General features: G+C 35.4%; 4 protein-coding genes across 9 annotated transcripts; 2 read left to right on the forward strand and 2 right to left on the reverse strand.

Moving 5' to 3' along the window:
• Positions 1-1,260: 1,260 nt before the first annotated feature.
• Positions 1,261-8,661, forward strand: LOC123561844 (uncharacterized). The gene is made up of 3 exons (XM_053552852.1): positions 1,261-1,417; positions 3,964-4,146; positions 7,912-8,661. Exons 1-3 carry the CDS (start codon positions 1,363-1,365, stop codon positions 8,088-8,090), a joined length of 417 nt encoding a protein of 138 aa, XP_053408827.1. The 5' UTR covers positions 1,261-1,362; the 3' UTR covers positions 8,091-8,661.
• A 5,404-nt stretch (positions 8,662-14,065) lies between these two features.
• Positions 14,066-33,353, reverse strand: LOC123561842 (mitochondrial import receptor subunit TOM70-like). Of its 2 annotated transcripts, XR_008372714.1 has the most exons (14): positions 33,081-33,353; positions 29,274-29,450; positions 28,783-28,909; positions 27,961-28,070; positions 25,768-25,888; positions 25,054-25,159; positions 24,334-24,544; positions 23,435-23,569; positions 22,598-22,703; positions 21,364-21,482; positions 20,606-20,703; positions 19,890-20,012; positions 17,554-19,388; positions 14,066-16,946 (listed from the first exon to the last, which is right to left on the reverse strand). XR_008372714.1 is itself a non-coding variant. In XM_045354488.2 (13 exons), exons 1-13 carry the CDS (start codon positions 33,324-33,326, stop codon positions 19,223-19,225), a joined length of 1,845 nt encoding a protein of 614 aa, XP_045210423.2. In that variant the 5' UTR covers positions 33,327-33,353; the 3' UTR covers positions 16,967-19,222. The 2 variants fall into 2 exon arrangements, 1 of the variants encoding a protein (XP_045210423.2); XM_045354488.2 differs by lacking the exon at positions 14,066-16,946 and having other exon boundaries at positions 16,967-19,388.
• Positions 33,354-39,222: 5,869 nt separating this feature from the next.
• On the reverse strand, positions 39,223-74,512 carry LOC123561840 (cyclin-T1-like). Of its 4 annotated transcripts, XR_008372713.1 has the most exons (11): positions 74,361-74,512; positions 59,367-59,448; positions 58,538-58,672; positions 57,928-57,988; positions 56,712-56,780; positions 55,817-55,862; positions 55,333-55,423; positions 54,375-54,447; positions 48,637-48,710; positions 41,310-47,924; positions 39,223-41,100 (listed from the first exon to the last, which is right to left on the reverse strand). XR_008372713.1 is itself a non-coding variant. In XM_045354485.2 (10 exons), the coding sequence occupies exons 1-10, from the start codon at positions 74,501-74,503 to the stop codon at positions 45,534-45,536; spliced, it is 3,165 nt and encodes a 1,054-aa protein (XP_045210420.2). In that variant the 5' UTR covers positions 74,504-74,512; the 3' UTR covers positions 39,223-45,533. The 4 variants fall into 4 exon arrangements, 3 of the variants coding, with proteins under 3 accessions (XP_045210420.2, XP_053408815.1, XP_053408816.1); XM_045354485.2 differs by having other exon boundaries at positions 39,223-47,924; XM_053552840.1 differs by lacking the exons at positions 57,928-57,988; positions 59,367-59,448; positions 74,361-74,512 and having other exon boundaries at positions 39,223-47,924.
• On the forward strand, positions 73,927-97,671 carry LOC123561841 (KAT8 regulatory NSL complex subunit 2-like). Of its 2 annotated transcripts, none has more exons than XM_053552844.1 (9): positions 73,927-74,060; positions 79,367-79,629; positions 81,256-81,434; positions 82,370-82,484; positions 86,033-86,196; positions 86,966-87,057; positions 87,951-88,104; positions 96,335-96,504; positions 97,177-97,671. In XM_053552844.1, exons 2-9 carry the CDS (start codon positions 79,370-79,372, stop codon positions 97,423-97,425), a joined length of 1,383 nt encoding a protein of 460 aa, XP_053408819.1. In that variant the 5' UTR covers positions 73,927-74,060; positions 79,367-79,369; the 3' UTR covers positions 97,426-97,671. The 2 variants fall into 2 exon arrangements, with proteins under 2 accessions (XP_053408819.1, XP_053408818.1); XM_053552843.1 differs by lacking the exon at positions 73,927-74,060 and adding an exon at positions 74,649-74,805.
• The last annotated feature ends 46,508 nt before the right edge of the window (positions 97,672-144,179 follow it).

A 144,179-nucleotide genomic window follows, 5' to 3' on the forward strand; every position in this document is an offset into this window, starting at 1 on the left:
AAATTTTGCAGAGCTGACTAGCTGTAGACTGCAGATACATGCCAAGTTTCATTTCAATATGTGGAACCGAGCAACATTAAACGTTGAAGAGTATGGTCTCGCGTTCACGGGGCGGCTCATATACTTCCGTAAACTTTGATCTCATTCCAACTCCAAATTCCTAGAAATCAGCCAATGCCATGCGTCAGGCCAAAAAAATGTTTGTTACCAATTTTCCGACCTACCATAGATATATTCGCTGATCCTAAACTTGTTCAATCTTTAAGAAAAAAGTCGTTTCGATACGAAAAGTAAATCGGTCTAACGAACCTAAGCCGGATTTCTAGCATTTTGTGACTGTCAAAATTAAGGAACATGTATTTATAACCTTCTCGTAACCTTCTCACCTGTGTCTCACCTCTGAAATATTTTATATGACAATCAAAATTAAACACGGTGGTCAGATCCAAGACCCGCGAGGCATATTTGCACTCCGTCTGTGTTATCAAATTCATAAGGCAAAAGGAATCTATCGAATTCTTTTAAAGCTTTTTTTTAGTTCTTTGCTATTTTTGTCAGCCTTTCTAGTATCTTAAACAGTGATTAACTATCTAGCATTATTAAGTGTTCAAATCTAGTACCGGGATGTAGACATGTAAAACGTTGTCGTATTTTTACGGCTAGCTTGGTCTATATAGGATTGTCTTGTCGTATGCACTGAACTGAAGCTAGAACTATGACAGGCAATAAACTGTTCACGAACACAGTTCTTGGTTTAAATCTTACCTTGTTCATAACAAACATAATTACCTTCTTTACATGACACTGCAATTTCACATCCCTTGTCGAGAAACACATTTTTATTTAGATGTCGAGTTGCTTCAATGTCAGACCACGTTGTAGCCTAACCACTAGACCGATAGTAATAATATTATTCACTTTACCTTTTTAGTCTGATGCCATTTCGTAAAGACAAAAGCTAGTCTATTCGAGGGAATTTCTTTGAGTTATGATATTAAAAATATCGTCGGACAGAGAATTTCACTACATTAAATTATAAAAACGTAAAAAAAAAAAAACTAAATCGTAATCTAGGAGCTAGTCTAACCATGTACCGACCTTTATTAAAACAAGAATAGTGTCAGTGCGGAAAACTATCCATTAAAAAGTGATAGCAGTTACTTGTTACCACTATATAAATATTACATTGCATCTGGTAAAAAAGATGAAGCCTACCTGCTTACCTGAAGGAACGAAAACCTTCAGAAACATATATATTTCCTTTGGCCTTAGTCAACTAATAGGCCTTACTAATAACTATTTCAGTAGTAAGAAAACGATAAAGTTAGATAAAGTTTGCATAGTCTGAATTGTAGAAGAAAAATGGATTTTGTGAAGAAATTACTGTGTCTAGCAGTATTGTCTTTTGTAACATCAGGTAAAAAACTTTTTTTAAAATCTTATTCAATTAACTTAATGAAATTAAACTTTAGTATCAATGATTTTTACAATAAACATTCAACAGCTTTATGTTATTTTCTACCTGTAAAACGTCATGAATAAATGAGCCGTGCCATGAGAAAACCAACATAGTGGGTTTGCGACCAGCATAGATCCAGACCAGCCTGCGCATCCGCGCAGTCTGGTCAGGATCCATGCTGTTCGCTAACAGTTTCTCCAATTCCAATAGGCTTTAAAAACGAATAGCATGGATCCTGACCAGACTGCGCGGATGTGCAGGCTGGTCTGGATCCATGCTGGTCACAAACCCACTATGTTGGTTTTCTCATGGCACGGCTCAAATATACACGCATTGATTTGAAGAAAGAAAAACAACAGGGATATTAAATGCACAATGTATATGTACTTGATCATTGATTTTTCTTTCATCATATAAATAAAAATGAACGTTATAAGTCGCCCTATACTACAGTTTAATTAATACGTGTCTTTTAAATTCCTCCTCGTTATAAGGTCTCAACTAGGACTGCTCGTATTTCTGGTCAATCTTTAAACAAAAATTTACAAGACAAGGGGTGGATCCAAGGTAGAGCAGCGAAGCCCCTCAAATCCAACGAGCATCCGTTTTTGATGGCATAAGATTGAGATATCAGTCTTTTTGTCAAAAAATTCGGCTCGCTTCGCGGAAACAATGTTTATATCGATGATAACAATAAAATAATAATTGCTAAAGTGATGGGAATGGAGGGCAGTCAAATTTAAAAGCTCATGTCGTTTTGTAACATATAGGGTCTAAGTCTGAAACATTCGAGAAAGTTTTCAATTCGGTTCTCATATATTTGTACAATTTAGTTTATATATGAAATACATTAACAGGTATTTTGTTGTCTGCTAACCAGGCCAAACAAATACTACATACAGTTCGTTTACTAGGTCATGCGTATTTACACTTTTTCAACTTACAAAATGATCTTTCTACTTTCTGATTATGTTTTGTTTTAGCTTGAGCTCACGTTTTTCTTATACTAGAAACTTTAAATTATGGAAGCCGGAGTTAAGGTTATAAAACGTAATCTTTAATGTTTACAAACACGATGTTTACAAAAACGAACAGTACCAGGAGTGTTTGAAAAGTTTCGCAATCGCATTGTACAATGATTTACCTGTATAAAACCAATATGAAACGCATGCCTGCTCATCAATGTACATCGTGTATAAATATAAAGCCACGCCAAATTGATTTCTTGGTGATCGGTGATCGGATTCGGATTCTTCTAGCAGGGTGTTCAGTAATTATAATTCTTTGTGCAACACAATGTACATTATGTTGAAAGAGAGAATCGCGCTTATTGAACTGTAACATTTAATTTTTTGAGCTTCCTCGTATGAAATACACATTTATAAAAAAAACGAAAATATATGACCGTACCCACCCTATCGTGATTTGATCGCATTTCGAGAACACATAGTTTAAAGCGACATGCCTCCAGATCGTTCGACAACAACAAAAAATATTTTTTTTAGATATCTTGAAATAAATGCTATATTTCTTAAGAAGGCTTTAAAACTTAATTACTGACAAACTTTATGTTATGGAAACACATGAGAATTTGCTGTTTTTACTACTTTTTACGATGAAAATCGAAAAGCGTTTCTCACGCTTTTACTCCAGTTAAAATCTATATTTTCAAGTCATTAATCACTACTTCAGCTATAGCGCTATTGGTTACGACGACGGGGAAAATGTCTTTATTGCCGCGGCGGTCCAGGGTTCGATTCCCGACGCGGTCATCTTTTTTTCTTGATTTGGAATTTTTCAAATATTTTAGAAACAAAAATTCATATTCTAATGTTCATAATATGACCAAAACTTCAATTTGAAAGAAATTTTGTATTTTTTTTTAGAGTATTTTTTAGCCAAATCTAGAGGCATGCTGCTTTAAAATATCCTTCGATCAAAGTGGATAAGCAGAATGTCCAATTGGTCGTAAAGGTGGACTCAAAAACTCTCCACATGCGCGGATGTTTTGGACAACGGACAAATATGTCGCGTTTGAATCGCATTCTATTGCGACTTCGACCAGCAGACCATATTCGTTTTTCATCAATCTTCAGCTTTAAAATTGTACGTAACTTGAAAAATTGAATGTCTCGGGAAATAACGAATAAAGTATCTATAAAAGAAATTGACGAATACCTAAAAGTAACGAAAATTCAATGAAACAGAAATACACGTTGTACATGAGGTTAACTTATCAATGATTCATTTCAGAACATAAAAAGAAGTGCGAAGTATACCATACATTTCCCATTCTTTCAAATCACGAATCTACCTAATTTATTTTATGACTAGGATAGAAATACTCTTCAAGCCTGTCTGAAATAATGATGTTAGTAATAATATATGACATATTGTAATGAGTGTTACCTTCAAAGCCATCTGGTAAGTGGATCATAAAACATCTTACTTTTGAATACCTTTCACAAATGACGCGAGTCACACATGTAATTTATATTTTTCAGCTGTAAACGGTTGCGGACGTTTGAAATGCTATAAATGTAACTCCCAGGACTCGCCGAATACTTGCGGAAAAGATAACTTTAATGCTGGTGTCCACTCTAGTGACACAACAAGTGGTTCCACAAGTGATCTTTCTGGAGGAACCAGCTGTATTCAGGGATGGGCTATAAATGATAAAGGAACTTGTGAGTATACATTTATTTTTTATGATTATTTCCAGTAAGATGCATTTGTGTTAAACAATATTAGTGTTGTGTATAATAGATGCATATTAATTAATTAATTCAAAGCTGTCAGAAACTGACTGAGCAAATAAATGAGAAATTGAAGATGCAAAAGCGGTATTTGCTAAAAGAACCATACTCGTTGAAGAAATAATATGCCTTTTTAAAATGTTTATTAATTATGTGGCTGTCAGCATCAGTGTCAAAAACGTGTATGCCATTTCTGAAGTTCTTGACCACTTATTGTGTACTATTTTGAGCCGTTGATAACATCAGACTGTATTTCCACCCCACCACCAAAAAAAAAAAAAAAAAAAAAATACATATTTTATATATAAATAGATATTAATATAGGTCTTAGTTCCACCTTATAATTACGCTTGGTTTTGTATCAACGTCTTACAGATTATAGCGAATTATTAAATTAAAGTTTCGCCAGTAGGTGAAAGAATAAGATGAGTACAAACAAAATCTTCAGTATAATTTTATGTACTTTCATTATGCCGATGAAAATCCCGAAGAAATAGAGTGCTTGAACGTCCATCCGTCCGTCAGACTTTTTTATATTCAACTCTTCTTACAGCTTCCATCCAATACAAATGAAATTTCATGACCGATTATTGTACCCGCAGATACATAGAATTTGGGGCTATGTGGGAGTCATATATGCCCGTCAATCATGTTCGCTCCATATCTTCTTACCGTTGGGAAGACTAGTATCAGCTCTCAATCTCATCAAGCTGATATGCAGAGCGCACAACACAGGCGTCTAGAACAAACGTCATGTTGTTTGTCTTTATGAAAGGTGGGCCATTCATCAAGCGGTTAAAAAACTAGGCCACTAGGTCAGATAGCTACACACTTTCTATTTGTTATACATGAAACCTGGTCAGAATGTTTGACTCTCTTAAATCTAATTCAAGTTTGAAATTATATAACTTCTGGCTTAAAAACTAGGTCACAAGGTCAAATTATATGAAAAAAAAATTGTAAACTCTAAATAGACCACATTTTCTTCCTAATTTAAAGAATGTTTATCTTCAATTTAGATACTGGGTCGTCTGGCCTTACAAGCTAGGTCAGTCATACAACGTATGCATTTGTATAAATTTGCATTTTCTGCTTGATCTGCATGGAACCTAGAGAGACTATTTGATAGCTCGACTATTCGAATGGGACTGGACCTACGTCGGCGTTTGCGTCGGTGTCCCGATGTTTTTGTGTGTAAGCTGGTATCTCAGCAATCTGACTAAACTACTAAATCTCCCTAAATGTAAGCCTGTGCGTAGCGTTAATACGAGATGATTTTAATTAGATTCACCTGTGGTATTAAATTGACTCTCCACTTATTCACTATGATTAACCAGGGACATAAATAGTACATTTGAGCCGCGCCATGAGAAAACCAACATAGTGGGTTTGCGACCAGCATGGATCCAGACCAGCCTGCGCATCCGCGCAGTCTGGTCAGGATCCATGCTGTTCGTTAACGGTTTCTGTAATTGCTATAGGCCTTGAAAGCGAACAGCATGGATCCTGACCAGACTGCGCGGATGCGCAGGCTGGTCTGGATCCATGCTGGTCGCAAACCCACTATGTTGATTTTCTCATGGCACGGCTCATTTATTCCTGGATTAACTGACTTACATTACACAGGTTTTGTAACTCTAGTTTACTTCTTTACAAAATTATTACCTATTTTAAGTTTTGTATGTAAGCTTAATTATCTAAGTACCAGCTGATGGGAATTGATTGAAACCTTACACACTTTTCCACTGTGCTGAGCTGACTTGTATTGTACTCTGTTTTGCATTTTTATAACATCATGCCCCCTTTTCTACTTTTGTATTCATTCCATTGACACTGCTGTTGAATAGTCGACAGCTAAATCTAAGCGATGTTCGGATCCGTATTATCTGGGATAAAAAAGTAGGTCACTTGATCACTTTCCCTTAATGAATTTGCACCCATCAACAGTGTTTTGAGCGCAATAATTTTTCTCCAAAGATAGATATAATTGTTGACTTTAAATCTTTCCTGAAAAACAGCTTTTTGAAAGGCGAAACTTTCCAGGTACAGGTACAAAGACACGTTGTGGTACTGGTTTACAGACACATGTGAAGTTACAATTCAATATCTGCATTAGTTTTGGAGATAGTAACTTGCAAGCAAAACTTTAACCAGGATTTTCTAAGTCTAAAAGGGGCATAATTTAGCTGAATACATGTCAGAGTTACGGGACTTGCCCTAGTGAGGTTGGTAATTGACCTACAAAAAGAAAAAAAATAAGTTTCAAAGCTATATGCCTTAAAGTAATAGCTATATGTACTTGCGTGCAAAACTTTAACCAGGATTTTCTAAGTCTAAAAAGGGGAATAATTTGGCCAAAATAGATGTCAGAGTTATGGGACTTGATGCTATCACCTAGTTTTATAACCCCGAAGACACACGTGAAGTTTCAATTCAATATCTGCATTAGTTTTGGAGATAGTAACTTGCCCGCCAGACTTTAACCAGGATTTTCTAAGTCCAAAGGGGACCATAATTTGGCCAAAATCATGTCAGAGTTATGGGACTTGATGCTGTCACCCAGTTTTATAACCCCGAAGACACATGCGAAGTTTCAATTCAATAGCTGCATTAGTTTTGGACAGTAACTTGCATGTAAGACTTTAACCAGGATTTTCCAAAGGGGGGCTTAATTTGGCCAAAATACATGTCATAGTTATAAGACTTGACCTAGTGAAGTTGGTAATTGACCTAGAAAAAGGAAAAATAAATTTCAAAGATATATGCCTTTAAATGATAGCCTTATGTACTTGCATGCAAAACTTCAACCAATGTGTGACGCCGACGCCGACGCCGACGCCAGGGTGAGTAGAATAGCTAGACTATTCTTTGAATAGTCGAGCTAAAACGAATGGTATCTCAATTAACTTAATATAATAAATAAGATGCGTACATGTTTGATGATACACAGGCCTTTTCGAACTTTATTACCGGACGTCTAGACAAATCAAACAGGTTAGGTCCGGTCACCGGACACATAGCCAAAATGCGTAGTGTCGTATTTTTTCCGTGACTTAGCGGAAGCTTCCGAGCACGAATATAAAAGCGCCCTCTGGTATCATAATGAGAAATGTACATTATGGTAACCTCATTATGCTTAGTGTTATGTTGCATTCTGCATTGTGACAAGTGAGATTGTGTTTGTTTAAAACTTTGTTAGCTGTTCATGCGTACGAGTAAGCACATTCAACCTGTCCAGGAGCCACTTCTGTCCATATCATCAGCATATAAACAACATAAACACATGGGGAAGGTGTGTCTAGGTTAACCACAGGCTAATACACCGAGTGATGCATGTCACATTGCAGCATGACCGAAAGCAAGATAATGTCATAGACTAATGAAGAAGTAACCATGATATTAAAATGAAACAATTAAGCATGTATGAATGTCAGAAAGAAACACGTAAACATAGGAAGCACAAATGGTCATGTAACAATGCAAAATGGGATGTCCGAAGGAAGCATGTGAACATGAGAATAACGAATGCATATATGTAAATCGCAAGATTGGATATACGAAAGAACAATGCAGTTTTTGCCCTAATTCTGTTCCATAAACATGCATATAAGATTTTTTTTCATACGTGCAATTAAGAAGTCCTAGTAATTATGCTATTCAGTTGAATTTACATGAATAGACTTTAATTTTTTCCAGATTATTATCGTGACAAATCTAATGAATTCGAGCACGATGGGTGTGAGACACCACAAAAATGTTACTGTAACGAAGATCTGTGCAACACGAATGGTTCACGTGTGATATCCATGACAACAGTAGCGACAACGCTCATCTCTTTCTTTGGGATTTTGCTAGTGAAGAGGATTCTGATATGAAATATGACTAAGAAAGAACAATATATTTATGAAATATAAAAAACATAAAATATCAGCGAATATTTTTTTTCATATTTTTTATGTCAAGGTGTACATGTTTTGGCCCTAAAACACTCACGCGCACATATTAACTCAATAGACGTCTACGCACTTCTACGTTATATCGCGGGACATGTCACCTCCGTATTTTAACCCTGATAAAATACGGCCATGCGTTGACGTCGCGCCGACCTACTACATTTTGCGTCATACATGCGCCAAAAATAATATATATACATGTTTATGTAAAACACATATTAGAATCGAAACAAAATATAGCATACCATGTTTGATCAGATCTAAACACTCCGAATCGGTTATACGCCGCAAGTAATATTTCACTGTCTGCTGTCCGCACTCTAGCTATGTTTCGATATATCAAAACACGGTTCCGCTATATATTACATATTATTGTATTTCTTAAATGAAGTATAAAACTGATTTTTGTTGTAGAGTTTTATTGTCGCATTATCTCATTTTTATGATAAATTTTGCACTATTTCTATACCAATAAAATACTGTACAGAATGAATATTTTGCTTGTCTCTCTTCAGCCCACATGAGCACTTCCTACTCATTGTTAGCTTTTAGAATTGTTGGATGTCCATTCGTTGTCCACAGTTTCTTTATAGTACATCTCCTAAAAAACCAAGTCACTTTCAACCGAACTACAAAGGAATGTTGCACGCGCGGATCCCTTTCATAGAGTTCTGGTTCCTATGACAGCCAAGAGTAAAAGCTTTAACAATCTTCCTCTTAAAAACCGCTTGTCCGATCTTTAAAATAATTTCAAAGAAACGTTCCTTGGGTGACCCTCTACATTTCCTCAAGCCATGGTGTTTTGTTGAAAACTGTGATGGCCGTTAGGGAGGCAGGGCTGTATTTCCCTATATGCAAATTAAAAAAAACAACTCACCTGAAACCACTGACCTAATTTCAAATAATTTCATAACAATATTACTTACGTGATCTGCTTTAAAATTCCGTCAAACAATATTGATTTGTTAAAAAAAAACATGGCCGCCAGGGGTGGGGCTAGGTTTCTATGTGAATAATGAAAAACTTTTAAAAGTCTCGTTAGCCAATTAAAAAAAATGAATTCACACAAATGTTCCTTGAGTGATCCTCTGCCTGTTTACATGGCCATCAGGTTGTTGGCAGGTTCTTCTTATAATGCTATAGTGGAAAGATTCTATTTGCTAGAAAGTTTAGAAACTGTTGATATGATTTCAAAATAATTTCACACAAATATTCCGTTGGTACCAAACTCCTTCAGATTATTTCGCATTGTTAAAAGCATGGCCTCAAAAAAAAATGGAGCAGATTTAAATTTCTCTGTATATATGTACATATGCTGTGAAAACCTTCTTTTTTTTTCGCGGGAACTGCTGACCTGATTTAAATATAATTTTGCTGGGAGCCCTTTACCAAGAGTGATGTCAAAGAAAAAACATTGCTGCTAGAGGGCATTGTCACTTTCCCCTATATGTATGTAGAAGCTTTAAAAAAGCTCTCTTCAGAAACTGCTGCTACTATTTCGAATTAATTCACAGAAATGCTCTTGTGACCATATACAAAGCTAGTTTTGTAAAAAAAAAACCATGGCCACCAGAGGGCGAAATCACTTTTTCCTGTGATATTATAATGTACAATTTAAATCTCTTCTTGTCAGAAAACGCTGGCCCAATTTCAAAATAATTTCATATTTATTTACCTATCGCGACTCTCGGCCAAAATTGTTTAAGCAAGGTGTGAACCACAGGTGAGCGCTCTAGACGCAAAATAAAAAGATCTGAACTCAATTTGTGACCTTGACCTTTGACCTACTGATCAAGTCTATGCGCTCTACACATCGTCTCGTCGCCACCTACCTATATGCCAAGTTTGATGTCAAAACCTTGAATAGTTACGAAGTTGTACTCAGGACGATGGTAAAAATTGACCTTTGGGCTCCATTTGTGACCTTATTAGTTACGCTCCAGACACGAATTATCGTCGGGCGGGCGGACGGACCGACATTCTTACAGTACAGTAGTTTCTAAAACGACTGTATAAATATGATACTAATTTGATACTCATCAGTCTCATTTAACGTCTTTGCAAGTATCATGAAGATAGCTCAAGAAATGGGGATCGGGGCATTTGCCCACAAGGGCGTTTGTGCCCAAATGAAAACAGTGTACTGTTACGATGTTTACCCTCTAACTGAAATTGTAGATAAGACATTTGTCCCCAGTGCTTACTTCTGAAATGGGCATTTGCACCAAGAGTTTCATGAGAAGATGTCATTTAAAGAGAATTCCTATAGTTTTTTTCCTTCCATAGAATTTTTTTAATTCACACATATGATAGGAAAATTTGTGCTGAAAACAATGAACAAATAAAAAGAATAGGTCACCAGGCTTGTTTTTGTGAAAACTTGTTTTGAACACACCCACTGTTGCTGAAACTGCCAGCGATTTTTCAACATTTTCATAATTTTCTGCTTTTTTATAAATACCAACCAAAATATACATCCAGGCAGCACAATACGGTTTTTTCTTTTTACAGATTTTGTTATATACTTGTTTGATATCATAGTCATATTTGTAATACTCTATCCTTACAATAATGGGTACAAATGAAAAAAATATTGTTTCATATTTACTTTTGTGAACTTTTTTCAATGAAAAATACCCATAGTGAAGAATATTTTTTTTTTAATTTTGAAAAAACTCTTTCATAGATTTTTTTCTTTTTCTTCTTGTGTATAGATAATTGTATTGTGAGCATAAAAATGGCTAAAAATGTATGGGTCACCAGGCTAAATTTTATGTTAAGACCGCTAGAATACAACACCTGTTCGGACGGAAATGGCACGAACCTGGCCAAATTGATTACATGTATGTCTGCTAAAAGTTAAAAAAAAAGTTTTAAAAATTCTTTATTCTTTCTATAATTGAATACTAAATAATCTGAAAGGTGATATTGTCTTATCAGTACTAAGTCAATTATCTTACATTATATGAACAACACTGCTTTTGTACTAAAATGCGATGTGAAAACACAACCACAAAAATAGCAAGATACCTGTCAGGCATGATACTTGTCAATACAACATAAACCAGTATCAACATTTGATTACTGATATAACTTATCAAAAATGTTATTTCATTCAAAATTCCTCATATTTAAGATTGTCTGTAACATGTTTCAACAAATGTTGACTTCAGTTCAGTTTTCCATAGAAAGTGTCGGCTGCGCAGAAAGATGCGCATAAAAAACTATAGGAATTCCCTTTAAAGTTTTTTTGGGTTTTTTTTCATTTTAAACTCTAGTGGCCCCTAAAGGCCAAACACCCTCTCTTGAACAAATCTGGGAGATGACCTTAAAGGGATGCTACAAAAACGTTTGATGAAGATCCATAAAGCAGTTCACAAGAAAAAGTCATTAAACCTACTTCTATTTCAGCTCTAGTGGCTCCTACATGGGGTCAAGTGTCCCTATTTGAATAAAATTAGCAGGACATCTAACAATGATGCTACACATCAAGTTTGATGAAGATCCATCCATTGTTTCATAAGAAGAGGCCAAATACAGTTGTTTCTATTTTTAGCTATAGTGGTCCCCTAAAAGGAGTCAAGTGGCCCAGTTTGAACAACTTTGGTAGAGGACCTTATGATGATGCTGTAGACAAAGTTTGATGAAGATCCATCAAGCATTTCAGGAGAAGGTATTTCTATTTTTAGCTAAAGCAGCCCTTAAAAGGAGCCAAGTGCCCCCCATTGAACAGTTAGTAAAGGACATTATAATGATGCCAAAAATCAAGTTTGATGAAGATCCATCTAGCGGTCCATGAGAAAAAGTCATTTAAAGGCATTTCTATTTTTAGCTCTGGTGGCCCCTAAAAGGGCAAAGCATCTCCATTTGAATAAATGTGTGAGAGGCACTTAAAATTATATTACAGACCAAGTTTGATGAAGACCCATCAATCTGTTCATGAGAAGAAATTGTTAAAGGCATTTCTATTTTCAGTTCTAAAAGGGGCAAATTGCCACTATTTGAACAAAATGATTAGAGGACCTTATGATAATGCTACAAAGTCTCATGAAATCAAGGGATTCAAGAGAAGTTGATTACAGGTATTTCTATTTTTAGCTGTGGCGGCCCCTACAAGAGGCCAACTGCTCCTATTTGAACAAATTAGGGAGGTCCTTAAAATGATGCTAGAGACCAAGTTTGATGAAAATCCATCTTGCAGTTTAATGTTTTTTTCTATTTTTAGCTCTGTTCAGAGGCCACATGCCCCCATTTGACCAAACTTTTCAGAGGACCTTATAATAATGCTACAGACCATGTTTAATGAAGATCCATAAAGCAGTTCATGAGAAAAAAATCAGTTGAAAGTGTTTTTATTTCTAGCCCTAGTGGCCCACAATAGGGGCCGACTGCTCCCATTTGAACAAACTTCGGTGCGGACCTTATAATGATGCCACTGACAAAGTTTGATGAAGATCCATCCTGCGGCTCATCAGAAGAAGTTGTTTAACAGTATTTCTATTTCTAGCTCTTGCCGCCCGTAAAAGGGGCCAAGTGCCCCAAGTTGAATTTTTTTAAAGCGGACCTTGAGACGATTCTACAGACCAAGTTTGATAAAGATCCATCAAGCAGTTCATGAAAAGTCTTTCAAAGTTTTTTCAATTTTTAGCTCTGGCTGCCCCTAAAAGGGGTCAAGGTTTGAACAAATTAGACAGATATCCATGCCAGAATGCTACTGACCAAGTTTGGTGTAAATCTGACCAGTAGTTTCAGAGGAGATGTTTAAGTAAAAATGTTGACACAGGATGATGGAAGACAGACCATCCACCTTCACCAATACCTCACCCTGAACAAAGTTCAGGCGAGCTAAAAATTATAATATTGTTACAACTACTTTTGTTACTCTGTAGTAAGCAATTGTTTACCTTTACATCTGAATGCAATTAACATATTGACCTTTTTTGGAGACTGATTATTGTCTTTTAGAGTAGTTTTGATAAAAAAACCCAACAAAGTTATATCTACTGGCACACAGGACAAAAATATCTGGGGTTGGGGGTCAAATGTCCATAATGGTGGGCTGGGGGGAGGGGGCAATTGTCCTACAACTCAAGAAATGAGGTTTAACCAAGAAATACCATTTCCAAATTGTTAAAACTTAGTGTTAACAGACAACAACAGATGGGGTGGGGAGTAAAAGCATCAATGTTTCTCATTTCACATATACATGTATGCAGCACAATGCCCTTTGTGTCAGTGAAGAAAACGTCAGTGTCAGTGAAGAAAACGTGGACATTAGTACAGTATTGTCTCTTATTAAAATTTTCCCCACAATGTTAAATTAACTTCAGCTTGATTCCAATTATAATCAAACCACTGTGCAACTCATTACCATTCTGCTGTAGAAGCATGGTTCCTATACACAATGATTCATCTTCCTAGACCAAGTTTAACCTTTAGCCTGCTGGCAGCAAATGATTCTGCCTTTGTGATCAGCACAAACCATGAACAGCCTGCACATCTGGTCTGCACTGTTTGCAATTCAGTCGATAATTTTTCAGTGATCACCCCTTTGAGCAATAAGTGGTACTGCCTAAATTGAATGATGGATCAGTCCATTTTAGAAATTTAGCAGGGTAAAGGTTTTAAAGGAGAAAGAAAGGTTTTAAAGGAGAAAGTTTATTTATTTATTTATTTGGGTTTTACGGGGCACCAACACAGTATAGGTTATATGGTGCCAAACAGGACTACAAATTTTGGTTTCATATCTCATTTACATCGAAATAAAAACATGAGGTATGGAATCAAAATTTGCATACCTGCTGCAATCACTGAGTTACAGCAAAGGAGAAAGAAACAGAAAAGTACTACAATAAAGTGGACCTTTCAATGAGAAAAAAAACGCCATAAAACAAATGTCAGTTTTACACATGTCTGTTTTATTATTCAATAACAAAGTATTGGCATAACTTACTGAACAATTCAGCACGTATAAACACATACAGCAACAAAAGATATGCAAGAACACTGATAACACTCAGTACTTCTTGAATCATTAATAAAGAATTCAATGGTTAAACATACTCTTTTACAACATTTACTTTTAACTAGGAAGAGTAACTGTACTATCAGATATAATAGAGTTATCATAACAGTAGCTTGATCTGGGATGCTGTATTCGGCTCGATTGAGTTTTGCCAGGTCAGATAACATGTGGTGCGCAAGCGCCAAGTGTGATCCGACCTAGCAAAATCCAAGAGAACTGAATATAAAATCCCGGATCTAGCAACTGTTATAATGACCCTTTTATTATGCACTACCACCTTTTTCATTTGTCATTTTGTTATCGAACAAAATCTTCAATGTTTTAACAGTTTATCAATGTTAAAACAGAACCAATGTAGTTTCTGTGTGCGCTATTTATAGAACTGTGTCAGTTCATGCATATTAAATGAAAGTAGTCCGGTAACTTACAATACAAAAGGTACAATATGGATTTTTTTCTGCCTGTTTGTATTTACTTGTAAAATACAAGTCGTATTTTTGACAGAATTTATATAGGTATATAATAAACAGATATAATGTACTAGCAGACAGTAAATAAATCTTAGTCTGGAAGCAAGGTTATAAAACTGAGAGTGTAAACCAGTCTCAAGCCTCTAGCATCTGACTGGTTTATTCTGAGCTCAGTCTTGAAAACAAAACTCAAGCAAGAGACTGGTTTCCAACTCATTGCTATAATCTTGGTCCTACTAGAGCAAAGGAGTCTAATATCGACCCTCTTCTATTATCGACCCCCCACCCTTAATTGATACTTAATCACATTTACTACTAGAAATCATGTGATCATGTCATTCACTGTCATTTTTACGTCACAAATTTTCTTCATGCGCCATTTTGTATGTTTACATACAGTGTGACTGCATGAGATAAATTTCAGTGCCAACCACTACATAGTCCGTTAAGGTAGGTATCTTTCTGTTAAATCAAATTTACCGTTTTTATGGATCGAATCAGTTTAATTTTGTATTTAATCCTACTATACACATATAGAACTCATTTCTATCAGCCATTTTTGTAGTCTCTTGCAACTTCTGGAAAGATTATGTGGGGGTCGATAATAGCAGATTGAAAATATGACCTTCTGCTATTATCGACCCCCAATTTATTAAATTTATATAATTTCTTGTTGCTTTGAGAAAAGCACTTAATTCATAACTTTAACATGTCCAAAACATTGTGGAATGATACTTATTTCACTTGGGTATTGATTACATTTTACTCGGACTTTATCATAGACTCTCAGTGTAAAATCTCAAACTTTTAACTAAAATAAAGGTATTAAATCAATATAACATTTCAATGAAACTTCAAAGTTTTGTTGTTTGTAGCATCATCTGAAGCATGTGCAGTGACAAATCTTGATTTTATTTTTAAAATAGTGTGATATTTATTTCTAAAGTCACTATTATGTTCATTGTAAATATACTTTGTTATACCAAAGTGGAAACTGGCAGGTACTCTAAAATGCAGCTCTCTGATTGGTCAGTTAGAAACCCTAATGTTCTGTGATGACTCATGATAAAGTTATGAATGCACATTTTAGTTGATCACAAGGATTAAAAATCTCCTAAAATAAAAAGAAAAACAGCGCAGAGTCTCTGAAAGTTCGTCATAGTCTGATGTTTCTATCATTTATGATGATAGTGACAGTTATGACGATTTTGACGATTCCTCTGATGGACAAAATGATGATGGACAGTGCAGACAGCTTAGACCAATGTCAGGGGTGTGGTCAGTCTAATGGGAAGCCAAATGAGTGAAAAGGCTGTGATGAATGCCCAGGATGGTGGCTTATTAAATGTACAAAGCAACCAGAACTTCACTTGTTGACTCCAGAGGACTTAAAAAAAGTTAATTTTAAATGTATAAAAATTGAATGCTAAAATATGTTGTAAAGGCTGTAGATAATAATGGATAATCAACTTTGTTTGAATGTTTGAATTATTTATCTCTTGTGTGTGGCTAATGTTATATTACAAATAACTATTATCTAACATTTACAATTTGTCAGTCAAAAGACCAAATATGAAACTGTGATAGTATGAAAGACCAAATTTATAAATAAAAAAAAAACACACATGAAATAATATTTTCCATGAAATCGTAGTAAAGTTATGCTTTGTTTATATGCTCAGTTGCGTAATTTCAAATTGCAATTATGACAATAAAGGACAAATAAAAATTAACTTAATATTAAGTTAATAATAATATTATGCTTGATTTTCAGTGTTTTCAAAGTTTAAAAAAAAAAACAACTAGGGGGTCGATAATAGCAGAAGTGGGTCGATAATGGCAGACACATGTCACAAGACAGAATATTAGACCATACCTTATTCTGTAATGTAACAAGTGTTTTCATTGGTTGAAATCGACCAATGATAGTTTGTCTCAAATATATGTGTCACTTTGTCTCCGAAAGTGAAAGTAAGAATATGTACGATAGATTATGGTTTTAAGGGGTCGATAATTGCCTCCTTTGCTCTACTAAATCGAGATAAAAATAAGCTTTCAATACTCACTTCATCGTTTCACAAAATAATACATTTCATTCTCTAAAAGCATTTTTTACCTTTAATATTACTGCCAATAAAACCTAGCAAAATAAGGTTCAAATAAATAAAAATAAATTTCTCTTTCTTTACATGCATATATTCCAAGTAAAATTCATTTTGTTTTATGTGTTTATGTATAGAGCAATATAATTGTATTACAAGAGCTCGCAGAACACGAAATGCGCTCACCCCCCCCCCCCCCCCCCCCCCCCCCCCCCTCCCCCCTTTTGATGCATTCAGTAATTGCACAAGGATCAGAAATTATTTGGTCACTGTACACAAAAGTGCTACTGCTCTGGGTCAATGTGACCTTGACCTTTGACCTATTGACCTCAAAATCAGTAGGGGTCATCTGCTGGTCATGACCATCCTCCCTATCAACTTTCATGATCCGAGTTATCATCTGGAACTGTTCCGGGTCATTGTGACATTGACCTTTGACCTACGGACCTCAAAATCAATAAGGATCATCTGCTGGTCATGATTAACCTCCCTGTCAACTTTCATCATGATCTTAGGCCCAAGTGTTCTTGAGTTATCATCTGGAAACTGTTTAACTGTTCAGGGTCACTGTGACCTTGACCTTTGAACTACTGACTTCAAAATCAATGGGGTCATTTGCTTGCTATGACCAACCTCCCTATCAACTTTCATGATCTTAGGCCCAAGCGTTCTTGAATGTGATAAATTATCATCCGGAAACCGTTTTAACTGTTCCGGGTCACTGTGACCTTAACCTTTGACCTACAGATCTCAAAATCAATAGGGGTCATCTGCTGGTTATGACCAACCTCCCTACCAACTTTCATGATCCTAGGCCTAAGCATTCTTGAGTTATCATCTGGAAACGGATTGGTCTACATACCATCTGACAGACCGACCTACGAACATCTGCAAAACAATATAACCTTCCTTCTTCGAAGGGGGGCATAATAAAACAAGGAGAACGTAAGTACACCCAATACCAGACCAGTCAGTTAAGATGACATAAATATTAATTGATTAAATGTCAAGCTTTCAAGACGAAATGTAATTTTAAAGTTCCACACATTCTGTCTGTGGTTTCAAAATCCAGAACGTTACAACTTCCCATCAAGGTCTAAACATATTTGTTAAATATAAATCTAACGTCATTTAAAGCATGTAGATTTACAAGTTTTTACAAGCAACATTGGGTTTAAATGTAGCAGGCCATTCAGGTTTACAAAATTGTTCATTTTATTAATTTCAACAATGTATTTATGAAAATGTAATGTCAATAAAGTAAGTTATGATGAACAGTGCAATTGTCAACAAAAGGGGGTTGCAGTATGCAACATTCTTATACTTACTCAGATAGGACATTTGTGAAAAAGCATTTTTATAAATACCAAAATACTTTTTAACAAAACTTGAGAAGTTGTGTTTTTCTAAGTTACAGCTATAAAACTAGATTATCAAGCTCTATATATTTCACATAGATTTTCTTCCAATCCATACATTTCACAAAACTAGCTTAATCTAGCATGAAATCATAAACTTTTACGAAAATTTACGAACTTTAAAACATTCATTCATCACTATACAGTTCAGTTTCACCTCATAAAAACACGCTACAATTTCTACACTGACAAATGTTTAATAAATTGTACATCATTTTGGTGTAAAATCTTATATTTACAGCCTAATGAAATGGTCCAATGTTGTTTTGTTCTCTCATATATAATCATCTATTTACAATAGATTTCAAAGTGGAACAAACTCATAATGTTTTGCAAACAACATCTACTTTAAAATACTAGTATAAATTCTAAGAAACAAAAATAGCATCTCAGTTCTAAGCTTGACACATCAGTAACAAACAAAAAGGCCACAAAACATATATGAGCTGTGCCATGAGAAAACCAACATAGCGGGTTTGCGACCAGCATGGATCCAGACAAGACTGCGCGGATGCTGTTCGCTTTTAAAGCCTGCTGCAATTAGAGAAACCATTAGTGAACAGCATGGATCTTGACCAGACTGCGCAGATGCGCAGGCTGGTCTGGATCCATGCTGGTTGCAAAGCCACTATGTTGGTTTTCCCATGGCACAGCTCATATCTTAAAACCTCAGACTAAGTTTCAATTTTGCTACAAAGTTTATACACTGCATTATTTCTACATACGTGTATAACAAATGAGTGCTAAACAAATGGGATTTGTTACACAACATTGATACCACACCTGTGTAACTTGTGATCCGTAAATATACCTATCTCTATCACAGTCAGTATAGCTTACATGTATATAGTCTTGAATACAGTGTGCAACAATACAGCTCATCAAGTATGTATTTTTTTCAACAAAAATTTCCCAGTTGTTAGGAAAATATTCAATCCCCTGCTATCTATCACAACAAACACTTTTACCACTACTAATAACCATATTCACACAACTCTGCATCTAGAGAAAGCAATCAGTACTCTCTTTGTTTCCATAGTTATATAGGTGAAAAATTAGCTGGTAGAGGTATTCCAAGTGTTTGTGCCGCTTTTAGTTGTGCCTTGGCAGCATGGAGGAGCGAGAACAGGTGTGACATCTCTGTCTCGGTTCGACACAACTCTATCGCTTTCTCAAACAGTTTCACTGCATTTACCATGTCGCCTCTAATGAAACAACAAATAACAGCGTAAGAGTCGCTTATCACATGTTAACATTTTACAAAATTAGGTACAATGCAATCCTCATTAAGAGAGACTGACATCTGACAGGAAAAGGCTGTTGTTTAGAGTGAATTTCTTTTAAACAAAAACAAATCCTTGCCAATTTAGTAGTATTTGCTCTTTGCTTTAATAACAGAGATCCTAGGAAGACATAAGGTGCCACACAAAGGAAGCCAGCTGACTGGCTTGCTCATACTACACTGGCTGGCTCATGCTGCTAGACTGGCTCACTCACACTAGAGTGGCTTGCTCCCACTGTAAGACTGGCTTGTTTATGCTAAACTGTCTTGCTCACATTAGAGTGGCTTGCTCAATTCACAAAGGGACTTTCTATTTGTAAAAACTAAGGACTTTCATAAAACAGGACCTCGTTTTCTAAATCATTATTCTCACAGGTATTTCTAAATCTACCTATAAACTTTCAATTATACCATCATCACTTACCTCTGTACTTCAATAGTTCCCAAGATTTCATAAGCATATTCACACTTGTCATCTAAATCTATTGCTTGTTTAATTAATGCTACAGGTTCCTCTATGTTTTGTTTCCATTGTAACTTTAACAACCTGTAACATATAAACATGTATCATATACATGTATGGCAGTAGATTCATATTCATTCACTCTTCAGTTTACATGACTTAAATAATACAAATAGCAAAACACAGGTTCATGCAGATAGGAAAACTTTGATTCTAGAGTTTGTCTAACTGTTACAGTATTTTCGATATATATAACAGACAATCTAAACCAACCTCTTCTAAAGAATGGGTGTGTGTCTAGGTTAAGCATCGTTTAGAACAATTTTTCAGTCATGTCAATGATGGTGTCTACTTTTAGAAGTCAGCATAATGCCCAACTTTATAGTGCTGCCTCACTTGAATATCATAACGTAGACATGAATGAGATACAGGATGACTGTTTATAGGGAGTACTTCAATCACATATGTAGTTACTTGCCAAGGGTGTAACATTCCACTCAACCGCTCTCATTTGAGGTATCTTTAATAACAACATCATAACGTTCTCTTGTTGGTCTATATGTCTACCATTCTTTTTTTACAGAATATATAACTTTTGATTTCTTTCTTTGTTCAAGAGACAAATGAACTGAATCATGTTCGAATGTTATTTAGAACAAAAAATGAAAGGTACTTACGCTCTATGTACTAAAGTATTAGCATTGTCTGGTTCTAGTTTAATTGCTGTTTCAAATTCATTATCAGCATCATCAAACCTTCCAAGGTCACATAATGCCTATAATGAAATAATCACACAATAAATAAACCAAATTTAGCAACTTTAACCCTTAGCCTGCTGTCAACAAGTGATTCTGCCTTTGCGACCAGTGCAGACCAAGATCAGCCTGCACATCCGTGCAGTCTGATCATGGTCTGCACTGTTCGCTATTCGGTCAGTAAATTTTAATTGAACACCCCTTTGAATATTAAATGGTATTGCCCAAACTGAATGATGGACCAGTCCATTTCAGAAATTTAGCAGGGTAAGGGTTAATTACAGCGGTCAACATTAATACTTTTGAAAATTCAACAGCTGCATCCATCCCACTGGTCATAAAAAATTCCAACTTACAAAATCTCTGAAATTTGAAACCCACCAATTTATGTCCTAACAAAAGCCAAAACCCCAAAAAATTGGCAACAAAGTCAAATAACTTTATAGTAACTCCCTTTAATAACCAAAATTTGTCATGCCACTTAACGCATTGCAAAGAAACCAATTTCTGTCAACTAATAAGTTATTGAAAGAATTCTCTCATCTTGATAACAGCTTTTAACACCAGAACAGTAGCCACTTTGCAAGGGAGTAAGAAGAAAATGTTCTGTCAGGAAAATATCTTCAACAAATAACTGCAAGTTTGATATAAGCAAACCCTTATATAACTGTAAATGTTACCTGTGCATACAAAGCATGACCATCAGCATTTTGTGGGAATCTTTTTAGTGTTTCCTCGTAAGATTTGATGGCTTTTTCTAATTTCCCTGTGCTCTGCTCCGCAGCTGCACGTCTATGTTCTGTAAAACAACATCATTCAACATGTCACTCCCTATTTTCTGATTAACACTTGACTAAATAGTCATATTTTTCTGAAATTTTAAAATCTGTCCTTGCATTAGAATAATGAAGTTCTTTTTCACAATGAGGATATGTTGGTTTGAAATTGTTTGTGGCTACGGTACAATAAAACCAACCATATAACTTTTTGCTTTAATTTCTTACTGGACATTAAACAGGAAATCTATTTCTGCATCTAATTCAAATGGGCACAACAGTACATGAATTTCAATTTATCTGAGAGGGTGGTTAGAAAACATTTTTCTGGATGCCATGCCAGTACCACCTTGTCCCTCACAAGTTACGAAGGACAATAAGATTTGAGTAAACATGTCCAAGTTAATTCTATGCTGGCAGATTTAAGTCATCTTCATGATGAGGCCTTTTTGCCCTTCTTAAACCTTATCATGCTGGACACAACTGATTCTGTTTTTTGCGACCAGTGTAGATCATGATCAGCCTGCACATCCGTGTAATCTGATCATGATCTACCCTGTTCGCTATTCAGTCAGTATCTTTTTGGTAAGCACCCCTTTCATCTGTAATGGTACTGTCCAAATTGAAAGATGGACAAGTTCATTGTAGAAGGGTAAGGGTAGCTATGTGATTAACATCTTAAGACAAGAGTTCCAGACTGTCATAAAATACGCCTGTCATTGAACTTGGTCTAATTCAAGGGCCATAATCCAAGAGTGCCTGGGGCGATTTGGGTGGTTATCCAACTTGGCCAAGATATTATGCCCACAAACATTGTCAGCAAGTTTGGTGAAGATCGGATGAAAACTGTTTGACTTGGAGAGCGGACAAGGCTTAATTCTGTTTTTTCTTTTCCGATTAATTCAAGGGCCATAATCCAAGAGTGCCTGGGGCGATATGACCGGCTATCGAACTTGGCCGAAATATTATGCCAACAAAAATTGTCATCAAGTTTGGTGAAGATCGAATGAAAACTGTTCGACTTAAAGAGAGCGAACATGCTTTGGATGCCGACCACGTGCCGCCAGGGGTATTCACATAATATGTCCCGCTTTTTCAGAGACTGGCGTATAAAAATAATGAATCAATATTATCCTACCTGCATATGATTTCTGTATGTATGAATTAGGAAAATCGGGGTTTAAGGAAATGCTGCATTCAAAGTCTTTTATTGCATCTTCTAGCCTATCCAGCTGAATATTTTGCTGAAAAATTCATAAAACACACACATTACCTTAAATTCATATATTTACATATGTATGTATTTATACAACAGTGTTTTAGATGAACCTATGGTCAGTAAACAGACTTACTGGTATTCTGAACAAACAAAACTTGCTTACAGCAAGTAAAGAACAGCCTTTCCACATAAATCAGACACGGACAGCATTACTTTATTCATATGTATGTGAAGAAAGCATTCACCTTGCCTAGAAACCAAACTCCTGATTTGTAATTTTACATTATCCTAACAATCCGTTATTTCACCTTCTTGGACACAAACTCCTGGGCCCATATTCATTAACATTTTAAAGTCTGAAATGACTTCAGAATGGCAAATATTCAATATACCATGACTCTGTTTAATGCAAAATTACAGAAGTCAATGCAGCTACAGGATGCACTTTGATGCCAAGTTTAATCACAATCTGCCTTAATTTAACAGAGCAAAAAGAAAAGTCAGCAGTTTATTGTCCCAAGTAAGTCTTGCCCTTAGACTTGATCGCGACTTTTCTGCTCTCCCTTCTTGGCTAAATGATCACTGCCATCTATACCAGCATTTAATAACTGCCTTCTAAAGTGGTCAAACACACAACCATGAAACTGATGGTTTATCATCTCCCCTATAGAAATAGCTTTGACAAGCATTTACCCATCCGCACATTTCTTGTTTATGTTACACATGAAAAATATCATATTCAAAATGTATTCTTACATGTCCTCTGTGATGATAAATATCAGAATTATTTGGGTCTATTCGCACAGCATGAGCAAAGTCAGCCAGTCCATCAGTCTGTTGCTCCTTTGTTATAAACAAACTACCTCGCTTTATCAATGCGTTAACTTTAATCTGTAAAAACATTGAAAACATCAGTGCTAATATTTACAGGAATAAATAGTGAGCAAAAAAAATCAACTTGCTTCAGCTACAGCAGCTATTTTGTTAGGCATGAATTCTTAAGTTTCCAACTTTAAATAATTTCACATACATATATTTAGTTAAGATTTTATGGTGTCTAGTTTCAAAAGAATTTTAAGAAAACACCATTTTGTTCATGACTTTTCTTAATGATGTTAGATTCTGCATAAAATCTTGTGGAAAGGACCATCATTGGTATAATCACACCATGTTGTTTTTATGAAAATACATGTTTTTTTCTTTCCTTACAAAATCTATAGTGAATATAAATACTAGTTCTTACATTCAGAGCATTCCTTAAGCAAAGTATGTTTTATTAAATTCATACCATCTTGGTTGGGCAACCAGGACAGGAAAATCTAATTTTACAAATACCTCTAACATCTAAAATCTAACATGTATTAAGATTAACACAAATAAACCTAATTGTTCAGTTGTTTAAGTTGAGCACAAATCAATTACCCTATCAAAACCTGATCAGTCAACCATCCCTTAAAGACAACAATTTGCCATTATTACATTTTGTTGGGAAATGTGCTATAATTGACTAACACATGAAAACTGGGACAACAGTACACGTAAAATACAGCAAGAACTTCAATTTTGAATTTTAAAAATTTCAAACGCTGTATTAAATGGATCATACAATAGTCAACAGCATCCGAACAATGTTTTCTACTACAAAATGTTTGTACCTTTTTATCTAAATTTTCAGCATTCAAAAGTTGATCTAAGTCCATGAATGCTTGATCTGACTGCGCAGTTAGACAGAACATGGTTCCACGCAGCAAAAGGGCCAGCTGACAGTGATGGGTGGGTGGAGAAACACTTATTTCTTGTCTACACAATGGAATGATTTCTTCATATTCTCCAGCCTCCAATTTCTCACAAGCTTTTCTAAAACTACTATAATGGAAGAAAACAGAAGCATTCCAACTACAAAGCAAGCTATCATATGAAAGCATAAACAAGATATTGGTCCAATTTTACAGGTCTTGCTGATTTATCAAAATTTTCATTGTTCCATTTCAAATTTTAACATAGCTTGATTTGGTTGTCTATTAAACACAGAAGGAAAACAACAGCAATAAAATCTGCAATACACAACTGTCACATAGACCAGCGAGTGAACATTATGTTCAAAATTCCACTTGATGTCCAATCATTACTATTCAGATAAAAGAAGTTCAGCATAATTTTTATCTTATTATTTCAATGAGCATGTACAAATGAAAATATCTAAGACCTTCTTGCAGTTTTATAACCTGATTTACCAAGGTTCATCGTTCATATACTTGGATATTTAATCACCCTGGCTAACACCTTCCTGATTCAATTCTTGCACATCTAGTCTAAGAACCGTGGTAAATCAGATGAAAAAAAATTCACTAAAACGAAGCGACTTAAAATGATACCTGTCTGATGAATCTGATTCCCCGTTCACAACAGAAACACCTGGCTGGTCCCCAGCACCACCTAAATCTGGCACATTCAGTATCTTCACTTCTTCATCTGATTGTTCTGTGGGGAAAATGTATAACTTAACATTTAAGTCTTTGGACTGTATTATTTGAACAAGAAAGCTCATGCTTGAAATTAGGCAGTATACATGCAAGAAGAGTTACGGTTCTTGGCCTTCTGATAATAAACATTTGTACATTTTCAAAGCTACAGCTCTTACGCATTCAAGAAAAGTGGACCAAAATTTTTAAGTTAAAAATGAGCTTCAATTCTGACAAAATGCACATCGAGAGTTATTGCTCTTGGCCTAACTACTAACCCTCAGAAAATTTCTTTTAAATCATGCAGTTTTCCCCAAAAATTGACTTTACATCAGGTTTTTAATTCCCCTTTGCCCAAATACTGAGCTATTTTTTTTCCCTAAATCACAGGCCTGGGCCCCTTCCCCTTCTGGTAAAAAAAACCCTGATGGGTCATGGTTCAGTTACTTGGATATAGTTCAATTCCTGCACATTTGAACTCTGAACCATTGTAAATCAGATGATAAACAATGTTAAGACACTGATCATTTCAAAAATACTAATGCATCATTAATAATTATCATAACAAACCTTAAATGACTTTTTACGTTTTATGCCATGCCATCATTATTATTAGTGGTATACTACCTGGTAAATTAGACTGTTTCTCTTCCTTGTTTTTCTTGAAGATTTCCTGGACAGGATCTTTTGTGAAAGAGGCAAAATACGACTTCAAGAAGTGTTTGGACGGCATCCCTGTTTTCTTGTTCTAAACAAATGCAAAATTGACATAAAGAAACTTCAAGAATAATGTAAAATATTACCTGCTGACTACTTGTCTTTTATTAACCTTTAGCCTGCCAAATTTCTAGAATGGACCGGTCCACCATTCCATTTGGGCATTACCATTTATTATTCAAAGGGGTGTGCACTGAAAATTTACTGACTGAATAGCGAACAGTGCAGACCATGATCAACCTGCACAGACTTTCAGGCTGATCATGGTATGCACTGTTGCAAAGGCAGAATCACTTACCTCCAGCAGGCTAAAGGTTAATCAGATTTACTTTTATAATTCTGATTTAGTATACAGATTATTCATTAATATTTTTTGGCAAATTAGAATAAATCATTTCAACCTGAAACTACTGTACAGAGTATAATACATTTAAAGCACTGTGTTTGACAAGCATGATCTAATACCATGTCCATCTGATCATTTCGCATGACCATTAGCTTTGACTAAAACACCTCAAAATCAAGAGGGAGTCCATAGTGAATGTGCTTTTTTAACTAAAAGTCATTGAAATCTTAACTCAAGACCTACTGACCTCAAATCAGTAGGGATCATTTACTGCCTATTAGCAAAGTGCCTACCAAATTTGAGGGCCAAAGGTCAAGTAATTTTCAAACTACTGAGTGAAAACAAGAGCTGTCACTAATGGTGACAAATGCCCCCCGCAGCACCTTGACCTTTGACCTGGTGACCCTGAAGTCAGTAGGGGTGGTGTACTCAATAAGTACTGTCAGCATGTGAAGTTTGAAGGTCCTGGGTGAAGTGGTTCGCAAGTAAAGTGCCTTCATGCAAGAATATAACGTTGGCCCCTGTGACCTTGACCTTTGACCTGGTGACCCCGAAGTCAGTAGGGGTGGTGTACTCAATAAGTACTATCAGCATGTGAAGTTTGAAGGTCCTGGGTGAAGTGGTTCGCGAGTAAAGTGCCTTCATGCAAAAAGTTAACGTTGTGACTAACAAACGAACGAACGAACTAACGGACGGACAGTTGAAAACTAATATGCCTCCCTTCGGGGGCATAAAAAGGTTTTTGTACTAGCAGCCATTTTAACCGTGACATCTGACTACAAAATCAATGGATCATCATGTAATGCCCACTCGCAATGCGAAAGAACAGTTTTTTTGTACTAACAGTCAGTAAGAACATGACCTCTCTGCCCATGGATAATCTACCTGACAAGTGCGAGGATTGTAGATCAAGGCATTCTCAGGATAGTGGAAAATATTTTTGTAATAACAGTCACTGTGACCTTTGACCCACTGATCTTAAAATAAAAGGGGTCATTCACTGTCCATGGACAATGTGCCTGCCATGCTGCTGACTTGAGAAAAGGAGACTCTTAAGACATGGAAACAGTATTTGACACATTACCTTACTTGAAATTAACCATATGACCTCAAAATTAATTTGGGTCATGCACTCTCCATCGGCAATGCACCGGCTAAATTAGGGGATCATAGCTCAGGAGATTCTCAAGCACTGAGCAGAAATGCTTTTTAAACTGACAGTTACTGTAATCTTGACCATTGACCTCAAAATAAATAGGGATCATCCACAGCACAAGTGCAACGTGACTGCCAAGTTCGCGGGGAGTAGGTAAATGGGTTCTCAAGATAAACAATGTGACCTTGACCTTTGACCCAATGCCCATAAGCACCATTCATTTTATGTTTGAGGATCACTGATTCAAAATTATTAGTTATCGAGCAGAAACAAAATTGCTAACAGATAGACATACAGAATGGCCTTTGCCATTAAGTAATATGTCCTTTCAGGACCTGGTGTATAAATATGTTAAGTCTTATGTAATTATATGCTCTCAATGTACACAATGAAACACATAAAATTTCCCTCAAATAAAATCAAACAATGCCATATCCTAAGTGCATACCATTAAGGAAGTTTAAGAAAGGATAACAAAGAACTCAATTGGTTGTAATACTCAAACAGAAGCATATTTTTTAAGTTATCAAGAATATATTTTACAATATTAAAAAGGGGTGGGGGAAGGGTATATGACAACATATCATTTATTTGGGTATACCTTTAAAGCCTCCTTTGCCTTGGTTTTACCGAGGTTTTTCAATACCCTGTCTGCCATTTGCAGTGTTGATTGATTCTGGAACCCTTCTAATATACACACTGCTGTAACATCTGTAAATATAATTTTGGATGCGCTCAGGTACACATTACTTTATCACAGCTACTCTTGTCAAAGATGGAATGCACACCAATATTCTTATACATCCTAAGTATGTAATGAACATTGATAAGCAGATGAGAATATCCCGCTCAATGGCAAGTCTTTGTTTGTTTTGGGTTTAACGTCGTTTTTCAAGAGTATTTCAGTTATGTAACGGCAGGCAGTTAACCTGACAAGCGTTCCTGAGCTCTGTACCAGTGCAAACCTGTTCTCCACAAGTAACTGCCAATTCCCCACATGAATCAGAGGTGGAGGACAAAAGATTTCAGACACAATGTCTTTTATCAAGTCGTCACAGCGAACATATTATGCCCTGCCTGGGGATCGAACTCACGACCCCATGATCCTTAGATCTGCTCTCTTCTAATTGAGCTAAGAGGGCAGGCCAAGGGTAATTCTAACACAGCCACTGTAACAGTAACCAGAGAGTCAGACATTCCAATCAGCATATACAACTAGGTTTTTTTTTGTATACCTTATTACTCTGTTCACAATTCAAGAACCTGCTACACTTTAGAATGTCTCAAAACATTTACTGGTATTTGAACTGTTCATGCCAAATTTTGTACAAAAAATTTACTAATGGACAGAAATGAAATATATAGGAAATAAATATAATCATCTGTAGCAATATATTATGTAAAGAAACAGTATCTGTATTACCTTCCAGAGATAGCTGTAAATCTCCAAGTTGTTCTGCGGCATTTGCTCTTCGACTCAAAGCTTTTGTGTATTTACCATTCAATTTAATTGCTTCTGTGCAGTTTTCTAATACCAGCTTTGGATTTTTCTGAAATATATACAATTACAAGCTAACTCCATTATTTACTCCTTTCTATCTGTTCTAATCAATTTTACTTCCCATATGCACCCATGATCACCGTCTTTCTTACAAATTACACCTTACAAGGGTATGTGTTTGTGATCTATGGCTATTCATATTCCTATAGATCTGGGTATTTTTCGAGGGTTTGCTGAACTTTGCTCGTATTTCCCTCCAGGGGTGCAAGAGATATATACAGATTGAGAATATGCTGGGTTTTTATTCTGAAGTTTCTGTTTTGAAACCCAGGTAGACTGGGACTTAGACCAAAGGACAGGTACATGCATTGATCAAAATAACACACATATAAATATACTAGAATGATACAAACCAATTTTTCATAAGCCGCTGCTCTGTTTGCATAGAATGTTGAGATTTCTGTTGTATGTTCAGCTGGGCATACTTCTAGTGCTTGTGTGTAACATTTTATTGCCTCGTCATACTTCCCTTGTTTGAAGTTTTTATTTCCAGAATTCTTGAACTCTATAGCTTTTCCAAGTGGTGTATCCTGAAAGAATGAACCACAAACATTTCACAAAAAGGGCTTATTTTATCACTGTTTAAAATTACTTGAAAATCAATAATCAGGACTGTCAATCAGCTGGGTTTTTTTTTCAAGACCAAATGTCAGCCCAATTCTCCTCTCTACTCCATAGAATCATACCTCTTGGGCTTTCCATCAGGAAATTGAGAAGAGGCCCTGGCCTTTCAAATAGAGAAATTCGCTTGGGTTCATGAGCTGTCCTACATCTTGTTTGTATTGCCTACACCGCCACAGAGCTGGTTTAAGTAATGGTAACAGGGCTCGGCAAATCTAAGAGTAGAAACCAGCTCCATGGGAGTGGAACTTGCATCTTAGTAACAGTCCTGTAGGTTGAATGTGCTTTTTGACCAAATATATAATAAATCAAACTAAAATGGTGAGATACCATGGCAGGATAGCTTTAAGCTATCATAGGGTAAGAAAAATGTGCAGTCTGCGTTTCAAACCCAGGATCCCTTGCTTACAGGGAGAGGGCCCTACCAACTGAGCTTACCAAATGCCTACAAAAATTCTCCCTTTGTAGTCGTCAGCTTGAATAGCTTTACAGTAACGCTAGTATACTTTCGCACTTAGTGATGGATTTTCAAACTTTCGCCGGAAGCTAACAAGGTGCAACTGGTGGTAAGGAAGTGTTTTCTCTTCAGTGAAGACAGAACATAATCCAATTGCTCAAAATTATTTATCATTCAAAAGTCCTACACGAGAGGTTTCCAGTTAGTAGCAAAAATTGATTACATTCTTTTTAAAGATAAATTTTAGAAATAAATAGTAAATGCAGCCAATAGCAAATGACATTACCGTGACATTAGCTCCCTAGTAATATTTCAATGTACCATATTCACTCCTAGGTATTATAACACTAAATTTTCACTTTTTTTTTGGTTCCTCCCAAATTTTCACTTTTTCTTTTGAGTAGTTGTATCAAATTTTGAGAAAAATATCAGAGTCCTTAAAGCTCGCTTTGCAGCTTTTCAATATGTGATATTAATCAAGTCATATACGAGATATTCCCCCTACTATATGAAATTTGTTCTAAAATTTTTAATGGGTCAGAGAAATAGGTGAATATTATCTGAAAGGTCCCATGTTGGGAAACAAATGTAACTGGGTGAAAAAAATGTGCAGTCAGGCAAGCAGGGGTCGCGCTGTCGGTCGCCAATGGCGCCAAATGCGCCGATTTACAAATTCTGGCGCTAATTTGGATCAGTTGGCGAAAGTTTCTGGCGACAACAAAGCAAAGATCGGGCCGAGACATTTTTTTAATGACACCAAGGATCATCCTACCTAGTCGCTGTGAAGTTAATTATCGCCTGCGGGCGTATCCGAAAACCGATGTCAATTATCGATAAATCCCTGGTTAACTCCGCCTACTTGCCTGTCAAACTTCAACCAATCGTAGCGTTATTTATCAATATTGCAAGCCGCCGCCATTTTAAAAATTTTCAATCGGCGTGAAAAGCCGATAATTTTATCGAGTGCAGACTAAAACCTTCTTCAGCATGATCTTAATGTATCAGTCTTACGTTATTTCTTTATTTTATTATAAAATTGCCTCCAAATTTATTTCAATCACGGCCAATTTCTATAAATGAATTGCCCGGGAACCAATTCCGCGGACGTCTGAACAGCCGTATAAATACATGTAATTTGTAAAAATATCGAGAAGTTTGGTTTTGTTTTCGAAAAATTAATAAATAAATCGAGTAAAACTATAAATCTGAACAAGTTGATGCAAGAATCGGTTATTTTTAAAGCAAAAGAATCGAAACATGCACGAAAACTTCCACGGCGTTCGATCGTACACCTGATCAATTTACGAGTTTCGGACGCGAAAATTTCGGATGAAAATTTAAAGGGGACTTTTTTTTATAGCGCAGTTTGTACTTTATTTAGAAATGATTAAAAAAATTTGTAAGACACTCGTTTTACTAAAATGTTCTTTAAACTTTGCTTTTTATTCTATTTGTTTTGTTACTTTTGTAGTTTTGAAATTGAACTGAAATAAATGAAGTTGAATTTTAGTATTTGTTTTCGTTCTTGTAGTTTATAATTCAGGTAAAATCTCTTGGCACTGGCACCAATGTTGGCTCCAGTGGCTCCTCTTTGGCTCCAACTTTTGCCAAATGGCGAAAGTGTTGGCGACAGCTTAGAAATATCCAGAGCCACCCCTGGGCAAGGGCTTGAACCAGGATGACAGCAGCAGCAATGACAATTTCATTGGAAATTTCCTCCACTATTTTTGTCTTTTCTTTGTTTGACGCGAGTGGAGATATGGCCCATGGATAAGAAAAATAATTATTTCTACGGTGTTCCGTTTGGACAATCGTGACTTTTTATTGAATCCTAAAAAAAAACGCGATGCACGATGAGGAAAACACGATGGTGCAATGATGAAACAATGATGGTATGATGGTGAAAACGCGATGGCACGATGGTGATAATGAGATGGCATGATGGTGAAAATTGGATGGCATGATGGTGAAAACGCGATGGTACGATGATGAAAACACGATGGTGAAACTGCGATGGCACAATGGTGTGATGGTGACAACATGATGGTACGATGATTAAAACGCGATATCACATCGACATTTCACCATCATACCATCGCACCATCATGATTTCATCATCGTGCCATTGCGTTTTTCACCATCGTACCATCAGGCTGATCTGGATCCATGCTGTCGCAATGTTTCATCATCGTACCAATGTGTTTTCGTCATCGTAACATCGTGCATCACGGTTTAGCAGGCTGGTAACATTGCCCGATCGGGCTTATGACACAAAACGTAATATTTCTGGACAAATAATGAAGATATTTCTTTCAAACTTGGTCCATTTATTTAGCATTACATATAATGCTTATCAAGATAGAAATAACTTTGTTGCCTTCAGTTTAGTTAGAATTACTTCCCTTTTTCAGATTTTTATGATGCATAATTTTTTAAGTCCAAAAATATTATGTTTTAATGCAATGTTTAAAACAGAAAAGGGTTCAATGGCTTTCTAATGCTCCAAACTTGTGCGCCAATACCTTTATTCTATATATTTAGGGTAAATACTTTGTTTCTAGTGCAGATGTATGAGCAATTTTTTTAGGACTAACATTTTTCTATAATGTTGTAAGTGAAAGCAGAGTAAAATGCTTACATTCATGTACTAGCGCAATAATTTAGAGCATTAGAAAGCCATAAAAACCCTTTTTTTGTTTTAAACGTAGCATTAGAACATTGTTTTTTGGACTTCAAAGATTATGCGTCATAAAAATCTGAAAAGGGGAAATAATTCTACCAAAACTGAAGGCAACCAAGTTATTTTTATTCTAATTTGTATCATTTGTTATGCTTAACAAATGGACCAAGGTTGAAAGAAATATCTTCATTATTTTTCAAGAAATATTACTTTTTGTGTCATAAGCCCGATCGGGCAATGATACCAGCCTGTTTAGTATTAAATAAAAAATCACGATTGTCCGAATTAGTTTGCAAGTAAAACTGAAAGTAGCAACTGGACGACTTGCTTTCGAAGAATTTGTCCTGCACTACACAATTTCATCATTCAGTTATAATATAAAATCACAAAGCTTATTTTCACCTTATTTTCATTTTCCTTTTGTGATCCAGATGTCAGTTTGGAAGAATCTGAAGTTTTGACCTTTTCTTTGGCAGGTGGTTTCGTTTTCGACGAGTCGTCACCAGATGGTTTCGAATTTTTCACTCTGTTGTAGTACCAAAGTCCCGCAAGTCCTAGGCAAACAGGTGCTCCAACCGCAAGAGCTATTTGCCATTTTTCCCAACCTTCAAAAATTGACGACTCGTTGCGGCCTTCGATCGGAGCCATGTTGGTCACATGTGAAATGATTTGTTCCACTATGAACACTATTGTTGACAATAGACACGCAAAAAATAGTGGAACCAATCGGCTTGTCTGGTTATCTGCCCCTACGGCACTAGCGTTCCGTACGACGGGAACCAGACTACCAATCGGCTTCCTTGGATTATGTCCCCTGGCATCTTTAGTATAAATTCCGTCAATGTGGTATAAGGCTCGTACCATTTTAAATGGAAAATTAAGAACAATCAAACCATGAGTTTGTTTTTCAATTTGTGTGATTTATATTAACACAGTAGACAAATGTGGAACAATTATTTACAGACCCAATTTTTGCATTTCTTTCGATGTTTCCTTCCATAGATGTTGAACTTTTTTACTTGTAATCTAACCTATAGTTTCTTTTTTAAACATATTGATTATATTGACGTTTGGGGAGTATGCAGTATTGTTTCAAAAGTGTGTTTTATTTTTCAGTAACCTTTAAGTTTGACTCTCAAGGCCTATAGTTCTCTAACAATGGCATAAAGATATATAAAATTTCGAGGAATATTTTGATCTTACTGAAGCCACGAACTCTCAGTTTACATATGTCACGTCGTCATTATGTAAGATATTGATATACGTGTATTTTACCGTACATTGCATGCGGCCAAGGAAAGCGCGCGTCAATTGCAGTTCACAAATTTTAGGTTCGTTCTTTCTTTCTTTTCTGTATGATAATTTCAGCTTTTACTCTACTATTAGAAGTGCTTAAAATGCTATTGATGAAAGAATGGTAGTGTGGACGAAGTTATACATAGGCCAAAGTAACTCATAGGAAACTCTTTCCTAGGAGCGAAGAGACAAAGAGTGTTATAACCAAAGAATTAAAAAAAGCTGCAGTGGGATTTAATTTTTCCACAAGACAACTTTTACTCCTGTCTTTGTTGGAAGACGTGCTAATGTTGAAATTTGTCTAACGTCTTTCAATCACACTAAGGTTTACAATAAGGTTATTCAATCAAGTCCTAGTGGCACATTTGTGCATTCGAAGGCCGTCGTTTCAAAGAGGCATAAGAAATGTATATTAATTAAGTGTGAATGCAATAAACTGCTAGACGATGAGTCTAAAGGCCGCGAGAAAAGGTTATACTATCACTTACCTGATAAACTTTGAAGAATACATTACAATTTGTAAAGAAGTGAATTTCTCAGCAATATGAAATATAAGTTAAGTATTTTAAACAATGAAAATGAGACACATTCTTATTTGATTCAATTGATTGCATACACTCGGATAATTTAAGTAGCTACGTACCTATATGTGTAATTCAATGGATAAAAATAACCTTACTTATCATTGTATTATCGAAACTTTAATGCGCTTCATGAAATTTTATTTGCTAAATTCTTAAAACTTTTGATTCCTTTTTATTATATTTAGGAAATATATAGTATAAAGGTATACCTTTTCTAAAAGGTCTTTAAATTCTCTAAATAGATAAAAATGACAAAATTGGTCATAGATTTTATAATTGCAAAAAGGTATGTCGTTAAAGGGAATAAAAGATCTGGTCCCTTCCAAAATTTTGAGAAAGGCTAACAGTAATATGTGACACAGTTCCTTCTAACTATGAATATTGTGTAAAATGAAGTAATGCGTTTAGGCATATAGGGTTACCTCCAAAATGTTGCTTCATTTTCATGTCTTTTTGTACGGTTACGGGGATATTATCCAATGCCTAAGCATGTAAGTGCATAAAATGAATTATGTCCAAATTTTGTTCTACGGTAACCCTTTTTGTTGCCCTTCTTTCAACATTTTCCAATTGATTGTTTCTGTTCTTACGTCTTGGAGGTCATATTGGAGACCCATATTCAATGTTAGGTCTTACGAGCGAGAAAGCGAAAAACATTTTCCTCTTCATATATAAAAAGAACCAAGTTTCTATAAATTGTTCTACTAGTATATGCTTATCAAAGTTTAACTTTTCATCAGTTGTTATTTAAGGGTCTTTTCTCATCTGTTCTACGGCAATTTTGATATATTCTTCTGCTTGATTTTTAATGAAGTATTCATTTATTCCCATCAGTTTCAGCAATTATGGAGATATTTGCATTTTTATGAGAAAGACTAATCACTAATGTACTGAACTTACTTCGTAAAATTTCACTTTGTCTGCAAATAATAAAAGTATACAGACCATTGTATCAGGAAGATCATTATCACAATATCACTTGAAAGGAAATTCTTCATGTGTAGTTAAAACTCGGTATCCCAAACCCATTTAACCCGATTATCTCGAGAAAAAATCAAAGTCCGTCAAATTTCATTCGATTGTGTGGAACTGGGTTAAACTTTGAATTCAATCGAATTTCTTATAATATTGTATATAATGTATAAAATATATGAGCCGCACCATGACAAAACCAACATAGTGCGTTTGCGACCAGCATGGATCCAGACAAGCCTGCGCATCCGCGCAGTCTGGTCAGGACCATGCTATTCGCTTTCAAATCCTATTGCAATTAGAGAAACCGTTAGCGAATAGCATGGATCCTGACCAGACTGGTCGCAAACGCACTGTGTTGGTTCATTATTTACTTGTCAATGTTGACTATAATTAAGGCGTGATCATGTATTGGGAAACATAAATTACTAACTGCGTTTCAAATTGCTTAAGATTCTCAAAATAGATATCAAATGTATATATGAGCCGTGCCATGAGAAAACCAACATAGTGGCTTTGGGATCAGTCAGGATCCATGCTGTTCGCTAACGGTTTCTTTAATTGCAATCGGCTTTGAAAGCGAACAGCATGGATCCTGACCAGACTGCGCGGTTGCGCAGGCTGGTCTGTATCCATGCTGGTCGCAAAGCCACTATGTTGGTTTTCTCATGGCACGGCTCAATTATCATCTTTAAATGTGATTAAGCGAAAACTACCTGTAGCAAGAATCATTTTAAAGTCGAGATCCAGTTATCTCGAAGTAAAGCACTTGGTGCATTAGAATTCGAGATGCCGAGTTCAAACTGTAAATATATCCAACGTTATGCAAGTTTCGTTAAAATCGAAGACGTGAGCCAGCATTCAGAGATAGTTTCTTCATACTGCACTCTCGGCCCCCTTTGGGGGCTTTGCAGTAGCTCAATGGTAGCGTCCGTTTTGAGTGCGGGTAGTCTGGGGTTCATTCCTATATAGGCTGCGTCACACCAAAGACGTGAAAACCATAGGACTGGTAGCTCCATTGCCAAGTACCCAATATTTAAAGGGGTGTACAAGGAGCTAAAATAAACACAGATAAGAATCTATAACTAGATACCTTGTTTGTCGTACAAGAGCTTTAATTTGTTGCTCATATGTTAATTGTTGAGAAGCTTACCTTTATTTTCGCGTAATTAACTGCAGTATACTTGACAACTGCTGGACTCTGTTGTTTAATTAAAGTTAACACATTCTTTCTATGTTGACAACAATGAGAAAAAGAGGCAAAAACCAGACTTTCGTAAAACCTCCAGATTGATATTTCCCGTAAAGTTTTACTATACCAATTCCTTTTATTAGTGCTGAATAATTTCCATATGCGTTGACAAAGCAGACATATCTGGTGAAAATGCTTTGTGACGTTAAAATGCTTTGTCCATTTGGGGTATCATCTGGACATCTTTAATATCAGGGACGAAACCAATTTAACACGTAAGCTGCCACCTTGTGCACTTATCGGAAAGGTTATGTGCAGGGTTCCTACAGGTCAAGGTGGATAAAAATCCATGAGTCAAAAAGACAAATTGCCATGATGATGGGTTTTCAAGGGTATAAAGTAACTTTATTCAGTGTCTGTGTTTCAAAATTCAAAAAAAAAATCGTAATTCTATACAATAAAGAGACGCATGTTCACAATCAGCTCATATTTTAACAGAACCAAAAGGCAAATTTTCTACTTCATCTACGTTGCGCAACTAAGATAGAAAAAGGGAGGTAATAGTAAATCTACAAACTTGCATTTCTACTGAATTTCGTCTTTGTAGCTTTCAGTGCAAACCTTTTACGGGATAATACCATTGTTCTTTTGCATTCATACTATTTCTTAGGAAAAGTATGTTATCAAATTTATACTTACGCTTAAACAAATGTACCTTGGTTGTGTAAACAGGATACGAAAATGCTCCTGTAGAAACATAACATGTATCAAGCACTAAGTAAACATAAATAGGTGTAAATGATCAGATGTTGGAACAAATCCGTCACATGAGCAAAACCTGATTAACGACCTTTCACCTGGCCCTTCAAAACAACAGAGGTCATCTACTGACAATCGGCAATAGCGATGTTAAGTACAATGGCGATTTTCTACAGCCACTGATCAGAAACTGATTTTAGTCACAAGGTTACTTGGATCCACTGACCTCTAAAAACAACAAGGGCCATAAAGCGCCCATAGACACACACCTTTTAAGTTCGACAGCCCTTGACCAAAACATTCTCAATGTTGAAAACAGAAACCAGTTTCAGTCTCAATGTGACTCATTTTAATTAAACTAGAGTTTGAACATATCGACACTGAATCAACAGGGATCATCTCTTGACCAAAAGCAATCAACCTATGAAGTTTTATCGATATAATTATGTCCAAATGCTCTCCAATTATTGATTTGAAACTGTTTCCAGTCTCAGTCACCAAACGACAAAAGAAATTATCCTATGAAGTTTGACAGTACTATCCCCAACAAATTTCTTGATCAGAAACCATTTTCAGTCCGTCACCATGACCTTAAACCAACAGGGGGGTACATATCCTGGTAGACCTAGTTATTACCAAGTTACTGATCAGAATCTATTCCTAGTAATTGTGACCTTCTGAACCCTCAAACAAACAGGTGTTGCCTACTTATCACAGATAATTATTTATGTTTGGTAACTGTAGGCCAGTCTTCTTTAATTATCGATGGAAACAAAATTGTCTACCACTGGACAGATAAGCAAAACTAGAACTGTGTCCATTGAACACAGATGTCCCCACCCCCCCCCCCCCACACACACATACTGTGCCATTCTCTAAATAGCAAAGTTATTAGTACAATCTTCACATGAACACGTTCCATTAAAAATTTGAAGAAAATTGTATTCAGACAAAGTTGTGTATCTGAGCAGCTTTGAATGCATTCCACAAAAAAGTTTAGGAGTTGAACACACTATGACCTATTTTGAAACGCTGTAATTCTAGAAAAAATTGCCACAGAAAAAAAGTCCATTATTTATGATCATCTTCACATGAAGGCCCTTCATCTGTGAAACTTTCAAGTATATTCTTTCAAGTGTTCGAGGAGTTGGACCCACAAGATTTTTCTCTATATCCTATAATGCAAAATTATAAAATGGCCGTAACTGCAGTAAAAATAGTCACAGCAAAAGTTCCCTCCTTTAAGGTCATCTGCACATCAAGCTTATAGTGTGGGAGGAGTTGGACACTCACGATTCTTCTCTATATTCTATATAGCACAACTATCAAAGGGCCATAACTGCAGTAAAACGAAGTCACAGAAAAGAATTCTTCCTTTATGGTCATCTGCACATCAAACTTGTTCATCTGTGGAAGTCCGAAGCAAATCAGACTGATAGTGTTGGAGGAGTTGGACACACAAGATTTCGGGACACATGGAAGTACCTACATCAGCAACACTATATGTATATGCCTACCATATAAATGTGGAGGCATAACAATATTCCTCTTAAGACGTGTGTGGGCACACCAGAAATAACGTAATAGATGTATGTGTAGATGGCAACTAAACTAAATATTTCTGACAAAATTACTACTTAAGTTATATTCTACATACAGGCATACATATATGCTTCTTGAAAATATGTCAAAGAATGTCATTTCTTTACAGTATGACAAGAGAGAACAACACAGAACACCGTTAGCTTTTTCAAAATTTTCTATTTTTAATTGGCATTTTCATACTTTTTTTTAATTTTAAGATTTTATCAAGACCACGACAGCACCAGCATATAAATGTACCAGACAAAATAACCATACATACAAATACTCTTTGTCTTTATAAACAATTTATACTGAAAAAAAAAACGTGGTATTCCTTTTGAATATACAAACTAAAATTGCACAAACATAGTGGTATAGACAGCAGTTAACTCATTTGTTGCTATAATGTGCTATTTCAAAGTGTCCTGTGACAAAATTTACAAACACAATTTTAACAATCAATCATGTCCCTGCATCTAAGTACACAAACATAACAAGAATAAATGAACCGCGCCATGAGAAAACCAACACAGTGGCTTTGCGACCAGCCACGTGGATGCGCAGGCTGGTCTGGATCCATGCTGGTCGCAAAGCCGCTATGTTAATTTTCTCATGGCGCAGCTCAAATCAAGATAATTTCAATATATATCAAACAAGTTAAATTTTTTTTGAAGAGAAAGTTGAGGAAAGTTTTTTTTATTTTTTCAACTAAAGGGTCTGAAATCATTTCAGTTTAAATACATGCATTGTGACAATCAAATGATAGAACTAGAATGTAAACAGTACAGTTAAACCCTGTGACCAGCACTTGCTTTATTAACAGTAGGCTACTTTTTGATATTCAAATTACAACATAACATATTTATGTATTATTTATACATTTACAGTAGAAATGTCAGAGATCAATGTCTGCTTTTTTCATACAAATACATTATAAAATATTATTAGTATTTATCCTATTTTTTTAAACCAATTTCAGAAGGAAGTTCCAATACTTCATTTCCTGAAGAGGTTACAGTTTGTACATATTGGTTGGAATATCAATTTTGTCGGACAAGCCTGAAGGCTATCCAACTTGTGCCCAACACACAATTACAGCCTGGCCAGAACCCTTTGTCCCAGTTACTCATGTGGAAGGTTTTATTCCATAGATTCTGTTTTATATTTAGCATAAATATAAAAAAATCTTTAAAAAAACAAGAACTGTCTCAATAGGATGACACATGCCCCCGATGGCACTTTGAATGAATAGTTATGGCCGATGTTAGAGTTTAGGACCTTTGACCTACGGAGCTGGGTCTTGCGCGCAACACGTCGTCTTACTCTGTCACACATTCATGCGTAGTTATTTTAAAATCCATGCATGAATGACAAAGATATGGACCGGACACGCCCATCAATGCACTATCAAGAAAAATGACCTTTAATGTCTAAGTGTGACCTTGACCTTTGAGCTACGGACCTGGGTCTTGCGCACGACACCTCATCTTACTGTGGTACACATTCATGCCAAGTTATTTGAAAACCCATCCATGGATGACAAAGATATGGACTGGACACGCCCATCAATGCACTATCCTTTAACGTCTAAGTGTGACCTTGACCTTTGAGCTACAGACCTGGGTCTTACGCGCGACACGTTGTCTTACTGTGGTACACATTCATGCCAAGTTATTTGAAAATCCATCCATCGATGACAAAGATATGGACCGGACACGCCCATCAATGCACTATCCTTTAATGTCTAAGTGTGACCTTGACCTTTGAGCTACGGACCTGGGTCTTGCGCGCGACACGTCGTCTTACTGTGGTACACATTCATGCCAAGTTATTTGAAAATCCATCCATCGATGACAAAGATATGGACCGGACACGAAAATTGCGGACAGACTGACAGACCGACAGACGGTTCAAAAAGTATATGCCTCCCTTTGGGGGCATAAAAACAACCCCATCAATTTATAAAAATTGTTCTGAACTATTTGTAATGACATAAAACTTGGAAAACTTAAAACGACATGACACTGGGTTTAACCTTTAGTCTGCTGGTGGCAAGTGGTTTTGCCTTTGCAACCAGTACAGACCAAGGTCAGCCTGCACATCCGTGCAAGCTGATCATGGTCCGCACTGTTCGCTATTCAGTCAGTAAATTTTCATTGAACACTCCTTTGAATAGTAAGTGGTGCTGCCCAAATTGAATGATGGACCAGTCCATTTTAGAAATTTAGCAGGGTAAAGGTTAACATTAACACTATAAACCTTATCCTAATACATAAGCTTGAGAATATAATGTGCTCACCTGGCATCTACTTAATATAACACATAAGAAACAGTAACTGCATTTTTTTTGTACAATTTGTGATGTTTGTATAGCAGTAAATCTGTGATGTCTGTACAATCAGACAGTGAAACAACTGTTAATGGGTCAAAATGAAAATAACTTCTATTAAAGTTAATGGAGAAAAAAAATACTATGATAAGATACAAACACAAAAACATCTGGTAACTATAAATGATACGCATGTAACATACACTTCATGTAAGCAAGTGGTTTAAGTCTTGTTAATAACTTTAATAAAATGGATAACTGGGATTACTTTCTGCTACATATACATCAAGTGATGAAAATGTGATTTGCTCAAAGTTTTTAATACATGAAAGTCAAACTCTACAAATAAATTAGTGCTTGAGTTTGGCTCACTCTATATACATGAAATGACCTTTTGAAACTTAAGATCTGAAAATGTATCATGGTATTAAACCATGCATTGGCCAGAAAATTTTCAATGGTTTTCATATTTATCATTATATTCTAGCTTATGGCACAGTTTCACTGAAATTTGTACAGGTTTAATTTTAACAATTTCATATAAGTTTTTACAAATTACTGCCAGCCTACCTCAAATAAAGTCGCAGACAAAACAACTTTCAAGTCTAATTTTATGATTTTGATCGGGGATATATGATAACCCATCAATTTGTAGTCTAAACTATTTTCTGAACTTCTGATCATAGGGAAAGCGCTAAATACCTCAGAACCAACAGAATGCTAATAAACTGGGTAAAAAGCACTGAAATTCATAATCACACATTTAATTTTTCAGTAAGACTCAAAATTGACCAAAGTTGTAATTTACCATAAATTTAATCAAGACTTTTCTTTTACATTGCGATTTATCATAAATGCCCATCCTGATGCTCAAGTTTAAAGTATTTTAAAAGACGCGGTAGTTCTCTACAGAAATCTACCACGACAATGCATAATTATAAAACAAGCACAGAAAACAAGTTATGAAAATATCGGAATAATTTGTTATTAATATTAAGCAATATATGATGATTATCACAATCTTTTTTTGTATGGTCTACACCAAATAATATGCAGCAATTCTATAATAATATCAGTCAGTAAGATAGCAAACCAAAAAAACATTCACCTTGGAATTATAATACGAAAAGGTGATACATATCAAACACAGGTTGTACACATGGTATGAATACAATTTATCACAACAAGTTTACATGAACAAAATCTAACATTTGTAATTACCCATAGAGACAGTAAAGTAAGTACATGTTTTTTTTGTTTTTTTTTATATCATTTGGCACTATTTAAAACCAAAATTAAAGCTCTTGGATGGAAACTGTAACTGGCTACCAACTGCTGTGGACTTGTTGGGTTCCAAGTCCAACTGATGGCAACCTGAACTTTTCTATAGCAGGATGCTGGGTAGAACACAGACCTAGAATTGCTACCTTTTGAAGCATTCCATATCTGAATATGCTTCTCAAAAAAAAAAAAAACAACTGGACAGACTCAAAACAGCAACCATAACAATGCGGCAACAGATGCCAATGTATCAGTCATTAAATATTTTCTCTATGTTATAAGGTTACTGATTTTATGCATAAAATAATTTTAACTATAAACAGTAAAAGCACTTAGTATGTATGAAAGTATACAAATAAATATGCAAGAACATTTCTACTGCATTCTCAATCATATATTCTTCACAAATACAGCAACTGAGCCGCGCCATGAGAAAACCAACATAGTGCATCTGCAACCAGCATGGATCCAGACCAACCTGCGTAACCGCACAGTCTGGTCAAGATCCATGCTGTTTGCTAGCAGTTTCTCTAATTGCAATAGGCTTTGAAAACGAACAGCATGGATCCTGACCAGACTTCGCAGATGCGCAGGCTGGTCTGGATCCATGCTGGTCACAAATGCACATTGTTGGTTTTCTCATGGTGCGGCTCAATTGTTCATTTATACTACAGATGCTGATCTACAGAATAATCTTTACATACAACACCCAGTATATTAGAATTGTATTCCTGAAATGTATAAAAAAAACTTCTATTTGTTTCCTAGACAAATAAATCCTCTTTTCACAGCTAGTGCTTTACTACCTAACATTTGAAATTCTGGATTCCCACTTGGCATTTTAAATACAGTCAAACAAGCGATAAAAACTGCCTATGAAAACAGACTGGTTCTCAAAATCACTAGTTATATTTCGGATTTAAAAATGTGCAGAGCACTAAAGACCACCTGCAAACAACAAACACAATTTGGCTTGGTCTTTCTACACAGTACAATGTATAAAACGTTCATATATAAGACTCAACTGCTGATCTCCATTTCAAAATTTCATCAGTCTATGTATTTTTTTTACCAGTAATAACATTACAAAATGAACACATCTTTTTAAACTATCACAAAATAAAGTAGACTATAGGAAATCATAACAACATAACATTATTCCTGATAAAACATTCAACTGCTCATCTATTATAGTAGAAATTCTGAAACCTGAGTATGGACAAGTATAAAACTGATTGTAGTGGAACGAAAACCATACTATACACCCTGTAGATAACATAATGTTCAATATAGTCGCTGTAACAAATAATTTCTATTGACATTTCTCAGCATAACAAGATAACTTTCATCAAAATACATCTTGAAAGCTTCCGGGCAAGGCCATTTCTCACAATTCCAATTTTTAAAATTATCTTTTATGAAGTCAGTTAAACTGACAATATTTCCAGTGTCATTAAGATGGCATCCTAACAAGTGACTGAGTATTGCAGTAGCATACGTAAGTCCCCTACTGGTGGAATACTTTCAATAGTGACCTCGACCTTTGACCGCCAAGCATAGGTCATGTGTTGACACATCATCTCTTCATGGGGAACATTTCTGTGTAGCACTAAGATAATCTATCAATGCATATAAAAGATACGGAGCGGAATCAATTTTTACTTGACCTTCAATAGTGACCTTGACCTTAGACCTACAAGAATATGTCATGTACACACATAATCTACATATTGCCCTCTATTCACATACTGAGTTTTATGAACCTAGCTTGAATACTTTTTGAGCAATTGCAGGACCCAAATTTGCAGACGGACGGAGGGCATTCTTATAGTCCCCTCCCGGTAGGGGACGAATAAATCAGGTGTTTTTAAAATGTTTTCACACAGAAATGCTTAAACATATTTACAATCTGACAATTTTGACTAACAAAGAAAAAGTTTTCAAAAGAATTCAGGTCATCACATATTACTTTTTTCCAAGTATTCACCCCAACTGCAAAACTCAAGCATTATTTGTAGATATCAAGTTATACTATGAGGAAAATTGGTGTTGGAAGGAATGGTAATTCAAGCATCAATAAAAGCTAAACTGCCGTTGGGTTACAACCAAACTGATCTTTAAACAGTACTCACACAATGATGGAAAACTAACCACATTTTCTTCTATTTTCACAATGACTGAACTAGCAAATTATATTTGATTGGCATTACGTGGAAGGGGTCAAATTTTTCATATTAGTGGTAAGCTTGGTATCTTCCACCTTACAACTTTTCTGACAGTGCTTACAACAGCTAATTTATATGTACATTTTTCTATGTAAATTTAATAAGTTATGTTGAAAACTGTACAACTGAACGTTGACAATTTTTTTTTCTCACAACTCCTCGTTCTTTTTTCTTTCATGAATTTACAATGCTGTACAACTCACTATAATACATGCCAAACTATGGCACTATAAACCAAAATCAAATTTAACATGCATAAAAAAAAAGAGAAACTGAAAAATCCCAACTAAAACTAACATATATTTATCATGAACTGCTGAACACTAATGCAACAGCCGCTGGAGATATATAAAATGCCATGTAACGCCCTAGCCAGAGTTGCAGCCTACAGTTATTATCTTAGCCAACATTTTGCATCCTGACATGCGAGTGGTTCCTTGCGGTATTTAACAAATGTATCAAACTATAATTACATAAAATTCAGAAAACTTAAAAATCACAAATTATGTATAAATCTTATCAAATTTCTACAAAACTGTTTGGTATAATTGTAAAAAATGAAAATTACTTTTCTCCGTACCATCAAATATTTTTTATAATGACTAAGAAATTATATGCATTTTTTTTTCATTATCACGAGATTTTGGGGCGGGGTTTTTTATCAGGTGGTGGAGGGGGAGGGGCTGGGTGGCTAGTGGGTAAAGGTGGAGCATCACCTGTTCCACTACCTGCCCACATCATACCCTCTAAGTCAAATCCAGACTGCTGTCTATTAACTGGAGGTTTGGGTTCCCGAGGAGAATTTCTTGCGGACTGAGATCTTTGTAAACTTTCTACTTTTTGTTTTGTTTGAGCAATAGCTTGCATGAGATTAATGTTAAGTAAATTGAGGGTATTCTGTTCCTGTGGACCATTAACCTGACTTTCCTCTCCATCAGACAGTTCCATACTGACAACAGAGTGGGAAGAGGAGGACCGTCTTATACGCTGTGAACCCATTTTTGCTGCTTTTGTATGTGAAGACTGTTCTACACTTTGATCAACTGTCGGTGTTCGCCTACGTTTCCTCGAGGGTGATCGCGCACCAGAGGAGCCGGACTTTGTGATTAAATCGGACATGGACCAGGGTTGCGAACGATCAGGTTCAAGAGCATTGTTACTCTTGTTTAAAGAGGGATCTGATATCGATGCTCTGTGTTTGTGTTTATCATGTTTATTTTTCACTGACCAATGTTCACTGCTCGTACCTGTGTGACCTTGAATATCTGACAACTTGATGCTCATTTTGAGCGAGGAGGATTGTCCGTTAGTTTCTGCAACACTGCTACTACTGCTGTGCTTTTCACGATGCTTTTCTCTATGTCTTTCTTTATCACGTGAATGTTTATGAGATTTATGTTTATCTTTGTGTTTATGTTTATGACGATGCGGTGAACTGTGTTTACCAGAACTATGGTCACTATCTGTTGAAATACCTTTCGTACTGATTTTAATTTTCAGAGGAGAGTTGCCACTACTCACGCTTTGACTTGGTATTTTCAGTTTTAATGGCGTATTTGAACCACTTCCTGGTTCAGCACTATTGGACTCTTGTTTGATAGCCAACCGTAATACAGCAGCACTTTCCATGCTATGTTCTGGATCATAGTTCAATTCTTTAATTTTAAAATCTGGTGCAACAGAATGTTCGGGATTTAGAGTTATGTCTGGTTCAAAAATTTCCCCAGGTTCTAAATCTTCTGGTTCTTCTTTAATTTCTTTTTCAGTATTTATTTCATTTACAATATCACTAGATTCTTGATTAATTTGAGGTTCCGTTGCCAGCAAATCTAGAGAATCCTCAAACTGTGAATTAACCATTCCAGAGTCTTGTTTGTCATTTCCTATCAACTTTCTTATAGCAGGATCTGTATTTATATTCACACTAAATGGATCTCCACCGTCCTTTTCTGGAGTTATTTGCACTTTTGGTAATTCAAGTTTTGGCTGTTTCAGATCTGAGCTTTTAATTGGGCTTTTCACTGTAATATTATGATGAGGTTTAATTGGACTTTTAATATTCACATTGTAAGGTCTTTCAGATTTATCCTTGTTATTCATCGAGTGTTTGTGGTCAACATGAGGGAGAGGCAGACTAACATCTAATTTTGGAGGGCGATGTTTTGTTTGTTCTCTAGTACTACCCTCTGAAAATGTCTTGTTTAAAAGGTCAGCTTCCGATGCTCTGTGTTTTAATAATTTCTCCCTTTCATATTTTTCTAGTTTTTCTCTTTCATGCTGTTTCTCCCTCTCATGTCTCTCTATCAACTTCTCCCTTTCAATTTGTTTTTCCTTTTCCAATCTTTCTTGTTCTCGGCGCTTAACATACTGATTGAAGTCTATAGCAGTTTTTGATTTATGTTGCATTCCTAGCGGAGCTTGGGAATGAGAAATATTAGATGAGACAGACACCGGAGGTTGTGCTGTTTGTTCGGGTTTAACTCCTGGACTGTCTTTATTTTCAGTTTTTATAACTTCATGATGAGGTTTAGCAGACTGTACAGCACTACTACTGGAATGAGTTCTACCATTTACATTTACATCTTTCTTAACCTGAGAAGAATCTTTGTGACGTTCATGTGGTAAGTTCTTGTCTCTGTGTTCAGTTGGTGTATGGTGCTGAGCTTCTTTCCGATGAGGTTGAGTATGTGAATGCCCTTCACGGCGTTCTTCTCTCTTAACGTGCTTTGGATCTTGGTGATGCGTGGGTTGTGGCTTTCTATCAGGATGATGAGAAGATGACCCTGACTTTTGATCACTGGGTCTCTTCTCTTGATAATGTTCTTTCTTATGTTCTATTCGTACATCTTTTTCATGAGAAGGCTTTTGTTCTGGATGAGCATGTCTGTTCAGCTCTGGTCCATCGCGCCGGTCATGGTTGGTGTGTTTGCTACTTGTATGTGAAGAGGTAGATGGTCGACTGGACTCTGGTTGTGAACTACTTTGTCCAGGTCTGTCTTCTTCGCGAGCCTGCCCTTCATTACCCTATTTGAAAATAAGAATCGACTTCTTAAGTCACATTTAACATATTTATTTGTTTTGAACTACCATGCTTTATTTTCCTTCAATACTTTTAATCTGTTATTGTGAAATGTACTACAAAACAAATTCTAAAAGTTTACAAAGTGAGATACAAAATGTGCACAAGTCTATAATACCTCTTCAACATGTTGTCATAAATATCTTTATGATCTATCAATATATTTTTTGTCCATTATTTTACATGCTTCATACGTGTTCCAAAACTTGATTCATTTATCGGGCTTTTGAGCAACACTTTTGCATCTTTTGCTGATTGAGGACGACACAAAGTGCACCTCTAGGAATTGCTTCAGGCATGGATGAGCGTTTATGAAACACAGACGCACTGAAGAGCGAAAAATGGGAATGGATTCGATAAAACAATTTTTTTTTTATCTGCAAATGACTGATTTCCGTAGGAATTTTGCTATTAATCCGTAGTACGTAGTTTCTGTGGCAAAATCCGTAGGGGTAAACAGGTCTGAATTGATTCAGTCAACAACCATATCCCCACAGCTGTGGAGACCCTAAACTTGATTTTAGGAGTAATACCGTTTTGCACACATTATTTGTGCTTACAATACAAATTATATATTTTACTGCAAGGAAAGAGTCATAGATTTTAATTAGCCAGTAACACTTCTAAATTTCGTTACAGTTAGAATATTGATATTACCTTCCATCCCATAATTTTCTTTTTCAATTTCATTGGACTTTTGTTGAGTATGTTGAGAAAATCATTGTACAGTTCTGTAAAAACAAAAAACATACCATAAAGTTCAGATCTTTATGTTGTAATAGTGACTGGATGTTACACACCCAAGTAAAACATTACAATATTTGTGTAATTCTTCAAGGGCATTTAATTTATTTGGGCTAAAACTGCTTTTTCACAAGGATATGAATTCATAAGCTTTAACCAAATGTTTAAGAGTTACTAAATGGAAATTTTTTTGTTGGGGTTCAATATCTCTGACTGATGAAATATGAAAGCCAGGAAAATATATATAACAATTTTACAGTGATTTACATATATATGTATGATTTTAAATCTCTGGTAAACTGTTTTTCTTACATTATTAATACATGAAAAAGAGTTTATATGTCCGCAGAATTATTTCATGAGGGCATAGCCAAAGTAAATTATTCTGGCGGCATATAACCAATTTTTAGTGTATTACTCTAAGTAATACATTTGTCTCCTATGGTTGCAACAAAAACAATGACATCATCGCTCGTTAACATGACGTCGTTATAGCGAGTGTTTTTTAACAGAAACAAGCATATTTAGTATAAAGCATATACAACAATAGACTAATACTAAACATTCTAACACGACCAGCAAATAACCTACATACATACAGAAGAATAAATCCACTGTTATTTTGCAATAACCCATGCACGTGCAAAGGGTTGTTTTGGCTGTTCTGTATACCACCAAACCCCCGCGTGCAATTCTTTTTATGAAGTCACGTGACGTTTTTAAGTACTAGCATAACAAGAGCTGTCGGAGGACAGCAACGCTCGACTATTCAATAGCCTTGTCAATTGAATGAATACAAAAGTCAATAAAAGGGGCATAATTTTGTAAAAATGGGAACAAGAGGGCCAAGATGGCCCTAGGTCGCTCACCTAAGAAACACTCCATAACAGTGTAAAACACGTTTGACCTAGTGATTTCATGGAAACAAATATTCTGACCAATTTTCATTAAGATTGGACCAAAAAATTGGTCTCTTGCGATAAAACAAGCATTTTCTTAGATATGACCTAGTTTTTGACCCTAGATGACCCATGTTCAAACTCGACCTAGATTTTATCAAGGCAATCATTCTGACCAAAATTCATGAAGATCAACTGAAAAATACAGCCTCTATCACATACAGACGGTTTTTCTTTGATTTGACCAAGTGACCTAGTTTTTGACCTCAGATGACCCATATTCAAATTCGACCTAGATTTCATTAAGGCAATCAACCTGACCAAATTTCATAAAAATCAATTGAAAAAAACAGTCTCTATCGCATACACAAGATTTTTCTTTAATTTGACCTAGTGACCTAGTTTTTGACCTCAGATAACCCATATTCAAAATCGACCTAGATTTCATCAAGGCAATCACTCTGACCAGATTTCATGAAGATCAATTGAAAAATACATCCTCTATTGCATACACAATGTTTTTCTTCGATTTGACCTAGTGACCTAGTTTTTGACCCCAGATGACCCATTTTTGAACTCGGCCTAGATTTTATCAAGGTAATCATTCTGGCTAAATTTCATGAAGATCAGTTGAAAAATACAGCCTCTATTGCATACACAAGGTTTTCTTTGATTTGACCTAGTGACCTAGTTTTTGACCCCAGATGACCCATTTTCGAACTTGGTCTAAATTTCATCAAGGTAATCATTCTGACCAAAATTCATGAAGATCAATTGAAAAATACAGCCTCTATTGCATACACAAGGTTTTTACGTGATATGACCTAGTGACCTAGTTTTTGATCCCAGATGACCCATTTTCGATCTCGGCCTAGATTTCATCAAGGTAATCATTCTGACCAAAATTCATAAAGATCAATTGAAAAATACCGCCTCTATTGCATACACAAGGTTTTTCTTTGATTTGACCTAGTGACCTAGTTTTTGACCCGAGATGACCCATTTTCAAACTCGGCCTAGATTTCATCAAGGAAATCATTCTGACCAAAATTCATGAAGATCAATTGAAAAATACAGCCTCTATCGCATACACAAGGTTTTTCTTTGATTTGACCTAGTGACCTAGTTTTTGACCTCAGATAACCCATATTCAAAATCGACCTAGATTTCATCAAGGCAATCACTCTGACCAAATTTCATGAAGATCAATTGAAAAATACATCCTCTATTGCATACACAATGTTTTTCTTCGATTTGACCTAGTGACCTAGTTTTTGACCCCAGATGACCCATTTTTGAACTCGGCCTAGATTTTATCAAGGTAATCATTCTGGCTAAACTTCATGAAGATCAGTTGAAAAATACAGCCTCTATTGCATACACAAGGTTTTTCTTTGATTTGACCTAGTGACCTAGTTTTTGACCCCAGATGACCCATTTTCGAACTTGGTCTAAATTTCATCAAGGTAATCATTCTGACCAAAATTCATGAAGATCAATTGAAAAATACAGCCTCTATTGCATACACAAGGTTTTTACGTGATATGACCTAGTGACCTAGTTTTTGACCCCAGATGACCCATTTTCGAACTCGGCCTAGATTTCATCAAGGTAATCATTCTGACCAAAATTCATAAAGATCAATTGAAAAATACCGCCTCTATCGCATACACAAGGTTTTTCTTTGATTTGACCTAGTGACCTAGTTTTTGACCCGAGATGACCCATTTTCAAACTCGGCCTAGATTTCATCAAGGAAATCATTCTGACCAAAATTCATGAAGATCAATTGAAAAATACAGCCTCTATCGCATACACAAGGTTTTTCTTTGATTTGACCTAGTGACCTAGTTTTTGACCCGAGATGACCCATTTTCGAACTCGGCCTAGATTTCATCAAGGCAATCATTCTGACCAAAATTCATGAAGATCAATTGAAAAATACAGCCTCTATCGCATACACAAGCTAAATGTTGACAGACGACGGACGACAGACGACGGACGACAGACGCCGGACATCGAGCGATCAGAAAAACTCACCTGAGCATTGCTCAGGTGAGCTAAAAAGGGTTATGGAACCTTCACAGAGCTTATCAGCTCTTAAAGTGAACAAGTGCGTGAAGTTTCAATCCTTTCCCATAAGTGGATACTGAAATACCAGCTTACATACAAAAACTTAACCAAAAACTGCTAAGTCGAAAAAGGGGCATAATTTTGAAAAAAATGCAAAGTAAAGTTAAGGGACCTACACAGTGCATGTCAGATCTTGACAGTGAACAAGTGTGTGAAGTTTCAATCCATTCCCATTAGTGGTTACTGAGATACCAGCTTACATACAAAACCTTAACCAAGAATTTCTAAGTCGAAAAAGAGGCATAATTTTGACAAAAATGCAAAGAAGAGTTATGGGACCTACACAGGACACGTTAGATCATGACAGTGAACAGGTGTGTGAAGTTTCAATCCATTCCCATTAGTGGGTACTGAGATACCAGCTTATATACAAAACCTTAACCAAGAATTTCTATGTCGAAAAGGGGCATAATTTTGTAAAAAAGCAAAATGGAGTTATGGAACCTGTCCAATGTATGTCAGTTTATCACAGTGAATAAGTGTGTGAAGTTTCAATCCATTCCCACAAGTGGTTACTGAGATACCAGCTTACATACAAAACCTTAACCAAGAATTTCTAAGCCGAAAAGGGGACATATTTTGTAACAAGAGCTGTCCGTAAGACAGCCAAGCTCGACTTTTCGAAATATTGTCCCAGAGGCAGGAAAATATTACCTAAAAAGGTTAAATATCAAAAGTGTTTTAAGTTCAAAAGGGGGAATAATTTGACCAAAATGCATATCAGTTATGGGACTTGCTGCTATCAACTAATTTTATAACCCCTAAGGCACATGTGAAGTTTCAATTCAATATCTGCATTAGTTTTGGAGACAGAAACCCGCATGTAAAACTTTAACCAGAATTTTCAAAGTCCAAAAGGGGGCATAATTTACCCAAAATACATGCCAGAGTTATGGAACTTGATCCAGTGAGGTTAGTAATTGATCTAGAAAAAGAAAAAATAAGTTTCAAATCTATATGCCTTTTAGTAATAGCTGTATGTACTTGCACATAAAACTTAAACCAGAATTTGCTAAGTCCAAAAGGGGGCATAATTTGGCCAAAATGAAGGTCAGAGTTATGGGACTTGCTGCTATCAACTAGTTTTATAACCCCGAAGACACATGATTGTGAAGTTTCAAATCAATATCTGCATTAGTTTTGGAGATAATAACTTGCATGTAAAACTTTAACCAAAATTTTCTAAGTCTAAAAGGGGCATAATTTGCTCAAAAAAACATGTCAGAGTTATGGAACTTGACCCAATGAGGTTGGTAATTGATCTAGAAAAAGAAAAGATAAGTTTCAAATCTATATGCCTTTTAGAAATAGCTGTATTTACTTGCACGCAAAACTTTAACCAGAATTTTCTAAGTCAAAAAGGGGCATAATTTGGCCAAAATGAAGGTCAGAGTTATGGGACTTGCTGCTATCAACTAGTTTTATAATCCCGAAGACACATGTGAAGTTTCAAATCAATATCTGCATTAGTTTTTGAGATAATAACTTGCATGTAAAACTATAACCAAAATTTTCTAAGTCTAAAAGGGGGCATAATTTGCTCAAAATATATGTCAGAGTTATGGGTCTTGACCCAGTGAGGTTGGTAATTGATCTAGAAAAAGAAAAAATAAGTTTCAAATCTATATGCCTTTTAGAAATAGCTGTATGCACTTGCACACGAAACTTTAACCAGAATTTTCTAAGTTCAAAAGGGGGCATAATTTGGCCAAAATGAAAGTTAGAGTTATGGGACTTGCTGCTATCAACTAGTTTTATAACCCCAAAGATACATGTGAAGTTTCAAATCAATATCTGCATTAGTTTTTGAGATAATAACTTGCATGTAAAACTATAACCAAAATTTTCTAAGTCCAAAAGGGGGCATAATTTGCTCAAAATACATGTCAGAGTTATGGGACTTGACCCAGAGAGGTTGGTAATTGACCTAGAAAAAGAAAAAGTAAGTTTCAAAGCTATATGCCTTTAATTGATGGCTGTATGTACTTGCATGCAAAAACTTAACCAAGGTGTGACGCCGACGCCGACGCCAGGGTGAGTAGAATAGCTAGACTATTCTTCGAATTGTCGAGCTAAAAATGCAAAATAGAGTTATGGAACCTGTGCAATGTAGGTCAGTTTATCACAGTGAATAAGTGTGTGAAGTTTCAATCCATTCCCACAAGTGGTTACTGAGATACCAGCTTACATACAAAACCTTAACCAAGAATTTCTAAGTTGAAAAAGGGGCATAATTTTGTAAAAAAGCAAAATGCATGGGTGAGTCCAATAGCTCTACTATTCTTTGAATAGTCGAGCTAAAAATCGTAGTTTTCATAGAAGCAAATTTTAACAGCCAAATCCAGGTACGTAGCACGAAGTGTAGTTCATGTTGTAAAAAGTAGTTACCATTTTTTCTAACACTGTTATTTAAAGTATGTCATGTTAGAATCGAAATAACAAGTTCCTAAGTGTGATTTATTGTAAAATAACCAGAGTTTTGAGTTCTTACGCGAAACAATATATCACTCAGGCCTATGGCCTTCGTGATATATTTTTGTGCATAAGAACTCAAAACACAGGTTATTCTATGATAAACCTCACTTGGGAACTTATTTCTTAAAAAATTATAGTAAATACCTTCTATAAGTGGCAGAGTAACTTTAGGGTCAATATACTGGAACCATTCACGGCCTTCATTTGAACGAGGAATCTGTGAATAAACATTGGTAATGAAGCTATTTAAGAACTTTCCTATTAAACTGTCCTGTCATTGGTTTGTAATTCATTTACAACAGAAGACCAATGCACTGAAAAGGATTTTAATAAATTGTCTTGTCTCCTGATTAAATATTAATTCAAAATCCAGAACTAGTTCCTACTACAGATACTAAATTTATTAGAGTAACAATTATTACAGTTTACGCATGTTCTCATTTGCTTATCTATTCTGTTCTTCCCTTTTCAAACAGAAGTATCACCAGTCTTTTATGACCACTGTTGAATTAACCAACAAACAATACCCCATATATATTCTATTTATGTCTCAACTGGCTTAGGCATAAAAAAAAAATTGTTTCTGGTATCCCAACCTACCCTAAATTTTTGGCCCAACCCCTAAATGTTTTTATGGCCTTGGAGAATATTTTTTTCAACTTTTTAACAAAAAGTTGCAGAACTGCACTTTTTATGCTTTAAACATGGTCAGTGATGTCAGAGATCAACTTACAGATGCTCTAAAGGCATAACCTGTATTCATTTTTTGACACAAAAATAATTTCCGAAAAGTCTCAATAATAATAAAAAAAATTCCGATCTACCTATCCTAATTTTTTTGAACATGTTACTGGAAACAAAGGATCTTTTTTTAGCCCTTACTTTCTTGCCTGATACAATTTCAATCCTCTGAGGGAAAGATGGACCTTTTCACACATTCGTAAAGCTGATCACGAACAAACCTGTTCATTTTCTACTAAAACATCATGATTCAATAATCTAATTAAATATTTAATATTCCTAACGAACTGTTTCACAGCATTAGGATTACTCCACTGCAGTGCAGCTGTAGTACCGTAAGACTATAATACACACAACATACCTTGTAGTTAGCCCATCTACAGGCCATATAGATACATACACATGCCACAACCGTTGGTCTATACTGAAGACACAGTGTCGTCATATGTAAACTGTAACGAGAAAAGTTGACACACATTTTAATGGAAATTACTCCATCATCATTCAATAACAAACAATGCTGACTATGAAAATGATAATCCTTTTAACCAGTCAAAGCTTTTTCTTTGAAACACTTCCGACTGATGGGCTTTAATGCATTTTTCAACAGTATCTTAAGTTATGTAACAGCAATTAGTTAACTTAACTGATGTAATTGTACCGGAGAATATATCATTACTTATAAATTCTCCACAAATAAGTGCATTCTTCTCAAGTCAACTGGAGTTTTTATGCAGTTTGATTATTCAGATTGGTGCATTATAATAGATCAAGTTGGCTTGAACATTTTGATTTTAGATTTGAAGACAAGAATTTAAAGGAAAACCATAGTTACAGTGATTTACCTGTTTGTCGCAAGGTAGTAACTGGTCTTCGACAAATCTTTGCTAGCTGCAAACAAAGGAGATAAATTATCATTAACTCACGAAAAGCATAGAATTTTACTAGCAATGCTGGTATAAATCTACTGACAATTTTCACCAATCCAAATATATGCAAGAATCATTTGTCATGTAAAGTAGTAGATCAAACTACTCTAGAAATCATTTTAGATCTGTTCTGTAGTGTATCATGGTTGATCTTACACCGACTACAGTAATGCTGTTGACAATAAGTCTTTGTGCCATTATGTTGCTCAAGTGTTATAACAGAGCTCGATATTAACTTTTATTTTAACTTGTACAGTCTAACAAATACTCTTTGAAAGTACTTGTCCAGACCAGAAACCAACTTGTCCTGACCTATTCAAAACCATCAGCTTGATTTGCAATTAAATCTTTCTAACGTTTTACAGCTTGAAAACCCACATCGAAATAAGTCTGACATTGTTATCGATGTAAATAACACATAAGTGAATCTGATGTAATGAAATTAATTACTGCAGTTGCAAATGGATGTTATCACCGACATTTTCCTACTGTAGTCATGAAAGCGTTTGGGCACTCCAGTATACATGTAGTATCTAGAACGGAAGTCTGGTTGTATACAAACGTACAACAGATAATTACTTCTACTGAAGTTGGTTTTGCTCATTTAGCCATATACTGAAAGTGATAAAACCATTTCATTTTTTAGAGATAACTTTTCCCGTTTTACAACCACCTTTCAATAATTACTTGTATGGACTTAGGTTTTACTTGTCCCGGACAATCAGACCAGTGTTGATGTCAAGCCCTGTGTATGATCATGTAAATGTTTTAAACTTACTGACAACTTCAAACTGACATTGTTAGAAACTACCTTTGGCAAGAATGACTGTGCTTGCTTTCACAACATGGGTATGGGGATGGTCCACAGTCACTTCAAATCCTAGAAAAACACAAGAGCAAAATTAGGCATAAATCAATGCACAAAAAATACACAACAATGAAATTTTCGCAGAGGCTGGCTTGAGTTTGAATGTTTAGCAAAAACCTGAAATAGAATTACAATTTTTATTATTAATTTTAATGTCTGTACCATTCCTGTTCAAGACTTGCATAAATGCAAGTTTTAAACAAGAGTAGCACTTCTGAGGAACACCAAAGCACTGACCTATAAATAAGCGGACCATAAAATATCGTCCAGAAACCATGATGAATCCAGCCTACCAGAACTTTTGATCTTGTAAGCTGGTATAAAGTAACAATCTCTCAATTGCAACACGTGTGTTGAATTGGTCTAGCTGACAACACTTAGGCAGTTCCAGCTTTTAATCAGTAACAGGAATCAATTTTTTTATTCCAATGCCTTTGGTAAAATCGTCACTAATGGGGTCTCAGGTTATAAATGTACATTTAGAAACCAGTCCCAAAATTGTAGCGCCTGGTTATTTCGAGCACAGTCCAGAATCTGACCAATGGCATGGTTGCTAAATGTTATGTCTATAAAATGAAACCAAGGCTACTCAAGGAATGTCAAAACTCTACAATTTTGAGCTCACTGGACAAGCTCTAAATCATATTATATTAACAAGAGCTCGACTTTTCTCAGTGCTGGACTCTGAATTAAAAGCTTTGCCAGTAAAAACTTTACAAAACTTTAACCAAAAAATTCTAAGTTAAAAAGGGGCTTAAAGCAGTCAAAATTCAAAACAGAGTTATGGGGATTGTTTCTCTTGGTGAAGACTTTGATAGTAAATAACTATTTTAAGTTTCAAGCCAAAAGCTTTGATAGTAACACTTAATCAAAATCTTTAACCAAAATATTCTAAGTTAAAAAGGGGCATAACTCTGTCAAAAATCAAATCAGAGTTGTACGGAATCAGGATTATTTCTCCTGGTGATAGTTAATAACTATTTTAAGTTTCAAGTCAAAAGCTTCGATCGACACTAATGCGAGTGCAATAGCTCTATTTTTTCTTCCAAAGTTGAGTTAAAAACAAAACTTTCTCTGCAATTTTCTGAAGATTGTCGTGAAGTATAACAGTGTTAACATATAATTGCTACATATGAGTGTGTACAGAGTATACACCCACCTAGTGTCTGTAGCAATATGTTTTCATTGATGACAAGTTGCTGTGCCTGATCCAAGTATGCCTGAAAGTATAATACAACCGATAATTTCTCACCTCACATACAATAAATCATTCAAATCAATTTCTAGGTTTTTATAATCTAACTGCCTACCAGTATCTTTATTGCAGTAATTTCGGTTAAAAAAGATGATGTGACTGGTATAAATCTGGTATAATAATGGTATAAACCTGGTGTAATAATAGTATCTTTCTAAATTTTTAGTGGTCATCTAGAGCACTATTGTACTGACCTTCTCGCTTTCTTCCTGCATTAATTAGTGAACATGCTAAAAACCTAGAAATCAACTCTATGGGTTTTTAACAGTTTACAAATTTGAAAATGAAACTGTAATTTCTGTCAATAAAATATAGCAGTCACAGAAACATAAAACTCAAATCATTGCTACAGACTCCTTTACAACAGCTGAATATTCTCACAGATTCCTGCATTCCATTTACATATAGACAGTGAATACCGATTAAGGAACAATATAAGAAATATTTCTTTATTCAATGGGTATAAACACAAGCTTCTTGAACACTTAAAAATTTATAAATCATGACAATAAACCTCTGTCCTTGGGTCAGGCGTTGGTGTGTTGTGGTCTCTGTTCAAACAAGCATGGGCTACTTTAATGACGTGTTCCAACTTTCTCGGCTGTTCCTCAACCTTTGCTGCCAAAAACAAACATGCTGGGGCCATTTCCTGAATTAAATGCAGACGAAAAGATAATTTTATTTACAATCAAAATATATGTTAACCAGGAGTTTCTTACTTCATGAAAATTACATTCATTTTAATGTATACAAGAGGCCAAAATGGAAGTCACTCGCCTCAGGGTGTCCTTGACCTTTTGACTTTGCTTCTGAGAGTTTGGTGAACATTCGTTGAGATGCTCATAAATACATTTTTTAAGCTTCTGTGGCTCCTAACGAGAAAAATGCGGAATCGTTTTTCGATCCATCAAAGGGTTCTTGAAAATATGTATCAAGGGTTTCTTGAAAATAACACCTTTCAATGTTTTTTTTTCCCATTTTTAGCTATGGCAGCCCTGGCGGCCCATACAAAGGGCCAACCTGAACCATTGGAACAAGCTTGAGAAGGTGTGTGGTCTGTTGTCAGGATGCTACTAACCAAGTTTTATGTAATTCTGACCAGTAGTTTGCGCAAAACATGTTAAAGTGTAAATGTTGATGCATGACACCAGACTACAGATGCCTGACCATCAACCCTTACCCTTCAGTACAAGTATTCTATATGGCAAATAAACGAACTTTCTCGTAGTATTACATTTCTTAGAAATCTACTCGAGTTATAATTTATCAATTAAACATAATTATTTGGCTATGTCTATGCAGTTAATTCTATATGAAAGAAGTATAAAACGAGTTTCACTTACATTTCGAGGAAATCTTGAGAAGGATCTGAACATGTAGAATCTATGCATGTACACTATGGCAGTATTTATACACAGCTGCTCACTGATACACATTGTTAAGGAAAATTTAGAATTAATCATTACAATATTGTTTAAAACCTAAGGATAGAGCAGGAAAATATTTTAACATATACATTTCTTCAAAAACAAATGTTTCGACTGAAATTTGGTTATGCTTCCCTCCAAATTTTGACAAATATTTCTATCAATTTATCAATTTTTTCCTACTCACCATATGCAACCATCTTACGAAGTTAAAGGCAGTAGGATGAAAGGTTTTTAAGTTACTTAGTGAATCCTTTTTAAGTCTACAGGACACTGTGACCATTGACCTACTGCCCCTCCCATAATAATATGGGTCATCTACCTATCACAGGCAATCATCGTATTAAGTTTGAGAACTGTGGGCCAGTCTTATTCTGCTATTGAGCATCAACAGCTTTTAGACTTTAAAGGTCAATGCGACCTTGACCTTTCACACCCAAAACAATAGGGGTAATTTTTAAATACTGACCAAGTATTGACCAGACACTCATTAATCTTCGCCAATATTTGTATCATGAAAATATCTATATTACTAAAATAACCTATATAGTTAACCGATGACAAGGTGGTGTAGTGGTTGAGTGTCTGACTTCCACGCACCTTACCACGGGTTCGAAATTTCCTTAGATCGTTTTTTAATGTTATGTAATGTTATCGATTTTGCTTTTATTCGTACATTATAATATTAAGTATCATATTTCAGAAATTTTGTTTTCTCTTGTAGTATTTTCAGGAAAACTGGTGACAAGTAATTTGTCTTTTTATCTAAGTTTTTTATTCAACTTTTTTTAACCACGTTTAAATTGGATAACTTTCGAAAAATGAAACATAAAATCATGATAATTTGATCAGATTAGTGGTAAGTTTGCAGATAAAATTTGGGAAAAAATAAAAGAAGACAAGCAAATTCGATGAATTGGAATCCCCCGCCGAAAGGGTCAGAGTTGAGGAACAGCAAAAAAATATATCCAGCAAAAAGTTAAGAATGTTACCAAGAAGCAAATAATTTCATTAGTCAAAATCAAATTAAAAGAAAATGAATGGTTTGTTTGGGTGGGGCTGGGGGGGGTGAGGACACAACAGTTTACATGTTGATTATAAATATTGATAGAAAATGAAAAATGAAAAAAAAACAAGAGGGCCAAGATGGCCCTAGGTCGCTCACCTGATAAACACACCATAACAGTGTAAACATGTTTGACATAGTGATTTCATGGAAACAAATATTCTGACCAATTTTCATTAAGATTGGATCAAAAATGTGGTCTCTTAAGTGTAAACAAGTATTTTCTTCAATTTGACCTAGTGACCTAGTTTTTGAGCTAAGATGACCTATATTCGAATTTGACCTAGATTTGATCAAGGCAACAACTCTGACTAAATTTCATCAACCTCGATTAAAAAATACAGCCTGTATCGCATACAAAACGTTTTCTTTGATTTGACCTAGTGACCTAGTTTTCGACCCCAGATGACCCATTTTCAAAATTGGTCTAGATTTCATCAAGGTTATCATTCTGACAAAATTTCATGAAGATCAGTTGAAAAATACAGCCTCCATCGCATACACAAGGGTTTTCTTTGATTTGACCTAGTGACCTACTTTTTAACCCCAGATAACCCATTTTCAAACTCGGCCTAGATTTCATCAAGGTAATCATTCTGACCAAAATTCATGAAGATAAAATGAAAAATACAGCCTCTATCGCATACATAAGGTTTTTCCTTGATTTGACCTAGTGACCTAGTTTTTGACCCCGGGTGTCCCATTTTCGAACCTGGCCTAGATTTCATCAAGGTAATCACTCTGACAAAATTTCGACCAAATTTCATAAAAATCAATTGAAAAAAACAGTCTCTATCGCATACACAAGATTTTTCTTTAATTTGACCTAGTGACCTAGTTTTTGACCTCAGATAACCCATATTCAAACTCGACCTAGATTTCATCAAGGCAATCACTCTGACCAAATTTCATGAAGATCAATTGAAAAATACATCCTCTATTGCATACACAATGTTTTTCTTCGATTTGACCTAGTGACCTAGTTTTTGACCCCAGATGACCCATTTTCGAACTCAGCCTAGATTTTATCAAGGTAATCATTCTGGCTAAATTTCATGAAGATCAGTTGAAAAATACAGCCTCTATTGCATACACAAGGTGTTTCTTTGATTTGACCTAGTGACCTAGTTTTTGACCCCAGATGACCCATTTTCAAACTCGGCCTAGATTTCATCAAGGTTATCATTCTGACCAAAATTCATGAAGATCAATTGAAAAATACAGCCTCTATTGCATACACAAGGTTTTTCCTTGATTTGACCTAGTGACCTAGTTTTTGACCCCAGATGACAAATTTTTTCGAACTTGGCCTAGATTTCATCAAGGTAATCATTCTGACCAAAATTCATGAAGATCAATTGAAAAATACAGCCTCTATCGCATACACAAGGTTTTTCTTTGATTTGACCTAGTGACCTAGTTTTTGACCCCAGATGACCCATTTTCGAACTCGGCCTAGATTTCATCAAGGTTATCATTCTGACCAATATTCATGAAGAATAAGTGAAAAATACAGCCTCCATCGCATACACAAGGTTTTCCTTTGATTTGACCTAGTGACCTAGTTTTTGACCTGAGATGACCCATTTTCGAACTCAGCCTAGATTTCATCAAGGCAATCATTCTGACCAGTATTCATGAAGATCAATTGAAAAATACAGCCTCTATCGCATACACAAGGTTTTTCTTTGATTTGACCTAGTGACCTAGTTTTTGACCCCAGATGACCCATTTTCGAACTCGGCCTAGATTTCATCAAGGTTATCATTCTGACCAATATTCATGAAGATTAATTGAAAAATACAGCCTCTATCGCATACACAAGGTTTTTCTTTGATTTGACCTAGTGACCTAGTTTTTGACCCGAGATGACCCATTTTCGAACTCGGCCTAGATTTCATCAAGGTTATCATTCTGACCAACATTCATGAAGATTAATTGAACAAGAGGACCATGATGGTCCTGAATCGCTCACCTCTTCCCACATGACCCAGTTTTGAGTATGACGTCGTTTTTTCTATTATTTGACATAGTGACCTAGTTTTTGAGCTCATGTGACCCAGTTTTGAACCTGACCTAGATATTATCAAGATAAAAATTCTGACCAATTTTCATGAAGATCCATTGAAAAATATGGTCTCTAGAGAGGTCACAAGGTTTTTCTATTATTTGACCTATTGACCTAGTTTTCAAAGGTACGTGACCCTGTTTTGAACTTTACCTAGATATCAAGGTGAACATTATCACTAATTTTCATGAAGATCTCATGAAAAATATGGCCTCTAGAGAGGTCACAAGGTTTTTCTATTTTTATACCTACTGGCCTAGTTTTTGACCGCACGTGACCCAGTTTCGAAACTGACCTAGATATCATCAAGGTGAACATTCAGATCAATTTTCATGAAGATCCATTGAAAAATATGGCCTCTAGAGAGGTCAAAAGATTTTTCTAATTTTAGACCTACTGACCTACTTTTGACCGCAGTTGACCCAGTTTCAAACCTGACCTAGATATCATCAAGATGAACATTCAGACCAACTTTCATACAGATCCCATGAAAGGTATGGCCTCTAGAGAGGTCACAAGGTTTTTTATTATTTGACCTACTGACCTAGTTTTTTTAGGCACGTGACCCAGTTTCAAACTTGACCTAGATATCATCAAGGTGAACATTCTGACCAATTTTCATGAAGATCCATTCAAGGGTATGGCCTCTAGAGAGGTCACAAGGTTTTTCTATTTCAAGACCTACTGACCTAGTTTTTGATCGCAGTTGACCCAGTTTCAAACTTGACCTATATATCATCAAGATAAACATTCAGACCAACTTTCATACAGATCCCATGAAAAATATGGCCTCTAGAGAGGTCACAACGTTTTTTCATTATTTGACCTACTGATCTACTTTTTGATGGCACGTGACCCACTTTCGAACTTGACTTAGATATCATCAAGATGAACATTCTGACCAATTTTTATGGAGATCCATTCACAAGTATGGCCTCTAGAGAGGTCACAAGGTTTTTCTATTTTTAGACCTACTGACCTAGTTTTTGACCGCACATGACCCTGTTTCGAACTTGACCTAGATATCATCAAGATGAACATTCAGACCAACTTTCATATAGATCCCATGAAAAATATGGCCTTTAGAGAGGTCACAAGGTTTTTCTATTATTTGACCTACTGACCTAGTTTTTGACGGCATGTGACCCACTTTCGAACTTGACCTAGATGTCATCAAGATGAACATTCAGACCAACTTTCATACAGATCCCATGAAAAATATGGGCTTTAGAGAGGTCACAAGGTTTTTCTATTATTTGACCTACTGACCTAGTTTTTGATGGCACGTGACCCACTTTCAAACTTGAACTAGATATCATCAAGGTGAACATTCTGACCAATTTTCATGAAGATCTCATGATATATATGGCCTCTAGAGAGGTCACAAGGTTTTTTCTATTTTTAGACCTACTGACCTAGTTTTTGACCGCACGTGACCCAGTTTCAAACTTGAACTAGATATCATCAAGATGAACATTCAGACCAACTTTCATACAGATCCCATGAAAAATATGGCCTTTAGAGAGGTCACAAGGTTTTTCTATTATTTGACCTACTGACCTAGTTTTTGACGGCATGTGACCCACTTTCGAACTTGACCTAGATATCATCAAGATGAACATTCAGACCAACTTTCATACAGATCCCATGAAAAATATGGCCTCTAGAGAGGTCACAAGGTTTTTCTATTATTTGACCTACTGACCTAGTTTTTGATGGCACGTGACCCACTTTCGAACTTGACCTAGATATCATCAAGGTGAACATTCTGACCAATTTTCATGAAGATCTCATGATATATATGGCCTCTAGAGAGGTCACAAGGTTTTTCTATTTTTAGACCTACTGACCTAGTTTTTGACCGCACGTAATCCAGTTTCGAACTTGACCTAGATATCATCAAGATGAACATTCAGACCAACTTTCATACAGATCCCATGAAAAATATGGCCTTTAGAGAGGTCACAAGGTTTTTCTATTATTTGACCTACTGACCTAGTTTTTGACGGCACGTGATCCAGTTTCGAACTTGACCTAGATATCATCAAGGTGAACGTTCTGACTAATTTTCATGAAGATCTTGTGAAATATATGGCCTCTAGAGAGGTCACAAGGTTTTTCTATTTTTAGACCTACTGACCTAGTTTTTGACGGCACGTGACCCAGTTTCGAACTTGACCTAGATATCATCAAGTTGAACATTCTGACCAACTTTCATAAAGATCCCATGAAAAATGTGACCTCTAGAGTGGTCACAAGCAAAAGTTTACGGACTGACGCACGCACGCACGGACGGACGACGGACACCGCGCGATCACAAAAGCTCACCTTGTCACTTTGTGACAGGTGAGCTAAAAATACAGCCTCTATCGCATACACAAGCTAAATGTTGACAGACGACAGACGCCGGACGACAGACGCCGGACATCGAGCGACCAGAAAAACTCACCTGAGCATTGCTCAGGTGAGCTAAAAAAAAAAAAAAAAAAAAAATGGTGGTGGTGGGGGGGAACCAAGGTAAGGTGGTGACCAGGTGTAGTTACACAACATCACATGTTTATAATAAATGTTCATGGAAAAGAATGAAAGAAGTTTAATGAAATTCTTCCAATTGGTTGGTTTGTTATGTACAGATCTGTGGATTTTTAAACAATTAAAGGGCAATAGCTATATGGAAAATTGACCAATCGAAAAAAACCTTGAAGGGCATCGTCGCAGTATCTTGGTTCATGTCTGTTTCAAGTTTGATGAAATTCTACCTGCTAGTTACTGAGAAATGGCTGCAGACAGACATTTTTCATTAAATCAAGGGCAATAACTCTGACGGAAATTGACCTATCAAAAAAAAAAACTTGACGGGCATCAGCACAGTATCTTGGTTCATGTCTACTTCAAATTTGATGAAATTCTACCTGTTAGTTACTGAGAAATAGCTGCAGACGGACATTTTTTATTAAATCAAGGGCAATAACTCTGAGGGAAATTGACCAATCAAAAAAAAAAACTTGACGGGCATCATCGCAGTATGTTGGTTCATGTTTATTTCAAGTTTCATGAAATTCTACCAATTTGTTACTGAGAAATGGCTGCGGACGGACGGACAACGCCATTTCAATACCCCCCTCCCGATTTCATCGGCGGGGGATAATAAGGTCAGACACAGGACTCGAACCCACAATCCCGAGATTGGCTGGTAAACGCTTTGTTCACACAACTACTTGCACATGCGACATTATATCAGCAAGAGCTCGTAGATTAGAACACGAAATGTCCCCCTTGATGCATTCAGTAATTGCACAAGGAACAGAAACTGATTGGTCACTGTACACATAAGTTATATTGTTCTGGGTCAATGTGACCTTGACCTTTGATCTACTGACCTCTATTGATTAATAGGGGTCATCTCTTGGTCATGATCATCCTCCCTATCAACTTTCAAGATCTTAGGCCTAAGTGTTCTTGATAGGGGTGGGTATTGCCACGAAAATTGGTATTGCGATATATTGCAATATTGTATGTGGATATTGCAATATACTGGGATATATTGTACCAGTTATTTAATGAACAAAAACATGATGAATCATACTGTTTTTTTTTTTTTCAAATTTATTCAATTAAAAATGAGTAAACTGACTAACTAGTATCAACAACACGAGTGTTTGCTCCACCTTCTCAATAAATAAAAATACCAGTAAACAAAAAAATAAAAAGTTTTGACTAGATTATGGGGAGTATTGACAATTTGTCATACACAAATACTATTAACTGTTGATGATTTTGCCTTTATTTTCAACAATCTCGAAGTCCGACATGTTGCTATCATGCTATGACGCCGATTACCGGATATTCAAAAGTGAAAGTAGACTACGACAAAATATTATTTAGTTTATTGTGCGGCACTACATTCGGTTTACGGATACAATCATATGACACAGGTTGCTCAATTCACCGATTATAAACGAGGAAAGTGGTATAGCTGTTGTATGAATAATAAATTCTAGTTGATAGAAAAATTACTAATGAGTCGCTGACAAATACGAAATTATATTTATCTAACTTTTCTTATTGGTTTTATTATGTGGAATTGGGTCCGTAAAATAGCTGTAAACCAGTCTGCTACCTGCACCAGAAATGAAAGGAGAAAAATGAAAACAAAGTTGAATCGTGCTGGCAAGAAAAGGATTTTTTTTGTGAATCTTCTTGGTTTACGTTAGTGATACCTAATGTTATAAAATAACCGGTATTCGAAAATCATATCGCAATATCGTATCGTCGGAAAAAACATCGCAATAACCGGTCTACCGCGGTATATCGCCCACCCCTAGTTCTTGAGTTATCACCCAGAAACGGTTTAAATGTTCTGGGTCATTGTGACCTTGACCTTTTGCCTACTGACCTAAAAATTAATAGGGGTCATCTGCCAGTCATGACCAACCTCCCTATTAAGTTTCATGATCCTAGGCCCAAGAGTTCTCATGTTATTGTCCAGAAACCGTTTAACTGTTCTGGGTCACTGTGACCTTGACTTTTAACCTACTGACCTCAAAATCAATATAGGTCATCTGTTGGTCATGAACAACCTCCCTATCAACTTTCATGATCCTAGGACCAAGCAATCTCAAGTTATCATCCGGAAACCATTTAACTGTTCTGGGTCACTGTGACCTTGACCTTTGACCAACTGTCCTAAAAAATCAATAAGGGCCATCTGCTGGTCATGACCAATCTCCCTATAAGCATGTTAAAAATGAAACCAGCCGATCAGACCATTGAAAATTGAAAATGACAGATGGTTTGCTATTCAATCATCAATTTAATACTCACCGGAGATGTTATGACCAGGGCAAATTGTACCCATGCCCTAAGAGTGATTTTGTTAAATATTTTGAAATTATCGATTTTATGTTCAAGATAATAAAAAAAGTTAAACACAGAGCGGTAATTTTCTTTGCATTACAGGTTAAATGCGTATTAAAGTAGTGTTAAAATCCTTTCAGGCAACACATTTGAAGAGATCACTTATCGTCTGTTGTTTTAGTAACTTTTACTGCCTTTTTCCCCCCCCCTCCTCCTGTCAACATTTTTCTGCCCAGAATCAGACTAACAAAAAATCAAAAAAAATCTGGCCTTAGTTATAATATAATTAACTTAGGTAAGTTATTAAAAAAAGTCTTTTTGCTGTTCTCACAAAGTGACCTTTAAAGTGAAATTAGTAGCAATCTGTGGTTAATCAAATTCTCTTTTAGTCTCATCATGACCTGATAAGCATAATGGGATGTTAAAGAGTTTTATAGCTTTAAACCTTTTGCGTTAAACTTAAAAATTTTTACTGCATAGCTGGAAAGATAGAAGTTCAAGGATTCAGGAAATAACTGCATTAGTCACAGGAATTGGCACAGGAGGGCTTTGTAATATTTTATGATAAATGAAACAAGTTATGAAAGTATAAGCAATAACTCAAATGGGTTATAAACTGCGGTAACTTGAAACAGTTACACCCCACGACTGTCAGGTGAGCTAAAAAGAGAAGATTTTTAGATATCTGGAAATAAATGCTGTATTTCTTAAGAATGCTTTGAAACTTTATTACTGACAGACCATTATGTTACGGAAACACATGAGAATTAGTTGTAGACTTAATCAAACCGAGTCTGCTATTATTCTTCTTGGTTGCATTCTGTGCTGCGAAAGGATCTTTTCACAGATTTTATTTACTACCTTTTACGACGAAAATTGAAAAGCATTTGTAACCCTTTACTCAGAGTAAACTGTCTTGATTATAAATATCTATATTTAACATGCCTTAAACATTAAAGTCTCCATTGGTAACGACAGCCAAAAAACTTCTTTATTGCCGTGGCGGTCCGGGTTTGATTCCCGACGCGGTCATCTTTTTTTCTTTGAAATAGTTTAGAAACAAAAAACTCATATTCTAATGTTCATAATAAGACAAAACTTCAATTTCAAAGAGAGATCATTTTTAGCCAAAATCTGGAGGTCAGTGCCTTTAACAGTTTAAATGTTACTTTACGCTAAAAAATCTATAGAAAATGCTATTTTTAAACTGCCAGTGTGTCATAATATCTCTTTCAATTTTCTAAAGTTATAAACCATTAGAAAGCTTGTGATCTGAGCTTTTCACAGATGTATAATTTGATACATTTTCTTTTATTATGTGCATTGAAATGATTGTTAAACCTGACCAGGAACTTTTACATAGAAATTATGTAGAGAGATAAGCAGTTGGTATACTCGTAAATAATCAATATATGTAGTGCGGAAATAGAACGGTGGATTAATCTGCTTCAGTGAAAACTGTCATTGAATTCTTGCGGTATCCAGAATACGGTTATAATAAACTGTAGAGTAAAACAGTTACTATTTTTTTTTTCTAAATAAATCCAACTACATTTACAGTGTACTGCCCAGCAATCAACAAAGATCATGCCTGGTTGGCATTTTGTCTGAGACAGTGTAAGTGTTGAAAAGACCTACATATCACAAAGAATAAATACAAATGAAGATAAAGTTACAGAAAATTAGGTTACAGCTGCAGCTGAGCTGCTCAGTGAATTGTCAAACTGGGGATGGACTGTAATGTACTACTAGTAGATGCATGGTTCTTGGATAAAAAAGTTTGCATAGTGTCAAGTGTATTTAAGAGCATGATCTACAAGTACAATGGGACCCCGTTATAACGCTGTCGTCAGGGTTCAAGGTTAGAGACCCACGGATCTAGCGGGGTTATATTTATAACAAGGTTGGCCGTATATGCAATACCCCACCCACCAGTAATGTATTAGACGTATTTTGAAAGCTGTTTTATGTTACATAAGAAATTCTAAGCATTTAAACGGGACATTTTATTTACCTTAAATGCAATTGGAAAATACATTAAAAGAATTATAATGCTATATCAGCTTCCAATTTCGTCTTGATTCTAAGAGAAAGGTGGAATTGTGTATCCCGGAAGTAAACAGTAACGCTGTGTGAGAAGCGCGCGGTCGTGAAAATTACATATGCAACGCAATTGCAATGTGGGTATCTGTAAAAGAGAAAAAAAGCAGACGGTCTTAAAAAATAATTTTGAATACGTGTAGAAAATGGATAAAATTAGAAAAACAATTGTTAAATCACCGCTGGCGTTTCGTTAATTCTGATGTACTGAATGTGATGATTACGAAAAAAGGCTGCATATTATTACAAAACTGGGCCTGTTGTTTGATTTTTCTTCACTCAAATGATCATGTCATCCGCTTAACTGGTGCAAACTTGAACAGTTCGATAGTTGACTGACCAATGTATCACGATTGTTATGCAAACGATCTAATTTTGACACGGTACTGATTGCCTAATTGTCACATGTCTACATGTATTCGAACTTTAACAAAGGCGATACGCAAACAGATAAGCTAGTAGACAATTATTGATTTTTGTCACAGTTGTCATGGCAAAGGTGTTTAAGTACAGGTACTTATAGTTTTAACACTGGTTATGATCAAATTAAATAACATCCGTGGACCCGTTTTTTTTTTAACCTCCGAAAATTCGGGAGCCAAGACCATACCGCGTTATAACGAATACCGTGGTATATCGAGTAGCATTATAACGTGTTTCGAGTGTCTCAAAGGCAAAGTTTGTTATAGGTATGAGATGGTGAATCAACTGCAACAGAATTCTTTGAAAGGAACTCATCCTGCAGGATGAGTTGTCTAGAATTTTAACTTGTCCCATTATAATTTGTACACGTCCTGAAATTCGCTTGATTTTTTTACAGAAAAAGTCTATTTCAAAGGCTGTAAAATACAGTACATTCAGGAACCTTGTTCTGAACTAACGAGCGTTTAGATGATGCAATCATTAAACAAGAGGGCCATAATTGCCCTATATTGCTCACCTGTTATCATTGCACTTCAGGACAAGAAGGTCAAAAAATCGTAATCAAGATCAATCAAATGAATCATGAGTAAATATACTTAAAATTTTCTTAAAGGTACAGATATGTCAAAATACACCTAAAAATTGGAGGTACCATTCATGTTGTACCACAGAAAAGTGGTCTCGGTTTTTCCTTACGGCCAATAATAAAGAAGTTACTAAATAAGCTATTTATAGTAACATAAAATAAAGTAACCCCTGGGCTGAGTCAATTTGACCCTGGCGGGGTCAAGATTAGAAAACCTTTTTGTAGAGGTCCACTAGGCAATGCTACATGTCAAATATCTAAGTTCTTCTGGTTTATTTTTAGAAAATTTTGAAGATTTTTCTATGTACAATCAAGTAACCCCATGAGGCGGGGTCAATTTGATCCCAGGGGTAATGATTTGAATAAATTTTGTAGAAGTCCATTAGGCAATGCTACATGTCAAATATCTTAGATCTAGGCCTTCTGGTTTAATTTTAGAATTTTTTTGAAGATTTTCCTATGTAAAATCAAGTGACCCCCAGGGGCGGGGTCAAATTTAACCCCAGGGGGCATGATTTGAATAAATTTTGTAAAGGTCCACTTGGCAATGCTACAAGTGAAATATCTAAGCTCTAGGCCTTCAGGTTTATTTTTAGAAAATTTTCCTATGTAAAATCAAGTGACCCCTGGGGCGGGGTCAATTTTGATCCAGGGGGTCATGATTTGAACAAATGTTGTAGAGGTCTACTAGGCAATGCTACATGTGAAATATCTAAGCTCTAGGCCTTCAGGTTTATTTTGAGAAAATTTTTGAAGACTTTCCTATGTAAAATCAATTGACCCCTAGGGCGGGGTCAATTTTGACCCCCAGGTCATGATTTGAGCAACTTAAGTAGAGGTCCACTAGGCAATGCTACATGTCAAACATCTAAGCTCTAGGGCTTCCAGTTTTTGAGAAGAAGATTTTTTAATATTTTCCTATGTAAAATCAAGTGACTCCTGGGGCGGGGTCAATTTTGACCTGGGGGTCATGATTTGAACAAATTTTGTAGGGGTCCACTAGGCAATGCAGCTGCTACAAGTGAAATATCTAAGCTCTAGGCATTCTGGTTTATTTTTAGAATTTTTTTGAAGATTTTCCTATTTAAAATCAAGTGACACCTGGGGCGGGGTCATTTTGCCCCGGTGTCATGATTTGAATAATTTTAGTAGAGGTCCACTAGGCAATGCTACATGTCAAATATCTTAGCTCTAGGTCTTCCGGCTTTTCAGAAGAAGATTTTTTAAGATTTGCCTATGTAAAATAAAGTGACCCCTGGGGCAGGGTCAATTTTGACCCCGGGGTCATGATTTGAACAAACTTGGTAGAGGTCCACTAGGCAATGCTTCACACCAAATATCTAAGCTCTAGGGCTTCTGGTTTTTGAGAAGAAGGTTTTTAAAGTTTTTCGAGTTCTGCATGGAATTCAATTCTTTGAACAATTTTGAAAGGGGGCCACCCAAGGATCATTCCTGTGAAGTTTGGTGTAATTCTGCCCAGTGGTTTTCAAGAAGAAGACTTTTTTAGAAATTGTTGACGGACTACGCACGACTGACATCAAGCGGTCACAATAGCTCACCAGTGATTTTTTTACTTTTTTTGGCAACAGCCCATGCCTTTTAAATTGGGAATTTTTAGTGCGATAAACTTCAAAACTGGGAAAAATTAACAAAACTTAATAAAGAAATCATTTTGAAAAGTTTTATTTTAAGGTAAATTTATTTCAAATATGCACTGAGGTTGAACAGACAGGACAGACAGGTTATTTTCTGATGTCACAGGATCTGATTGCTCAGATAGTTTAGGGTCACCATGAGCTTCTGTTGATTTCTGAGGGTCATTTTGTGGGGACTCAGATTTCTTTGACAGATCACTTTGCTTTCCTGACGTTTGATTTGAATTTGATTTCTCTTTAACTTTACCAAAATATGTTTGAATGTCCAGAGTACCGATGGCGTGTTTCAGTTTTATTTTCTTATAATATTTGGAATTATGCGACATTTTTCGATAACTTAGGTAATTTTCTAACAATTCCCCCCCCCCCCCCCCCCCCCCCCCCCCCGGACACATTTTGACGCATGAAAAAGCGTTTAGCGACCGTGATGGAAGTCACACTAAATGCCATACTATGCTGTGACCCGTTTTATGTAAACAACGTGCTTCGAATTGGCAACAAAATTCTGCGAATAAACCATAATTAGAGTCGGAATTTTTATGATCATTTGCATCGTTTTAGTTCAACTTTTACAAGAAATCAATCTAATTGGGAAAAATCATCTTGTTTTTGGGAATTTTTAAGCATTTTTGGGGAATTTTGACCATTTTTGTCAACTGGGAAAACGCCGAATTTTGGAGTCAAATCGGCACAAAAAAATCACTGCTCACCTTGTCACTTCGTGACAGGCGAGCTAAAGAAAAATCATGCTGGACAGGTATCACAGCAAGTTCCACTCACCCCAAATCGTTTGAAGGGTCCTGCCAGTTGGGAGTAATATGTGGTGACCAATAATTGTGATTTTTAATGTTTTCTTTCTTCAAAATTCTATTTAATTTATATAACAATTTTTGTTTAAAAACAAACTGTGGTTACTTTTATTAGAGCAATTATAGTTATTAGTCTAGGAATATCAGCTGGAGTAGTTCCCATTTATCGAAATGGTTGGCAATTGTAAACAAACTTTTTTGGAGGTAGGTCATCTGTACCCAACTGGCGGATAATATGCGCCTCTATTACTGTATCATACAAGAGTTTATACGGTTGGTCCAAAACCATAAAAAAATTTTTTTCGGGGCAATGTGTCATTTGTATGGATGCATTTATAATAGTTAGAGGTGTTACTTAACACGTAATTTAAAAATTCTTTCTTTTATAAATGTAGTTTTCAATCTGAGGGCTTTGAATAGTAACTTGTATGAGTTATGTGGGTTTTGATAGTAAATTGTATGAGTTATGTTTCTAAATTAGGTTAAACTATTGTCAAACATAAAATAATGCAGTCTCTATGATAAAAAAAAGTTGGGAAAATATGACTGGCAGGGAAGATAAATCATACAAAGTTCCCATTCGTCAAACAAATATTAGCTCTAGATGAAAAATGAGTGAATGAATTAGACTAGTATATTATCATGATTTACATTGGGACAGGGAAAAAGGCATTTTTTATTACTGGTCTGGTGCCAGTATTCTACTCTTGGGACATCCATAAATTTATAAATGCATCTTTTACTAATTTTTAAAGAATTCCAATCAAGTGTAAATTTTCTAACATATAGTTTAAACTTCTCAAAGTGTTTATATTTTATCTGTTGTAGCCAAGTATTGCATAAACACTATTTTGGTAACTTCATAATTGAAATATTGAAAAAAAATTGTCAAGTTTGAGAAGATCCCCATTCATATACCAATTTTTGTTCCATACACAACCATCTTCAGTTTTAAAAATTATTTCCCTAGTATGTGTAAAAAAATGAATGTTCCTTAAATTGATTAAAAGTTTAAGGTAATTGGAATTAGTATATATAACTGACAGGTGAGTTTATTTCTTTATTATATAATTTGGCGATGACTAATTTTTCCTTTCTTTGACCTCTTCGTTTTTCGACCATGTGGTCGTCGGCGGACGCGAACTTTTCTCGGTGCTTATCACATTTCGGGCGATAAACGACGTCTTAAATATATATGTCCTCTTCTAGCCAGAAGATCTCTTTTTTCATCCAAGTAAGATGTAAAAACAGCTGCGAAAAGACGGTCTTCTTTCGATTTCAAAAAGAAAATCTTTCTGAAAATGACAAAGAAGTTCTCCGTCAAATGAGAGTATCATATAGGATACACTTGAAGTCGTTGACCCATATCTTGAATAAGATTCGCAGCCTGCTGACGATATGAGAGTTCTTTGTCGGCATCTATCCCACACTTTCGACTGGGAGTGTTCGTAAGTTGTTCTGTTGTAAACATCCATCTTTGAGCCGCCATTCCCCAGCACCGAGATGAAAATGGTTACTTGAGCGCATGCGCAATGGTACGGAGTAATTTTTGACTATTCATTGAATGGTCGTAATTAAATGAAAATTGTCTGAAGTACCATACATGTGAACGATCTTATCCTTCTAAAAATCATAATGAAATTCCCATGCTAACTGGCGAATATTTGAATTTATTTAATACATTTGATATTTTTGATAATTAGGTCATGCAACTTAGTCGCCGTTATTGGCAAGTTGAGGGTAGAAGCTGATGAAACAAGTCTTGAAAAATCGAGATATTTTACGTTACACGTGAGATATATTTGTTGCTCTAACTTGAATGCATGATTTGTACATGATTTTCTTTTTAATGTTACATATATAAGTTGGACAGGAACTGGCATCAAGGCAAAAATTGTGCGTAATTTACCGATGTAGCAAAATTTAGGTCATGGGACTACCTTGTCAAGGGACCATTTCAAAGTTATATTTGCTTGTTGTATTTGTTTATTTGCATCTGGAGCTATGAAATATATTCTTCCCAGTTTGCAGCGCTATTCTCTTTGAATAAAATCGTTGATTTGGACTTCAATTGCTAATCATTTTTTCAGTTGGAGACTGAATTTGGATAGCCTTACTCATTTGGCTTTTCAGGATTACTTATTTTATGACTTGATATTTTATAGTTGTCATCCATATCTGCATTTTACTGTTAGGAAAACAATGACATTAAAAAGTCCAAAAAAGTCACAATAAACTGGTCAGACTTACTTGCTTTAATAAATTAAACATTGATATTCATGTAGAAACTTCAAATGGGACATAAGACTACTGATGACACTAAATTGCAAAAGGAAGTGGCTATTCCTACGGTCCCGTAAGAATAGCCTCACAGGCTATTCCTACGGCTCTCCCGTAAGAGTAGTGAAATAGCCCGCAGGTGGCTATTCCTACGGCTCTAAAGACAGTTTTGTATGTCCATCTTGAACTGCATTGTACGGAATTAATTTAAATGGTATATTTTCGAACAAATGGTTTACTTTTCAGTTTCACGCCCAGGGCGCCCCCTCCCAATAATTTGACCAATTAAGCTAATTCTCATAACAATCTTTTGACAACGAGTCAATTTTAGCTGTGTCCTGCAGTTTTGTAGTTGTTTTTGAGGTTTTAACAACCACTTGTTTTTTTTAAAAAAAAAACACACACACACACACACACAAAAAACGTTGTTTAACATTTCATGGAACTGGGTTTGTTATAGGTCGGCTGACTTTAAAATGTACGCCGCCCTAGCTCCCGTCCCCACTCTAAAAATGCTTCCTACGTGCCTGGCAAGCGCCTGGATTCTTCCTCTAGTACCAGAAAGGCTGGAAAATCATCAAATGACACATTTCCTGTCAATGTTATGTTAAGCATTTTCACACACAATATGTAGCTGTCCGGCAATGAAAGCCTAATGCATGAATATTTGATCACCACCCGAAAGAAAATGCACCAACCTTCCAATCAAAATTTAACAGTGACATAATGAACATGTAATGGAGGCCAAATGCAAGTGGTATTAGAAAACTTATTTTTCCTTGAAAAGATCAAATTTTTATGCAGCTTCTTTAAGCCACGTCCTTTAACAAGTGCATGTATTTATTTCACATCTGCCAAATAAGTATCTATTGTGAAATTGGCGAATTCACCCAGATTTTCCTCTTTTCAATAAAAACATGAAAATGTACTCAGAATGTGAAACATTGTTTATAAGAAGACTTATAATATTTTCTACACGTTCACAAGCACAGGCAGTAATTGTAGTCTAAACTGAAGTAAAACTCTTAAAAAGAAACTTTGAAAAATTAAACAAATTCCTTGAAAAACAGTACAAACTATTTTCTGATGAATTGTTCTTCCACCGCTATAAACCATTTATCTACCTGGTACTAACAACATACCGGTAATTATTGGTTTTTAACCGATATTTGCGCTAAGTTCAGTGATTTGAATATTACTTCCTTTTCTTTAAAACAATGTAAAATAAGACTTACATATCTTAAAGACGATTATCTCTAAGTGAACTGAAAAAATAAGGCAATTAATTTGGATGGCAAGATATGGGAACCACAAACTGTGGTTTGAAATGAAATGATAATAATTTTTACCAAAGTGCTCCCTGTAATCTTTATGACTTTATGACTTGATTTTGCATGTCGATGACCATCTGGCAAAATCAACACCCGTATATACCTTTCGTTTCTAATTAATACTTAGTATAAGTATATTTTTTCTTGAAAATTGGCATGCACACGTAGAAATATATACTTAATAAAAGCTTAAAAGGATTTTAAAAAGTATTCAACACTTTAGATTTTATGTCTTGATTTTGCCTTTTACTTGAGATTTCTTTGCATATATATTCTGTCCAAATCAACACCCTCAAACGTTTTTCGTGAATAAAAGCTTAAAATGATTCTTTAAAAAATTATCACTTTAAATTTTATATCTTGATTTTGCCTGTCATTTAAAATTTCTGCGTATACAGTAGAATCTGGCGAAATCAACACCCATATAAGTTTTTCGTTTCAAAACCACCTTATATATAACTATTTTTTCTTGAAAATTGACATGCAAAGTTCTCTCTCGATGTGATACTAAAAGGTAAACAATTTGTTCGAAAATATACCATTTAAATTAATTCCGTATAATGCAGTTCAAGATGGACATACAAAACTGTCTTTAGAGCCGTAGGAATAGCCACCTGCGGGCTATTTCACTACTCTTACGGGAGAGCCGTAGGAATAGCCTGTGAGGCTATTCTTACGGGACCGTAGGAATAGCCACTTCCATTGCAAAAACAAAACACAAAATATATTTAAAAAATGTCAGCGAGGCAAGTTTATGCATTAATGTCAACATAAATTCATTATCAGAGATGTAATCATTACAAATACTTTGTACATGCACCAGAAAGCGTTCCCAATGGATTAACAGAAATATGCAGAATAAGTTTCGATGTGACGGAGACAGCGACAGTCAAAGTTATCACCCTGTCCCGAAACGTCATATTATTTGGACTAGTTTTGAAAAGGAATTATCACAATGTAGTTCAAGAAATGAAGGACAATGAAAGAATAATTAAAGGCAGCGGCTGTGGGTCTTGAAATATGAATAATGAGAACGATATTTACAAAGAGGAGACTATATTTTACCTTTAAAAATTGAAGATGATTTCAAGTTTGCTCTCATACTTCTGATACATTGTATGTGACAGGAAACAGAAGTATTTATAATTCTTTAATCCCAGAAGAATCACAATCGCAAATTTGATCAATAATAATTAGCAATTTGTATGCTGTAATGCTTATCAAATTCATGCTTTTCTCGGGACTGATGAGTTAAAATAATAAACTTAATGTTGCCTTTAGTATTTTAAGATATATGGATTGTGCTCATGAATTGTTGAATTTGTTTTACTGCTTGAGTAATGAATAACGGTGACTACCGGAAATGGCTCTTAAAAACCCGAATGAGAGCTAATTATAAATTTATAAAATATTTACAAAAAAGAACAATAATGATAATGGCAACTTGATGACAGATAATTACCGGTACAACTTTTACCAGCAGTAATACAGACTTTTTATTCCAGTATATGTATATCGCTTACTAGACCCCTAGCCACTTCCATAATTACAACATTACTATAGAACGGGCAAATTTATTTTATCATCATCATTTTTGTCGAGTCGGTGTATGTGCGTCCGTCTGTCCGATTTTGTCCGGACCATAACTTTAATATGCATGGACCAATTTTGTTTATATATCCTGTAAGGTTTGGTGGAAATCTTCAAACATGCTAAATGGTATAAGAGAAATTGCCATAATTCCATGAAAATCACTGAACCGAAACATGCCAATAATATGCATAAGAAACCTTGCCACTAATCACTCGTGTAAGGTTTGGTGGAAATCCGCCCAGTTTTATTTATATACAAGAGACAGTTCAATTGGAGTTATTTCATTTTTGCTCAAAAATCATACTTATCCCTCAGCACTAAATAATGTGTACAGCAAGTTCCACTAGACTGAAGCCAATTTCTACCCATATTTATTAATGCACACAAAAAATTACATGCCAGGCAGATGTATAATAGCAAATTTATGTGATTAATAGCCTTCATAATACAGCAGTCTTACTTCGGCGATCTTCCACCAGGGATTAGTGTGAAGGTAGTTCTGCATATTATTGTCATGTTCAGATTAAATGATTATCAGCTGAGTCATGACAAATAATTTGTCAGATTCTTTGGTCTGTGCTACTGCTACTAAACCACTGGTTGGAATTCCACCAAACTTTGCAGGAGTTACTGCTGCCAAGCCTACTTGTCTATTTCATTGGAGTGTAATCGTTCAGTAATTTTGCCTGAAGTTATGGTCCTTAATTTGTGGCATTTTACGATTTCTGCACCGTAAGTTGTGCAATTGCAAGAAACAAAAAACCTCTAGATAGTTTAATAACAATTTTAAGAAATAGAATACTTTTAAATTAGATTAAAAATAATTCCTACCTAAAACTGTACCTACCCAACCCTCATTAGCATTGGTCATGGGAGCGGAAAGAAAGACATCTTTAAGGCGGGCATTTTATTAAAAAAAGTACAGACATTTGAGGGTAGTGACCTCTGTCAGGCAGTGCTGCACTTGTAAGGAGAATAAATAATTCAAAGAGTTGAAATAAGATTATTAAAGAAAGATTGCTGTATATTGAAGGCATTTGAATGTAGATATTCATTATACTTGCTTTTATACATCAGCTGGGACAAATAATTTGTTGTGTGTATTAATATGAGAAATGATTATAATGTAATTTATATTTTCTTTCCAGTATATGGTAGCTGTAACACTGAAAATGTTCCGCACATCAAGAACGTCATTCCTGAACAATGGACGTACAAAGACACCAGTTGAGGGCCTGTTCTGTATGTACAGTCATAGAGTGTGCATGCAAAACCGACTTGAGGGGTACGAGTACTGCCTAAAACATATATTAGAAGACAAAAATGCACCTTTCAAACAGTGTAGTTATACATCGGGCAAGCTTGGGAAAAGATGTACAAATGCTTCACCAAAGTCAGACAGAAAAGACGGGTAAGAAACTTTTAATAAGGAATGCATGGTTCAAAACTCTGGCTTACATTTTAGCAAAATCGTGCCTCTTCCAACTTAAAATTTTTTGCCATTTGAAGCTTTTGTATGTAAGCTAGTATTAAGTCGAAAGACTTCAAATAGTTGTGTGAAATATCAGTAGCTTTTGTTATACGCCTGAATTAGCAATTTCGTTTCCGCTCTGTAACATTTAAACCCCTTGAAGGATTTCATAGAAACTACACAAATGGTCACCACATCGAGACTACGTGCAGAGCACATGTTCTGGATGGCTCGCGTAATGGTCACGGGGGTCAAAGGTCATATGTCTATATAACTTTGTTTTGTGTCCGCTCTGTAACTGTTGAACTGCTGGAAGGATTTTAAAGAAACTTGGCACATGATATGTTCACCACATCAAGACGACGTGCAGAGTGCATGTTTCAGATGGCTCGCTTTAAGGTCATACCTGAACCCCTTGAAGGATTTCATAGAAGCTTGACACAAATGTTCACCACATCGAGACAACTTGCAAGATGACGTGCAGAGAGCATGTTTCGGATGGCTCCCTTCAAGGTCAAGGTCACACTTGTGGTCAAAGGTCATACCTGAACCCCTTGAAGGATTTCAAAGAAACTTGACAAAAATGTTCACCACATTGAGACAATTTGCAAAGCGCATGTTCTGGATGGCCCACTTCAAGGTCAAGGTGACACTTAGGGGTCAAAGGTCATATGACTATGTTTCTTGTCCACTCTGTAACTCTTGAACTGCTTGAATGATTTTAAAAAAAGCTTGGCACAAATGTTCACCATATGGAGAAGACCTGCAGAGCGCTTGTTCTGAATGGCTCGCTTCAAGGTCAAGGTCACACTTAGGGGTCAAAGGTCATACCTTTGGGCTTATATTTCTCCGCATTGCAGTGCTCTTGTTTATTATGCAATGGAATAACTTGCAGCTATTTGCATGAATAACCATTCATATCCTGTATTATCAATACCTTTTTATGCCCCTGGCATTCTACTGATGCGGGAGGCATATAGTGATTGTCCCGCCTGTTCGTTCGTCCGTCCGTACGAGGTTAACCAAATGGGACCATTTCGTCAAGCATCAATACCCCTGACTAGAATGACTTGATACTAATGCAGATGTAACCTGTGACCATTCCTCATCTTCAGACATCATCTGACCTCAGTTTGACCTTGACCTTGAACTTGACCTCGTTTTGGACTTAGGTTGCTTTGTATCGACAAGGATGCCACCGGGGCATCAAGCGTTTATTGAACGCAGCTCCTTGTTCAAACATTATGATAAAATATGTTGGAATAAGTCAGAAGTCAGTTAATAAAAGTAGAAAATAGTTTTAAGCAATCAACTTTTTAACAGTTTCTTTTTTCGTCTTGTCTTGCTGAAGTCGCCACATGTCTTAGTTGAGGGAAAGGTGATTTTTCAGAAGTCACTTAAAGTCTGTGACATTGAGACTGAATATAGCTTCTACTCCATAACTAAAGATTTTTCTTAATCCTAATAGCCTCGATTTAGTGATGTAGGGAGTGCAAGTCTTTGTGCGTTAAATATATTTTTCTTTTTCTTATGTTTCATATTAGATGATGACATTTTAAATTGTAGGTACTGTGTTGAGCATGCAAGAAGAGCCATGTTGATAAGACAGAGAACAGCAAGGAAAAAACGTCCAAAAGAAAGTCCTGAAACGCTGCTGGAGGGCCTTGATCAGTACACTACGTTTGGTCGAGGACATTATGATGGACATAAAGAAAAGTCATTCACTGTTGCCAGTAAAGCCTTAGGTGAGTGGAATAAACTCGTACCCTGCTAAATTTCTATAGTGAACTTGTCCATCTTTCAATTTGGACAGTATCATTGACTGTTAAAAGGGGTGCTTACCAAAAAGATAATGAATGGCAAACAGTGTAGATCATGATCAGACTGCAAGGATGTGCAGGCTGATCATGATCTACACTGGTCGCAAAGGCAGAACCAATGGTGTCCAGCATGGTAAGGGTTAAGGGATGTAGAATTGTTTGGCAGAGATTACAACCTGGTTAATGGTGCCATCACTTATTTTTAATCCCCTGCTATGAGTGGTGGGGGCGGGTATAGGGATGGTCTCCATCGGTCTGTCCGTTAAACATTGTGTCCACTCTGTATCTCCTAAACCTCTTAAAGGATTTTCTGGCATGAAACTTTGGTCAAATGATCACCTCATCAAGACGATGTGCAGAACTTGTGTCAGCCATGTCGGCTCAAGGTCACAACTCAAGGTCAAAGGTTTGAGCCTTCAATTTTGTGTTCACTCTGTACCTCCTAAATCTCTGAAGGATTTTCAAATTCATTGATGTCATCTTACATGGACTATAAAATATTCTTAACAACGTCAATGCCACCACCCAATACCATCAACCCTTTCACTATCCATAACAGCGATTCCTGCGATATCGTGGCTTCGGCAGAACCCTGACATGTAATCAAAATAGTGCCTGATGACCCATTACATTTGATGTCTTGAACAAATGTACCGGTAATTGATCACAGCTGGTTGCTATTACTGATAGCCATTACCTCAGGTCTGCCAATAAGTGGAGACAGATTTTCCATAAAGTAGAAAACTGATTGATTTAGTTCATTTTTTGTACACATCTTACTTTAGTTATTGTTTAGTCTACTTTTCAAATTTTAAACAGTTGACCTCTGTTGTTATTTATGACATCAGATTTATTTATAGAATATGCCAGTTCAAGTGATTCGGATGCAGAGACTCCAGTTGTTGACCAGGCATGGCGAGGAGATGGGGACAGTGATGCAGAAAGTGTCGACAGTGAGCAGGAGGATCTACTCAAGTAAGTTACCATAGTGAATTCATGTAATGCAGATTGTTGTCTGCAGTTTTACTTTTAGATAGTTCAAATGGCATGGTCCTAGTTAAAATGGCATGCTCCCTGATTTATGTTAGTTTTTTTTTTTTTTTAGCTTACCTGTCACGAAGTGACAAGGTGAGCTATTGTGACCGCTTGATGTCCGTCGTGCGTAATCTGTCGTCCGTCAACAATTTCTAACAAAATCGTGAAAACCACTGGGCAGAATTACACCAAACTTCAAAAATCTTCTTCTCAAAAACCAGAAGCGCTAGAGCTTAGATATTTGGTGTGAATCATTGCCTAGTGGACCTCTACCATATTTGTTCAAATCATGACCCCGGGGTCAAAATTGACCCCGCCCCACGGGTCACTTGATTTTACATAGGAAAATCTTCAAAAATCTTCTCAAAAACCAGAAGCCTAGGGCTTAGATATTTAACATGTAGCATTGCCTAGTAGACCTCTACTGAATTTGTTCAAATCATGACCCCGGGGTCAAAATTGACCCCGCCCCAGTGGTCACTTGATTTTACATAGATTTCTATAGGAAAATCTTCAAAAAATTTTAAAAAATAAACCAGAAGGTCTAGAGCTTAGATATTTGACATGTAGCATTGCCTAGTGGACCTCTACAAAATTTGTTCAAATCATGACCCCCGGGGTCAAAATTGACCCCGCCCCAAAGGTCACTTGATTTTACATAGGAAAATCCTCAAAAATTTTCTAAAAATAAACCAGAAGGCCTAGAGCTTAGATATTTAATATGTAGCATTGCCTAGTGGACCTCTACAAAATATGTTCAAATCATGACCCCTTGATCAAAATTGACCCCGCCCCAGGGGTCACTTGATTTAAATAGGAAAATCTTCAAAGAATTTCTAAAAATAAACCAGAAAGCCTAGGTCTAAGATATTTAACATGTTGCATTGCCTAGTGGACCTCTACAAAAAAATTTCAAATCATGATCCCGCCCCATGGGGTTACTTGATTGTACATAGAAGAATCTTCAAATTTTTCTAAAAATAAACCAGAAGGCCTAGAGCTTAGATATTTGACATGTAGCATTGCTTAGTGGACCTCTTCAAAATTTGTTCAAATCTTGACCCCCCCACCCCCCAGCAGGGTCAAATTGATTGTACATAGGGAAATCTTCATAAATTTTCTAAAAATAAACCAGAAGGCCTAGATCTTAGATATTTGATATGTAACATTGCCTAGTAGACTTCTACAAACGTTGTTCAAATCATGACCCCCGAGTTAAAATTGGCCTGCCCTGGGGTAACTTTATTGTACATCGAAAAATCTTCCAAAAAATTTCTAAAAATCATCTGTTTGACATTTGAAACATGTAGCTCCTATTACTCAGGTGAGCGATCCAGGGTCATCATGACCCTCTTGTTTCAAGATTTTAAGACATTACTTCCATTACATTACTTTGTAAATTTATTTAAGTGACAGTAAACTAAATTGATTTTAAGATATGTAAACAGTATCTAAATGTTTTTAAAAATAAAATTACGAGTTGTATGTGGTATTTACATGTAGAAAAATACTCCTGATATTTGTAAAATTGAGAATGTCAAATCTAAAAATAGAAACACGCTTGCTGTTGGTAAAATGGAGAGGTGTATGCAGAATCTGTAAATAGAATGGACAAAAAAGCTCTAAAAAGGCAGAACTATCTGTATTTAGAAAAACTTTCAAAAGATAAAAAAAAACATGGGAAAGTCCCGCAGTAGAAATAATTATAAGTTAAAAAAAAATGAAAAAATTGTTGACTGATTGTTTAAACTTATCACAGTTACATTAACCAACAAAGTCCAAATTAATGAAAATGAAACCAGTGATAACTTCATGTTAACTTTTAGCCTGCTTGCAGCAAGTGATTCTGCCTTTGTGACCACTGCAGACCAAGATCAGCCTGCACATCTGTGCTGATCATGGTCTGCACTGTTCGCTATTCAGTATGTAAACTTTCATGGAACACCCCTTTGAATAATAAATGGTGCTACCCAAACTGAGTGATGGACCAGTCCATTTTAGAAATTTTGCAGGCTAAAGGTTAAAAAACTTCATACCATAATTGAAATTCATGAATTTTTGTCCCCTTGAAATTGACATTTTCTTTCAACTAATCATTCATTATGAAATTCTATGCCAGGCAGTATATTCAAATTGTTCCTCACTAGTTATGCTTGACAGAGATTTAATTTTCTTGAAATGTGATATATTCTACTTTCAATAAACTTAATTGAATTCATAAAATCCAATGTGATTTAACCGAGGGTTAGGAAAGATCTGGTATGAAAGACAGTAACACTTAGTGCTTTGATTAATGGACAGTCAAACCTGTGTTAACCAGCAGACCAAGAGAGCAACAGATTCTGGCTGTTTAAGGCAGGTAGCTGTTTAACCAGAACAACACACTCGATTCTTGAAGTAAGCTGACTGGCTACTTAGTGGTTTCTTAACAGCTAGTCACTAAGGCAGGTTAATCTGTAGGTCTTATCAAGTATTGGTTAGAATACTGTTGTTTACAGTTTTAAAATTAAATTTAACCTGATATTGGGCTTTTCCTTCATATAAACGTACAGATTTTCTGTCTGAAAAACAACATGTATTTAACTAACAAAAGCTCAGTGATATTTTTGGGATTTAAAATTTTTTTTTTAGAACAACCTGTGGCTTTTTGAAGGGGAAAATATAGCACGATAAACCCCCAAAAGGGGAAATGCAAATCATTTGATTTTCATTTTAACAAAAACAGTAACAATTTGCAAGAGCTGATGCCAATGTCCTTACGAATTTGGCACCTGATGAGAAGTAGACACAGTTAGTGTGACATAATTATCAGTCGGTAACAGCTGCACCAGTTGTAAATTTGAAGCAGCGTGGGGGTAATTGGGGTTGAAAAATAATAAACGTGGACTTTCATAAAATTATTCACTTTGCATATTAAAGAACATTTCTTTAAATTCCAAGGGGAAAATGTGACTTCTTTTAAGGGAAAATATAACAAATTTAGGGGAAAGTATAACTTTTTTTGTCTATGGGAAACAGCCTGTATTTGGCTGTAAAAAATAGGGGGAAAAAATCACTGACCCTGTATTCAGCTTCCATCAGATATGGAAAAAAATTCAATGGTTTGACTACTTGCTACAGTTGTGACAACAGAAATGACGTAATAGTAGCATCTCATCATTTTATGTGTTGAAAATTTCACCGTTTTAAACAAGTTTTCAGTCGTATTAGCCTAAAATTGTAGTCAATTTTGACCAGTAGAACACATGAAAGAGGTATATTTGTATAATAAAAGTGTTATTCAAGCAGTACCTTGATCTGCAATGATGCATTTGTCTCTTGTGGATTTTACGAGGTGGAATCACAGTTGGTACAAGTAGGATCAAGGGATGGCAAAATCCACTCTTAGCCAAATACCGCATTGCAAATTGAGTTACTGTTGTGTTACATAATATAACCCTATTATCTTTCTTTCAGAACAGAACATACATTTTATCTACTTATTTCAGGCATGCAGGTGTTTACACAGCTGAAGAGGTTGCTCTGATAATGCGTGACAAATTGATACGACTACAGTCTCTCTATATAGACCAATTCAAACGTTTACAGCATGTAATGAAAGAAAAAAGGCGCAAATATCTACACACTGTTGACGTTGAGAGAGAAATGTTAGGTACAACATTCATTTCTAATCAAGATTTAGTGTACAGTACATAATTCTTGCTCAAATTTTCTTGAGCTGTTTATATATATATATATATATTGATGCATATCACAGCGTTTACTATGAATGTGCTTTACTTACAAGCAAAATGAATTATCCTAGTGGACAGCTAATTGCTGCCATTACTTATAGAAAGAATGAGGAGAACAAACAAGACAGCTGATTGATATACAGTCAAACCGGTATTAAGCAGTAGGTTAAAGTGAGCGACACAATCTGAGCCGCGCCATGAGAAAACCAACATAGTGGCTTTTCGACCAGCATGGATCCAGACCAGCCTGCGCATCCACGCAGTCTGGTCAGGATCCATGCTGTTCGCTTTCAAAGCCTATTGCAATTAGTGAAACCGTTAGCGAACAGCATGGATCCTGACCATGCGCAGGCTGGTCTGGATCCATGCTGGTCGCAAAGCCACTATGTTGGTTTTCTCATGGCGCGGCTCATCTGACTACTTAAGGTAGATGGTTGCTTAAGACATGTTGACATCAGAACAAAAAATTCATCTGACTACTTAAGGTAGATGGTTGCTTAAGACATGTTGACATCAGAACAAAAAATTTGGATATAGGGAGTTAGTTGATATGCTTTATAAGGGAAGTGACTGTTTAATACATGTGGTCATCTAGGCAGGTTCAACTGTAGTTTGTATGTCAATTGTTACTTTGTTCTCAAAAAATTTAAACGATTATTGTTTTAATCGGTATAAATAATATTTCAGGTGGTGTTGGTCAGTATGCAAAGGATGTAGATAGCCAGGAGAACTGGAATAGATATACTGCAATGAAGAGATATCACCGACGATTTGGTGGTGTAAGTTGTTTAGTATATTTGCAAACGATCGAGTGTCTTGCTGTCTGACATCATAATAGTACTAGGTTACTTGTAAATCATCGTCATTTTTGGAGGACTAATTTTCATGTAATTGATGGTTAAATGTATCTTGATAAATTGTCTGCACGTACCTGCAAAATGTCAGTTTTTCAGGCGAAAAAACGAAAATTCAAAAACAGCATATCTGCAAATCAATAAAAGTATACAATTTGAAAAAAAATCTGTGTCAAAAAGACATATATGCAAAAACTATCTTAAAAACCACACCAATGTGCATGAATATGATTTGAAAGAATCATTTATTGCATTTTATTTTATATCTTTGCAAAAGACGTGGGAACACTTTACCTTTTCGAAAATGACTTTTAAAAATTTTGGCAAAAATGCAGGTTCGTCCGTTTCGAATGAGGCCAAGGATATCTAGTTAGTAATTTTCAGTGAAGTGAAAATATGATCTAATGACTTTCAGACTGATCTATAATATTGTAGAAAAACCCTTCAGTGTCATGTGTTGCTAGTGTGTAAAATGCGTGGAATTTTTTTTCTTCACCCAGTAAATCCCATGGTACAGATTCAGTTTTAATAGAGTATTCTGTACAGTTCATTTCACAAATATCAAATCTGATAAAATTCATTAATTATACAGTATTTCCTAGATATTCCTGTGTTTAATGCTATGAAATCATTTAATTTTCATGGGCATGGAATTTTGTGGGTTTGTCAAAAATAGCTATTTCAACGAAATTTTTGTGGATAGTTCGTGAGTTTTTAGCATTTTGATGTAAACTATGAGACATAGTTATTGTATCTGTAGGTTAAGTTGGACAGACCTTTGATTTTGATGTCACTCGAGGCTATTTAAATTATTTCAGGAGGCATTGTTACACCGCCAGTCTAAGGAGCGACGTATAGCTGTTTCAGAGGGTAGTAACTACAAACCACCAGCACTTAATAAATGTAATTATATACAACTGGGAGAGAAGTGCCAGAACCCAATCATTCCCCTCTCAAAATACTGCCTGACACGTATCCTTCTAGCTAAACAAGCTTATTGATAATATTAAAAACTTTGAGAAATGTCAAGGAATGTGAGAAATACACATTTTAGTCTAAATGTGAATAATTATTCCTGAGGTCTCTAACGCTTTAGTTCTTATGTCTTAATCTTCATACTAGATAAATCTACAATTTTTATGTTTTAGTAATATTAGATGCACTTATCTTAAAAATCATTGCATCCTTAATAGTTTGACCTGCAGCAACGATGTAGGCAACTAGTCGGTGATTACACTATTAAATATAGCTGCTTTATTACGTTATGATGTGTCCCATCATTTAACGCTCGCTATATACGACCACAGGAACCAGTTGCACTCGCAGGGCGTTCGGTTGACCCAAGGTTTCGTGTTTTGACCCGTGAAAACCGGGAAAAACTTGTAAATGCCCCGTACATTGGCTTTATCCATGGAAATTTATTTTGAAGGGCAGGGCACTAGACAACTTTTGGGGACAGGTACCCATACCCTCAGGAAGGGGAATTTTTCGACATTTTAGGACGAAAAGGGGAAGTTTTAGCCATGTATATGTAACTACTTTTCACACTTATTAATACTGTTTTCAGTCATTTCTAACTGATGTGACTATATTGCAACAGTAATCTTCCTTAGAGGCACTATATAATATTAAAAGAAAGAGTTAATATCAATTTGTGTCAAACAACCTATCATCAGGGGAATTTTCTTCTGAGAAAGGGGAAAAAAATATTATTTTAGGAGGGGAATGGTACCCACATTCGGCCCCAAAAATGGCCAAATGAGTGCGCTGAAGGGTCTCGAGTTCAAAGTTGTCAGTCAAAATCCCTGTGAATTTCAATATTGTTAGCCGCCACAAGTGGAAGTATGGAAGTAGGTGGAGTGTCTTATACTAATTAGCTACTGACAGATGTCAGTCACGCAACGAGCTGATTGACACGTCATCTCGCAGTTTGTACAGTAACGCCCGTCATTATCAAAGGTGTTTCTTGATCAATGTGTAAAAGTTTATTGATAAACAATGAGAAAAGCAGCCTATTATCATGTTTGTACCACTTGTTAATTAGCGGTGTAGCCTACAGCTTTTGTTGTATTGTTACATGTCTTGCCAACTTAAAATAAAAACGTTACCTTATTACTGAACAAAAAATTGGATAATCAAAATCATTATTTTGTGTGCTTGATATGATTATATGAGCTGGTCGCCTGTTATGAATTGCTTACATAAATCTAATGACTAATGTACTGTGTAAAAGCAGTATTACATGATGTATATAACATTGTGAATTTTCCCCAAATTGGCCTTTTCACGTGATTTTTTCCCCTTTGACCAGTTTCCAGCGTCTTCCCCATCTAAAAAAACAACTTTGATTGATGTTACTTGGGTAATGTACGTGCTGCAATATGGGCATTAGAATGTTCAATATATAAATTGATAATTTTGTTGTAGGGTTTCCTAATTTCAGAAATATATAAAAATAAATCTATTACAACAATATAAATAAGAGAGAAAGTAAAACGATTAATATAAGGGTCAAATAATAATTTGTGGCAGGAAAGCTGTGTTGCCTGAAAATGAATTTGTGAAGGTTTTCATCTTATTTTTTGCTGAGCCCGCTTGCGGAAGAGAAGACATAGTCGTCCAAATGGCTGTTTGGTGTATGTCTGTGCGGATTTGTTTGTACGGAACATAACTTTGACATGCATGGAGCAATCTTGGTTTTATTTGGCATGAATGTTAACCTCAGTGAGACGGAGCGTCATGCGCAAACCTCAGGTTCCTGTCTCAAAGGTCAAGGTCACAGTTGGAGTTCAAAAGTCATGTCAGATCTTGTCCGGCCCATGACTTTGACATGCGTTGAGGAATCTTGTTTATATTTGGCATGAATGTTTAACTCAATGAGGCGGAGTGCCATGTGCAAACCCCAGGTTCCTATCTCAAAGGTCAAGGTCACAGTTAGGGGTCAAAGGGTGGACTCGATATGTTGCTGTGGGCATCTAGTTATGGAAAGCCAGTAAACTCCCAAGACATTAGTCCGGGAAAATAAAACATGTTTAAGGTTATCTGACCCTAACATTATTTTTTATCTAAATAGGAGTTTCAATTTTTTTTTTGTCATCAGAACTGAATGTCATGGATATTTAATTCATGAAAAGTTGTGTTTACAGCTTTATTCACTTATGACAGTCCCTCCATCAAATAGAAATTAGAACCAAAAAATGGAAATCCTGTCTATCTACCCTATTTTTTAGCTCACCTGTCACAAAGTGACAAGGTGAGCTTTTGTGATCGCGCGTCGTCCGTCCGTGCGTCCGTAAACTTTTGCTTGTGACCACTCTAGAGGTCACATTTTTCATGGGATCTTTATGAAAGTTGGTCAGAATGTTCATGTTGATGATATCTAGGTCAAATTCGAAACTGGGTCACGTGCCTTCAAAAACTAGGTCAGTAGGTCTAAAAATAGAAAAACCTTGTGACCTCTCTAGAGGCCATATATTTCATAAGATCTTCATGAAACTTGGTCAGAATGTTCACCTTGATGATATCTAGGTCAAGTTCGAAACTGGGTCACGTGCCTTCAAAAACTAGGTCAGTAGGTCTAAAAATAGAAAAACCTTGTGACGTCTCTAGAGGCCATATATTTCACAAGATCTTCATGAAAATTGGTCAGAACGTTCACCTTGATAATATCTAGGTCAAGTTCGAAACTGGGTCACGTGCCATCAAAACTAGGTCAGTAGGTCAAATAATAGAAAAACTTTGTGACCTCTCTAGAGGCCATATTTTTCATGGGATCTGTATGAAAGTTGGTCTGAATGTTCATCTTGATGATATCTAGGTCAAGTTCGAAACTGGGTCATGTGCGGTCAAATGCTAGGTCAGTAGGTCTAAAAATAGAAAACCCTTGTGACCTCTCTAGAGGCCATATATTTCATGAGATCTTCATGAAAATTGGTCAGAATGTTAACCTTGATGATATCTAGGTCAAGTTCGAAAGTGGGTCACGTGCGGTCAAAAACTAGGTCAGTAGGTCAAATAATAGAAAAACCTTGTGACCTCTCTAGAGGTCATATTTTTCATGGGATCTGTATGAAAATTGGTCTGAATGTTCATCTTAATATCTAGGTCAAGTTTGAAAGTGGGTCACGTGCCATCAAAAACTAGGTCAGTAGGTCAAATAATAGAAAAACCTTGTGACCTCTCTAGAGGCCATATTTTTCATGGGATCTATGAAAATTGGTCTGAATGTTCATCTTGATGATATCTAGGTCAAGTTCGAAACAGGGTCATGTGCGTTCAAAAACTAGGTCATTAGTTCTAAAAATAGAAAAACGTTGTGACCTCTCTAGAGACCATACATGTGAATGGATCTCCATAAAAATTGGTCAGAATGTTCACCTTGATGATATCTAGGTCAAGTTTGAAACTGGGTCACGTGCCATAAAAAACTAGGTCAGTAGGTCAAATAATAAAAAAACCTTGTGACCTCTCTAGAGGCCATACTTTTCATGGGATCTGTATGAAAGTTGGTCTGAATGTTCATCTTGATGCTATCTAGGTCAAGTTTGAAACTGGGTCAACTGCGGTCAAAAACTAGGTCAGTAGGTCTAAAATTATTAAAATCTTTTGACCTCTCTAGAGACCATATTTTTCAATGGATCTTCATGAAAATTGGTCAGAATTTTTATCTTGATAATATCTAGGTCAAAACTGGGTTACATGAGCTCAAAAACTAGGTCACTATGTCAAATAATAGAAAAATCGACGTCATACTCAAAACTGGGTCATGTGGGAAGAGGTGAGCGATTCAGGACCATTATGGTCCTCTTGTTTTAAGGTAGTGGGGGTGGGGGAGGGATAGCAGGTGTTTTTTTCTTTCTGCCCTTAGGGCTATACACTCGAGGTACCAAAATGGGGCCATGTTTTGTCTGCTTTTAAACTTTATGAATGATCAAAAATCAAGCTACAATAGCTAATTATGTCTCCCACCACACAGTGGTGTGGGAGACATATTGATTTACTCCAGTCTGTGTGTGTGTGTGTCTGTCTGTCACAAAGCTTGTCCGCACTCTAAGTCGAACATTTCTCATCCGATTTTCACCAAACTTGAACAAAATGTGTTTGACCATAAGACCTCGGCCAATTTCGATAACTAGCCAAATCAGTCTATGCATATTGGAGTTGTGGCCGTTGAATTACCAAAAATCGGCCTTATTAACTCTTGTCGGCACTCTTTAAGTCGAACATTTCTCATCCGATCTTCACCAAACTTTAACAAAATGTGTTTGACCATGAGACCTTGGCCAAGTTTTATAACTAGCCAAATTGCTACAGGGATTTTGGAGTTACGCCCCTTGAATTACCGAAAAATGGGCCTTTTTACTCTTGTCCGCACTCGAAGTCAAACGTTTCTCATCCGATCTTCACCAAACTTGAAAAAATGTGTTTGACCATGAGACCTCGGCCAAGTTCGATAACTAGCCAAATCTGTCCAGGGATTTTGGAGTTACGGCCCTTGAATTACTGAAAAATCAGCCTTTTTACTAAGTCGAACATTTCTCATTCGATCTTCACCAAACTTGAACAAAATGTGTTTGACCATAAGACCTCAGCCAAGTTTGATAACTAGCCAAATCGGCCCAGGCTTTTTAGCTCACCTGTCACAAAGTGACAAGGTGAGCTTTTGTGATCGCGCAGCGTCCGTCGTCCGTCCGTCCGTGCGTGCGTCCGTGCGTAAACTTTTGCTTGTGACCACTCTAGAGGTCACATTTTTCATGGGGTCTTTATGAAAATTGGTCAGAATGCTTATCTTGATGATAGCTAGGTCAAGTTCGAAACTGGGTCACATGCGGTCCAAAACTAGGTCAGTATTTCTAAAAATAGAAAAACCTTGTGACCTCTCTAGAGGCCATATTTTTCACAAGATCTTCATGAAAATTGGTCAGAATGTACACCTTGATGATATCTAGGTCAAGTTTGAAACTGGGTCACGTGGGTTCAAAAACTAGGTCAGTAGGTCTAAAAATAGAAAAACCTTGTTACCTCTCTAGAGGCCATATTTTTCATGAGATCTTCATGACAATTGGTGAGAATGTTCACCTTGATGATATCTAGGTCAAATTCGAAACTGGGTCACATGGGGTCAAAAACTAGGTCAGTAGGTCTAAAAATAGAAAAACCTTGTGACCTCTCTAGAGGCCATATTTCTCAATGGATCTTCATGAAAGTTGGTCAGAATGTTCACCTTGATGATATCTAGGTCAAGTTCGAAACTGGGTCACGTGGGGTTAAAAACTAGGTCAGTAGTTCTAAAAATAGAAAAACCTTGTGACCTCTCTAGAGGTCATATTTTTCATGAGATCTTCATGAATATTGGTCAGAATGTTCACCTTGATGATATCTAGGTCAAGTTCGAAACTGGGTCACGTGGGGTCAAAAACTAGGTCAGTAGGTCTAAAAATAGAAAAACCTTGTGACCTCTCTAGAGGCCATATTTCTCAATGGATCTTCATGAAAATTGGTCAGAATGTTTATCTTGATGATATCTAGGTCAAGTTCGAAACTGGGTCACGTGTGGTCAAAAACTAGGTCAGTAGGTCTAAAAATAGAAAAACCTTGTGACCTCTCTAGAGGCCATATTTCTCAATGGATCTTCATGAAAATTGGTCAGAATGTTTTACCTTGATGATATCTAGGTCAGATTCGAAACTGGGTCAAGTGTGGTCAAAAACTAGGTCAGTAGGTCTAAAAATAGAAAAACCTTGTGACCTCTCTAGAGGCCATATTTTTCATGAGATCTTCATGAATATTGGTCAGAATGTTCGCCTTGATGATATCTAGGTCAAGTTCGAAACTGGGTCACGTGGGATCAAAAACTAGGTCAGTAGGTCGAAAAATAGAAAAACCTTGTGACCTCTCTAGAGGCCATATTTTTCATGAGATCTTCATGACAATTGGTGAGAATGTTCACCTTGATGATATCTAGGTCATGTTTAAAAGTGGGTCACGTGCCTTCAAAAACTAGGTAATTAGGTCAAATAATAGAAAAACCTTGTGACCTCTCTAGAGGCCATATTTTTCAATGGATCTTCATGAAAATTGGTCAGAATTTTTTATCTTGATGATATCTAGGTCACATGTGCTCAAAAAGTAGGTCACTGTGTCAAATAATAGAAATAACGATGTCATACTCAGTTCAACACTGGGTCATGTGGGGATAGGTGAGCGATTCAGGACCATCATGGTCCTCTTGTTTAGCTCACCTGTCACAAAGTGACAAGGTGAGCTTTTGTGATCGTGCGATGTCCATCGTCCGTGCGTGCGTGCGTGCGTCCGTCCGTCTGTACGTAAACTTTTTGCTTGTGACCACTCTGGAGGTCACATTTTTCATGGGATCTTTATGAAAGTTGGTCAGAATGTTCATCTTGATGATATCTAGGTCATGAAACTGGGTCACATGCCGTCAAAAACTAGGTCAGTAGGTCTAAAAATAGAAAAACCTTGTGACCTCTCTAGAGGCCATATATTTCACAAGATCTTCATGAAAATTGGTCAGAATGTTCACCTTGATGATATCTAGGTCAAGTTCGAAAGTGGGTCACGAGCCATGGAAAACTAGGTCAGTAGGTCTAAAAATAGAAAAACCTTGTGACCTCTCTAGAGGCCATATATTTCATAAGATCTTCATGAAAGTTGGTCAGAACGTTCACCTTGATGATATCTAGGTTAAGTTTGAAAGTGGGTCACGTGCCATCAAAAACTAGGTCAGTAGGTCAAATAATAGAAAAACCTTGTGACCTCTCTAAAGGCCATATTTTTCATGGGGTCTGTATGAAAGTTGGTCTGAATGTTCATCTTGATGATATCTAGGTAAAGTTCGAAACTGGGTCATGTATGGTCAAAAACTAGGTCAGTAGGTCTAAAAATAGAAAAACCTTGTGACCTCTCTAGAGGCCATATATTTCATAAGATCTTCGTGAAAGTTGGTCAGAACGTTCACCTTGATGATATCTAGGTCAAGTTCGAAAGTGGGTCACTTGCCATCAAAAACTAGGTCAGTAGGTCAAATAACAGAAAAACCTTGTGACCTCTCTAGAGGCCATATTTTTCATGGGATCTGTATGAAAGTTGGTCTGAATGTTCATCTTGATGATATCTAGGTCAAGTTTGAAAGTGGGTCATGTGCCTTCAAAAAGTAGGTCAGTAGGTCAAATAATGAAAAAACGTTGTGACCTCTCTAAAGGCCATATTTTTCATGGGATCTGTATGAAAATTGGTCTGAATGTTTTTCTTAATGATACATAGGTCAAGTTTGAAACTAGGTCACGTGCCTTAAAAAACTAGGTCAGTAGGTCAAATAATAAAAAAACCTTGTGACCTCTCTAGAGGCCATACTTTTCATGGGATCTGTATGAAAGTTGGTCTGAATGTTCATCTTGATGATATCTAGGTCAAGTTTGAAACTGGGTCAACTGCGGCCAAAAAACTAGGTCAGTAGGTCTAAAATAATTAAAATCTTTTGACATCTCTAGAGGCCATATTTTTCAATGGATCTTCATGAAAATTGATCTGAATGTTCACCTTGATGATATCTAGGTCAGTTTCGAAACTGGGTCACGTGCGATCAAAAACTAGGTCAGTAGGTATAAAAATAGAAAAACCTTGTGACCTCTCTAGAGGTCATATTTTTCATGAGATCTTCATGAAAATTAGTGAGAATGTACACCTTGATGATATCTAGATCAAGTTCAAAACAGGGTCACGTACCTTCGAAAACTAGGTCCATAGGTCAAATAATAGAAAAACCTTGTGACCTCTCTAGAGACCATATTTTTCAATGGACCTTCATGAAAATTGGTCAGAATTTTTATCTTGATAATATCTAGGTCAAGTTCAAAACTGGGTCACATGAGCTCAAAAACTAGGTCACTATGTCAAATAATAGAAAAAACGACGTCATACTCAAAACTGGGTCATGTGGGAAGAGGTGAGCGATTCAGGACCATCATGGTCCTCTTGTTTGAATTATGGCCCTTGAATTACTGATTGGATCCGCTCGTCCAGACCATCTAATTGGATCCACTCGTCTAAACTATCTAGAGAAACCAGACATTTTTCATAGGGGCAGTTGTGGGAGACATGCGCTTTTCTCAAAAGCATCTCTAATTTTCATATGAAATTAGTTAAAATCAGCTGTGTTTACTTTGCCTTAACCAATGGTTAGATATTTTACATGATTCTCACCAAGTGTTGTTCAGAAAATGTAGGTTTGGCGACGGAGAATGCGGTCAGCCAGTAGCAACACAAGAGGATGTTCCATACTGTAGTCTACACCCAAGACTTCCCAAGGACTTGGATACAAGCAGTGCTAGTCTCTCTGAAAGTACAGCCAAGGTAAGATAGTAAATGGGTTGGTTGATATGGTTCTGTACTGATATTTCAATTTTTTTACTCGTTAATTGCGGGTCCAAGGTTTGTGCTATTGATACAGATTTGTTATATGAAAGTCAAAACTTGAGAAAAAATACTTTGAAATTTAATTTTTATGTAATTAACACTTACTGAATGGCTTGCCGGTCAAAATGAAAAACTATTGGCTTCAGATGGTTGGCAGTAGTTTTTACTACTTACCAGCAAACCATTCAGTAGGCATGGCAACAGTTTTTAGATGAAGAGCAAGCCATCTGTTAAACAGAGGACAATGGTTTTGCCAGTTCATTTAGTGTATATTGAGCAATGAGTCTATCTCAAGTGGGCCTTAATCTGGCTTGGACTCTTTTTGTCCAATTTAAATTTAATCAAAGGTAAAACAGAAAGTTTATGATTTACTAGACTTAGCTGTCTAGGAGAAAATACTAAGTCCTTTACAATTTATTTTTGTTGCAAGTTAGAAAAATGTGTTAATGGTTAATTTAACTTTGCTGTCAGAAAAATAGAAGTATGAAAATGAAATATTTATCTGAATTGTCCTTTTTATATCACATTGAAAAAGTAGTGCTTGGAAATGCATTAATAAGATGTTGACATTATTACTAAATTACATGTATGTGTAAATTTTGTTTTCAGATTGAAACTCCCACTGAGGATATCATAGATGTTACAACAGATGTTCCCATGGAAACAGGACATGCTTTGTCCAAAAATCACATTGCTGTGGAGACAAATGAGCATAAACAAGGAACCAGTTCTCCGGGAGAACCAGTGTCAGAAGAGGCACTCATGAAAAAGGGGAAATACCTTTTCCATCATCTGAAGAACTTAGATCCACATACTGGCGAATTTACCTCCCCTGAACCAAGTTCTGTAGAAAAATGAAGTATCCAGATATACACAAAACACTTAAAAAATAACTTGAAAATAATCCATTTGCTACACATTTATGTGCTAAGAGTAAGAATTGTCACTTACTTTAGAAGTTCTGTTGAGTTTTTCAGTTTTGGTTGAGTGTTGGAGACAAAAAATACAAGTGAAGACTTGTCTTTTACTACACAGACCAAGTGCTTAATAAATGTTTATAATTGTTATGATGGAAAATTAATAAAAATAGATATTAACATGAAAGTCTGTGAAGTATTATTTAAAATGATCAGATTGAGTTTTTAGCTCACCTGTCACAAAGTGACAAGGTGAGCTTTTGTGATCGTGCGGTGTCCGTCGTCCGTCTGTCCGTGCGTCCGTCCGTCCGTAAACTTTTTGCTTGTGACCACTCTAGAGGTCACATTTTTCATGGGATCTTTATGAAAGTTGGTCAGAATGTTCATCTTGATGATATTTAGGTCAGGTTCGCAACTGGGTCACGTGCCTTCAAAAACTAGGTCAGTAGGTCTAAAAATAGAAAAACCTTGTGACCTCTCTAGAGGCCATATATTTCATAAGATCTTCATGAAAGTTGGTCAGAACGTTCACCTTGATGATATATAGGTCAAGTTCGAAAGTGGGTCACGTGCCGTCAAAAACTAGGTCAGTAGGTCAAATAATAGAAAAACCTTGTGACCTCTCTAAAGGCCATATTTTCCATGGGAACTGTATGAAAGTTGGTCTGAATGTTCATCTTGATGATATCTAGGTCAAGTTTGAAAGTGGGTCATGTGCCTTCAAAAAGTAGGTCAGTAGGTCAAATAATGAAAAAACGTTGTGACCTCTCTAGAGGCCATATTTTTCATGGGATCTGTATGAAAGTTGGTCTGAATGTTTTTCTTGATGATGTATAGGTCAAGTTTGAAACTGGGTCACGTGCCTTAAAAACTAGGTCAGTAGGTCAAATAATAAAAAAACCTTGTGACCTCTCTAGAGGCCATATTTTTGATGGGATCTGTATGAAAGTTGGTCTGAATGTTCATCTTGATGATATCTAGGTCAAGTTTGAAACTGGGTTAGCTGCGGTCAAAAACTAGGTCAGTAGGTCTAAAATAATTAAAATCTTTTGACCTCTCTAGAGGCCATATTTTTCAATGGATCTTCATGAAAATTGATCTGAATGTTCGCCTTGATGATATCTAGGTCACTTTCGAAACTGGGTCACGTGCGATCAAAAACTAGGTCAGTAGGTATAAAAATAGAAAAACCTTGTGACCTCTCTAGAGGCCATATTTTTCATGAGATCTTCATGAAAATTAGTGAGAATGTTCACCTTGATGATATCTAGATCAAGTTCAAAACAGGGTCAAGTACCTTCGAAAACTAGGTCCATAGGTCAAATAATAGAAAAACCTTGTGACCTCTCTAGAGACCATATTTTTCAATGGATCTTCATGAAAATTGGTCAGAATTTTTATCTTGATAATATCTAGGTCAAGTTCAAAACTGGGTCACATGAGCTGAAAAACTAGGTCACTATGTCAAATAATAGAAAAAATGACGTCATACTCAAAACTGGGTCATGTGGGAAGAGGTGAGCGATTCAGGACCATCATGGTCCTCTTGTTTATTATTGTATTGGGTTTCAGGATTTTTCAGGCCTGGTCCCAAATTCAGGCCATTGACGGATTCAGGCTTCCTAAATTTCACAGAAATCTAGGCCTCTGCTTTTCTGAACCAATATTCATCAGTATTTTTGCTTGAGGAACAAAAAGTGCAATTGCACTTGCTCTGGCATCTGTGTTTGTTGGTTAGATCTTTTTATGAAGCTCAATATTTTCTTCATTACATGAAATTTTGTCAAGATATTTACCTTACACTGGAATCTAGGTCAAGTTTGTAAATCGGTCATCTTTGGTCTAAAACTTTGTTAGGATAAATCTTAAGGTTTCGATGGAGGCCTTGAGAAACAAAAATCAAACAACACTAAATCATAGAAAGAAAGAGTTGTTTGACATGAAAATTGAACAGCATGTAAAACATGTATATTACTTTACGAAACAAGTGTCAGTATACTGATATAAACATTGAATTCCGGAAAAGGGCTGCCTAAAGGGGCTCCACTTCCGGACAGTTTAACGCCTTTAAAAACTCACCATTTTCAAAGAACTGTTACACATGTTTGTTTTGATGCATTTGCAATAGCGTGCGAGTGGTGAAATTTCACGTAACAAGGTGGAACATAGTTTTCAGCAATTGTTTATCTTTTTTTTCTTTACAAATGGCATTCATTTTCAAAAGGAGACAACTTTTTCTCAAAGATTACTTAAAATAATCGGAAAAAGTTGTTTCCCTTTGAAAATGAATGCCATTTGTACTTAAAATAATCGGGAACCGTTAACAGGTAACGACCGAAATTCATAGTTTAATCAAGAAACCTAGTTTATCGAACGTAAACCTGGGTTCACGAGCGTAAACTATGGTTTACGCCCGTTATCTTATGTTTTCGCTCGAAGGTATAGGTTAGTATTCGAAAAACCTGGTTTTACGTTCGAAAAAGCTAGATTATCGATCGTTAATCCTAGTTTTTCGACCGTGTAATTATTGGACAATTGGCGTGCCATAGACACCATGCTGAGACCAAGACGCGGTAAAATTCGGTTCAAGGACTGGCATATAAATGACTCGGAAATGAACATTTGGTAAGATTTGGTAAGACTATGCACAATGTAAATAATTCTAGGATAGTTCCATTCCTACTTGATGAATTTTCCAACCAGCCAAAACTGCAAATATAATTTATAAGAAGATTCGACACCCAAAAGCATAGAATGCAACCAAGAAAATAAAAAATATATATATAAAAAGATACTCTGGGAGTATAGATTGAAACTAAGCGAGATAAGCAGACTCGGTTGTAAAGAGTCTGTTCATGTATGAGAGATGGGGCAAAAGTTTCCCAATAATAGAATTTGTTCAAACTTTGTATATGAACACAGTTTCATGTTAGAAACAGAAAAATGCAAAAACAGTCATTGGTCACCGTGCATGGTTAGGAGTTATCTGCCCTTAAAACTGGATTTTCTTCAAATTTGCATATTCAAGGGCATATAACTCCTGAACAAGCATGATGACCTTCGATTTCTTTTCCATAATTCTGTTTCTAACATGACACTGTGTTTATATACAAAGCTTGAACCAATTCTACAGTAAAACTACTATTGGGAAATGTTTTAACCCAAACTGCAGCAACCATCCTTAACTGATGTCTCCTGTCCCACGTTTCTCCCAGCAAAATGTTTTGCTAAAGAACTTTCATAACAAAATTTCATTTTAGCTTTCTAGTTCATCTTATTGCCATAAAAAAAAAAATCTACTTGAAATCATATTTAAAGTTATACTGTGCACACTTTTTACTAAACTATTTTATAATTTAAATTAGATATAATCTTTAAATTTAGGAAATCCTCATCAAATTTAACTTGGCTAAATCTGAAATGTTTCTATGTAAGTATTTCGATGTCATGAATTAACAGTCATTTGTAAAGGAAATGTGAGTTTGTGTTGAGGTAGTACAAACTGATAATATAATAAGAGTTCTTATAAACAGTACCTTGATCTGCGATGTTTTGTTCGGCTCGAGTGGATTTTGCCAGGTCTGGATCAAGCTACTGATTTAATGACCCTTTTATTATATACATATCCCTACGCCTACTGTTACACAAGTCCAAACCCGAATATAGTTTGCGACAAGTAAGGCTGAAAATTCGTGTGAAACAGTGAACTTTTTGACGTATGAAACGTCGCTACTAAAACAAGTAGTCCCACTTCTGAACATTTTTTCCGTATCCGATAGAAGTTGAATACAAGGTTTTAAATCCATTAGTAAAATACATGCTGTATTTCAGAGAGAAAGTCCGGAGGTATATTATCAAAGCTAGTTATATGTGTGCACTTTTTTATACGCCCGTTTGAAAAACGGGACGTATTATTGGAACGCCCCTGGCGGGCGGGCGGGCGGCGTCCACAGACCTTGTCCGGAGCATATCTTCTACATGCATGAAGGGATTTTGATGAAACTTGGCACAGTTGTTCACCATCATGAGACGGAGTGTCATGCGCAAGAACCAGGTCCCTAGGTCTAAGGTCAAGGTCACACTTACAGGTCAAAGGTCAAATTCAAGAATGACTTTGTCCGGAGCATATCTTCTTCATGCATAGAGGGATTTTGATGAAAGTTGGCACAATTGTTCATCATCATGAGAAGGAGTGTCATGCGCAAGAACCAGGTCCCTAGGTCTAAGGTCAAGGTCACACTTAGAGGTCAAAGGATACAAGAATGAAAACTTTGTCCGGAGCATTTCTTCTTCATGCATAGAGGGATTTTGATATAACTAGGCACAAATGTTCACCACCATGAGGCGGAGTGTCATGCGCAAGAACCAGGTCTCTAGATCTAAAGTCAAGGTCACACTTAGAGGTCAAAGGATACAAGAATGAAAACCTTGTCCGGAGCATGTCTTCTTCATGCATAGAGGGATTTTGATATAACTTGGCACAAATGTTCACCACCACGAGACGTAGTGTCATGCGCAAGAACCAGGTCCCTAGGTCTAAGGTCAAGGTCACACTTAGAGGCCAAAGGTCAGATACAAGAATGACTTTGTCCGAAGCATTTCTTCTTCATGCATTGAGGGATTTTGATGTAACTTGACACAATTATACACCATCATGAGACGAAGTGTCATGCGCAGTTCCCTTCTTTCGAATTAACTTCCCTTTGTTGTTACTATAAATAGCTTATATTGTAACTTTTTCATAACTAGTCATAGGGAAAAATCGAGACCACTTTTCTGTAGTACAATATGCATGCTACATCCAATTTTGAGGTGTATTTTGACCAGTTTCTACCTGGTATAGATTTTTGTGAGGACTTACAATTTTTTTTTTGATTTTTTTTTTTTTTTTTTTTTAAGATTAACTTCCCTTAGTTGTTACTATAAATAACTTATATTGTATCTTTTTTATAATTGACCGTAGGGAAAAACCAAGACCACTTTTCTGTGGTACAACATAGATGTTACTTTCCAATTTTAGGTGTTTTTTAAGGTATCTCTACCAGGTAAGGGTTTTTTTTTGTGGACTTAGAAAAACAAAACAATTAGTTATTACTAAACAACCACAAAGTTAAAATTCCATTTGCAAATACAGGTGCTAGAGTAAAGAAATTTGCTGTGACGGGCGTATATTGTGACATTCTTGCACTCTTGTTGAAATTCAATAAGTAGAGCCTAGATGTATTTACACTATCGTTAGCATAGGCGTTCGCGTCCGCGCGAATTTCTCAAAAACTACCTAACTGTTTTCAACTTCACACATCACTTTGGCATTATGATGTGACCTCACAGGACAAGTCCAAAGGACAGGACATACTGTAGCTTTTATTTTGTCAAAATCACGCCCCCTTTTTACCTTTAAAAACTGATTACTGGTTTGCACATAAACGATTATTTAACATTCCTACAATAACAATTCATCGATTACGAGGAAATTGTTGTTGTTGTTGTTGTTGTTGTTGTTTGATAGCGTCATACTAACGCTATGATGCAAACTTAATCAGGGGGCGTTTTTTTCTTTTTCTTTTTTTTTTTTAACAAATTTCTACTATTTTCAATCGAAAACCTACAGAAAACGGCAGTCCCTCGTCTAACTGTACAGGTGTTTACAGTAATGGCAAAAGAATTGCACTGACATGTGTTAGTGACTGGAAGAGAACACGTAGGCACCTGTCAAATTGACGTAAACGAATGCTGGTATTAATTAGAAGTTATTATACATCTGTAACACACCTAAGTATTATATTCTGTGGCTTGTAATCAAAACTGTGCCACGTTCAATGTAACGGGCACTGAGACCATTCACGTGAGCGAAGAATAACGTAGAATGAAAAACTGTCAAATGAGGTAAGAGGCACTTTAGCAGTTTTCCTTTTTGTAACGGTTGTGACAAAATGTATTGATTTGTTTGATTTTTGTTCAAAGTTTTCATTTCGAATGTTGCATTTGTATATGACCACAGTTTCATGTTAGAAACAGAAAAATGCAAAAACAATCATTGGTCACCGTGCTTGTTTAGGAGTTATCTGCCCTTAAAGCTGTGACACGTTCAATGTAACGGATAGGCGAAGAATAACGTTTTATGCGCGTACAATAACAGGAAGGTTGTGAAAAAAATGTATTAAGAATTGTTTGATTTTTTGTTCAAAGTTTTCATTTCGAATGTTACATTTCGGTATTAATGCTACAGACATGCAGAATATGTCCATTTAACCCTTACCCTGCTCAATTTCTATAATGAAATTGTCCATCTTTCAATTTGGACTCTGCGTGCGTGCGTGCGTGCGTGTGTGTTCGGGTTAACCGTCTTTTTCAACAAGTTTTCAGTCATATAAACGACGGTGTCTACTTGTAGCAGTGAGCACAATGCCCAACTTTATAGTGCTGCCTCACTAGAACATCACGCCGTAGACACGTGGCATGATACCACACCCAGTCACATTATACTGACACCGAGCTGACCAGTCCTAGCACTATCCCCTTGATGCTGAGCGCTAAGCGAGGAAGCTGCTAGTACCATTTTTTTACGTCTTTGGTATGACGCGGCCGGGGATCGAACCCACGACCTCCCGCACCATTAACTGTTAAAAAGGGTGCAAACAAAAAGATACTAGATATGCAGGCTGATCATGATTTGCACTGGTCGCAAACGCAGAATCATTCGTGTCCAGCATGATAAGGGTTAAGGCTCGAACATTGAACTTACAACTAGATTACGAACTTACATAAAACGTCTTTCCTTTAAAATGCTAGAATAAGGAAATATGAATCTGGTAACAAAAGCGCCGACACTCCTATAACAGTCATAAAGAAATACAATGGTTTTGAACTTTACTCGTGAAATAGCTTAATTGATGTAGGTTTTACAATGTCAACACCGTTTCAATTTACGCAACCGCAGTCAATTAACCTAAGCGGTGAACTTGATCCGAAAAGAGTACTTTCTTATTTTCCACAAGCAAAAGACGAATTACTCATAGGAATAGGGTATGGAAAATGGAAGATTTCAGAGACAGACAGTCGTAAAATAGCTTTGTACGGGAATCGAACTCATGACCTCCTACTTGGCAGTCCATGCGGGTTTAAGAATAGTAGTGGAAGGATTCTAAAGGTGTATCAGCTCTGATTTTGCAAACAACCATCGCATAAACTATATATAATGTGTCGAAGAAGTAAGATTCTAGGCCAACTAGGATACTTAAAATTAGGTCATTAGTTGTTAAATAATAGAAAAAAAGTTAATCACATGTTCTACCTGATCTTCATGAAATTTTGTCAAGATATTTGCCTTATACTGTAACCTAGGTCAAGTTTGTAAATCGGTCAAAATCTTTGGTCTAAAACTAGGTTACAGTGTTAAATGAGGAAAGGCTTTTTACATGAAACTTCGACAGAATGTCTGTTTCTATAAAATGTAGTTAACACTGAAGAGGCCACACTTTCTTCCTAATCTCCACGAACCATGGTCAGAATGTTAGCCTATGTCAAAACTATAATTGTATTAAAACTGGGTCATCTTATAAGTAAAATTTGGTTACTAGATTACATCTTTGAAAACCTTTTTAACACTCCAGATGTCACATTTTTTACCTGAACTTCATAAAATGAGCCGCGCCATGAGAAAACCAACATAGTGGCTTTGCGACCAGCATGGATACAGACCAGCCTGCGCATCCGCGCAGTCTGGTCAGGATCCAGGCTGTTCGCTAACAGTTTCTCTAATTATATAGGCTTTGAAAGCGAACAGCATGGATCCTGACCAGACTGCGCGTAAGCGCAGGCTGGTCTGGATCCATGCTGGTCGCAAAGCCACTATGTTGGTTTTCTCATGGCGTGGCTCAAATCAAGTCATCTAGGGTTAAAGTAGGATAAATCACAAGGAAAACGTTTAATTTAGAGTTTGGTGGCGATCTGTCATGCGGTTCAATGATAAGAAGTTGTTTAAAGATTTTCCTATTATAGCTCTGTTGCACTTTAAAGGGACCAAACGCTACCACTTGTAAAATAACAGGGAGAGGATCCTATAATAATGCTACAGATCATGTTTGATGAAGATCCATCCAGTTATTCTTGAGAAGAAGCCGTTTAAATATTTGTCTATTTTCAGCTCTAGCGCCCTGGAATAGGGGCCAAACTGAACTATTTAAACACATTTGATAGAGTTCTTTTTCAGGATGCTACCGTGACCAAGTTTGGTTTCTGACTAGTAGTTGCATAGAAGAAAATGTTGAAGTAAGAACTGTTGACGCAGTACACAGGACGATTGATGCCTGAACAAACACCTTTACTAATACTTCACCCTAACAAAGTTCATGTGGGCTAAAAGACAGATGCAATCCAAGTTTGTCTTGAAACTTTCAACCTGGTTTGTTCGAAAATTTGGGAGCAAAGCTTTGAAATTAATGCGGATTTGAATAGATCAGCACTGTACAAATCATCCTAGAGAAAATTTATAATAAATATCGTTCAAGTCGGAGAAAAATAGATACTACAGTTATTTGAAGAAAAATCTCTTAACAGATAAAATGAAAGAAAATATGACATTTTTAAATGTTAGAAACAACTTGTGAGTTGATCTAGATTTGAGAATTCTTGCGGACAGACCAAAACTGAGTAAAAAGGCAGAACCTTAATTATGATATAATTTATAACTTTTCTATCCTTAATCACGGCCTTTTGTAAAATAAATTGTGTGATCAAACTATTTTTATTATGGCAATACAATTCGTAATATAAAGATGATTTTATGTGGGTTTACATATAGTTGAGCGCATGCAGATTAAAATCAAAACATCCGGTTAAACAACAGGGCAACCAACGGCATTGTAAATTCTTCTATTGGTAGTACTGATTTAGGTATTGATCATTTCTACATCATGTTTGCACATATTCAAAGCTTTTATTATAACTTATATATGAGCACAAAAGTTCATTCCTGTAAATTATATCCCTGATTTATGACAGAAGTCCAAAACTCAAAAATCACTTTTTTCAAAAATATATCAGATGTGCTTAAGACGTTGTATGACAAAATATCATTGCTTGTTTCTGTAGTTCATGTCAATTTAACAATATAAAACTTGTCATTATAACACTCCTGTTTGAAATCATATTTCAAGTTATACTGTGCACACTTGAAATCGTCATCATATTTAACTTGGCTAAATCTAAAAGCTTTCTATGAATGCCATGAAGTAACAGTGATTTGTAAAAGGTAGTACAAACTGATAATATAGTAGGGTACCTGATCTGCAATGTTGTATTCGGCTCGAGTGGATTTTGCCAGACCTTGATACAACGGGGCGCTTGCATATCAAGCTTCTGCTATAATCACCCGTTTATTTTATACATATTCCTACGTCTACTATTACATAAATCCAAAATGGACTATAATTTGCGACAAATAAGGCTGAAAACACATTTGAAACGGCGAACATTTTGACGCATGAAACGTCGCAACTTAAACATGTAGTCCCGCCATTGAATATTTTTCCGTATCCGATGGGAGTAGAATACAGGGTTTTGATTTCATTAGATTAGTAAAATACATGCTGTATTTCAGAGAGAAAGTAGTGCGAAGGTACATATTAAAACTAGTTATAATTACCATTTTTAGCTCGACATAGTAGAGCCATTGTATCTAGATCTACCCTTTCGTTAGCGTCGACGGCGTCGGCGTCGGCGTCCGCGAGTTTCTCAAAAACTACTTTACTTTTAACTTCACACGTCTCTTTGGCATTATAAAATGACCTCACATAACAAGTCCAAACAACAGGACATACGCTAGCTTTTATTTGATCAAAATCATGCCCCTTTTAACCTTTAATGTTTTGCACGTAAGCGATTATTCTATATTCCTACAATGATGCATCCATCGATTACTAGAAAATTGTTTTGTCTGATAGCATCATCCTTACGCTATGATGCAAACCTAATCAGGGGTCGTTTTCTACAAAATTTTACTGCTTTCAATCGAAAATCTACAGAAAACTGCGGTCCCTCGTCAAACTGTACAGAAGTAATTACATTAATGGCAAAGAATCACACTGAACATGTGTTTGTGACTGGAAGAGCGCTTATGTTGGCTCCTGTCTCATTTGATGTTTCCAGCTAAGCATGAAAAAAGAAAACTAATTAGTCACAGCGGAAATACATTCACCCGGCCATATTTATCCAAATCATCGCTTTTGCAGCTTTCGCAGGAACTATTGTACCGAATGCTTTCAAATTCGGCATCATGGTCATTCAATGATCATTCTGGGCCAGTTTCCATATCTCCGACCTACAGTTTACTAAAATGTACTTCTTCTTTAAACATTACTTAAGCTGTTGTTAGGCGGAATTGACTTAAAATAGCTATCATCAGACAGCTCCTGTCAACATAACACATAATACCGTTTATAAACACTAACCAGTATATTTTTACTTTCACATATCGAGGGCTTGGTGCAAAACTATTGTAAGTGTATATAAATAAAGAACAAGATACAATAGTTTTGCGCCAAGCCCTCTATATATATTATACAATAATTGTTCTTTTTTCACATATTAATTTCTTTAAAATAATGAAAACGAATGCTGGTATGAATTAGCATTTATTATATTTCTATCAGTAATATCAGGCAGCTACTTCCCTCCTTTATCTTTCACAATATGTCTGTCATATCATATTCTTTCTTTCATCTATCAACTGTACACCTAAGCATTATTATATGTTCCGCCTAAGTTCTTGTATGGCATATCACCAAAAATGTAATACGTTCATTGGCACGCAGAGGCGGTTTCGGCACTGAGAACATTCACGTGAGCGAAGAATCATGCGCGTTTTATGACACATAATAGAATGAAAGCCGTCAAATGATTGTAAGAGACAAATTGGCAGTTTGTTTCTGTTTTTTTTTGTAAGGGTTGTGACAAAATGTAATAGATTTGTTTAGTTTTTTGTTCTCCGTCTTCTTTCAAATGCTACATTTCGGTAAGTGTATCAGACTTTTAAGAGCCGTGTGTCTCCCCGCACTTGGATCCAGTGTTGTTATATTTTCTGGTCCTTTGGGATCTTGAAGTCCATTGAATACCCGGATAGAGTTCCGCTTAAGCCGGTGCTATGGGACGTGATAGCTGTTGCACTCGTGAACATAATTAAACCGAGTCTGCTATTATTCTACTTGGTTGCATTCTATTTCTTCCAGATTTTATTAATGCTACAGATAACCAGATTATATACATTTTAGGTAACCCGAACTGTATTTGAACCAGATTATTTACTTACATAAAACGCCTTTCCTTTAAAGATGTTGGAATAAAGAGATGTGATTCTGGTACTACTCAGCTGTTATTCACTGACAACAAAAGAGCCGACACTCTCCTATAGCAGTCATAAAATGTGAAATATAATGGTTTCGAACTTTACCTGACTTATTTCTAGCTTGAAATGGTTAACTTGTTAGCTTAATTGACTTAGCTTTAATGTCAACACTGTTCCATTTTACGTTACGACAGTCAGTTAACCTAAGCAGTGTTCTTGATCCGAGAGACTGCTTTCTTATTTTCCGCAGGCAAAAGACGAATTTTCCCATAGGAATAAGGTATGGAAAATGGAAGATTTCAGAGACAGATATTATGTTATGTCAGTCGTAAAATGGCCTTGTACGGGAATCGGACGCAATGACATCATACTATGCAGTTCTGTATTTTATCCACTGTGCTATTCATGCGGGTTTAAGAATGATAGTGGAAGGATTCTAAAGGTGTTTCAGTGATATATAATATCTCCACTATACTTATACTTAATTAAAGAATTAAAACGATTATAATGTAACATAGAAAAGAAAACATAGAAAGCAATAGGAAATTTAGCACTCCACAAGATCCGATCTCCACAAGGGATTGTTTCGATGCTACGGTCCGATTACAAATGTGACCAGCAAACCTTCGACTTTGTTCACGCAATTAGGCGTACAATTTTTTTTTGTTTCCGGTATCCCGACCTACCCTAAATTTTTGGCCCGACCCTAAATGTTTTTATGGCCTTGGAGAATATTTTTATCAACTTTTTAACAAAAAGCTGCAAAACTTCACTTTTTATGCTTTAAACATGTTCAGTGATGTTAGAAATCAACTTATTGATGCTCTAAAGGCATAACCCCCTTATTTTTATTCATTTTTTTGACATAAAGATAATTTCCGAAAAGTCTCACTTAATAAAAAAAAAAAATCCAAAAAAAAAAAAAAAAAAAAAAATTGTCCGACCTACCTACCCTAATTTTTTGAGCATGTTACCGGAAACAAAGAATTTTTGTAGGCCTTATATACTTCTTTTGAATCTAAAATAACACAAAACAAAGTTCATTGAAATGTCAACCCTAGAATATTCATTTTATCAAGACGGCGTGCAAAACATGTCTAAAATGGGAAGTCAGTGACATATGATTGTGATGCTGTTCCCAGCAACATGAATACGTGCAGTGTAAAATGAAATGTTACATTCTATAGCTGAAACTGCCGTGCGTTATACGAATTATAAGTCATAAGTTCCTGTACGGTTATTATCTTCCTGTCCTCTCCCATTAGAAATTGATGAATCTAGAATCTTTGACTGAATATTGAATTCATCAAAACATTTTAACTACAAGAATATAGTTCATAGCCAAATTATCACAGTTTTATAGTCCCCCCTCCCCCACCCCCGTTGTGTGTGTATGCTATTTGTTAGTTGTCTCTTTTGATCAGCTGACGGTCACTATATCTGTCGTCACTTGATAATTTGCATTCAACGAGTAACATTCGGTAAAAGGAGCATTTCTTCAATTGCGTACGTAAAAAGTGCGCTAATCGCAAACGACGTTACTAACGAGATGGTGCGTCATCAAGGTAAAGTAATAACATTGAATGGCATAGTTAAATAGCGCGCTAATAGAAAACGAAGCGACACAGGAAATGTAAAGTAATACATTGAATGGCATAGGTAAATAGCACGCTGATCGCAAACAACGTGACATAGAGAACGATGCGTCATCGAGGTAAAGTAATACATTGATTTCTGAAAAAAAAAAATAAAAAAAAAATTGGAAAGTAGATCCCCCAGAGGCACCGAGAACAAGGCAAACAGTGAAAATTGCAGACGCTGCAAAAGCCGTAACTGACCCTAGACTGAAATATCAAAGTTTGAAATCAATTATTCCTGAAATTTTGAAAGTATATTTGCCTTTCAGCGCTGATAAAGAATAAAGTTTCGTGACTTTTAAAGTTTATAGAAAGTAACCGAGAGTTCTGATTGAATGGCATTATATTTATGAACGTCAAATATCACTTTTTGAAACGTTAAGTTGTGGTTGTTAGTAATGGAAGAAAAGTAAACAAGTAGCACAGCTGATAGAGACCATGGGGACTCATTCAATAAACCCGTCTATTGTGACAGCTGATGTGACACTGAAAAACCGATTAGGTATTCATCTTACTTACAACTGCTGCTACATACAGAAATTTAAATTTTCACCATTTTTAATGGATAAGAGTGGTGCCAATTTTAACAAAAATAGTATTGAGTAAAATTAAAGTCAACTAGACGTTTTGTCTATATACTTCTTGCTGTACGTCCAATGTTTATACAAAATGGACATTTCTGCACAATCCTCATTTTCCCATTTCCAAGTAGTTCTCGAAATCGGAGTTCAAATCTCAGTGATAACTGTGGGATACTAACTGCTGGCTAAACAATGACGTAAATGCCTTCACGCCACAACGTCCTGGTTGCACATTTGTATGGGTAATGATAACGCTTTACGTTCGGCCTCTTCAGCGCAACAACTGTTACACCGTGTACGAATAGTTTAAAATTTAGAAAATTCATAGGTTGTGTTTTCCAAACCCCCAGAACAGCGTGGATAAAAAACTTCGACAGTGTTCGGTTTTTCCATTCCACGCTACCCTTTAGGTACAGGAAAATCCTGCCTTACATAGGCTGTCATATAAGATTCGAACGTATGCTGTACCATCGAGGTCACGTAATACATCTCTTCACTTAAGGAAATGTCTTAATTGACCCTAGATACATGTATAATTTGTATTTTGAAACTATATTATCCTTTCAGCGCTGATAAAAACCAAAGTATTTAGAAAAGTCATGTACTTCGCATGCACGCAGAAAATAACATCCATTACAAGACATCTGGAGTACACTGTATTAAAATTTGTACATGATTTAAAATTTATCAAAATAATCAAGGATTCTGTTTGATAGCATTATTTTTATAACGGGTATGATTACCTTTTAAAATGGTACATGTATAAGGATTGTCAAGGCAACAAAAGAAGAAAGATATACAAAGCTAATAGAGGCCCTAGGGACTAATGCAATAAACTCGTCTATTGTGACTGATCGGATGCGGCACTGACAGACCGATTCTATATCCATCTTACATTAAAACTATTGCTATTCAAAGAATTTCAAAATTTTTCAATCGTAGTAAACTTTAGTTATAAACAGCAATTGCCTATATGAATTGAGCACAATCAAAGTCAGTTGAGAATTAGTAAAGCTTAGCTAGATAGATAGATAGATAGATTTATTCAGGTATAAGATCATATATACAATCTAAAATTACAAATGTCGCATTAAGTAAAACAAGTTTTGTAAGATATTTAAAACTAACTAAGCGGACAAATTCTAAAACTAACATGTGACTTACATTCACATAATATTGCTTAAACATAGATAAAGAATACAAATAGATAGTTTGATAAAAGTTATAAAAAGACAATGATTTAATACTAATAAAAATCATAAAAAAGTTATTTCAAGTTTAGTCGTGCTTCCTAAATTATTCTCCGCTGATCTTATACCAAGGATAACCCATGAAAGTAGCTTGAAGAGCACTTATTTCCAATGGGGTCCTCGAAGCTTGAATGTGCAATTCTTATTTCTGTTAGGAACTTCAATGTATTCTTCACTGCCAGTACAGTATCTGCAAATTTGTACTTTTCCAAAATTCAATTTTTATACTGAAAGACCTTTGGACAATGTCTACTCGTTAATACAGAGTACAGTACGAAATTGTACTGTGTCTCGCATGTAAAGAATTCGATTACATAGAGACGTTGCAGATCATATTTGAAACCTTCGTTTTTGCGTGTCCATGATATCGCTATGTTCATTAATTAAATACTATATATGATATATATGATATATATATAGTATCCCTAAATAGAAATTAGAGTAATTAGAGAGTAATATTATTCGGAGTATTTCGATTTACGTACATGACCGTGGAGTCAAGGTTATTGAGTTCATAAAGTTTTTCGTCACGTTATCACTGATATGAATGGATTGTCAAAAATATATTTGGTTACAGGTAGTAAGAAGCAAAGCATTTTGTTAAAAATGTATAGCTCAATTTGCAATGAAAAAAAAATAAAATCGTTTTTTTTTGAATTTAGAATTTAAGGTTTGATTTAGGCAAATTTTCGGATTTTTAAGAAAGCACCATTAATTTTTGCTTATGTATTTTGAAGTCCGGTTAATTTATTTTTTGCTAAGATAATCTATTTTTTTGACCCCGGTGTTAAACTAACTTTTCAAAAAAAAGGGGGGGAAAAATTTTTATTTCAATATTATATTCTAAAGTAAGCTGGATACCTAAGGGTTTGTGGGAAGTGGCGCAATACAAGGCGCAACGTTGGTGAAAAAATTTGAAAACGGCTTTCCCGTTTGCCTTATTTCTATAGGTTTATTTGGACTTTTTTTTAAAAACAAATGGTACTTAATTAAAAAAAACTTTTAAAAAAAAAACCCCCCTTATCTAGCTGTGACGGACCCGGTGGTTTAATGTCCCATGAAAAGTAAAGCCCCTCAAAAATGACATTTGAAAAAACCGAAATAAAAAAAAAGGAAAACATTGGGTAAAAATATATTTTTTGAATTTTAAAAAAATTCCAACGTCCATTTTGTCTTTTTGTTTTGAATTTAGGGGTTTAGTTTGGAAATAATTGTCTTTGGGGTTCTGTGAATTTTAGCCATTAAAAATAAAATCTAAAGTTATATGGCGCTAAAAGAGTGGGCGTAGGTCTTTCCATTACGATAAGATTTTAAAAAAAACCCAGCTTTAAGGGCCGTAAAGGAAAACTTCTCCGGTTTTATTACATCCATCCCTAAGACCAAGTTTGTCCGAAATTTTTTCGATATCGATTTCGTGTTTATCTTTTTTAAAACCGTTTGTTTTTTACAGATTTTTCTTCCATTTTAAAACCACTGCAGAGAGATGTCACAAAAAGCCAAAATTTGCAAGAGTTTCTTTGCTAGGGTGGGTTTTCTAGAATGCAGCAGTGCCGAGTTTACCAAGTGCATACAAACAGCCCCGGGGGTCCCGTATTTGTTTTATATCCCAAATGATACGGGGGGCAGATTTTTTAATGTTCACAAATGCATATTTTTCTTTCTTCTTTAATAAGAGTCTAACCACAGCAGTGTTGAATAAAAATACTTTAAAAAATTCCAGCACGAATAATCAGAATGTGAAAATTGAAAGCGGCAGTTTATCAATATTACACTTTAATGTTTCAAGAAAGATAGAATTTCAAATTGGCCCCGACTGCTGAAAATGCAGTGGTATGAATTTAGGCACACACTGAGACAGTTTTAGTCTCCGTTCGTCATGAAAAAATATGTATACGTGAAAGCCGAAATGATCCAAATATTTTATATGGTTCTATTGTTAATAGAATATATTTAGATAATTGAAAATGCAAATAAATATAGGTACTTTGCAAGTATTGGACAGAACATTTATTAACCATAGAAGTATACTGATACTGGATATGCTCTGGATATTGGAGTTCACTATTTAATATTTGTTGGACTCCTTAAAGTGAAATGTATATATCTGATGGAGCAATACATTTTCATTTACCATTGAGATTTCTGTGGTTGGCAGTATTGCCAACATATTAATGTCTAAAGTATTTTCATTTTTATAATTATACTGAATTCAATGAAATTTTGTTTTGTGCTGTTTTATATCTAATAAATATATATATCGAAAAATAGAGAATTAAATGAATTACGGGCGAAGGGTTTTGTAATCTGACCAATCCTCGAAACATAGATGCAACCGTAATAATAATCCTGTTTGTTTTAATGTAATATGTTATCTCAATGCTTTCAAACTTAAAATATTCATAAACAAAACTTTTCCCACGATCTTTTTGTTAAATAAAAACTATAATCAGCCTAATATGTCTAGTTAGTACACACTGTTACAGAACTCTAATATGAATAATTCATGTGTCATTGACTTGTACTAAATATAAAAACTTAAAATATTTGCCAAAATATCGTGGCCAAAACTTGAAAGTGTTTGATAATTTGTTGTCATCTTAGATTCTACTAAGAAAAAAGTCTGTTTATGTATTAAGGGTTTGAAATCTTACTTACATTTAACAGTCAATTTAATTTCGTAGAAAAATATTGAAGAATACAAAAATGACATCTGGGTGAAAGAACAATAGACTAGCTGATTAAATATTTCAAAATGATCCCAGTAGTGTGCTACTAAATCTGTTCTACTTATAAAAATGTAAACTGACACGAGTTTCTATCAATATTTTCTTGCGTCCTAAAATTCTATTATGCAAAACGCCGAGCACGTGTACATTTGTTTCAGTTTATGGCTATTTTAATGCTTGAAAGAACTTGTGCCAATAACTTTTAACGTTAGCCAAACAAAATATATCACAGATCTTTGACTTTTCATATTTATAACAGAAGATCGTATTCTTGGCAATTTTATACAACAACCTTGCATGTATTTCACCCTTTCAGACCACCAAACAAAAAGAAGTTATTGTTCAGCGATCTTCCATCACATATTGGTGCCAAAAGTTAATATGTCTGGTGTAGGGTATGGCTCTCTTTGTCATAGTTATATACTGATTTATCCTGTCACTTACAGTATTTTCGACCCGATATCAGGGTGCCGTATATCTTTTTTGATATACCGTCAGTTGATCATGTGACCAGTGATATACGGTCAGTTGATCATGTGACCTTATGATCGATATTGTTGTCATAAGAAATTTTGCAACGAAACCATCATCATTGTGTTGGAAATGTCCGAACTAAGAAAATGAGTGGTCAAATAATGAGTTTTTATTCAAAAACGAAGAAGTTATTGCGATTTTGCCGGTAATCACGTCATTATATAAGTGACGTCATTACGAATATGACGTCATTAAAGCGGTTGTCACACACTTATTTTTGTAAAATAAATTGCCAAATATCGGAAAATGAAGTAATGACAAGATAAATAGAATAACAGGTTAGTGCCTAAGATGGAGAAAGTTTATCTGGCTCGGCTCCGGACGTTATCAGGTTCGCCTTCGGCTCACCCGATAACCTCCTCCACCTCGCCAGATAAACTTTCTCATCTACGGCACTAACCTACTATTCTCTATATATTGAAAGGCACACGTGCATACTCTCAGATCTTTACACTACTAAGTATATCATATTGGATGACGTATATTCATTCGCATCATCGACTGACAATAATTGGTAAAGTAACAACTTATCGCGAAGCTGATTATCCGTGGGAAATAGAAACAAGCAAATTGAAAGAGAAGATTAGAAAGTGAAATACCAAAAACAGAATATGCTATATAGAATTATTTTACAATAATGTCAGTTTAGCCTTTTATCACATATAGACTCACTAAATCAAGTATCAAAATGGAAAACGCGCTTTTAGAAAGGAACGTTAAAATAGTTTTCATCTTAAACCGTCTGAATTAATCCACACCATCCTGAAACAAAACGAAACAAACAAATGAATGGGAAGGAGAAGGAGACACGGTCACTCTTTTTATAGAGAAAACTATAACTTCATTCCCAAGCGACGGGAAGTGTGGTGATTTTATTTGATATTAGTGTATGAGGTATCATACAATGACAGATTATATCCTGATTAACCCTACAGTAGGACTTTTCTCTCGGGAAAATTGTCTCTCACGCTGTCCTTATATCAGACATAGATCTCATCACAAGGTGCTTAAATATCTGTAAACATTTGCATAAAATTATCATCCAGATAGAGATAAGAACGTTAATGGAATGAAAAGCATGTGACATTTTAAAAACGACTACTTTTATTGCTCTCGACCTCAGCAATGGCTTCTCATAGTGATATTGCTAAAATAATGACTACTAGGAACTTGAACAAAAGTAATTTAGACAATGTATGTAGACAGATAGTGTTGATGGCGCCATTTACCGAAATGATACCTTCCGATAACGATACACGACAACCATGAAAATGGAAAAAATGAATAACACAAACTTCCGACTGATCCTTTTGAATTCATTAATACCAGACGGACGAAAATCATCATATACAGTTGATGATTTTTATGAGTACGTGAAGAGTTATACACAAAAACACAAAACATAAACAATAAGAACAACTTCCTGCGTCAGAGCTTGAATGGCATTATTTTTTTGAACGTCGAATATCACTTTTAGAAACGTGAAGTTGTGGTTGTTTGTAATGGAAGAAAAATAAACAAGTAGCACAGCTGATAAAGACAATAGGGACTCATTCAATAAACACCGCCTATTGTGACAGCTGATGTGACATTGACAAACCGATTAGGTATTCATCTTACTTTTAACTGTTGCTACATACAGAAATTTAAATTTTCTCCACCAGTTATCAATTTTAACAAAATAGTATTGAGTAAAATTAAAGTCAACAGGACGTTTTGTCTATCGACTTCTTGCTGTTTTTATAACATGTACGTCTAATGTTTATACGACACGGCGATTTCTGCGCAATCCTCATTTTCCCTTTTTTCCAAGTAGTTCTCGAAATCGGAGTTTAAATCTCAGTGATAACTGTGGGATACTAACTGCTGGCTAAACAATGACGTAAAAGCCTTCACGTCACAACTCCGTGTACGAATAGTTTGAAATTTAGAAAATCCATAGGTGATGTTTTCCAAACCCTCAGAACAGCGTGAATAAAAAACTTCGATAGCGTTTCGTTTTTCCATTCCACGCTGCTCTTTACATTTAGGAAAACACTGCCTTACACAGGCAGTCATATAAGATCCTTATATTCTTGCATGACATAAGCTGATCGAAAGCATGCTGCACCATCGAGGTCAAGTAATACTCCACTTAAGGACATGTCTTAAGTGACTCTAGACTGAGTCTATTAGGGTTTGACATAATTTTTATTTTGAAACTATATTATTCTTTCAGCGCTGATAAAAATCAAAGTATTTAGAAAAGTCATGTACTTTGGATGCAGAAGAAAATGACATCCATTGCAAGTACACTGTACTAACATTTTTACGTGATTTGAAACTTATCAAAATAGTCGAGGGTTCTGTTTCATGGCATTCTTTTTACGACGAGTATGATCACTTTTTAAAATGCTATAAGTATTGTCAAGGCAACAAAAGAAGAAAAATATACAATTTACAAAGCTAATAGAGACCCCGGGGACTAATGCAATAAACTTGTCTATTGTGACTGATCGGATGCGGCACTGACAGACTGATTTCGTATCCATCTTACTTTAGAACTATTGCTTTTCAAAATATTTCTATTTTTGAATTGTAATAATGCTTAGTTATAAACCAATATGAGCCGCGCCATGAGAAAATCAACATAGTGGGTTTGCGACCAGCATGGATCCAGACCAGCCTGCGCATCCGCGCAGTCTGGTCAGGCTCCATGCTGTTCGCTTTCAAAGCCTATTACAATTAGACAAACTGTTAGTGAACAGCATGGATCCTGACCAGACTGCGCGGATGCGCAGGCTGGTCTGGATCCATGCTGGTCACAAAGCCACTATGTTGGTTTTCTCATGGCACGGCTCAATTATGAATTTTCAATATTCTTGAGCACAAAGTCAAGCTAGAATTAGTAAAGTCTGGATGTGTAATGCTTACTTCGCGCCCTGTGTGGCTGCGTTTGCTATATGTAAAGCGCCCTTGAACATGTTTATCATGAAAAGAGCGCTATATAAATCTAGTATAATAATAATAATAATAATAATAATAACAGTAGTAATAATTTCTGCTAGGAACTTCAATGTTTTCTGCTCTGCCGCTACCGAATCTGCAAAATTGTACTATTCCAAACTTCAATTTTGTTCTGAAAGACCATTGGACAATGTCTACTCGTGAATACAGAGTAAAGTACAAAATTCTTACACATATTTATATGGTACAACACAGTAATTCTTCAGTCTATACTAGAGACATGATAGAGAAGTTTTCCGGATATTTAGCAATCTAACGCTTTGTTTATTGCATAGTTGAAAACCGTTCGAGTGTTTTGGGGGTGTAAAACTGTGAAGCACTTTTGAATGTATATAACATATAAAAATCTAAACAAATGCTACAATAACAAATAAATAATGTAATACTTAACAAGGAATAAAGGGGTTTTCCCAGCAGTACAAAGTCCCCTACGGGGAAGGAACCCGGGTTTTTTCTGTACACAGCAGATTCTGTAAATATTTTTTGTATAACACAATTTTTTTAAAAACACAACTTTTGCTTTTAAAAAATTGCTATAAAAAAAATCTCCAGTTGTTGATTGTTATCCTTTTAAAAAATTAAAATAAAAAATTTTTTAAATTTTTCAAGTTTGATAACTTTTCTTTAAAAAAAGGGGTGGGAAAAAAATGAAACCAATATGTAAGATAGCACATGTCAAAGGGAAAAGTAATTTAAAGGGGGAAAAAACACCAAAATTTTTTTTTAAATAGGGCCATATGATAAGACCTTATTCAAAATATTTAATACGGGGCAGGAAAAAGATCAAGTTGAATTTGACCTTAAAAATGACCTTGCCTTGAGCTAGGGGCTGAGTATTTCGCAAAACAAAAAAGTTCCCCTTATGGGGAACATTGTGTCAAGTAAAATCAAAATCCTTTAAAGGACGACAGAGTTATAGAACAAACTGGAAAAAGACATTTTGACCTTCGACTGTGCCCTTTAAACCCTTTTGAGTTAGGATTATGAGATTTGCGCAAGACGTATTGTCTCATAAGGGGGAACATTTGTGTCAAGAAAAAATTAAAATCTCTTAAAGGATGACAGAGTTATGATCGGACAGAAAAAAAACCCTCTAAGGTGACCCTGACCTTTGAGATACGAGTGTTGGGTTCCGCGTGACACATCTTTGGTTATTGGGAACAGTTTGTGCCAATTCTTAAAAATCCCTTTATGAATTGTCGAAAAACCGGACGGGAAAAAAAAAATGCCCTCTTAAACATACAAGTGTGGACCTTGACCTCTGAGCTAGGAGTCTGGGTTATGTCATCTTACCCAAAGGGGAATATTTGTGATAATGATATTTAAATATCCTGTTTCGCATGATAAAGTTATGAACCGGAGATTGACCTTTGATCTTCAAGTGTGACATTTACCTTTAAAGCTAGTGGTCCGGGGTTCACGTATGGCACGTCTTCTGATATGGGAAACATTATGCCAAATAATATTGTAATCCCTTGATGGATGATAGAGTTCTGGACCAGAACGAAACACGATCCTATTTAAGCCATTTAACACTTGACCCGCGAAAGTGTGACATTGACCTTTAAGCTAAGGTCCCGAAAGTAGTGTATGACATATCATCTTATTATGGAGTACATTTGTGCCAAGTAATATTTTAAAAACACTTTATGGATTATTGAGTTACAGACCGGACAAGAAAAAAGCCCTGTTTACCTTTGACCCCATTTGTGACCTTGACCTTGGAGATAGAGGCTGTTGTTGCGCATGATACGGTTTTCTTATCATGGGAAAATATTTTTGTCCCAAATATATCAAAATCACATAATGAATAACAGAGTTCTGGACCGGACACGAAACAGACCCCACATATGCCTTTGAATGCAAAGTGTGACCTTGACCTTTAAGCTAGGGGTCTGAAAGTGGTGCATGACACATCATCTTATTATGGGATGCATTTGTTCTTAGTAATATCAAAATCCCTTCATGGATCATTGGATAACAGACCGGACAGGAAAAAAGCCCTGTTGACCTTTGACATCCAAGTGTGACCTTGTCCTTATACAAGACACGCACTTCCCGTTTAATGCATCCATGAGTTATGAAGTGACGCAAGTAACAGCATCCGTTTGGTTGGCGACCTCAAAAGTGACATTTGACAAAACCAAAAGAAAAAAGTTAACATTAGGTACAAACTATATTTTTTTGTAGTTTAAGGTACGCGTAAGCGTCGAAAGTTTTGTCAAATTGTTTTGAATTTACAGGGTACTTTCATTTGACAATAATTCTACATTGGATATAAGAAGTGGTTGTTTGAGTTTTAGCCGATTAGAAATGAGAAGAATTTAGTTATCCATTTTTGAATCATATGTCGTCCAAAGATCAAATCCAGACGTGTGAGTAGTATTTGTAGTAATAAGAACTGGGGCGTGAGGACCCTTCATTACGATACATCATATTATTCAGGTAAATTAAACAAAACTCATGCGTTGATGCGTAAAGGCAGCTTTTCCAGTATTATGTTATGATCCACCATGTAAAAATTCTCACGTTGTCCAACAGTTTTGTTCGAGCATTTGATTTTCGTTCCCGGTCCGTATTTTCTACAACCGCATGCTTTTTAGTAGAATGTTCATCTCATCCAGACCATTTGCAGAAAGTTATGTCAGAAATATATTTCACCATTTGCAAGACATTGTTGTCTTGTTTTTAAAATGTTTGCTATTGGACTGAACTTCCGAATGCAGCAGTACCGAGATTGACCAAGTTCTGTACAAACTCTATCCGCGAGGACCAAGTACTTATCTGTTAGAATACAGGGCGGGTAGATATTTTAATTTTTTACACTTGCATGTTTTCTTTCTTCTTTTATTACGTCTAGCCACAGCAGTGTTGAATTAAAAACACTTAAACAATTCTAGTATGAATAATCAGAGTGTGAAATTTGAAAGCGGCACTTAATCAATATAATGTTTCAAGAAAGACAGAAATTCAAATATTGATATGACTTCTCAAAATGCTGTTGCATTTACTTTAGGCACACACTGTGAAACAGTTTTAGTCTCCGTTTTTCATATACAAATATGTATATATGAAAGCCAAAATGATCCAAATATTCTGTATGGATCTATTGTCAGTAGAATATCTAGATAATTGAAAAGGCAAATAAACATATATATGTGTCTTACATGTATAGAAATACACTGATACTGGAGATACAATGGATATCGGAGTTCAATATTTTATATTAGTTGGACTCTTTGATATGAAAAATATATATCTTATTGAGCAATATATTCTCCTTTAACAGTGAGGTTTCTGTGACTGCCAGACCTGGTTAAATCAAACTTTGGTATATATAAATCAATTTATTTCCCATGCAGGCTCTATCTTACCCTTATATGACATCTGAAATGACAATTGTTTTTTATCTTTACAATTTGTTCACATTAATTGGCAAAAAATAAATGATGTAACGGTGCAATTTGATACATATCACAATACTACTTAGTATAATTCTACTACTAGTAGAATTTCTAACTCACTTGAATAATTTCAACGAGCCAATGTACCTATTTATCCATTTTCTTTAAGGTAGTTCTGCACGTTTGATAAACCGGAAGTGATGGCGTAACGTCATTTATCCGGAAAACGTAGAATTACGCAAATTAAACGTATTTAAGAAATAATTTATAGCAAAAAGAGTGCTTTAACACTATTTATGCACGATGGGTGGTTATACGTCGGGCGTAATAATTTCACGACGTATTACAACCCGAGTGTATAAATAGTGTTTAAACGCGGTTGTGCTATAAATTATTTCGATTCTAATATGCCATTTAACAGTAGATAAAATATAGAAGCGCTCTTTCTTGGTCGCAACAAAACCTTTGACGTCACCGCACGTTAACGTGACGTCATTCTAGTGTAAGAGTGTTTTAACAGAGACAAGCATATTAGAAAACATAATAAATCAAAAAAGGCAGTTGACGGAGATTATTATGCCTTTTCTCATCAGTTTTAATTGTGGGATAATTAGTAAAGATTAAGAGTTGAAAGAAGGAATATTTAAAAGTCATAACAACAGAAATCAAAAGTGATCAAAAAGGAAGAAAAAAGAGGATGAATCAAAAGGGAAATGATTTTGTTTGTGGGTAGACTACAAGAATAATCCACTAGATGGCTCCTTTATTTATATGATAATTTCGTACCTTTCAACCGTCTTTTGTTTTAATCACATGTGTGATTTGTTTTATCTTTCATCTTGCAACGTGACCATCCGAGTCCTCGGATGGCCTTCTCCTGATACAGAAAGAAATGAATAGTTTGACCAAAAATAGACTGTTTGGTTTTAGCTTAGTGTAATGCAATTTGGCGTCTTTTACTCATTTTAATTATTAAAACATTTCAGAAATATTCAAGTCAAATATCATCGTTTTTTTGCTGTGTAATGTATATAACTATAATATTCATTTTAATTTCGTAAGAAAATGTTAATAATACAAAACTAATATCTGGATAAAGAACAAAGGACTAACTGATTAAATATTTCAAAATGATTTCAGTAATATTCTATTAAATCTGTTCTACTAATATAAATCTAAAATGACACAAGCTTTTCACGTCTAACAATATTTTCATGTGTCCTAAAATTCTATTATGTTAAACGCCGAGTACATGTACATTTGTACTTTACCCAAGTATATTGTTATTTCAGTACTTGACAAAATTTATGTTAATAGCTTTGAACGCTAGCCAAATGAATTATTTCACTTCTCTTGGACCATTCACATACATTAATAACAGAAAATTGTATTCTTGGCAATTTTAAGCAAAAACTTTATATGCTTTTCCCCCTTTTAGACAATCAGACAAAAGAAATTATTTTCAGCTATCAGCAATCACATATTGGTGCCACTAGTTAATATGTCTGGTGTAGGTATAGCTCTCTTTGTCATAGTTATATACTGATATATGAAAGGCACACTTGCATGATTGATACTCTCAATATTTAAAACTATATCATATTCGACGACGTATATTCATTCGCATTTTCGACTGACAATAATTGGCAAAGTAAAGCCATGGGGAATAGGAACAAGCAAATTGAAAGAGAAGATTAGAAAGGGAAATACCTGTGGATAAAAAACTTCGACAGCGTTCGGTTTTTCCATTCCACGCTACCCTTTAGGTACAGGAAAATCCTGCCTTAACATAGGCTGTCATATAAGATCGAACGTATGCTGTACCATCGAGGTCACGTAATCCCATTTCTTCGCTTAAGGAAATGTTTTTAATTGACCCTAGATACATGTATAATTTGTATTTTGAAACTATATTATCCTTTCAGCGCTGATAAAAACCCAAAGTATTTAGAAAGTCATGTACTTCGCATGCACGCAAAAAATTTAACATCCATTACAAGACATCTGGATACACTGTATTAAAATTTGTACATGATTTAAATTTATCAAAAATAATCAAGGATTCTGTTTGATAGCATTATTTTATAACGGGTATGATTAACCTTTTAAAAATGGTACATGTATAAGGATTGTAAAGGGCAACAAAAGAAGAAGATAAACAAAGCTAATAGAGGCCCTAGGGACTAATGCAATAAACTCGTCTATTTTTACTGATCGGATGCGGCACTGACAGACCGATTCTATATCCATCTTACATTAAAACATGCTATTCAAAGAATTTCAAAATTTTCAATCGTAGTAAACTTTAGTTATAAACAGCAATTGCCTAAGGGAATTGGCACAATCAAAGGTCAGTTGAGAATTAGTAAAGCTTAGCTAGATAGATAGATTTATTCAGGCATAAATCATATATACAATCTAAAAATTACAAATATCGCATAAGTAAGACAAGTTTTGAAGAATTTAAAACAAAACTAAGCGGACAATTCTAAAACAACATGTGACTTACTTTCACATAATATTGCTTAAACATAGATAAAGAATACAAATAATAGTTTGATAAAATTTATAAAAAAGACAATGATTTAATACTAATAAAATCATAAAAAAGTTATTTAAGTTTAGTCTCGGCTTCCTAAATTATTCTCCGCTGATCTTATACCAAGGATAACCCATGAAAGTAGCTTTGAAGAGCACTTATTTCCAATGGGGTCCCGGGAAGCTTGAATGTGAAATTCTTATTTCTGTTAGGCTTCAATGTATTCTTCACTGCCAGTACAGTATCTGCAAATTTGTACTTTTCCAAAATTAAATTTTTTTAAAACTGAAAGCCCTTTTGGACAAGCTACTCGTTAATACAGAGTACAGTACGAAATTGTACTGTGTCTCGCATGTAAAGAATTCGATTTACATAGAGGACGTTGCAGATCAATTTGAAACCTTCGTTTTTGCGTGCCATGATTCGCTATGTTCATTAATTAAAAAACTATATATATATGATTTTAAAATTAGTATCCCTAAATAGAAATTAGAGTAATTAGAGAGTAATATTATTCGGAGTATTTCGATTTACGTACATGACCGTGGAGTCAAGGTTATTAACTTCATAAAGTTTTTCGTCACGTTATCACTGACATGAATGGATTGTCAAAAATATATTTGGTAACAGGTAGAAAGAAGCAAAGTATTTTGTTACAAATGTATAGCTCAATTGCTTTCTTAATTTGAATTTATGAATTCTAAGTCTTATGATTTATGCAAATTTACAGTAGATGCTTATAAGAAAGCACCATTAATTCTTGCTGAAGTGTTTTGAAGTACCTGGCAATTTAGTTTTTGCTTAAGAAAATCAAGTTCATATCGACAACCGGTGTTAACATCTGAACTTTTGTATAAAAAAAAGTGGAAATTATTATTTCATATGAAGTAATAGTTCTAAAGTAAGCTGGATATCTAATCGGTTTGTCAGAATGTGGCGCAATAGCATGGGGTGCAAGAACATTCGGGTCAAATTGAAATACTGCCTGTTCTCCCTCTTGTCTCTATATTATATATGGTTTATTTGTGACTTTTCTTTTATATACAAATAGGCTACTTGAATTTCAAAAAAAAAAAAAAAAGAAAAAAAAAAAAAACATTTAAAAAACCCTCCTATCATAGCATTGAGGGATCCCTGTGGTTTAATGTACCCATAGTAAGTAACATCAGCCTCAAAAGTATTTTTGAGAAAAAACCGAAATAAAACAAAAAGGGAAAACATTAGGTATAAACTATTTTTTTGAAGTTTAAAATTCGCATAAGCGTCCACATTTTAGTCCTATTGTTTTGAATTTAGAGGGTAGTTTCGTCCGACAATAACTGTACGTTGGTTCTGTGAGATTGTAGCCATTAGAAATGAAAATCTAGACGTATATGGCGCTATAAGACGTGGAGCGTAGGTCTTTCCATTACGATACATAATATTCTATAAAAACCCATGCGTTAATGCGTAAAGGCAGCTTCTCCAGTGTTTAATTATCATCCATCACCTAAAACCATAGTTTGTCCGTAAGTTTCTCGAGTATCCGATTTCGTGTTTAGTCCTTATTTTAAAACCGCTTGCTTTTGAGCAGATTTTTCTTCTCATTAAGACCACGTGCAGAGAGAGTGTCACAAAAAGCCAACTATTTGCAAGCCCTTTTGCTGTCTGCTATTGGGCTATTTTACTACTGAATGCAGCAGTGCCGAGATTTCCCAAAGTGCTATACAAATGCGCCGCGGGATCCATATTGTCCTGTAGTATTCCTAAATGATACAGGCGGCAGATTTTTAGTGTTCACAAATGCATATTTTTCTTTCTTCTTAATAAGATCTAACCACAGCAGTGTTGAATAAAAATACTTTAAAAAATTCCAGCACGAATAATCAGAAGGGTGAAAATTGAAAGCGGCAGTTTATCAAAAATAAATTTTAATGTTTCAAGAAAGATAAAAATTTCCAAATTGGCCCCGACTGCTGAAAATGCAGTGGTAAAATTTAGGCACACACTGAGACAGTTTTAGTCTCCGTTCGTCATGAAAAAATATGTATACGTGAAAGCCGAAATGATCCAAAAATTTTATATGGTTCTATTGTTAATAGAATATATTTAGATAATTGAAAATGCAAAAAAATATAGGTACTTTGCAAGTATTGGACAGAACATATATTAACCATAAAGTATACTGATACTGGATATCTCTGGATATTGGAGTTCACTATTTAATATTTGTTGGACCCCTTTAAAAGTGAAATGTATATATCTGATGGAGCAATACATTTTCATTTACCATTGAGATTTTTTGGGGTTGGCAGTATTGCCAACATATTAATGTTAAAGTATTTTCATTTTATAATTATACTGAATTCAATGAAATTTTGTTTTGTGCTTTTTTAAATCTAATAAATATATATATCGAAAAATAGAGAATTAAATGAATTACGGGCGAAGGTTTTGTAATCTGACCAATCCTCGAAAAAATAGATCAACCGTAATAATAATCCTGTTTGTTTTAATGTAATATGTTATCTCAATGCTTTCAACTTAAAATATTCATAAAAAACTTTTCCCACGATCTTTTTGTTAAATAAAAACTATAATCAGCCAAAATATGTCTATTTAGTACACACTGTTACAGAACTCTAATATGAATAATTCATGTGTCATTGACTTGTACTAAATAAAAAAAAACTTAAAATATTTGCCAAAATATCGTGGCCAAAACTTGAAAGTGTTTGATAATTTGTTGTCATCTTAGATTCTACTAAGAAAAAAGTCTGTTTATGTATTAAGGGTTTGAAATCTTACTTACTTTTAACAGTCAATTTAATTTCGTAGAAAAATATTGAAGAATACAAAAATGACATCTGGGTGAAGAACAATAGACTAGCTGATAAAAAATTTCAAAATGACCCAGTATGTGCTACTAAATCTGTTCTACTTAAAAAATGTAAACTGACACGAGTTTCTAAATATTTTCTTGGCGCCTAAAATTCTATTATGAAAACGCCGAGCACGTGTACATTTGTTTCAGTTATGGCATTTTAATGCTGAAAGAACTTGTGCCAATAACTTTTAACGTTAGCCAAACAAAATATATCACAGATCTTTGACTTTTCATATTTAAAACAGAAGATCGTTTTCTTGGCAATTTCATACAACAACCTTGCATGTATTTCACCCTTTCAGACCACCAAACAAAAAGAATTATTTTTTCAGCGATCTTCGATCACATTTTGGGTTTGCCAAAAATTAATATGTCTGGTGTGGGGTATAGCTCTTTTTGTCATATTTTATATACGATTTATCCTGTCACTTACAGTTTTTTCGACCCGATATCAGGGTGCCGTATATCTTTTTAAATAAAACCGTCAGTTGATCATGTGACCAGTGATATACGGTCAGTTGATCATGTGACCTATGATCGATATTGTGTTGTCATAAGAAATTTTGCAACGAAACCATCATCATTGTGTTGGAAAGTCCGAACTAAGAAAATGAGTGGTCAAATAATGAGTTTTATTCAAAACGAAGAAGTTATGCGATTTTGCCGGTAATCACGTCATTATATAAGTGCGTCATTACGAAATGACGTCATTAAAGCGGTTTGTCACACACTTATTTTTGAAAAAAAATTGCCAATATCGGAAAATGAAGTAATGACAAGATAAATAGAATAACAGGTTAGTGCTAAGATGGAGAAAGTTTATCTGGCTCGGCCCCGGACGTTATCGGGTTCGCCTTGGCTCACCCGATAACCTCCTCCACCTCCCCAGATAAACTTCTCATCTAGGGCACTAACCTACTATTCTCTATATATTAAAAGGCACACGTGCAACTCTCAGATCTTACACTACTAAGTAAATCATATTGGGATGACGTATATTCATTCGATCATCGACTGACAATAATTGGTAAAGTAACAACTTATCGCGAAGCTGATTATCCGTGGGAAATAGAAACAAGCAATTGAAAGAGAAGATTAGAAAGTGGAATCCCAAAAACAAAATATGCTATATAGAATTATTTTACAATAATGTCAGTTTAGCCTTTTATCACATATAGACTCACTAAATCAAGTATAAAAATGGAAAACGCGCTTTTAGAAAAGGAACGTTAAAATAGTTTTTCATCTTAAACCGTCTGAATAATCCACACCATCCTGAAACAAAACGAAACAAACAATGAATGGGAAGGAGAAGGAGACCGGTCACTCTTTTTATAGAGAAAACTATAACTTCATTCCCAAGCGAAGGGGAAGTGTGGTGATTTTATTTGATATTAGTGTATGAGGTACAAAACAATGACAGATTATATCCTGATTAACCCTACAGTGGGAAACTTTTCTCTGGGAAAATTGTCTCTCACGCTGTCCTTATATCAGACATAGATCTCATCAAAAAGGTGCTTAAATATCTGTAAACTTTTGCATAAAATTATCTTTCCAGATAGAATAAGAACGTTAATGGAATGAAAAGCATGTGACATTTTAAAAACGACTACTTTTATTGCTCTCGACCTCAGAAAATGGCTTCTCATAGTGAAAATTGCTAAAAAAATGACTACTAGGAACTTTGAACAAAAGTAATTTAGACAATGTATGTAGACAGATAGTGTTGAATGGCGCCATTTACCGAAATGATACCTTCCGATAACGATACACGACAACCATGAAAATGGAAAAAATGAATACACAAACTTCCGACTGATCCTTTTAAATTTCATTAATACCAGACGGACAAAATCATCATATACAGTTGATAAATTTTATGAGTACGTGAAGAGTTATACAAAAAAACACAAAACAAAACAATAAGAACAATTTCCCTGCGTCAGACTTGAATGGCATTATTTTTTTGAACGTCGAATATCCTTTAAGAAACGTGAAGTTGGGTTGTTTGTAATGGAAGAAAAAAAAACAAGTAGCACAGCTGATAAAGACAATGGGACTCATTCAATAAACACCGCCTATTGTGACAGCTGATGTGACTTTGACAACCGATTGGGTTTATTCATCTTACTTTTAAAACTGTTGCTACATACAGAAATTTTAAATTTTCTCCACCAGTTATCAATTTTAACAAAATAGTTTGAGTAAAATTAAAGTCAACAGGACGTTTTGTCTTTCGACTACTTGCTTTTTTATAACATGTACGCTAATTTTTTATACGAACCGGCGATTTCTGCGCAATCCTCATTTTCCCTTTTTTCCAAGTAGTTCTCGAAATCGGATTTTTTAAATCTCAGTGATAACGGTGGGATACTAAACTGCGGGCTAAACAATGACGTAAAAGCCTTTCACTTTCACAACTCCTGTACGAATATTTGAAATTTAGAAAATCCAAGGTGATGTTTTCCAAACCCTCAGAACAGCGTGAATAAAAACTTCGATAGCGTTCGTTTTTCCATTCCACGCTGCTCTTTACATTAGGAAAACACTGCCTTACACAGGCAGTCATAAAAGATCCTTATATTCTTGCATGACATAACTGATCGAAAGCATGCTGCCCACGAGGTCAAGTAATACTCCACTTAAGGACTTTCTTAAGTGACTCTAGACTGAGTCTATTAGGGTTTGACATAATTTTTATTTTGAAACTATATTATTCTTTCAGCGCTGATAAAAATCAAAGTATTTAGAAAAGTCATGTACTTCGGATGCAGAAGAAAATGACATCCATTGCAAGTACACTGTACTAACTTTTTTACGTGATTTGAAACTTATCAAAATAGTCGAGGGTTCTGTTCATGGCATTTTTTTTACGACGAGTATGATCACTTTTTAAAATGCTAATAAGTATTGTCAAGGCACAAAAGAAGAAAAATATACAATTTACAAAGCTAATAGAGACCCTGGGACTAATGCAATAAACTTGTCTATTGTGACTGATCGGATGCGGCACGACAGACTGATTTCGTATCCATCTTACTTTAAGAACTATTGCTTTTCAAAATATTTCTATTTTTGAATTGAAATAATGCTTAGTTATAAACCAATATAAGCCGCGCCATGAGAAAATCAACATAGTGGGTTTGCGACCAGCATGGTCCAGACCAGCCTGCGCATCCGCGCAGTCTGGTCAGGCTCCATGCTGTTCGCTTTCAAAGCCTATTACAATTAGAGAAACTGTTATTTGAACAGCATGGATCCTGACCAGACTGCGCGGATGTGCAGGCTTCGGGATCCATGCTGGTCACAAAGCCACTATGTTGGTTTTCTCATGCACGGCTAAATTTAAATGAATTTCAATATTCTTGAGCACAAAGTCAAGCTAGAATTAGTAAAGTCTGGATGTGTAATGCTTACTTCGGGGCCCTGTGTGGCTGCGTTTGCATATGTAAAGCGCCCTTGAACATGTTATCATGAAAAGAGCGCTATATAAATCTAGTATAATAATAATAATAATAATAATAATAACAGTAGTAATAATTTCTGCTAGGAACTTCAATGTTTTCTGCTCTGCCGCTACCGAATCTGCAAAATTGTACTATTCCAAACTTCAATTTTGTTCTGAAAGACCATTGGACAATGTCTACTCGTGAATACAGAGTAAAGTACAAAATTCTTACATATATTTATATGGTACAACACAGTAATTCTTCAGTCTATACTAGAGACATGATAGAGAAGTTTTCCGGATATTTAGCAATCTAACGCTTTGTTTATTGCATAGTTGAAAACCGTTCGAGTGTTTTGGAGTGTATAACTGTGAAGCACTTTTAAATTTGTAATAACATATAAAAAGTGCTAAACAAATGCAGTACAATAACAAATAAATAATGATAATACTTAACAAAGGAATGAAGTATTTCCCATGCGTACAAAGCCCTACAGGAAGGAAACCCGGGTTTTTTCTGTACTACAGCAGATACTGTCAATGATGTTTTTATATACACAATGTGTTAAACACAACGTTTGCATTAAAAATTGCATATATAGAAATCTCCAGTTGTTGATTGCTTATACCATCTAAAATATAATAAAATTATTTAATTTCAAGTTTGATAACATTTCATTAAAAAATTGGTGGGAAATATGAAACCAATATGTAAGATAGCATCATGGGCAAAGGGAAGTAATTTTGAAGAAACACCAAATCATTTTAAATAGGTTTCCCTATGATATATGACCTTATATCAAAATATCTTACATACTGGACAGGAAAGATCAATGTTTGACATTTGACCTTCAAAATGACCTTGACCTTTGAGCTAGGGGTCGAGTATTGCGCAAAACAAATAGTCTCATTATGGGGAACATTTGGTCAAGTAATATCAAAATCCTTTAATGGGCGACAGAGTTATAGAACAAACTGGAAAAAGACATTTTGACCTTCGACTTGACCTTAACCTTTGAGTTAGGATTATGAGATTTGCGCAAGACGTATTGTCCCCATAAAGGGGGAAAATTTGTGTCAAGTAAAATTAAAATCTCTTAAAGGATGGGCAGAGTTATGAAACGGACAGAAAAAAAAACCCCCTAAGGGGACCCTGACCTTTGAGATACGATGTTTGGGGTTCCGCGTGACACATCATTTGGTTATTGGGAACAGTTGTGGCCAATTCATTAAAATCCCTTTTTGAATTGTCGAAGACCGGACAGGGAAAAAATGCCCTCTTTACATACAAGTGTGACCTTGACCTCTGAGCTAGGAGTCTGGGTTTTTGTCATCTTAACCAAGGGAATATTTGTGATAATTGAAAATTTTAAAAATCCCCGTTCGCATGATAAAGTTAGAACCGGAGATTGACCTTTGAAACTTCAAGTGTGACATTTACCTTTGAGCTAGTGGTCCGGGTTTACGTATGGCCCTCTTTTGATTATGGGGGAAACATTTAAAGCCAAATAATATTGTAATCCCTTGATGGATGATAGAGTTCTGGACCAGACACGAAACACGATCCTATTAAGCCATGTTAACACTTGGACTGCGAAGTGTGACATTGACCTTTAAGCTAAGGGTCTGAAATAGTGTATGACATATCATCTTATTATGGAGTACATTTGTGCCAAGTAATATTAAAATCACTTTTTTGGAATTATTGATACAGACCGGACAGAAAAAAGCCCTGTTTACCTTTGACCCCCATATGGACCTTGACCTTGGAGATAGAGGTCTGTGTTGCGCATGATACGGTGTCTTATCATGGGAAATATTTGTGTCAAGTTATATCAAAAACACATAATGAATAACAGAGTTCTGGACCGGACACGAAACAGACCCCACATATGCCTTTGAATGCAAAGTGTGACTTGACCTTTAAGCTAGGGGTCTGAAAGTGGTGCATGACACATCATCTTATTAATGGGATGCATTTGTTCTTAGTAAAAATCAAAATCCCTTCATGGATCATTGGGTAACAGACCGGACAGGAAAAAAGCCCTGTTGACCTTTGACATCCAAGTGTGACCTTGTCCTTATAAAACACGCACTTCCGTTTAATGCATCCATGAGTTATAAGTGACGCAAGTAACAGCATCCGTTGGTTGGGGACCTCAAAAGTGACATTTGACAAAACCAAAAGAAAAAAGTTTAAAATTAGGGACAAACTATATTTTTTTGTAGTTTAAGGTACGCGTAAGCGTCGAAAGTTTTGTCAAATTGTTTGAATTACGGGTACTTCATTTGACAATAATTCTACATTGGATATAAGAAGTGGTTTTTGAGTTTTAGCCGATTAGAAATGAGAAGAATTTAGTTATCATTTTGTAATCATATATCGTCCAAATATCAAATCCAGAAAGTGTGAGTAGTATTTGTAGTAATAAGAACTGGGGCGTGAGGACCCTTCATTACGATCACATATTATTCAGGTAAATTAAACAAAATCATGCGTTGAGCGAAAGGCAGCTTTTCCCGTATTATGTTATGATCCACCATTAAAATTCTCACGTTGTCCAACAGTTTGTTCGAGCATTTGATTCGTTTTCCCGGCCCTAATTTTCTACAACCGCATGCTTTTTAGAGAATGTTCATCTCACCAGACCATTTGCAGAAAGTAGTCAAAATATTCCAAACCCTTTGCAAGACATTGTTTTTCTTTTTTAAAATGTTTGCTATTGGACTGAACTTCCGAATGCAGCATACCGAGATTGACGAAAATTCTGTACAAATCTATCCGCGAGGACCAAGTACTTATCTGTTAGAATACAGGGCGGGTAGATATTTTAATGTTTAAAACTTGCATGTTTTCTTTCTTCTTTTATTACAGTCTAGCCACAGCATGTTGAATTAAAACACTTAAACAATTCTAGTATGAATAATCAAGTGTGAAATTTGAAGCGGCACTTAATCATATAATGTTTCAAGAAAGACAGAAATTTAAATTTGATATGACTTCTCAAAATGCTGTTGCAGTACTTTAGGCACACACTGAAACAGTTTTAGTCTCCGTTTTTCATATACAAATATGTATATATGAAGCCAAAATGATCCAAATATCTGTATGGATCTATTGTCAGTAGAATAAACTAGATAATTGAAAAGGGGAAATAAACATATATATTTGTCTTACATGTATAGAAATACACTGATACTGGAGATACAATGATATCGGAGTTTAAAATTTTATATTATTGGACTCTTTGATATGAAAAATATATATCTTATTGAGCAATTATTCTCCTTTAAACAGTGAGGTTTCTGTGACTGCCAGACCTGGTTTTAAAACAAACTTTGGTATATAATAAATCAATTATTTCCCATGCAGGCTCTATCTTACCCTTATATGACATCTGAAATGAAAAATTGTTTTTTATCTTTACAATTTGTTCACATAATTTGGGAAAAAATAAATGATGTAAAGGGGCAATTTGATACATATCCAATACTACTTAGTATAATTCTACTACTAGTAGAATTTCTAACTCACTTGAATAATTTCAACGAGCCAATGTACCTATTTAATCCATTTTCCCTTTTAAAGGGAGTTCTGCACGTTTGATAAAACCCGGGAAATGATGGCGTAACGTCATTTTATATCCGGAAAACGTAGAATTACGCAATTAAAAAGTATTTAAGAAATAATTTATAGCAAAAAGAGTGCTTTAACACTATTTATGCAAAGATGGGTGGTTATACGTCGGGCGTAATAATTTCACGACGTATTACAACCCGAGTGTATAAAATAGTGTTAAAACGCGGTTGTGCCCAAAATTATTTCGATTCTAATAATGCCATTTAACAGTAATAAAATAAGAAGCGCTCTTCTTGGTCCCCAACAAACCTTTGACGTCCCGCACGTTAACGTGACGTCATTCTAGTGTAAGAGTGTTTTAACAGGGCAAGCATATTAGAAAACATAATAAATCAAAAAAGGCAGTTGACGGAGAATTATGCCTTTTCTCATCATTTTAATTGTGGGGTAATTAAGTAAAGATTAAGAGTTGAAAGAAGGAAAAATTAAAAGTCATAACAACAGAAATCAAAAGTGATCAAAAAGGAAGAAAAAAAAGGATGAATCAAAAGGGAAATGATTTGTTTGTGGTAGACTACAAAATAATCCCCTAGATGGCTCCCCTTTTTTATATGATAATTTCGTACCTTTCAACCGTCTTTTTTTTAATCACATGTGTGATTTGTTTTAAACTTTCATCTTGCAACGTGACATCCGAAGTCCCGGGTGGGCCCTTTTCCTGAATACAGAAAGAAATGAATAGTTTGACAAAAATGACTGTTTGGTTATACTTCGTGAATGCAATTTGGCTCCTTTTTTCTCATTTTAATTATTAAAACATTTCAGAAATATTCAATCAATATATCGTTTTTTTTTGCTGTGTAATGTTATAACTATAATATTCATTTAATTTCGTAAGAAAATGTTTAAAATACAAAACTAATATCTGGATAAAGAACAAAGGACTAACTGATTAAATATTTCCCAAAAGATTTCAGTAATATTCTATTAAATCTGTTCTACTAATATAAATCTAAAATGACACAAGCTTTCACGTCTAACAAAATTTTCAAAGTGTCCTAAAATTCTATTATGTTAAACGCCGAGTACATGTACATTGTACTTTACCCAAGTATATTGTTATTTCAGTACTTGACAAAATTTATGTTAATAGCTTTGAACGCTGCCAAATGAATTATTCACTTCTCTTGGACCATTTCCCTACATTAATAACAGAAAATTGTATCTTGGCAATTTTAAGCAAAAACTTTTTTATGCTTTTCCCCTTTTAGACAATCAGACAAAAAAAATTATTTCAGCTATCAGCAATCACAAAATGGTGCCACAAATTAAAATGTCTGGTGTAGGGTATAGCTCTCTTGTCATAGTTATATACTGATATATTGAAAGGCACACTTGCATGATTGATACTCTCAGATATTTACACTATATCATATTCGACGACGTATATTCATTCGCATTTTCGACTGACAATAATTGGCAAAGTAAAGTCCATGGGGAATAGGAACAAGCAAATTGAAAGAGAAGATTAGAAAGGGAAATACCTGTGGATAAAAAACTTCGACAGCGTTCGGTTTTTCCATTCCACGCTACCCTTTAGGTACAGGAAAATCCTGCCTTACATAGGCTGTCATATAAGATTCGAACGTATGCTGTACCATCGAGGGGCACGTAATACATTTTTCGCTTAAGGAAATGTCTTAATTGACCCTAGATACAATGTAAAAATTTGTATTTTGAAACTAAATTATCCTTTCAGCGCTTGATAAAAAAACCCAAAGTATTTAGAAAAATCATGTAACTTCGCATGCAACGCAAAATAACATCCATTACAAGACATCTGGAGTACACTGTATTAAAAATTTGTACATGATTTAAAATTTTTCAAAATAATCAAGGATTCTTTTTGATAGCATTTTTTATAACGGGTATGATTACCTTTTAAATGGTACATGTATAAGGATTGTCAAGGCAACAAAAGAAGAAAGATATACAAAGCTAATAGAGGCCCTAGGGACTAAAGCAATAAACTCGTCTATTGTGACTGATCGGGTTCGGCACTGACAGACCGTTCTATATCCATCTTACATTAAAACTATTGCTATTCAAAGAATTTCAAATTTTTCAATCGTAATTAAACTTTAGTTATAAACACAATTGCCTAATTTAATTGAGCACAATCAAAGTCAGTTGAGAATTAGTAAAGCTTAGCTAGATAGATAGATTTATTCAGGCATAAGATCATATATACAATCTAAAATTACAAATATCGCATTAAGTAAGACGTTTTGTAAATATTTAAAACTAACTAAGCGGGCAAATTCTAAAACTAACATGTGACTTACATTCACATAATATGCTTAAACATAGTTTAAAAAATACAAAAGAATAGTTTGATAAAAGTTATAAAAAGACAATGATTTAATAAATAAAAAAAATCATAAAAAGTTATTTCAAGTTTAGTCGTGCTTCCTAAATTAAATTTTCCGCTGACTTATACCAAGGATAACCCATGAAAAGTAGCTTGAAGAGCACTTATTCCAATGGGGTCCTCGAAGCTTGAATGTGCAATTCTTATTTCTGTTAGGAACTTCAAAGTATTTTTCACTGCCAGTACAGTATCTGCAAATTTGTACTTTTCAAATTCATTTTTATACTGAAAGACCTTTGGACAATGTCTACTCGTTTTAAAACAGAGTACGTACAAATTGTACTGTGTCTCGCATGTAAAGAATTCGATTTCATAGAGACGTTGCAGACATATTTGAAACCTTCGTTTTTGCGTGTCCATGATAAACGCTATGTTCATTAATTAAATACTATATATATATGATATATAATAGTATCCTAAATAGAAATTTGAGTAATTAGAGAGTAATATTATCGGGGTATTTTGATTTACGTACATGACCGTGGGGAGTCAAGGTTATTAAAATTCATAAAGTTTTTCGTCACGTTATCACTGACATGAATGGATTGTCAAAAATATATTTGGTAACAGGTAGAAAGAAGCAAAGTATTTTGTTACAAATGTATAGCTCAATTGCTTTCTTAATTTGAATTTATGAATTCTAAGTCTTATGATTTATGCAAATTTACAGTAGATGCTTATAAGAAAACACCATTAATTCTTGTGAAGTGTTTTTTAAGACCTGGCAATTTAGTTTTTGCTTAAGAAAATCAAATTCATATCGACAAACCCGGGGTTAACATCTGAACTTTGTATAAAAAAAAATGGAAATTATTATTTTCATATGAAGTAATAGTTCTAAAGTAAGCTGGATATCTAATCGGTTTGTCAGAATGTGGCGCAATAGCATGGGGTGCAAGAACATTCGGGTCAAATTGAAATACTGCATGTTCTCCGCCTTGCCTCTATATTCTATATGGTTTATTTGTGACTTTTCTTTTACAAACAAATAGGCTACTTGAATTCAAAAAAAAAAAAAAAAGAAAAAAAAAAAAAACATTTAAAAAAACCCTCTCTATCATAGCATGTGACGGATCCCTGTGGTTTAATGTACCATGAGTAAGTAACGTCAGCCTCAAAAGTGATATTTGAGAAAACCGAAATAAAACAAAAAGGGAAACATTAGGTATAAACTATTTTTTTGAAGTTTAAAATTCGCATAAGCGTCCACATTTTAGTCTTATTGTTTTGAATTTAGAGGGTAGTTTCGTCCGACAATAATTGTACGTTGGTTCTGTGAGATTTTAGCCATTAGAAATAAAAATCTAAACGTATATATGGCGCTATAAGACGTGGAGCGTAGGTCTTTCCATTACGATACATGATATTCTATAGAAAACCCATGCGTTAATGCGTAAAGGCAGCTTCTCCAGTGTTTAATTATCATCCATCACCTAAAACCATAGTTTGTCCGTAAGTTTCTCGAGTATCCGATTTCGTGTTTAGTCCTTATTTTAAAACCGCTTGCTTTTGAGCAGATTTTTCTTCTCATTAAGACCACGTGCAGAGAGAGTGTCACAAAAAGCCAACTATTTGCAAGACGTTGCTGTCTGCTATTGGGCTAGTGTACTACTGAATGCAGCAGTGCCGAGATTTACCAAGTGCTATACAAATGCAGCCGCGGGGATCCAGTATTTGTCTGTTAGTATTCCTAAATGATACAGGGCGGGCAGATTTTTTAGTGTTCACAAATGCATATTTTTCTTTCTTCTTTAATAAGAGTCTAACCACAGCAGTGTTGAATAAAAATACTTTAAAAAATTCCAGCACGAATAATCAAATGTGAAAATTGAAAGCCCGGGAGTTTATCAATATTAAACTTTAATGTTTCAAGAAAGATAGAAATTTTAAATTGGACCCGACTGCTGAAAATGCAGTGGTATGAATTTAGGCACACACTGAGACAGTTTTAGTCTCCGTTCGTCATGTACAAATATGTATATGTGAAAGCCGAAATGATCCAAATATTTTATATGGTTCTATTGTTAATAGAATATATTTAGATAATTGAAAATGCAAATAAATATAGGTACTTTGCAAAGTATTGGACAGAACATTTATTAACCAAGAAGTATACTGATACTGGATATGTCTGGATATTGGAGTTCACTATTTAATATTTGTTGGACTCCTTAAAGTGAAATGTATATATCGATGGAGCAATACATTTTCATTTACCATTGAGGTTTCTGTGGTTGGCAGTATTGCCAACATATTAATGTCTAAAGCATTTTCATTTTTATAATTATACTGAATTCAATGAAATTTTGTTTTGTGCTGTTTTATATTTAATAAATATATATATCGAAAAAATAGAGAATTAAATGAATTACGGGCGAAGGGTTTTGTAATCTGACCAATCCTCGAAACATAGATGCAACCGTAATAATAACCCTGTTGTTTTAATGTAATATGTTATCTCAATGCTTTCAAACTTAAAATATTCCCTAAATAAAACTTTCCCACGACCACGATCTTTTTGTTAAATAAAAACTATAATCAGCCTAATATGTCTAGTCAGTACACACTGTTACAGAACTCTAATATGAATAATTCATGTGTCATTGACTTGTACTAAATATAAAAACTTACGTTTAAAATATTTGCCAAAATATCGTGGCCAAAACTTGAAAGTGTTTGATAACTTGTTGTCATCTTTGATTCTACTAAGAAAAAGTCTGTTTATGATTAAGGGTTTGAAAAACTTACTTATATTTAACAGTCAATTTTAAATTTCGTAGAAAAATATGAAGAATACATAATTGACATCTGGGTGAAAGAATAATAGACTAGCTGATTAAATATTTTCAAATGATCCCAGTAGTGTGCTACTAAATCGTTCTTTATTTAAAAATGAAAAAAGACAGAGTTTCTATCAATTTTATTGCGCCCCAAAAAATTCTATTAGGGAAAAACGCCGAGCACGGTACATTTTTTCTTTTTATGGTTTTTTTTAAGTTTGAAAGAATTGTAAAATAATTTTAAAACTTAGCCAAACAAAATTATCAAAAATTTTGATTTTTTCATTTTTAAAACAAAAAAGTCGATTCTTGGCAATTTTATTCAACAACCTTGATGTTTTCACCCTTTCAACCCCCAAAACAAAAAGAATTTATTGTTCAGCGATTTTCCCATACTATTGGGCCAAAATTTAATATGCTGGGAGGTATGGCCCTTGTCATTTTTTTTATACTGAAATATTAAAAGGGGCAACTGAAATACTCTCAGATTTTACACTACTAAGTATATCATATTGGATACGTTATTCATTGCATCTCGACTGACAAAAATTGGTAAATAACAATTTATCGGAAAGCTGATTATCCTTGGGAAAATAGAAACAAGCAAATTGAAAAGAAGATAAAAGTAAAATACCAAAAAAGAAATGCTAAAGAATATTTTACAATAATTCAGTTTAGCCTTTTATCACATATAGAATCACTAAATCAAGTATAAAAATGGAAAACCCCTTTTTAAAAAAGGAACGTTAAAATTTTAAACCGTCAAATTTAAATCCACACCACCCTGAAAAAAACAAACAAACAAATGAATGGGAAGGAAAGGAACACCCCCACTTTTTTATAGAAAAAACTATAACTTCATTCCAAGCGCGGGAAGTTGGTGATTTTATTATATTAGTGTATGAGGTATATACAATGACAGATTAAATCCTGATTTAAACCCCACATAGGCTTTTCCTCGGGAAAATTTTCTCTCACGCTGTCCTTTTAACAAATAATCCCCACAAAGGGGCTTAAATATCTTAAACTTTATAAAATTATCATCCAGTAGAGATAAAAACGTTAAAGGGAAGAAAAGCATGTGACATTTTAAAAAAAAGACTATTTTATTGCTCCGCCTCACAATGGGTTCTCAAGTGATATTCTAAAATAATGATACTAGGAACTTGAACAAAATAAATTTAGACAAGTATTAACAGATAGTGTGAGGCGCCTTACCGAAATGATACCTTCCGTAACCTACACGACAACCAAAAAAGGAAAAAAATGAATAACACAAACTTCCGACTGATCCTTTTTAATTTTATTAAACCAACGGACGAAAATCACAAACAGTTGATGATTTTATGAGACGTGAAGAGTTAACACAAAAACAAAACATAAACAAAAAACAAAATTTTTGCGTCAAGCTTTAAGGCATTATTTTTTTGAACGTCGAATATCACTTTTTTGAAACGTAAGTTTTGGTTGTTTAATGGAAGAAAAATAAAAAAATAGCCAGGATAAAGCAAAGGGACCATTCAAAAACACCCCTAGTGACAGCTGATGTGACATTGAAAACCCCCATTAGGTATTCATTTACTTTTTTAAAGTTTCTACATACAGAAAAATTTTAAAATTTTTTTCCCCCCAGTTACAATTTTAAACAAAAAATTGAAAAAATTTTAAAATCAACAGGGCGTTTTGTTATCGACTTCTTGTGTTTTATAAAAATGTACTCTAATGTTTATAGACACGGCCCCTTTCGCGCAATCCCCATTTTCCCTTTTTTCTAAGTAGTTTTTCGAAAACGGAGTTTTAAATTCATGAAACTGGGATCTAACTCTGGCTAAACAATGACGAAAGCCCTTTACGCCACAACTCCGTGTCGAATAGTTTGAAATTTAGAAAAATTCATAGGGGAGTTTTCCCCCAAAAACCCTCAAACAGCGTGGATAAAAAACTTTGATAGCGTCGTTTTTTCCTTTCCCCCGCTGTCTTTACATTTTGGGAAAAACTGCCCTTTCACAGCATAATAAAATCCTTAATTTTTTGCTGACATAATGATCGAAAACGCGCACCATCGAGGTCAAGTAATACTCCATTAAGGGCATGTCTTAAGTGACCCCAACTGAAACTATTGGGGGACATAATTTTTTTTTTGAAATATTTATTTTTCAGCGCTGTAAAAATCAAAGTTTTAGAAAAGTCATTACTTCGGGGTGCAGAAGAAAATGACACCAAAATTGCAAGTAACTGTAAATAACATTTTACGTGATTTGAAATTTTCAAAAAAGTCGGGGGTTCTGTTTCTGGCATTCTTTTTACGACGAGTAATCATTTTTTAAAATGCTGTAAGTATGTCAAGGCAACAAAGAAGAAAAATTACAAATTTGCAAAGCTAATAGAGACCCCGGGGACAATGCAATAAACTTCATTTGACTGACGGGATGCGGCACTGACAGAGATTTTTGTATCCACTTACTTTTGAACTATTTCTTTTTAAAAAATTTCTACTTTTTTAAAGGGTTAAACTTTGTTATAAACCAATATGCCCGCCATGGAAAACCAAAATATGGGTTTGCGATAGGGTGGGCCCGACCCGGCCGCGCATCCCCGCAGCTGGTCAGGGTCCATGCTGTTTGCTTTTTAAAGCCTATTAAATTAAGAAACTGTTAGGAAACCCCCTATCCTGCCAGACGCGCGGATGTGCAGGTGGTCTGGATCCAACTGGTCACAAAAAACCCCATTTGGGTTTCTCTCAGGCCGGCTCAATGAATTTTTTATTTCTTGAGCACAAAAATCAAGCTAGAATTTGTAAAGTCTGGGTTGTAATGCTACTTCGGCCCTGGTGCTGCGTTTTGCTAATGTAAAGCGCCCCTTTAACATGTTTATCATGAAAAAGCGCTAATGAATCGTAAATAATAATAAAAATAATAATAATAACGTAAATAATTTCTGCTAGGAACTTCAAGTTTTTGCCTGCCCCTACCCAACTGCAAAACGTACATTCAAATTCAATTTTGTTCTGAAAGACCATTGGACAATGTCTACTCGTGAATACAGAGTAAAGTACAAAATTCTTACACATATTTATATGGTACAACACAGTAATTCTTCAGTCTATACTAGAGACATGATAGAGAAGTTTTCCGGATATTTAGCAATCTAACGCTTTGTTTATTGCATAGTTGAAAACCGTTCGAGTGTTTTGGAGTGTATACTGTGAAGCACTTTTGAATGTATATATACATATAAAAAGTGCTAAACAAATGCAGTACAATAACAGATAAATAATGATAATACTTAACAAAGGAATGAAGTATTTCCATGCAGTACAAAGTCCCCTACAGGAAGGCAACTGGTTTTCTCTACTACAGCAGATATCTGTCAATGATGTTGTATATACACAATATGTTATAACACAACGTTTGCATTAAAAATTGCATATATAGAAATCTCCAGTTGTTGATTGCTTATACCATCTATAAATATAATAAAAGTATTTAATTTCAAGTTTGATAACATTTCATTAAAAAATTGGTGGGAAAATATGAAACCAATATGTAAGATAGCATCATGTCAAAGGGAAGTAATTCTGAAGAAAACACCAAAATCATTTTTAATAGGGTCCATATGATATATGACCTTATATCAAAATATCTTACATACTGGACAGGAAAAGATCAATGTTGACATTTGACCTTCAAATATGACCTTGACCTTTGAGCTAGGGGTCTGAGTATTGCGCAAAACAAATAGTCTCATTATGGGGAACATTTGTGTCAAGTAATATCAAAATCCTTTAATGGACGACAGAGTTATAGAACAAACTGGAAAAAGACATTTTGACCTTCGACTGTGACCTTAACCTTTGAGTTAGGATTATGAGATTTGCGCAAGACGTATTGTCTCATAATGGGGAACATTTGTGTCAAGTAAAATTAAAATCTCTTAAAGGATGACAGAGTTATGAATCGGACAGAAAAAAAAACCCTCTAAGTGTGACCCTGACCTTTGAGATACGAGTGTTGGTGTTCCGCGTGACACATCATTTGGTTATTGGGAACAGTTGTGCCAATTCATTAAAATCCCTTTATGAATTGTCGAAGACCGGACAGGAAAAAATGCCCTCTTGACATACAAGTGTGACCTTGACCTCTGAGCTAGGAGTCTGGGTTTATGTCATCTTATCCAAGGGAATATTTGTGATAATTGATATTTAAATATCCTGTTTCGCATGATAAAGTTATGAACCGGAGATTGACCTTTGATCTTCAAGTGTGACATTTACCTTTGAGCTAGTGGTCCGGGGTTCACGTATGGCACGTCTTCTGATTATGGGAAACATTTATGCCAAATAATATTGTAATCCCTTGATGGATGATAGAGTTCTGGACCAGACACGAAACACGACCCTATTTAAGCCATGTTAACACTTGACTGCGAAGTGTGACATTGACCTTTAAGCTAAGGGTCTGAAAGTAGTGTATGACATATCATCTTATTATGGAGTACATTTGTGCCAAGTAATATTAAAATCACTTTATGGATTATTGAGTTACAGACCGGACAAGAAAAAAGCCC

The sequence above is a fragment of the Mercenaria mercenaria genome, chromosome 10, assembly GCF_021730395.1.
Source record: "Mercenaria mercenaria strain notata chromosome 10, MADL_Memer_1, whole genome shotgun sequence".
Classification (NCBI taxonomy): domain Eukaryota; kingdom Metazoa; phylum Mollusca; class Bivalvia; order Venerida; family Veneridae; genus Mercenaria; species Mercenaria mercenaria.

Bases quoted from the DNA above. Each gene is read 5' to 3' on its own strand.
- LOC123561842 (XM_045354488.2), bottom strand. From the start codon at position 33,326: ATGGCTCCGATCGAAGGCCGCAACGAGTCGTCAATTTTTGAAGGTTGG. The intron at 28,910-29,273 runs GTTTGTATCATT...TATATATTTCAG, and splicing joins CAGCGGCTTATGAAAAATTG to AAAAATCCAAAGCTGGTATT. The intron at 24,545-25,053 runs GTATCATTTTAA...CTTCCATTATAG, and splicing joins GAATCAGATTCATCAGACAG to TAGTTTTAGAAAAGCTTGTG.
- LOC123561841 (XM_053552844.1), top strand. From the start codon at position 79,370: ATGGTAGCTGTAACACTGAAAATGTTCCGCACATCAAGAACGTCATTC. The intron at 79,630-81,255 runs GTAAGAAACTTT...TTTAAATTGTAG, and splicing joins AAGTCAGACAGAAAAGACGG to GTACTGTGTTGAGCATGCAA. The intron at 88,105-96,334 runs GTATCCTTCTAG...ACCAATGGTTAG, and splicing joins CTCAAAATACTGCCTGACAC to ATATTTTACATGATTCTCAC.
- LOC123561840 (XM_045354485.2), bottom strand. From the start codon at position 74,503: ATGGCGGCTCAAAGATGGATGTTTACAACAGAACAACTTACGAACACT. The intron at 57,989-58,537 runs GTTTATTGTCAT...TTATACTTTCAG, and splicing joins CGCCTGACCCAAGGACAGAG to GCATACTTGGATCAGGCACA. The intron at 47,925-48,636 runs GTAATATCAATA...ATTTTCAAATAG, and splicing joins AGAAAATTATGGGATGGAAG to GGTAATGAAGGGCAGGCTCG.
- LOC123561844 (XM_053552852.1), top strand. From the start codon at position 1,363: ATGGATTTTGTGAAGAAATTACTGTGTCTAGCAGTATTGTCTTTTGTA. The intron at 1,418-3,963 runs GTAAAAAACTTT...TATATTTTTCAG, and splicing joins ATTGTCTTTTGTAACATCAG to CTGTAAACGGTTGCGGACGT. The intron at 4,147-7,911 runs GTGAGTATACAT...AATTTTTTCCAG, and splicing joins TATAAATGATAAAGGAACTT to ATTATTATCGTGACAAATCT.